Source organism: Cryptomeria japonica, chromosome 6 (genome assembly GCF_030272615.1).
Source record: "Cryptomeria japonica chromosome 6, Sugi_1.0, whole genome shotgun sequence".
NCBI lineage: Eukaryota > Viridiplantae > Streptophyta > Pinopsida > Cupressales > Cupressaceae > Cryptomeria > Cryptomeria japonica.
In genome coordinates this window covers 670266437-670410615 of record NC_081410.1, presented here as the reverse complement: position 1 = coordinate 670410615, position 144179 = coordinate 670266437, and the positions used below count along the sequence as shown (strand labels likewise).

At 37.4% G+C, this 144179-nt stretch overlaps 2 protein-coding genes across 3 annotated transcripts; both read right to left on the bottom strand.

The window, feature by feature from the left end:
- Window positions 1–26828: 26828 nt before the first annotated feature.
- Window positions 26829–28257, bottom strand: LOC131080089 (G-type lectin S-receptor-like serine/threonine-protein kinase At4g27290). The gene is made up of 2 exons (XM_058018182.2): window positions 28089–28257; window positions 26829–27907 (listed from the first exon to the last, which is right to left on the bottom strand). The coding sequence occupies exons 1-2, from the start codon at window positions 28255–28257 to the stop codon at window positions 26829–26831; spliced, it is 1248 nt and encodes a 415-aa protein (XP_057874165.2).
- Window positions 28258–52812: 24555 nt separating this feature from the next.
- Window positions 52813–111831, bottom strand: LOC131080079 (protein THYLAKOID FORMATION1, chloroplastic). 2 transcript variants are annotated; one of them, XM_058018171.2, is made up of 5 exons: window positions 111287–111831; window positions 100130–100397; window positions 94056–94272; window positions 90727–90842; window positions 52813–53315 (listed from the first exon to the last, which is right to left on the bottom strand). In XM_058018171.2, exons 1-5 carry the CDS (start codon window positions 111504–111506, stop codon window positions 53234–53236), a joined length of 903 nt encoding a protein of 300 aa, XP_057874154.2. In that variant the 5' UTR covers window positions 111507–111831; the 3' UTR covers window positions 52813–53233. The 2 variants fall into 2 exon arrangements, with proteins under 2 accessions (XP_057874154.2, XP_057874155.2); XM_058018172.2 differs by lacking the exon at window positions 90727–90842.
- Window positions 111832–144179: the final 32348 nt, after the last annotated feature.

The window sequence follows — 144179 nt, the reverse complement described above, 5'->3', positions numbered from 1 at the left end:
CAGGAAACCCTAATAAACTACCCCTAGGTGTTCATTTAACCCATTTTAAACCCCTCTGAAGTTTATTTTCGGGTCAAACATAAGTTGACCACACCAAATATTATATTCTCAAAATATCTTTTTGACAACACATTATTTTATTTAAAAATAATAATAATTAACACTTTCCCATCAAGAGACAAGATAAAATATTAAAATTTAAATCCTCACATGTGTCAAGTGACACTAATAAAATACTTTTACAAAAATAAACATGAAATTGTCTCTTGAGGTTTTTACACAATAAATTTAAATAACACAAAACACACATGCAGCATATACTGATACGAATAAAATACAACACAAACGGGGTGTTGTCTCTCCAAATAGACAAACCCTGGCTTTACGAACATACATAAGTCTAGGTTTGATTCTCCGTAATTTTCCATGGTCACATGGTAAATTTCCTGCGCATCTCAATTTACACATTAGTACTCCCAAATATTCATATAAAATATAATTCAATAATACAACAATGCACATCATTACTTGCATACAATTTTCATCTGCACAGATTGAATACATCTTTTGTCAAGCAAATTCACATAAACAATTTTCATCCCAATTCACATAAACTAAACATACATCATAGTTCTATATTCAAAGTAAAGTCCTGCAAATTCATTAACGACATCTATCAATGCAATATCATTCTTTCTAATAATCCTGTAGTGTTCTATCTCATAAAGCATGTAAGTAAAACATCAATTCATAGCAATGTTATCCAATATCCTGAAAACATAAAAGTTCTAAATCTCAAAAATGCATCAAAACAAAGTATCCATAGAAGTCTAAAATATAAAATCCACTGAATGTCAAACTGAGTCGAGGTGAGGCCTCACATATTTAACAGCTTAAATCCAGAAGATTGGCTGATTTTACTGAAAATTGCTACCTCTAAATTCAAAATTTTCTCTCTCTCTCTAGTGCATGAGTTTTACAACAATAAGCCCTACTTACACTATTCCCGTTAGACGAAGCCGTAGAATTAAGTCTTTCCGAGGTTTAACTACTGAGGAGATGGAACCTAATTTGAATAGCCTTTTTAACGAGGACATGGGTAATTCCTCTAATCCTCCTAATGATGAAGAAGCTCTCCATGAGGTTTCTGAAGAACAACTTTCGAAATTGGATAACCAATTTGACGATTTTCGACAATGGATGTCTCAAGAATACCCTGATAGTCAAGCTCTTCCTTTAATTGAGGGTCTAAAACATATGCTTCAAAGTGATAAGAATGGAATTGATATTTTGCGTGGTATTGCACACATTGTGGATTTGAATGTGATGCCTATGAAGGGTTGTGCCGAAACTTTGGGTTATACACAACCTCCTACTCAAGTCAATCATTCTATTCCTTTGACAACTTCTATTGCTAGCATACCTACTTTTACATCAAACATAATGACTACTTCTATACAAGACATTCCTTCTGTGATCACCAGTCATGGGGGCAATCCTTCAATTAACCCTCTTCCTTCATTCAATCCGATTTCTTCATTCACTCCTTCAATGAGTGTCCCTATTATGAACATGACGCAAGGGGGCAATTCATTTAACCATTCCATTCCTCCTTGTAGTGTTCCTCCTGTCCAATCATCTCCTATGACTAATTATCATAGAGTCCCACCACCTTACTCTTTACCTTCTTTCAATAACATAGCACCTCCATCTCAATCTAACACATCTAATATGAATTCTTCAACTGAAGCGACCATTAACAATCTTGCACAAACTGTCTCTTCTTTACAGCAACAAATTGCCTCTATGAATCAATCTAAGTTTAGTGTGCCCACATTTGATGTTGCGAGCCCACTTTCTCTTGACATTGTTCGAGCTATCCCTCCTAAACATGTTGAAATCCCGCATTTGGAACTTTATAATGGTAAAGGAGATCCTCTAACACATGTTAAGACTTTTCAAACAATCTGTACTGATTTTGCTTATGACCAAAGGTTGCTTGCAAAACTGTTTACTAGAACATTAAGAGATAAAGCCCTACAATGGTATTGCTCGTTGCCTTCTTATTCTATTACTTCTTTTGAACAACTTGCAAATGCTTTCATTCAACAATTTCAAAACAATATAAGTCCTAAGGTTACTTTGATTGATTTAATGCATTGTAAACAAGGTGTTAAAGAAAAAGTGACTGATTTCATTGGTAGATATAAGCATTTGTATGCTCAAATTTCTTTTCCAGTGCCTGATAATGATATTCAAAGAATCTTTATTTCTAATTTACAAAAAGATATTCGAGACAAACTTCTGTTTTCTGAGTTTACTTCTTTCCAACAGTTGTGTGCAACTCTTCACAATTATCAACTGACTGTGAGTCAAATGGAACAATCACATCCTATGGCTCCGAGTGATAAGGGTGATAGCAGTCAACAACCATTTGGGAAGTTTAAACCGAACAGAGATTCTATCAAATTCAATGAAAACATCATCAACAACAATGTGAATGCAGCATCAGGTGTGCCTCCTATTTCTAAATTTTTCAAGAAAGAAAGAAAGTATACTCCTTTGAATGAATCATTGCATAGTATTATGAATAAGTTATTGGAACAAAATGTGCTTACTCTTCCTCCTATAAGGCAAATTGATCCTGCAAAGATTACTTCACCTTATTTTGATAACAAATCTTTTTGTCAATTTCATCGTCAGCCTGGGCATGATACTGAAAAATGTTTTTCTTTAAAGGGTAAAATTCAAGATTTGATTGATAATAATACTATCTCTGTTTCTGGAGTGAATGATAAAGGCAATACATCTGTAGCTCCTCCTAACCAAAATCTTCAGATTTTTACTGATCCATTACCTTCTCATACCTCTAATGTGATTGAGACTAATGATTCCTCTCTCTCATCTGATGGTCTTGTGTCTATGACTCCGAATGTGATTAACTTTGTAAAGCAGCAAGAAAACCCTAAAGAACCTTCCATCACATTTGATTCTAGTGAAACTATTAGGGAACCTGATGGTCCTTTATACATAGTTGAAAAATTCAAGAATACACCTTGTCGTGGAGTGCTTATTGATCCTTCATGCATGGTTAATGTTATTACTGAAGAATTCCTTTTTACTTTGCAATTGAATCAAGTGATTTATGACAAAACAGATGTGATTGTGAAATTATTTGATGCATTTTCTTCTCCTGCAATTGGTTCTATTACATTGCCTATTGAGGTCCATAACAAATCCCTTGATGTGAGCTTTGTTATTATTCCTTCGTCCGAACAATTTCGTGTGAAGCTTGGCTATCCTTGTCTATCTTCCATGAAAGCTATTGCTTCTCCTATTCACAAATGTTTGAAATTTCCCCATAATGGTGAAGTTGTTACTGTCAATCATAGTCTCTTTAAACCAGCTGAAAGAACTTCTAGCGTTCCTATTGATTATTTTTGGCCTAAACAATTCCAATCCCTTCCTCCGCGAAGTGATCATCTTTTCAAATCTTATCAAAAGTGGAAAACAGATATGATCCTATCTTTAAGTGAACCTAGAACACCTAAACTTGATATTCCTAACATTCTTGAGAAGGAAGTTCTTCCTTTGAAAGATAAAACTAATGTCTTTCCTCAAGAAGATTCCCAACCCATTCCTATGGATGTGACTATGTCCATGCCTAATAAACCTTCTAAAAGTAGACCTATACCTCCTCGTCATGATGGACTGGGTCTCCTTCCTAAACCAAATATTCCTCCTTTATATGGAGCAGTTCCTCCTCCTTCTTTTTATAGAGAGAAGAGACCTTCTTCTTCTCCTATTATCCAACCTAAGAGACCACAACCTAAACACCCAAGTGATAAGGATGAGAACATTCCTCCTCCTCAATCTTCTCCACTTCCTACTAAAACTAGATGAAATCGTTCTGCACGTGAACGTCGACGAAAACGTCGTCTTAGAGCTCAAGCAGCTGCTTCTCAAACTTTGCAATCTCCAAGAACACCTTCAACAAGCATTATTCCATTTTCTCCAAAATCTCCTAAACATAAGATACATGATGGTCTTGATCCTGTGCGAATTAAAGACCCTATTTTATAAATCTTGATGATGCTATAGATGAAAATGTTATTCATGATGAAAATGTTATTCATGATGAACATGTTACTCCTCTTGCTTCTGATAGTGAATATGAACTTGTTGATATTGATAACCATTTATCTAACGAATTTTCTAAAGCACTTATCCTAGCTCCTAGACAAGAACAACGTGGCTCGGGACATGAACATAGCCCTTGTTTGGATCTTGTGATAGCTCCATCTGCTATGTTGGATGTTCCTCCTCTAGCGTGTTCCCTGCCTTCCCGAAACATTGATCAGCAAGGTCGGGGGGTAGATGACGTGCTAGACTAGTTTCATTAGCATAGCAGATTCTCTCCTCCTCTCTTTTGTTACTTCTTCTATATGTTATTCTCATTCTTCTATTTGTTGTCCTTAGTGTTGTCTACTTGAGGATGATGCAAAGCATTGAGATCTCTTTTGGTCTCTCTCATGTTGACTCAAAAGACACATGTGTTCCCTTCTTCTAGGTGACCTTCCTTGATTGGGGAATGAAGAACAATTATGCATACATACATATGATATATATACATGACTTATCATACAGCATACTGACCCCGAGGAAAGCGAAGTCACCTCGTGCTTTGTGTTTTATGTCTATTATCCTTGGGTTTATCTCACACTTGGGGGCTAAATCTTTGTGATAACGTGCTCCTTTCCCTTCTCATTTCTTATGTGTATCACTATGTTAAAACAATCACCCCCGTTGAGGCGTGTGTGATCGCTTTAACGTAGGGGGGCATACACTCTGTCTATCCCTTCAAGATACTTGAAAATTTCTTGGCGAACTTAGCTTTGCCTTGAAAATTTTTGGTATTTCTTTTGCATGACTCATAGTGAGGGAACCTTACTACTGACAGTCATGGTTCTCCCTCATGATCTTCCCTTTTACTTTGTCAATCGAAGTCGTAAGATCCTTAGTCCACTGGGGGCTTGGTGTGTCTTGCCTCCTTGACGTGGTGAAAGTCTTTCAATGTTGTTTCCTTGTACTTTACCGGAAGTATGAGCATACATACTCCCGCTAAAGTGGGGGCTAAATGTAGCGTCCTAAAATTGTGACACTTGCAATTTCGACTGCATTTCGGTCTTCACGATGGCGATGCAACACCGAACCTGAATGGAGACCCCGAAACTTGTCCACGACACCAAAAACTGCATTTTCTAGCACCCTGGCCTGAACCTCCTTTGCACCCTGCTGTCTCGGGAGGTGGGACCAGAGCGCCCAGCGCCCTAGTCCTTCAGGACCAGGGTGCCCAGCGCCCTGGTCCCTGGCCCTATTTTGGGCCCGGTCTCCTATGGGACTTCGAGTCTTTTTGTTTGCAAATTGGAAAATAACATTTCCTGGTCAGCCTAAGGTCGGGAAAATCAGTTTATTAACCCTAATTGGCAAGTATATAAACTACATTTTCCTCTCTCATGGGGATGGATGGAAAATAGAGGGAAAAGGCATGAAAATGATATTCAAACATTCAAGCATTCAAGCATTCCTTCAAGCAATTGATCATTCTAAGTCTCCATTCAAGGCTAAGTGTTGCATTCAAGACAAGGATTCAACCATTGAAGAGGAGATCACTTACTACATACTACTACAACATACAACATACAACAACATCTATACCTTCGCACATAACGATACAAACATCCTTACAACAAGGTATTAGTACTTGTTTTACATTACAGACATTTACATTTACAGCATTTCTCATTTCTTGGTTAATTCCAAAACCGGGGTTTGACCTAAAGGCAAACCCCTAATCCCTAACCCCCCAATCGTCTTCGCTTTTCTGTGTGTAGGTTGCAGGTACGCGGCTGAAATTGAAGATCTGGAATCCTTGTGCAGAGACGAACAGATCCCCCTTCGTTTCGCGGATTTTTCGGAGGACCGTGTGCACGCCGGGCGCCATCATCCCGTCAACTTTTGCTCAAATTTGCAGGACAGTGTCGTATCGACATTTTACTGCTAATTCCAGGTCCGCAGCTTCATCCTATATCCCTATCTCAGTTTATAAGCGAATCTTTCTCACTTTCTATGCATTCCTAGCTTAATTCTTCTATCAACATTCTTTACAAAAGAGGGTAGCCTTGCTGTCTTAACCCTTGAAACGCATTTAGCATCCAATCTTGCATTGTGTGGGATTGGATCTTGTGGGTTTCAACCCCTCTTTTGAATGTAAAGTCTCCCCAAGTGAAAACCATCAACCCTAGCAACCTCCCTTCTCTCTCCTTGGAGTTGGAAGAGGGGAGAGCAACTAGGGTTCGCGATTTTTTTCCGCTTTACAGTTTTGTTTACTGATGATGTGACTGATGATCATGAAGGTCATGAAGGCATAAATGACCACCTTCCTAAGGGACTAAAAATTTATCCCCGACAATTTAGTAGGTTGCCCTACTACGAGCAGTTACAAATTGTTCATTTGTTTGATACTATGCTTATTGGAAAGAATATAACAGAGACATTATGAAAAATATTGGATGGAAGGCATGACAAAGAAAAAATTGTCAAAATATGTAGTGACATTCAAGATTCCAATCATGCAATGATAAATTTCATTCAATCAAATAGCCATGGAGACCAGATTAGTATAAGTGAGCTTCCTTGGTTATTAACGGACCAGCAAAGCAATGCTATAAAAGAAGTCATACGAAAAATTTGATTTACCATAGGATTTGTTGCGAACATAAACAATCTCATATCAAAGAAAAGTGAATTTGGGCCAGGGATGAAAACGCATGATTGGCATACCTTCATTAAGGTAATTCATGTTCTTTTGTTTTTACTATGTATTTAAGTACTGCGCATACATGTACTTTTCATTGTATTGTGTTAGAAAAAAATGAAAAAGATAATTTTATAATTGTTGCAGTACGTTCTACCTCTATCTCTCCCAAAAGACTTCGATAATAATGTCAAGCAAGTCATATATGATCTTGGAAAATACATGAGGTAAGTAGTGATATTTGTTTAGTTCATTGTATAGATATTATATTTGCTATTTGTTTTACTTGTTATGTAATATATATTTTTGCATCTTGAATATCTTGTAGGTGGTTGTCATGTAAAGAAATCCATAAAGATGATATAAAATATTGGAAGAGAAAAATTTCTCATTTAATGTTGAAATGCAAAAGTGTCTACCTCCAGCTTTTTTCAATGCACAAGAACACTACCTCATACACCAAGTTAAGGAGATTGAATTGTGTGGACCTATACACACTAGGTCAATGTGGATGGTTGAGAGGCACTTGAAATTTTTGAAGGCTTTGGCTTGACAAAGAGCACATTCTGAGGGTTTTATGGTGGAGGGATATATGGTATACTAGACTATGGTGTACATTTATGAATATCTTCCTAAGTTTGCAGCAAAGATCCACGTGGATCGCATTTGGGATCCCAACCCCATTAACAAATTCGAAGGGGAGTACTTGATGGGGAAAGGTAGATTGAGGAAAGTGAGGTAATTATAAGATGTTATTGTAGTTAATTAATTCTTAATCTTCAAAATAATATGGTTGTAAGACGTCTATTTATTTTTTGTACAGTTGGTCGAGAGTGGGATGCACTACTTTTGTATATTGCAAGCAATCTTGATTGGATGACGGTATGGATTGAACGTTGTCAACATTTTGGACGCACGTTAACATGGGAAGGTGTGGCTTCATTGATTAAAGAAGCTCATCGTAATGGAGATTCCAATGTTATGCAAAGGGAAATTGATTTAGCATATGGTTTAAGAGATAAATAGGTACGTATAAATTTATTAATCACCCATATGTTTATCAACTCACAATGCAATAAATTTTACATGTTTGACATATCGCAGGTCAAACACCACAACGCTATGTGGTGCAATGGTCATAAATTTTGCATAAAAAAGTTGGATGACACGAAGAAAACTTGTGATTCTGGCATCACTGCAGTCTTTGAGGTGACAAATATTTCATCGAGAAATGATATACATCCTCAATAGTCTCAAAATCGATACTATGGCATTTTGGATGATATACTTGAGTGTGACTTTAATTCCTTCAAATTAGTTTTGTTCGTCGTCAAATGGTACAGGCTATAATTGAATAAAAATGATCCTGATAAAACTGTTATTGAACATGATAATGGTTTTACAATGGTAAATACAAGGTCATTTGAACCAGTTGGGGATGAGCCCTATCTTCTTCCAAGCCAATGCGAGCAAGTATTTTACTCAGAGGTTCCACATAAACCGGGTTGGTCATTTGTTGTTAGACGTGATCCAAGAGGAAGGCCGATAAAGTATAATGTAATGGAAGAAGAAGATACCGATGATGGCGAAGATGATGATGGTGATGATGATAGCAAAGACGATGGTGGTGGTGATGATCATGATCATGATCATGATGATCATGATCTCATCATGATCATGATCTCATCATGATCATGATCTCATCATGATCATGATCTCATCATGATCATGAAGAAGAAGAAGAAGAAGAAGAAGAAGATGCTGATGTTGATGTTGATGTTGAGGGCGAAGACGATGATGGTGATGATGATAGCAAAGACGATGGTGGTGGTGATGATCATGATGATCATGATCTCATCATGATCATGATGATCATGATCTCATCATGATCATGATCATGATGACCTTGATGTTCATGATGGCAAAGACGATGATGGTGATGATAATAGCAAAGACGATGGTGGTGGTGGTGATCATGATGATCATGATCTCATCATGATCATGATCATGATCATGATGACCTTGATGTTCATGATGATGAATGAAATGTATGAGGTATGCGATTAGTATATTATCTATTTAATATTGATTTCTTGATAGATTTTTTTTACATAAATAATTCATTATGTTTTGAATTCTAATGTCATTACATAATTAATTAATGATGCACCTTTGAATATGGAGATGTAGATAGGGAGAGTGACTATTTATGTGACATTTTTTAAACTTTGTGTTTATTTATGGAATTTGGATTGTTTATTAGCTATGTGATGGATGTTGATTTAAAATACATATGTGATGGATTACATGTTTATGATGATGCATGTGACATTTTTTGAACTTTGTGTTTATTTATAGAATGTGGATTGTTTATTACCTATGTGATGGATGGTGATTTATGATACATATGTGATAGATTACATGTTTATGATGACACATATGTGATGCTAATTTTGATGCTCAATTACATATATGATGATACATCATGTGATGCTTATGATGATTATGATACATATGTATTTATTGTTTATCAACTTACAAATGTAGTAATACTTATGATGCTCAATTGATGGTGTTGATTTCATGTATAGTCCCTGTGTGATGTTGTCACCCTTGGTGGGAACAGGTCATTGACTACAGACATCGTCAACCATTTAGTTGAGGATCCTACATAGTCTACATAAATTAAAGGTAAGAAATTAAAAAAATTATAATGATTTTGATGACAACATCTTTTTATTATTTAATACTCTTTTTGTTTACAAAGTTCATGTTGTTCATGTTGTGTACTATCTAATTTTTAGCTAACATAAGATAATTGAATTACATGTGCAGGAACCTGAACCCCTTTGATGAGGATCCTGCACAGTCTCATGGATGGATAGGTATAACTAGTCAATACACCCTATAGAAACAGTTTATTTTTTTAAAATTACTTGGAAAACAAACTTCCTCAGTTTTTCAAACCTCGACATTAGCAGCAAATCTAATACAGTTATCAACACTTGAGGCCCCGGTTGGACTTATTCCAATTTTAATCCCAAAATCAACTTTAGGGCCGGCTTCTTCATCAACGTTACCCTCATTTGCAAAATTTCTTTCTCATTACCAATTAACTCTCTCATTTGATGGAGTGCAGGTACCCCCAAATAGGTATTTGTCAGATCTGTCTTCGTCGAGTGAGGGAAATACAAGGATAGAAAATGAAAGTGAGACATGTAGTAGTTCTACAATAGGGAGATCAACAAGAGGTGAAAAGAATAGAAGAAAATTCAATAAATGCATGAAATTTTTCCTTGCTCAAGGGGGGTCATGTTCTTATGATGATGAGACCAAAGGCGACATTGAGGTGCCACTAAGGTACAAACATCTATAGAAACAATGGGTGCCCAAGGAACTTCCTCCAATAAACACTGATTTTTGTGTTAACGATAGGATATATCGCATAGCACCTTCATCGTTACATGGTTTCGGCTTATTTTCCATGGACGACATAAAGGTCTGTTACAACAAAGTTGCTAAATTGATGGAGTTTGTCGGACCTTGTTACAATTACAATAATTGGATGCAGATTGTTAAATATAAAACAAATATGTGTAGGTATGCACTATCAACAAATTATATACAAGAGAAAGATAATGATCAAAGTAAACGAGTGGCTACATACATTGATAGTCGGCCAAAAGCAACAGGGAATATTGCAGGTTTTATAAATAGTACGTGGCTTGGGTCAACTAATAAACAACCCAATTGCATATTTGAGTCGTGCGAGGGAAATCATGTATTCGTATGTGTGATAAAATCAATAAGTGTAGGCGAAGAGCTTCTAATCGATTACAATTTGAATCGTATAGATACAAACAAAGTAAATATCATGGGGGTGGTATGTACTATATACCATTTAAATTAACCAACCTCCAATTAATGAATCCAATATATCATTTTATTATAATTTTTTTTGCTAAGTCTATTGATTTAATTTCGCTGACGTTTTTTATATTTTTTATTTGTCACAGGGCAACATGGATCCATTACATATCGCAGACAGGGATATAGGTCATGACACTTCTACCGAGTAGGTAAACCTCATTGTGATTGTACAAATTAGATAGAAGAAAACTGTTACATTATTATGTTCTTTTTTTTAGTGATTTAGACTAATTTTGTAACTGTTAATGATATTCTTGACATAGACAGATGTTCAGGGAAAGGGAAAGGGAGCTGCAGTACCTGAGCACCTTTCTAGGGATATGGAATCAATAGGATTAAGCGATGAAATTCCACACACCCTATGGAATTCATAAAAAAGCCTCTTAGAAAAATTACTAAAGAGATTGTTGCTTTGGCAACCGTGCATCCTATGACTGATGAGATATGAGAGAGGGTGGAAGTATTGATTCAGACAGCAGAAAACTTGCAAGTAAGCAGTAATGAAAACTTTTATTATAACAAAAGTTCAATAATGGTTTATATTTTATTCTCTTTTATGTCATTAACTAAAATATGAACGTGTTATTTTTACAACAATTTATCCGCCCTCATGAAAGTCATTGCCATGATCAGGGTGTTGCAAGTACTTCAGGTGATGATGATTTTCTTGTATTATCGCTTACTTGGCTTATCACTTTGAGTACCCAAAACACATCATACTTGATAATGTCAATATTCAAAATAAAGGTTCATCCTTGTTTACAATTCTTGCACTTTTCATATATTTAATGTTTGATATATTTAATGTATTATTCTTCAGGTGTTGTCAATGTTCCTGTGCAAATGGCATTGCCGCCTCATGAGAGGTTAGCCCCATCTGTATTGCCAACTGCAATGTTGGCAACACATAGCATGCATACATCCTCTACTGCACGTCATATTGGCCCCCCCACTATTGGTAGATCCCTCTTTTGCTCTATCTTTTGTTATGTGTTTATTTCCCTTCAAGCATTCTTTCTTGGGGGCATTTCATCATGGATTCATTTTCTGCAAGAGGAGATGCACGTGAGGATGCGCCAGAGGTGACTACTGCTGATAACATACCATCATTTCCTAGATCTTCTCATATTGCTAGTACAGGAACGTTGCAGGCCACATTGGTGATGAGCAACGAAGAAATGATTCCCTTAAAGATACAAAAGGTTCCAGGTACTTTAAAATTATTATTATATATAGTCTAATTGTAATTTACTTTATGATCACTCATTTTCAACTAATGATCCCATGAATTTTTGGCAGGAAATGATATTTTCTATAAACATCTTAGTGACATTGCATTGTAGATATTTGGGCCCACCATACGTAAAAGGTGGTACATCATATGTGAACTAACCCTAATCCACTATTTTGATTTCATATCATTGCTAGAATAGTTTTCCTTTGATCCATTTCTTGAACTGTAATAAATGTAGCTTCAGTTCATTTCTGAATTTAAAAGGTGGAATGACCAAGAAAAAAGGTTAAAAGATGAATTGACAAACCAAATGGTTGAGTGGTTTGGAAATGACACCTTTGACAAAACCAAGCTCCTTGAAAAAGCTGGCACATATCTAAAGTATGTGAGGGACCAATACATGACCCATTTAGAGAGGAACCTAAAGTACGAGCGTCCCCCCATGATTCCAGAGAGGGAGTGGAAGGACCTGATTTTGGATGCCAAGGAGAGAATTGAAAGAAAAAAGGAAATGCACCACTAGACACTAGAAGAAGGTATGGGATACTATTAAGAATGTAATTACGTACTAATTAATTACTCTTTATATTTATATAATCTAACATATTTCAAACTTTTTATAGACTGAGTGACACTTCAAAGGCAACCAAGGCAAGACAAGAAAAGCATGGGCAACACAAACTCGGCTCTAGTGGTTATATGAGACTTGTTGCACGAATTGTAAGTATCTCATGTAAACGAAATATTGCATCAAAATATTAATAAATTGCAAACGATTTTTTTTAATCAAACAATAGAAAAATTCACGATACCAAACAAAAATGCAAGGCTCTGAATTCAATAGAGAACCCACAAAAGATGACAAGAGAATTGCCTACCAGCAAGGCTATTTAGTCGTGGTTGATCGGCTACAAGAATTGAGTGGGCATACACAATATTTGAGTGCATCCGTCACACAGGTAAATATGCTAAATGGAAATTGTTTCAAATTGAATACTTTACCAATAATCTAGTTGATGTTGAGTTCCAACATAAAGTGACTATATTTGTTATAAATAAGAAAGAAATGATAACAATGTGCATGACATTGGAATGCAGCTTGCTAATCGTGAAACACCACCTGCACATGAAGGTTCGGATGTGCATCCCAGTAGTGGAGGTATTCATTTGCTATTCAAATTTATTTATGTAGTTATTAATACAATTAAACATCTTAATTTGTAATTAGAGTAGTAATTAATGTAACCTTTTTTGTTAATATTTTAGAGCATGTAGTCAGTGGTGACCAAGTGGAGCATGATCTAGGTACACAACATCAGGAACGTGATGTTCCCTACTCAGGTAAAGAGGACCACTGTTATTCCTTTAAACAAATATAATTGCAATTGGTGTTCAGCATTAATGTAACCTTTAGTATTTCAACTCCAAATGATCTAGAGGATGTTCAGCATGTTGAGGTTGAGGCTAGACAAAATGATGTGGCCCCATCAGGTAAAGAGAGCAACAGTTATGTTCTCTAAATTAATGAAATACTTGTAACAATAATAAAAAAAAATTGAATTTAACCCATTTTTTTGTTATTGCAGAGGACCCCCCTTCGCTTCAGTGTCCTCGTCCTTAGTATAAGACTAGGCATACATCGACATCATGAGCAGAGGGGGCAGAACAACTACAAAGGTGGGAAATGATGAAGAAACCGATATTCCACTTAGTCTTTTCATAGCTTCAAACAAAAAACAAAAAAAGAAATGATTGTAATCTACCTTATTTGATAATGACTGATTTTTATGTGTTAGTGAATGTAATTATGTGCTAATTAATGGTTATGGATGATATGTGTTAATTAATATTGATGAATGTTGCATGTTAATTAATGTTAATCAATGTTATGTGTTAATGAATGTTATGTGATATTAATGAATGAATGCTATATTTTATTAATGGTAGAAAGAATGAATGAATGTTATAAGATGTTAACGGGGAATTTAGAGCGATGTTAGGGGGGGGAGGGGCCAACTGAGCTTCCACCTTCACATGGTTGGCTCTATTAAGTAGAGAATATTAAACTATTCTCGAAACCAAGCAAAGCTCAACAAGATAACACACTTTTCAATATTTCATTATGTTGCGCAGTTAATCTTATTGAATAATGTATTATATTGAATCTTAATTGCAGGGTCCAACAGAAGCAACACGAACAAAAACACCACAAGTTGATGGGTATAATGAACTCCCATATTGTATTGTATGTACATGAACAATATGAGTTGCTTCTAATGTTGATATCCAAGGCGGGACTACAAAAGTTATGAATATGCCTCATCCTTGTAAGTTTTTTTATTACTTGTCATTTTCTTTAGCATTTTGTTACTTCATGAATGAGATGTTTTCAGATGTCTATTCCATGAATACCTCTCTATTGTATGCTTCATGATCTCGCTTCTGATTCAACTCTTTATATGTCCTAAAATTGTATGAGCCTAATAGCTTCTACTCTTGTTGATAGTTCGGTGGCTCTGAACAATGGCTCCTTCGAAGAAGTGTGATCCTTGTAGTTTTGGCCTTCCATGATGTGAAAAAGAGGTTATGTTATGAATAATGGTCCAGATGATTTAGTTATTTCTTATTATGTTGAGTATGAGTAAATTTGGTCTTCCTTGGCTATGGTCACTATTTTGTACTAACTATTGTCATTTAGTGTGATTTGAGAATGGACTTCAATTAATCATGAGGGTGGAAACAATATTCAAGTGTAAGGGGGTATGCAGCCTTGACCAAGGGATGAAAGTATCGGGAAAGTACAAGTGATTCATGTGTAGATCAATGTATCATTCACCTATTAATTCCTAGCAACATTCTCAAATAAACAAGCAAAGAGATATGTTGAGTGCATATATACATTTTATGTTGCCATGAGGGTGGACTTCAATTAATCATGAGGGTGGAAACAATATTCAAGTGTAAGGGGGTATGCAGCCTTGACCAAGGGATGAAAGTATCGGGAAAGTACAAGTGATTCATGTGTAGATCAATGTATCATTCACCTATTAATTCCTAGCAACATTCTCAAATAAAAAAGCAAAGAGATATGTTGAGTGCATATATACATTTTATGTAACTTAGATTAATTTGCAATTTCATTCATAAATATTAGATCTTCCTTGCAATTTTGTTCTTGGTATCTCTATCAATCATGTTGCTAGATGAAAATCGTAAACCTCTCTCATTAATGCATGGACATATAGAATGTTGTTGTTTCTACCCAAAGGATTTTAGGAATTGCTTTCAAAAACTATCAAAAAATTGTCACACTTTAATAGTCCAAGAATCCCTAAATTCATTAGTGACAGACCTTCTCAAGTGAAAAATTCTAGTGAAGGTTGTGTAACATTATTTTGAGAATGTATGTCAGTGCATGAAGGTTGTATAATAGTGTTGGGAGAATTATAATAATGTTAGAAGGCGATGACTTATGAGTCTATAGTGAGCAGTGTTCTATAAGATCGTAGTGGGTAGTTTAAATGATAATCATTATAGTCAATAATGTTTATGATAGTCTATAATGACTAGTAACTAAAAAGTAGTGTTATATACGAAAACTAAATGATAGTGAATAGTCAAGTGTCAAATGATAGTGAGATCAAGTGCTAAAAGACTTACTATATCCTATTTTAGATGCTACAAGTATCTATAAACCTCTAATAAGGTTACAAAGATATTGAACATGCTTGGGCTAGAATTTTTGGGTATTATTGTATTACAAAGTTTAGAAAGGGTTTTCTTTCATTTCTTGAAACCCTAGACCCGTGACAGTCATAAAATATGACATACTCATAAAGGAACAATGAGGGTCCCTAGTTGCATGTAAAAGGGGGACAAATTTGTTGTTAAGGAAAGATAAGCTCATGGTTGTTAGTGTTAAAATTCTACCATTGAAAACTGATTTCAAAGCTAGGTACAATTAATCATACTTATCTTCATACTTGTGAAGGATGAAGATGTGAATCTAAATAAAGTGGAATAAATTCAATGAAAGATCCAAATTCACATTCACACTCGTCCAATAAAGCCTAATACCTATGCATAAAATCAAATGATAAACATTAATACCATAGCAAAGACCGTAGATTTCTCAATTGTTTCTTGATGTTTTCTTGAATGCTTGAAATGTGGGTTGCTCTTCAAACTAGCATAACCATGATAGCAAGATGCAGAGGTAGGGGGTAACTCACAATGGCAAACTCAACATACACAATAACTCACTAGGGCATACTTACTAGTCTCCATCCTAAACCGCTACAAGTTTGAGCCCTCACACATAGGTTTAGAAATCCCTTGGACCTTGGATATCACCTTGGGCATGTTGATTACATTGTTTTGAGAACATGAGACAATGCCACAAAATCAACTTTGTAATCCCAAAGTTCTCACTTGCTCTTACTTGACACAAATCAATCCCTAGCAAACTATACTGCCCATTTGATGGACAAAAGACACCATAAAATATTTCCTAAAGCCCTAAAATCCTTAGGATTTGTTAGGAGAAAATTTCACAAGGTAGACACACCCTTTATACTAGTCTCTGAATAATAAAAGACTTTTATGTGACCCCCATTTGCAATATACAGATGATTGACAACAATGACTGTGACAGCCAAGTCACTTAGCACAATCGGCAAGATATGATTTGTTTCCACTTATTAGGGCCTCCAAACCCCTTTAAAAGTTTTCAAGGATCACTAAAACCCTATCTCAGATGTCCACCACATAATAATATTATTCATTTCATCATACTCCCAAAATCTCAGTCTTCATTTGTTCACTAGGACAGCCACACACTATCTAGGGACAATCATAAAGTTCTTGATGATTTTCCCTACCCAAGGGCCACAATAGCTTGTAAAGGGTCTACACTAACCCTCTTCACCCCTCACTACCTTCCTCCAAACACCAAGGGGGTCTATCTTGCACTTACAACTTCAAATCTACCCTCGATGCTACACTAGGTCTGATACATGACCAATATCATACCAACAGTCACCATTTGCACATGCCAATGAATCTTGGAGACCTAAAAAGAATGAAAAAATGAAAGATAATACCAATATACATGTTCCCAACCATTGGGGTGACTTTTCACTAGTGGGGATATGATTTATACATTTATTTTTATGACTGGATACCCTAACAAGGGTTTATGTCAGTTTTTAGAAAAACTATGATAACTTGCTCAAATCAAAATGAAATTCAATCAAACCAAAGAAAAAATTTCATGGATTCATTGTTCTCTCATTCCCTATAGGTTTATAATACCAACAAAAAGAATTTCACAACAAAAAAATGATGGAAAACGGACTGTAACGTTCTGAAAAACTGTGAAAATTGCAGAAAATCTCCAAATTTTATTTTTCCTTCAATACCTCCAACAATCGATCCTATGTGTCTCATCAACCCTCCAACTTCCATAACCAATATTTGAGTATTAACTAACATTGAAACAAAACTAACACACTTTTTACAACTTTGCAACAAAAGTTGCATTGACAAATTTACGGTGATCTCTTGGTGACCACACCACAATTAGGACAATGATCTCAAACATACTTTTTACCGTTCTCTTGGTGATTGTGCCCAATTGAGTATGTCTTTATTATGTATGAAAATGGCATTTTACAACTTTCCACCGACGATGTATTTGAGATGTCTTTCATTTAGATATGGCATGAGCTAAGTCCTAGAGTGAGACTAGGGAGTGGCTCCCACTCCTATCCCTCGTCCATCAGCATACCTGGTATGCTTGGCATTCGTGTTTGGGGAGTTTTTTAATAAAGTGATAACATAAAAATAGACTTGGGTTAAAACAAATAACAAGAAAATTTGGTTCCTTGAGCACGCCTTGAGGGCTATCACAACACCAAGGGTGTTTTGGGAAGGCATGCTCGCACATGGAGCGTTGGGACTTGTGCAAAGAGGCATGCCCACTCACACAAGGATTATGTGATCATTGTTCTCATTCACATGAGAGAATGCTTGGTTCCATATGGTTTGTCCCTATGTAGCACATACGATGAAAGGCATGCTTTCACATGGAACATTGGGACTTGTGCAAAGAGACATACCCGCTCATGTAGCATAGGGATTGTGTGATTTTCGTTCTTGTCCGTATGAGAGAATGCTTGGTTCCATATGGTGCATCCCCATGAGAACATACAATGAAAGGAAATCCCACACATGGAGCATTGGGACTTGTGCAAAGAGACATACGATGACACTTCCTCCACTGCACTCTAGAATCTAATGCCTTGTGTAGTTTTAAAGTAGTGACCCTATGTGGTTTCATGACTTGGTATCATCATTCTCTATTGATGTTGTACTGTATTGTTCCATTACTTGTGTCATGTATGCATCGTGTATGGCATGTGTGAACCTATCATCCCCCTTGTATACTTTGATTGACTATTTGGAACTATCTCCACAAGAACAATGGGGTGGACCTAAGGGTTCCATGTGGTCGAGTGGACTTAAACAAAAGAAAGGTTGGAACTATTTTATATCAAGTGTTTTGTGGGTGGTCATAATGCATTTATGTTTTCTTTTAAGATGCTAGTAACATTATTTTGAGTACTATCTTTACCTATTGTACTTTTCTATTGGACTCGATCAACCCAATAACCTTGTACATGTGATTTATTTTATTAAAGAGGATATTCATGTAGTCCAGAATGCATGATTATTGTCTTTGAATATATGTTGAATATATAATAACAAGTGACTAATTAGTATGAGATATATATACACTATCTCTACCTATTGTACTTTTCTATTGGACTCGATCAACCAATAACCTTGTACATGTGATTTATTTTATTAAAGAGGATATTCATGTAGTTCGGAATGCATGGTTATCGTCTTTGAATATATGTTGAATATATAATAATGAGTGACTACTTAGTATGAGATATATACATGTCATTCAATAGGTATATGTCATGTATTGACATAGGATGACACTTTATATGAGATTATCAATTTGGGATATACTTATAAGAAATATGTGCATATATAGTAGATAAATTCATTCCATGTATATATATAGTAGATAAGTTTTGGTAGCTCCCAAGAAAAACTAGCTTAGATAAGGTAGATAAAGTCATTTCATCTCCCTGATTGGCTTTAAAGGCTCTTATATTTGGGTTAGCTAAGTCCCTGTCAGCACCATTTTTAATAGGTTTACCAATACGCAGTGGTTCATACAGTCCTCTTAGGAGTTGGACCATCTCAACCATGGTGCACCTGATCATATTAGCTTGAAACCATTGCGCCTTATATTAGCTTCAAACCTATGCCCCCTATTGGTAGCTGATGGGGATAGATATCATTTGTTGTACATATCAATGAGGTTTGCTTTACGTCTAGATAATAATTTATTTTTTTCAAAAAAATAAATGTTCGTCGGAATTATGCCAGATACTAAGCTTTCCACCGATGATGGAATCGTCAGACCAACAGCGTTCTCGTCGGTGCAAAGTTTCTGGAGTCGACGCAATTCCGACTCAAACTACACAAACATCCGACGAGGATGATGTATGTCTGATGGCACTTCGTATTCAGACGGTCATCGATGCATATTAATGGATCGATGACACAACTGTCGGACAAACAGCATCACTGTCGGTGCAAAGTTTCAGACTTCTGTCGAGTTTCCAACGCAGTCTAAACAAACATCAGATGGGGATGTTGTATGTTCGACGACATTTTTGACCGGAAGAGCGATCATCCCACCGTTGGAAAAGTCCATAGGATTGTCATATTTCTGACGATCAGAGGCATCGTCGACAAGTCCGACGATGAGTTTTTGATGGCTACTTTTGTCAGCACTCTGACGAAAAGTAGTCGCAATTCCGATAATCGATCGTCGAAAATTAGCCCCGAATGTACTAGTGTAACCATATCACTCGTGCCTGCATATCTCTCTCTGGTTGTACGTATGACTGAGGAGTGTAAGGGGCTAACTAGATGACTAGGCATCGTGAATGAAGTGTCTGACTGTAGTAGCATATTCATAAACCCAATATGGCTCAAACCTCATAGCTGCTCCTCAAATGAATCCAAGCCCTCATCTATGATATGGACCTGATCAGCTTGTATCTCCTCCTCTGCAGCAACAGAGTGATCTGTAGGTGGGTCAATGCTCAGAGCATGCGTATAGTGATGAGAATGTTGTGACTGCCTCTGGGTATGCGTCGATGCAGCGGTAGCCTTCCCGTCTCTTAGAATCTCCTCTCTAACAATAGCCAATGGTATCCCAAGTTGAGATGAAATAAAATGGTAAGAATGTAGCAGGTCCTCGGCTAAATACTATGACATATGTACATGTCTACCACCTCCTACTATAGCCGCTACCTCATCTAGGGAGGGGATGTTAGTAGTAATATACTGATCATCTGAATCTGAAGTCACCCCATGACTAGAAGATGCATCATTTGTTGATGATCTCGAACGTGGTCGGCTCATCATATATCTGCCTAGCCTATCAGATGATATGGTGGTTGTTGTTGATGCAATTTGTCCAATCTTATCAATTACTTCTCTTTGAGTAGCAATCACAACGTGATCCACTATGGGGGTAAGGGTTGGGACTACTATCAAAAATCTCTCGCCAAAAAGGTCCTTGTGTCTAGGCGGAGCTCTATTACGCCTAAGATACGCATCTCTGTCAACAATCATGCCCCTCCCCTGTCCATAATATGTTGGAATATCAAGGTAGTTTGGTTTCATCTAACAATGAACCTTAGCAAATACCTGTTGTACAAAGTATAATGGTATCTGGTCGTTATTAGGATAACGACCATGGGCAGCTAAGAAGCATGGGTAAATCAACGATGCAACATGTGGATCGATACATCTCATAGCCTAATATCCTCCCACCTTACTCTTCTCCTGATACTATGGAAAACATCTCTCCTTGATGATCTCCTTCAAGACCACCCTCACCATATCAGCAAAAGAATCACGACCCCTCACCTCACTCCTTAACTATCTATAAATATCATCTATAACCTCAGGTGAAAATGAGGTGTGACTAACTAAGCGGTCCCTCAATGTCTGCAAACTATCAAAAATGGATTTTCATGTACTCTTGTACATGCCATCAGTCTGTGGGTCATCTTATATGACCCTTAACCTCTATAGCTCACGGTCACTGTAATGGAAAATGGTAGCAATATTGAGCAATGGGGGATCCTGATGTGGAGGATCTATATCATCATATGGCTCCTGATCAGGAGCCTGTGCAGGTGGATCCTGATCATGTACATGATCATGGACTGAATCCTAGGATGCCATCTATCTAGGTAGGTCATAAAGTTAAAATAAATACATAAGCACACACACATGAAGTGCATTCAATTTAAAACATTAAAAATTAAAATCAGTTAAATTCTAGAGAGAGAGAGAGAGAGAGAGATCGTTAATCTTGAGCTCATTAAAAATTAAAATGTACACATGTGAAGTTCTCGCATAATTAATAGATATATATACATAAAGTTCTCACATAATTCAAATTTTCAAATAAAATTTTAAAGCTCGAGAGAGAGGGAGATCATTATTTAAAAATATATAAATTTATCTATATAGAGAGATCGCATACATGTATATTTTAAATTATTAAAACATTAATGAGAGAGAGAGAGAGATCATTTTCATGATAGAGAGAGAAAGAGATGACATTAATTTCAGAGAGAGATCATTAAAGATATATACATCATGTACTAAATTAAAACATATATAAATTTATCTATATAGATCGGATACATAAATTTTAAATTATTGAAATATTTATGAGAGAGAGAGAGGGAGATCATTTAAATCATGACATCTAGAGAGAGATCTAACATTAATTTCAGAGAGAGAGAGAGAGATCATTAAATATATATACATACAGTTACTAAATTAAAACATATATAAATTTATCTATATAGATCGCATACATACATTTTAAATTATTAAAACATTAATTCAAGAGAGAGAGGGAGATCATTTTCATGACAGAGAGAGAGAGAGATAACATTAATTTCAGAGAGAGAGAGAGAGAGATCATTAAAGATATATACATCATGTACTAAATTAAAACGTAATTTTTAAAAATTAAAACACATGCCAGCTTACCGAATTAAGGGAAGAGAGATTTTATAAGGGGTCATATGCGGTTCTAAGGGGTCACGCATGTGCTAGAACTCATGCATGACCCCTTAGGACCACATATTCTTGACCCCTTAGGACACTAATGTATGTGATCTTAAGGAACCACTATGTCGTACACACTAGGATTTTATAAGGGGTCATATGTGGTTCTAAGGGGTCACGCATGTGTTAGAATAAACGTGTGACCTCTTAGGACCACATATGACCCCTTAGGACACTATGTGATCTTAAGGGGAATGTCGTATGTACACTAGGATGTTATAAGGGGTCATATGTGGTCCTAAGGGGTCATGCATGTGTTAGAACACATGCATGACCCCTTAGGACCACATATTCAACCTCTTAGGACATTGTACATGTGTTCTTCAGGGATCGTATGTCGTAGACACTAGGATGTTATAAGGGGTCATATGTGGTCCTAAGGGATCACACATGTACAATGTTAGAACACACATGCATGACCCCTTATGACCACATATGACCCCTTCTAGGAAACTATGTGATCCTAAGGGGTACATGTTGTATACAATAGGATGTTATAAGGGATCATATGTTGTCCTAATGGGTCACACATGTGTTAACACATGCATGACCCCTTAGGACCACATATGACCCCTTAGGACACTATGTGATGGACTAAGGGTATGTCATTCACACTAGGATTTTATAAGGGGTCATATGCGGTTCTAAGGGGTCATGCATGTGTTAGAACACATGTGTGACCCCTTAGGACCACATATGACCCCTTAGGACACTATGTGATCCTAAGGGGTATGTCGTACACACTAGGATGTTATAAAGGGTCATATGTGGTCCTAAGGGGTCACGCATTTGTTAACACATGTGTGACCCCTTAGGACCACATATGACCCCTTAGGACACTATGTGATCCTAAGGGGTATGTCGTACACACTAGGATGTTATAAAGGGTCATATGTGGTCCTAAGGGGTCACGCATTTGTTAACACATGTGTGACCCCTTAGGACCACATATGACCCCTTAGGACACTATGTGATGAACTAAGGGGTATGTCATACACACTAGGATTTTATAAGGGGTCGCATGTGGTCCTAAGGGGTCACGCATGTGTTAGAACACATGTGTGACCCCTTAGGACCACATATGACCCCTTAGGGTCCACTATGTGATCCTCTATGGTCCTAAGGGGACATATAGTGTCATCAAGGGCATATGTGGTATTAAGGGGTCCTAAGGGGTCATGTTGTGTGTGTAATAGGATGTGAAAAGGGGTCATGTAGAGGATTTATTTTGTCTAATTTGTTTAAATTTGTTATCTAAGTTTTATAATGTTTTTTTAAATTTAAATTTATTAATTTTTGTAACGTTTTAATTTATTATATTTAGATTTGTAACATTTTTCTAATTTTTAATTTTGCTAATGTTTTCCTTAACGTTTTTCCAAGTTTTAATTTACTCCCTTAGTTTTCTAAGTTTTTCATAACATTTTTTTAAAAAGTTGAAAAAAAAAATACATATACAGTTATTTAATTTTAAAAATAATTTGACGTTAAATCAAAACATTAAATTTTTAAACCTTTTTCTAAAATGCTGAAAAACAATAAATATACAATTATTTAATTAAAAAATAAATTAGCAAACAAATTATTTACTAATTTTTAAATAAATTTAATAAAAAAAATATTATTAAACAAACAAAAAAAGGTTATTTTGTGCACCTGAAATAATGTAGGTCGAAAGTTGAAAGGTGAGAACCGTCAGTTGCTGCTGACAGGGCTTGGTGACGTGGTGTTGACATCGGGTTCGCTCTAACCCCCTCTGGACACAAAAAACTCCAAACTTGAAAATGACAAACTGTCATTTTCGGTTTTTATAGAAATTTTAAAAAAATAATTTAAAACAGGGTTCGATCGAACCCATTAAAATATTTATTTTTAATTGGTTCGAATCGAACCCCCAAACCCACCTGGAATTTGATCAAACCCATGTCCGATGGCAGGTTCGATCAAACCCTATGGGGGGTTCGCTCGAACACCCCTAGTTCGTTCGAACCCCCCAAAAAAAAAAAATTTCCCGCTTCCACCAATTTTCTTCATTGGCAAAAGTGGGAACCATTATTGCGGGATAGCCCACCTCTCCATCTTCCAATGGTGTCTGAACTTCAGCAGTGTTTGCCTCAGATGCAGGTGTACTAGGATTTTCCTTGGTTGCTTTTGGCAGCCTGCAATCCTTCTTTACATGTCCATTCTTGCCACAGTTCTAGCATTTCACCCTTTTTCGCCCCTTTGATTTGGACCTGGTTTGTCCACACTCAGTATTTGCTCTTTCTTGAGTTCTACCTCTTGCAACAAGGGCTTCATTAGAGGAAGATCCTTGAGATGTCTTCTGCCTTGAATCTTCAGAGATTAAAGCAGCCACCACATCCTCAAAGACCAGCTTCCTACTCAATGCAGAATTACTAAGAGCCATAACCAACTGATCCCAACTATCTACCAAGGAGCAAAGTAATATTGATGCCTTATCTTCTTCATTGATTTTCACACCCACTGAAGCCAATTTGCTTGTCAGTGTGTTGAAGTCGTTCAGATGATCTGTGACAGATGAATTGTCACGCATCCTCAAATTATACAATTGTCTCCTTAGATGAATTTTGTTTGCTAATGACTTCATCTCATACAACTTTGCAAGTTTATTCCACAAGTCATGAGTAGATTTCTCCTCTACAACATTGAACATAACTGGATCTGCTAGAGATAACTAGATTGTTGCTCTAGCCATGCTATCTATGGTATTCCAATCTTTCGTGCTCATATTTGCAGGTTTTGATGATACTCCTTTAAGAGCTCTGTCACATCCATCCTTCGCCAACAAAGCTTGAATCTTAAGCTTCCATAGAGCAAAATTCGAACCATCAAACTTATGTACCTCAAATCTGGTAACACTATTTCCATCCATTGCTCACTTCTAAAAACAAACAACTTCTACACAAATAGCATAAGCTCTGATACCAATTGTGAGGAAAATTAACAAGTGTAGAAAATTTACAGAGAAGAATAATAGCACATAACACACAGATCTACGTGGAAAAACTGGGTAAAACTATACCAGTAAAAAACCACGGGCAAATTTTTTTTTTCGTATTGATTCTCAGGAATTATAGAGTTACAACAGTCTCAAAAACTATCCATCAAAACATGACTGCGAGCAGCCTAAAACAACCGAGTTGCAGAGTCCTGCTTGAATACAACTTACTAAATATAGTAAGTATGACTCGCACAACTGCATGTAAAACACATGTCAAAATTATTATTTATAGAAAGTTTATTAACAAAACTTTCTATTTATGATAGCCATGATGACTCAACCACTGCTAGCTAAGAGTCCAATTTGGACTTCACATTCCAACAGACACATCATCTCTGAATGCTACATTTACATTTAACAAATACCCAATCATCGGTGAAAGTTGGCTGATTTGTCTTCAAATAATTGTCATTCTCTGTGAAAGTTGAATGATTTGTGTATTTGTGTGTTTTTTCGAGAATACATCTTATTACTAGCCATTGCACCTTGGTGTGCAATGGGTACGTTGAAGAGATGCAAAAAGTCAATTAGGAAAATGTTTGATCTATTAGTTGCAAGCATTTGCATAGTACATGAGGTCAAGTTGTAGGTCAATTAGCAAATAGTGTTGTTTGTGCAACAAATGGAGAAGTGACAACTTCAAATCAACTATGCATCCTTTCAAACATGACAAAAAAACTCTTACTGAAGAATATAATCATGCTCCACTCATAGAGAGGGAGAGAAAGGGAGATTTATGGATAGAAAGAGGGAGAGAGAGAGGGGGGGAGGGGGGAGGCGAGGGATAAGGAGATAGAGATAAGAGATAGAGATAAGAGATGGAGATAGAGATAGAGATAGAGATAGAGATGGGGTTGGAGATGGAGATAGAGGATATGGATTTGGAGAAAAGACGAAGAGATAAAGATATATAGAGATGAGAGAGATAAATATATAGATAGAGAGGGAGAGATAGAGAGAAAGAGAGAGATATACAGGAAGAGGGATAGGGAAAGGCAGGTGAAGATAGAATGATAGAGAGACTAGAGATATAAGAATATAAAGAGGGATGGAGAGAGATGGAAAGAAATAGAGATAGATAGAGTGATAGATAGAAATGGAGAGAGGGAGAGAGAAAGAGGGTGGGATAGAGATATATGAGAAGTGAAAGGGGAAGAGAGGTCGACATAGGAAAATAGATAGAGGGATATGGAGGGAGTGAGGGAGGGATAGGTGAGTAGAGATGGATAGAGAGGGAGGGGAAAAAATGGAGAAAGAGGTAGAGGAGAGAGAGGGGGGGGGGATAATGAGAGAGAGAGGGGGGGGGGATAATGAGAGAGAGAGGGAGGGGGAGATAGGGGAGATAACTCAATTTATATAGAGAGAGTCTGTGTAGAGAGAAACATATAGAGAGAGCATAAGAGATGGAATGAATAGGAGAGAGATATAGATAATGAGTTAGAGTGAATAAGAGAGGAAGTTAAATATATAGAATAGTAAGTGATTTTATATTATCAATGTTTTTTTATTCTTGTAATCTGTTTCCTCTGTTTTCATAAGCATTTAATCAATTGCTTAAGGGCGAGGGCTGTTTTCAGAAACTACATAAACAGAGTACCCAAAACGGCAACTCCCATAGGAATTGAAATGGAGAGTACAACTACTCTGCTGCTACTTCTTCCTGCGTGGGCTGACAACTGAGACACATCTGAAGCAGCCAATCGTATGAACAAGGGCTGGTCTTCTGAAGAAGTATCCTTAGCCTGTATGCCTAACAGATCGCCAAACCATAACTTACAAACAACAGAATTTGAATCAGTGAAAGCAAAGGCGGTGCAGGAGCAATTGTCGAGACAAGCAGTTTTGCATCCTTCTACAGTCGACTCTTGGGTATATTGAACAGCTTCTTTATCAGACAAGGAAATATTACTGACTTGGAGGAAATCATCTGTGGTGCCACTTGCACTGACATTGATGGCGGAGCAATCTAATGGAGTACGCCGAATACAACCGCTTGACCACCATTCCTGAGAACTCCAGGCAGTAGCGTTTCTTGGGTAGAAGCCTTCCATACAGCTGCATGACTGAATATTTTCTTGGGTGAAACACACTCCATAAGCTCCGCATAGACCATAAACGGCGCAATTTGACAGGGGAAAATTATAAACCAGGCTCCAGGTATTGTTACTCAAATAGTAAAACCTTAGCTCGCCCTTAAAGTTGAGAACATACCTCACCAAGGCCGTCGAACGAACTTTGGGCGTAAAATTATATGTGTAGTAGAGTCTTGTGGGAGAAAACTCTACCAATTCCTGCTCAAATGAGGTATCAGATACTGCCTGCGGCACGTTGGAGTAATATTTGCCAGTCCAGTTTCCCGAGCTGTAATATGAAACACCATTTTTATACTCCAGCAAAAAGTCTTTCTCTCCTGGGGATGGATTCATTTGGAAAAAGAAGGGCCCAGGCGCTGGATCCACCGAACTCTTCCAAGAGTTCACTTTCATGCCTTTCCAAAACTTCATGGTAGGCATAAAATGATCTGTAGCATGTGCAAAACTCTCCCACACAGTCTCAGAAGTGTTTTGGGCTCCTAGGAGAACAAAATTACCAGTGTCGAGAATCAAAGCCCTGGATGCCTTTGCTTGCTGAGTATCATTACTCGACCAAATAACTTTTCCTTGCAAATCATAAATAGCGAGATAACCAGTTGAAGAGAGTAAAAATGCCAGGCATGTCTGTGATGGGAGTTTCTCTGTTAGCTACCCAAATGATGGTCTTGTGAGGGATCTGAGCATACCAGATGCCACCATACCAGTTGTTGGTTCCCTTTGGATTGAAAAATCCCAATTCAAACGTACTGCTCTTCGAACTTATGGTCTGCTTTCCTCTCAGAGAAGCCCCAATAAAGAGGGTGTCTCCACCAGCAACTAATAAATCGCAGTTGCGCTGGAGAACAAGCATAACAAGAACTAAAATGAAGCGTTTCAAACAGCTGAATGCTAACAGATTCTTCTGGCACGAATCCATTTTTCTTTCGGCTCTTATTTCTCTGAATCACAGAATCCGAGAAATGGAAGAAATATAAGATCGAGTGCCTAGAGCTGTGATCCTTGCTAGATTTTAATGACCAGAAAAGTCGAATTGCTGACTTGAAAACATCGCTTAATTGTAATGGTCAAATATATTATTGTCGACATTTCATCCCTGAATGCAACGTTTGCTTGTAACAAATACGCAGTCGTTGGTCAGGGTTGGCTAATTTGGTGAAAATTGACTGTTTTGTGTCTTTGTATGTTATTTCGGGAATACATCTATTGTTACGTTTGAATGTCTAGAATCTCGATGATAATAAATGGTCAAAGGAATTAATTAATATTGACTGGCTTTTTTATATTATTATCTCTATATAATTTACAAAATATTTAATGTCATGATGTTAGGAAAATTATTTAAATTTATTTTTTTAATTATAAAAATATTTAATGTCATGATGTTAGGAAAATTATTAAAATTTATTTTTTTAATTATAAAAATATAAAGAATTTATAATTATTTATAAATAAAATTATTAAAAAATTATATATAAAGATATTGATTAAAATAAAAGATAAAATAAAAGAATTATTTAAATAATGAATGATGATTTTTTTTAAATAAAATAAAATTTATATATAAATATAAATATATATTATCTTTTTTAAAACAAGAACAAAATGAATATAATATACTTATGTTTTAAAAAAATCTAAAAAATATATGTTGGGAGATATCTATTTTTAAAAGAGTGATTTTTTTATCTCAACCCTAACAAATGTGTTGTTTCAGCATACATTGTTGTGCATTAAAGATGAAATTGTTGGCGTATGAGAGAGATCAGCCAAATTCAAACAAAATTGATAAATATCTCATAATACCAAATAATTCGCACCATTTATTTTCTCAAGACAATCAAACGCCAACTTGTTGTGTGCTATACAAAAGGAGCAATCAAAGAATGTCAACTCTAACAAGACATAATTATTAAATAGTCTATTGAGAAAGACTGGAAAATAACAACTTGCAATATAAAATCAAATAGATTTGCAACTACAAATAAATTAACAACTCCTCAAATGTAAAGCCACTACTCATTCAAGTTTAGTAGACAAAATAAGAAGATAGATCATGACTTCCAAACTTCAAAATCTACACACTCTAAATTCCTATGCTACTTATTTTTGCCTCCCTTAACAATATACTCCTCTCTCTAACTTAAAACATTACCTTTTTTTTTATCTTTCTATCTCAATACAATTACAATTAGACATGTCACTAAGACCATAACCACAATCAAGATATATACACAAGCAATGATTCACTTCTCCTTCAAATGCTACGGACTTATATTTTAGATCAACATATATATTTTCTATCACTTTCCCATGTATAATGACTACAAAACCAAAAATTATCATCTTTCTCCTAAGATGTTTTCTCCAATAATTTTTCAATCTCTTCTTGACAGATCTAAACACCATCAACTAATAAAAAATGAATATCTCTATTTTAATAAATAAGAAAGTGGAAACCGTTATGGACATGTGCATTAAGGTGTTGGAAACTACCAAAACTAAATAAGAAATGTTGATATTAAATAAGGACAACCACCAACCTGCCCATAGTAATTATGCTGATATATTAAGGAAATCACCAATAATAAAGTTTCCATTCAATCCCCCTTCACTCACCATTAATCTCCATTATTTGTACTTCTAAAATGTCGAGACAAAACCACCAACAATTACTTCATTTCATGAATAAATAGAATAGGCATACCATTTGTGTCATTCCTAAAACTTTGGAACTAAAAAAATAATTAAAGAATTCAAGTTTTCATAATTAGATATAACTTTGCACCTATCAATAGGAGAAAAATAAACTATCATTAGTGATGTCTAGTTATATCATACTATATAGTTGTCTAAGTATTTTATTGACAATAATTATGTTTTTGTAGTAGTTTTAGTTGTGTTTTAGTAGTAGTTGTATCCAAATTTTCTCAATTTTGAGAATTCTACCATGTATTATATATTTGTGACATAAATTTGAAGAAATCCAATTTAGCATTAGTATCTTAGAAACTTTAGTTAGGATGCAACTTTCACTAATTGTTAAATATAACTGTATTTTCAATCTTGAGAGCTAGGTTTAGATCTTTATTAAATAAAGGTTGAACTTCAAGTTCTCAAATCCACCTAAGTTTAAATGAAGTCAATTTAGATAGGGCATGGATTCCAAGAGACAATAAAAATATAACATTATTAGATCCAATGCTAGCCAATAAGGAGCTACGAACAATACCAACAAAAACAATAAGTGATAAATAACCTCCAATTTATAGTGGGCATAGAGAACTAACTAGAGGCTAAACACCCTTTTAGTGCATTCATCTTTAAGTTTTGAAGAAAAAAAATTCAAAACATTATATATCTAATTCATCCTCTCAAGAGACAATTCCTATCCATGTCACTGGATTTCCCAATTGAATGAATACAATCCAATAATTATAGGTAATGCAACAAAACTATAGTCATAAACTCAATAGACATGACCCAAAAGTTCAAGAAATTTTCCCATGGCCCGGATTAAAAAGTTGACCCAACTCTTGCAATGTGAAATGATATACAACAAACAAAATAAATGACATTGAATAATTTGTTTATCTATTTTTTAGTCAAATATGCATGAGCAATTCAAATTATGGGCGCCCATGTGGTGTTGAGATTGTTTTTCCAATTCGGGAGCTATTTGGATGGAGTAGAAAGGTAAAGTGGACTCTTCTTTTGGCGTGTTGTGGGAATTTGGTATTAAATCATTAATTGTATTTTCTAAAGTTAATTTTTGGAGGGCTTTTTCATACTTTGGCGTAGCATATGGGAGTTACAAGTTGTAATGCCCCGCCAGGAAACCCCGAAGGGATTAAGCCATAACACAAGAATAGAGTGCAATAATTTTTTTTTTAAAAGTTACACCACATTAAGATACAACAAGATATCAAAGATTCAGATTACATAGTGGAAGACATCAACTAACACCTAAAGAGTTTCCCAACGAGATTACTTAAATTTCACAATTCACTTAACTCACACAATTAATCCGATATCTTAATAACGAGATAATTCTTACACGAGGATAATCTCTTTCAAAAGATGGAAATATAAATCACAAGACAAGTTCATCCATTAAGATCTATTCATAATCTACATTCACGCTTTTCATTAAAATATAAGCCATGCATCTACTATTCTAACACACTAGAATTTTATCATAAACATATGAGATCTTCCATACACACTTAATTTCCTTAATAATGATTGAATATAATCCATTATCCTAAGCTACATTCTTTCATATTCCAATTTACTGTTGTAGCGTCCTAAAATTGTGACACTTGCAATTTCGACTGCATTTCGGTCTTCACGATGGCGACGCAACATGCAACCTGAATGGAGACCCTGAAACTTGCTCACGACACTGAAAACTGCATTTTTCAAGCACCCTGGCCTGAACCTCCTTGCACCCTGCTGTCCCGGGAGGTGGGACCAGAGCGCCCAGCGCCCTGGTCCCCAGGACCATGGCGCCCAGCGCCCTGGTCCCTGGGTCCTATTTTGGGCCCGGTCTCCTAAGGGGCTCGGGTCTTTTTGTTTGCAATTTGGAAATTAACTTTCCCTGGTCGGCCTAAGGTCGGGAAAATCAGTCTATCAGCCCTAAATGACAAGTATATAAACTACATTTTTCTCTCTCATTTGATGGATGAGGAGGATATGTGTACAAAGCGTGGAAATTATATTCAAGCATTCAAGCATTCAAGCATTCCTTCAAGCAATTGATCATTTCAAGTCTCCATTCAAGGCTAAGTGTTGCATTCAAGACAAGGATTCAACCATTGAAGAGGAGATCACATACTACATGCTACAACATACAACATACAACATCTAAACCTTCGCACATAAGGATACAAACATCCTTAGAACAAGGTATTAGTACTTGTTTTACATACATTTACATTTACAGCTCTTGCTCATTTCTTGGTTAATTCCAAAACCGGGGTTTGACCTAAAGGCAAACCCCTAATCCCTAACCCCCCAATCGTCTTCGCTTTTCTGTGTGTAGGTTGTAGGTACGCGGCTGAAATTGAAGATCTGGAATCCTTGTGCAGAGACGAACAGATCCCCCTTCGTTTCGCGGATTTTTCGGAGGACCGTGGCGCCGGGCGCCATCGTCCCGACAACTTTTGCTCAAATTTGCAGGACAGCGCCGTATTGACATTTTACTGCTAATTCCAGGTCCGCAGCTTCATCCTATAACCCAAACTCAGTTTATAAGCGAATCTTTATGACTTTCTATGCATGCTTAGCTTAATTTCCTTAACAACATTCTTTACAAAAGAGGGTAGCCTTGCTTTCCTAACCCTTGAAATTCATTTAGCATCCAATCTTGCATTGCGTGGGATTGGATCTTATGAGTTTCAACCCCTCTTTTGAATGTAAAGTCTCTCCCCTAAGTGGAAAACCATCGAATCCTAGCGAACCTCCCTTCTCTCTCCTCGGAGTCGGAAGAGGGGAGAACAACTAGGGTTCGATCGCGATTTTTCCGCTTTACAACTGCATTCAAGAAAGGACTGCCTATAAGCATTTAAAGTTAATTCCATCTTATCCACTTATACATTCTAACATAAGCTATTCATACATGATAAAGTTGAATAAGGGGAACATGAGAGAATAACATCACATAACACCATAATGATCTCGAAGTTCACCCCTAAAGGGCTACATCTCCGGGTCTGCTCAACTGCAAGACCCCTCTGATAATTAATAAAGTTAAGAATACATGAGGTTACACCATTACAATCCGGCCATCAAGGCGAAACATAATCAATATACAAACAACTGCATCGGTCAATAAATACATAATCGCTCCCTGAAAAGAAAAGGATCCAGCTGAACATAATCAAAGCTAATACAAAGGTCCATTGGAGCATCCACAAAACTGAGTCATCACCACCCAAGGTCTAACATGAAACCAAGTACTCACAAGGGTATCGACAATAGGATGACCCACAAACGTGCTCCTAACAGGACAAAACGACAACACACTAGCGAACATAGGGACAAGTGTCATCACACAACCTGGTAGGGTTACCATGGCAGGTCTTCATAGGTTCTGGCCCCATACACTGGTTACCCTAGCAACCTAATCCGAACCTCCGGCTCATCCAAGCCTCATGTGGACCCACACATCCTTTCATGAAGACAAGGATGATGGTTTGCCATTTCAGGCATTCTCATAGCATGTCGAGTCTGTGTTAGCACTCGTCCCATGTGTGAGGCACAATTATCTTACTTAGAGATTAACATTCTAATCTACTGTTAGGTTATCACTTATTAGACTCACTTTCGACAGGTTACCCAGCAACCACTTTGGGCACGGCCCCCAATCGAAAGCCACTTTCCCATATGACACTAGAATAAACTCGGACGAACTCAAAAACCAAGGAATACACATGGTCAGACGAACGGAGTTCAAGAAGGAGGGAACAACCATTTGGTCAAACATGACTCAAAAGAGGTACACTTACTGACAGTACTCTAACCAGAGACCTGACCAACTATGGTCAACCACGAATCATCATTCAACACCCACATAAAGGTTATGACCAATTACGACACACCTACAAAACAACAGTCATACTCGAGACCGAGGACTGGAACAGGTACCCAAATCAACCATACGATAGGGTCCAATCAAACAAGTCAAAGCTTGCCATTACATAAGTAAAAAAACAAATACAGAAATTAAACTCGCATAGTCAACAATCAGGAAGGACAACTTTCTTTCCCATTGATTAAATCAGTAAAGGTCGATCAAGTTTTCTACATGATCTAAGTTTCCAAAAATACACTAACAGGAAATCATCATTGCAAGGTGAATACAATATCACAATTTGCAATAGTACCATTGTCTATTTCTCAAACAGAGGAAAAATATAAATTAACCATTCATTTTACTAAATGAGAATATCAGTAACTTAACAATTTTCCCAAATGATACTTAATTAAATTTCCAAAAGCATATTGTTTAAAATCATAATGTCCAATGATTAAATATTCATTTCTAACATTTCCAGATGGCCTATATCATTAAAATCTTCAAACAATATATATTCTTGAATAAAGTATGTTTTATCTCAAAAAAATTTCCAATATAAACAATATTTCATCTTTTCCAAAAGATGCTCCCCTAATATTATAGGTCCAAAAGGATTAAATATTAATTCATATATATTTATAACCCTACGGTTAATAAAATATACACAATTAATATTTAATATTGCATAATAATCCAATTAAATATTAATTAATATATATATTATTTCCTTGATAAATATATATTAATATTAATTAATAATTAATTAAACACTTTATAAAAAAACTTTTAAATTAATAAATTTATTTATTAATTTTATTTTTTATTTTTTTAACTAAAAATAAGAATTAAAAAAATTACAAATTAAAAGGGAGGGGGGGGGTTTCCACGTGGTCCCCATGGGAGCTCACGCAGCCCCAAAGGGGGAAGCGCTGCTTCCCAAGGGAGCACGCAGCATCCCAATGGGAGCGTTGTTGTTCCCAAAGGAAAGCACGCAGCACCCCTTGGGGTGCGCTGCTATCCCAATGGGATATGCAGCTCCCTCTTGGGGTTTCCCCAATAAATTATCATTTATTTTATTTTTATTTTTTTTATATTTTTATTTTTTTTAAAAGATTACTGTGTAAAACACAGTCTAAAAAAAAACCAGTCTCCCAGAGACTAAAAAGATTTATTTTAAAACCAAAACCCCATTTGTTTCTTTTTTTTTTTTAAAAAAAAAACACACAGCTTCAAATAAACTTAAAATGAGAATTTTCCTAGCAAGAATAAAGTTTCAAATCCCCAAACAATCTGAAGAATATCAAACCATAAATAATTTCTTCAACAAAAACCCATACTTGGGCAAAATGGGGCATTTAAACTCAATAATTCAACCATTCTTTCCAACAACATCTAATTTCTAAAATAGAATTTAAATTTGAGAACACCCAATGGAGATTTAAACAAGAGTTCCTCATGAACAGCCATTTCCAATTGATATCCAAAATTTGGTTTTGAAAAAGCAAGAACAATACAACCAGAAATCAAAGAGATGGATCTGAATCCTACCTTATCTCGCATTCCTGGCAAGATCTGCTAAGGAGCCCCAATCTGCAGCTCAAGGAATCCTTCCCCATCCAAAACCGCCAAATTACATCCAAAAATATTTTTTCCAAAAACCATTTTTTTTCCAAAAGAAATTCCATCCCCCGTATTTTCCAAAAGTCTAGGTTATATGGGAAAGGTTGACCAAAAAATTCATTTTTGGAATTAAAATTTTTATTTAAAATAATTCCCCAAAAATTACTATTTTCCAACTATATCAACAAATTAAATTGCTTTTCAATTCAAAATTGATTTTCTCAATTAATTCAATTTAACCTTTCTATTTCCAAAATGTCAAGAAGATAAAATTAATTCTATTTCAATTAAAATTAAATCTTTCTTTTCGTAGGCATAAACATAATACATTTAATATTTAAATTTAACCATTTAATTGAACTTGCTCCCAATTTAAATCGAGCAATTCAGATTAACGATAAATCACATAAAGAAATCCTGTTTAATTTAGTCCATTAATCTTTAATGCACAAACACATATTTAATCAAATTAAATACTAAGGACTAATTAATCAATTTAACCATACACACCAAACACGCAAACCAAGAAGGTCATCCAGACAGACGACTCGCAAACCCAAACAAAAAGGGAATACTGACGACGACCGACAATGCTTACTTGAGCACGACTATGGTCAACTAGGGTCTTGCGACCACCTAATCCAACTCTAAGGATTAAAGAGGTACACTCAAACCTGCAATTCCAGGTGAAGATGAACCTCGCACTCATGTGGCGTTGTACCTGAAATCTTCTGCAACCAAGAGTCATACATGCATGCATATATAAACTTAATGAACACGTTAGCTCAAGATCATAACACGAAATAGGTGAATTACTAACTTGCATACAAACTGGTGTGAAAACCACATTGATAGCTATGCATTAAATCAAACATCTGACTATAATCATATATTATGATAAACTAACTAAGATTAAACCGAGATTAAAAATTGATTAGGGCAGGGGTACTACATTCTCCCCCCTAGGTTCCGACTTACTCCTGGAAGTCGTAAGGCTAGATGGAGAACATGTCGCACGCTTTAGCCCTGAAACTCATTCAACAATTATCAAATTGCACATAGGAATCTTTCCATAAATAAATGAAACATTATTGCAAAATCCTTTACGAATGTCATTACCCCTTGGCAAGATACATCTAAATCCATACATTTCTTATAACATTCTAAAAATTATCCACAATCATAACAGAGAAACAAGAATTTTCTCCTTTTCATTACACCAAATTAAAGCATTACAAAGAGGTAAACAACAATTACCACAATCATCTACCAGAAATGACAAGAAAACATGCCATCATGATCAATTTTTGTTACCAATACATCTTTTTCGTAAAACTTTATCGCATAGAACTAGCTTAAATATCAATTTCTACAACCAAATTAACTTTCATGAAATAAGAGTAACGTAAATAACTCAATTGTTTACACTTGCCAGGCATAAGAAAACCTTTCCAAAGACTATGTCCCATAACATAGTGACAAGTTAACACAATTTACTCCATGATACAAATAATAACTATCCACATAATTGGAATGCATAACTCAAAAGGCCACATGTGAGCATGTCTAATGCTCGGTCAAAGGTAACATGCACGATCAGCATCTCTATGCCTGATCTCAGAACAACAATATGATCATAAATATCCAATATCTCACTCAAAGGCTTGATGGTGCTAGGGTACACCATAGCGGTGCTACCTTCCATACAAGACCTTTGTGAATATCCCTTGTTGAGCAAGGTGGTTAGCCTCCAAGAGATAGTCACCACACATAGGTAGGTAGTGGATCCTAGCTGCATCACAGCCTCACATACCCCCATCCTCAAGGTTCCTTACGACCACTTCCTCGTACACACTCTACCAAATCCGTATCATACGTCCTTGGAGAGGAATTTCACATTTCAACACAAGACCAACATTCGAAAACAATAAGGATAAACTAGTTTAGCCACCAAGATACAGATGAATAAAGATAATAAATCATCAATTCCAACAGTAAGACAATAAAATAATCCGGAATTGCAACACCAAATCAAAAGTGCAAAAGATCACAAGATCGTGGCTAAACCTTCCAAGTCAAAGTAAAATAAATTGCTGGTCCCCAAAGAAATATAAAGAATATCACAACTGCACATAACATCACTATGTGACTAGCATCTAGCCACCAACGAGGAAGGAAGGAACAACTAACTAGCTATTGCAGTAGCTCTTCATGTGGTGCGACATAGTCACACTACCCACATGGCATGGCGATGTGCACCTCGACATCACCCCACATCACATCGTCACGTGACATGGCAATACCCCAAGCGGAGAAGACAAGCAATGGGCATATCCCGCATGGTAGTGTACCTTGCGGAAACAAGCACGCCCAGGTCACGTCCCACATAGCGACGTATCTAGAAGGATACCCGCAGTAGCCAGAGGTATACATGACTAGGGTCCACCCACATGCCCACCAACACGTACTAACTGGCAGCTCATGTGGATAAACCTACCTTTCATGAAGACAAGGCAAAGGATCCTCCAAATTACACCATCACTATGCTCAAGAATCACCATCAAAATGCTCAAATAAAGGAGAGGAATAGGCTGTCACATATAAACCTATAAATAGATTCATCAAAAGGGAAAGTATTGAGTACACCTTTGATACAGTTTAATAGTACAACTATATCATTCCTCGAAGTAGAGAAGCTAAAGTCGCTTCGTGCCGACATTACTCGTACGCCAATCCATACTATTCAAGGAATGGTGACTTCGAATACTACCCCTTAACATACTGAGTTACCCACAACCCGAGGTTTGGTACTCAGTAGGGAAACAAATAAGCAACATCACATAAACAGTATGGTTTCCCATACTCATAAGCAACATATCCTCCATGGTTGATTACTTCACCAATCCATGGGCACATATAATAAGTACTAGTTTCTTACAATACACACAGATACACCAGTACTGGTTTAGTCACATTTACGGGGAGTACTTTTTAGTACACTAACATCTATTCAAGGAAGAATTTTAATTATGCTTTCTACATAAATAACTGAATCAAGTTTACTCTAGATACAAGTACTGAAATTATTAACAATTCACAATTACATAAGGAAATAACATCATTCCTATATCTTTCTCAAATTTCACTAAGCATTCGTAACTAAATTACTAACTATGCAAATTCTTTTCCCAAAGAGGACTTTCATCTTTCAATATGAAGCCAAAATGCAATAGTACAATTTCACATGTTTTATAAACATTCTATTTAAATCAATGCATTCTTTAATACCATTTCTAAAAAAATATTATGATTAGGCAAAGAGAAGGGGAAGAGAGTTTGATAACCAAACTATTTCCTACAAAGACACAAGATCAATCAAGATCACACTATAATATCAAATTTCTCACTATAAGCCTATCATTTAATTGCACGGTTTTCATTTCGCTACCGTTTAGAAGGATGACAATCAGCCTAACAAAACATTTCCAAAATTATGGTTGCAACAGAATGTTCTAGTTTTCCAACCAACAGAGATCAAAACAGGCAATCTTTTCGATAATACCAGACCTCTTGAGAACACTCACTATAATAATACAATACAGACGCATGTCATAATTTGCAACCTATTATAGAAAATCACATTACGATCAAAGGGGGTAGGCAAGGAGCTATCAACAAAATAATACATATTAGTGCATGCACATCAAACAAGCTTTTCATTCGCACTTCCTAAACACATTAAGGTAATTACATATACCCAAAAGCGAGTTCAATGGAGCATTTGCTAAAATAGATCCTCAATCAAACTGGTTTAATGCAACACATAAAACAATTAATGCAACACATAAAACAATCTTTCGGGGAACACATTAATACTCTCTCGAAGCTACAATAACATGCTCCCTTTAATACTTCTTCTACAAACCAAGCAGTTTCACATAATTCAACTATTCGCATATTAATGCACCTCACTTAAGATAGAATTTGATTATGTTACTCCTACCATACACATGGAGAATTCTTTAATGTACACATACAATTTTCTCCCAATACCCCATATTAACTTTTAAACCCAAAGCCCTTTTTTATCTAAACACATAGACACGTCATAGGGTTCACACAAGGGTTCAAGAAGTCACACCCTTTCTCTCGCAAACAAGAAAACTCGAATCAAAGATAATTGCACACATATCCTAATCATTTTAATTTCTAGAAAGAGAGAGAGAAGGAAGAGTGATAATCGTTCAATTTGCTACAAAATAAGCATTCAATAACTACCATACTAGTCCTTCAAGCGAACAACACTAAGCTAGATCATAATCTTAAACAAGCACGATACACACTTTCAGATTCAAGACAAGCACTGACCAACCCAAATGGATTAGTCTAAAGAGTACAACACTCAATAAGGGAAGGTTCATATGACTCTCTTTCAGAGTATGAGTAATCGTAGACGAAGACATCAATAAGCACATAAAGCACGATCAATCACTCAAAACACCAACATCAAGAAGATGAGAACAAGGTGTGAACACACACGATACACACAAGTTAAGGTCTGCTCAATCACTCACATACACAAGGAGGACAAGCATACACATAAGGTCGATACACCTCACACATATAGAGGGCACACGCGACACCAGAGATCCCAGTGTTTGCAACATGGGCTCTGATACCAAATGTAATGCCCTGCCAAGAAACCCTGAAGGGATTAAGCCATAACACAAGAATAGAGAGCAATAAAAAAAAATTTAAAAGTTACACCACATTAAGATACAACAAGATATCAAAGATTCAGATTACATAGCGGAAGACATCAACTAACACCTAAAGAGTTTCCCAACGAGATTACTTAAATTTCACAATTCACTTAACTCACACAATTAATCTGATATCTTAATAATGAGATAATTCTTACACGATTCAGATTACATAGCGGAAGACATCAACTAACACCTAAAGAGTTTCCCAACGAGATTACTTAAATTTCACAATTCACTTAACTCAGGCAATTAATCTGATATCTTAATAATGAGATAATTCTTACACGAGGATAATCTCTTTCAAAAGATGGAAATATAAATCACAAGACAAGTTCATCCATTAAGATCTATTCATAATCTACATTCACGCTTTTCATTAAAATATAAGTCATGCATCTACTATTCTAACACACTAGAATTTTATCATAAACATATGAGATCTTCCATACACACTTAATTTCCTTAATAATGATTGAATATAATCCATTATCCTAAGCTACATTCTTTCATATTCCAATTTACTGCATTCAAGAAAGGACTGCCTATAAGCATTTAAAGTTAATTCCATCTTATCCACTTATACATTCTAACATAAGCTATTCATACATGATAAATTTGAATAAGGGAAACATGAGAGAATAACATCACATAACACCATAATGATCTCAGAGTTCACCCCTAAAGGGCTACATCTCCGGGTCTGCTCAACTGCAAGACCCCTCTGATAATTAATAAAGTTAAGAATACATGAGGTTACACCATTACAATCCGGCCATCAAGGCGAAACATAATCAATATACAAACGACCGCATCGGTCAATAAATACATAATCGATCCCTAAAAAGAAAAGGATCCAGCTGAACATAATCAAAGCTAATACAAAGGTCCATTGGATAATCCACAAAACTGAGTCATCACCACCCAAGGTCTAACATGAAACCAAGTACTCACAAGGGCATCGACAATAGGATGACCCACAAACGTGCTCCTAACAAGACAAACGACAACACACTAGCGAACGTAGGGACAAGTGTCATCACACAACCTGGTACGGTTACCATGGCAGGTCTTCATAGGTTCCGGCCCCATACACTGGTTACCCTAGCAACCTAATCCGAACCTCCGGCCCATCCAAGCCTCATGTGGACCCACACATCCTTTCATGAAGACAATGATGATGGTTTGCCATTTCAGGCCTTCTCATAGCATGTCGAGTCTGTGTTAGCACTCATCCCATGTGTGAGGCACAATTATCTTACTTAGAGATTAACATTCTAATCTACTGTTAGGTTATCACTTATTAGACTCACTTTCGACGAGTTACCTAGCAACCACTTTGGGCGCGGCCCCCAATCGAAAGCAACTTTCCCATATGACACTAGACTAAACTCGGACGAACTCAAAAACTAAGGAATACACATGGTCAGACGAATGGAGTTCAAGAAGGAGGGAACAACCATTTGGTCAAACACGACTCAAAAGAGGTACACTTACTGACGGTACTCTAACCAGAGACCTGACCAACTATGGTCAACCACGAATCATCATTCGACACCCACATAAAGGTTATGACCAATTACGACACACCTACAAAACAACAGTCATACTCGAGACCGAGGACTGGAACAGGTACCCAAATCAACCATACGATAGGGTCTAATCAAACAAGTCAAAGCTTGCCATTACATAAGCAAAAAAAAAAATACAGAAATTAAACTTGCATAGTCAACAATCAGGAAGGACAACTTTCTTTCCCATTGATTAAATCAGTAAAGGTCGATCAAGTTTTCTACATGATCTAAGTTTCCAAAAATACACTAACAAGAAATCATCATTGCAAGGTGAATACAATATCACAATTTGCAATAGTACCATTATCTATTTCTCAAACAGAGGAAAAATATAAATTAACCATTCGTTTTACTAAATGAGAATATCAGTAACTTAACAATTTTCCCAAATGATACTTAATTAAATTTCCAAAAGCATATCATTTAAAATCATAATGTCCAATGATTAAATATTCATTTCTAACATTTCCAGATGGCCTATATCATTAAAATCTTCAAACAATATATATTCTTGAATAAAGTATGTTTTATCTCGAAAATTTTTCCAATATAAACAATATTTCATCTTTTCCAAAAGATGCTCCCCTAATATTATAGGTCCAAAAGGATTAAATATTAATTCATATATATTTATAACCCTACGGTTAATAAAATATACACAATTAATATTTAATATTGCATAATAATCCAATTAAATATTAATTAATATATATATATATATTATTTCCTTGATAAATATATATTAATATTAATTAATAATTAATTAAACACTTTATAAAAAAAACTTTTAAACTAATAAATTTATTTATTAATTTTATTTAATTTTTTTTTTAACTAAAAAAAATAATAAAAAAATTACAAATTAAAAGGGAGGGGGGGGTTTCCACATGGACCCCACGTGGTCCCCATGGGAGCTCACGCAGCCCCAAAGGGGGAAGTGCTGCTTCCCAAGGGAGCACGCAGCATCCTAATGGGAGTGATGTTGTTCCCAAAGGAAAGCACGCAGCACCCCTTGGTGTGCGCTGTTGTCCCAATGGGATACGCAGCTCCCTCTTGGGGTTTCCCCAATAAATTATCATTTATTTTATTTTTATTTTTTTTCTTATTTTTTATTTTTTTTAAAGATTATTGTGTAAAACACAGTCTAAAAAAAAACCAGTCTCCCAGAGACTAAAAAGATTTAGTTTAAAACCAAAACCCCATTTGTTTCTTTTTTCTTTTTCTTTAAAAACACACAGCTTCAAATAAACTTAAAATGAGAATTTTCCTAGCAAGAATAAAGTTTCAAATCCCCAAACAATTTGAAGAATATCAAACCATAAATAATTTCTTCAACAAAAACCCATACTTGGGCAAAATGGGGCATTTAAACTCAATAATTCAACCATTCTTTCCAACAACATCTAATTTCTAAAATAGAATTTGAATTTGAGAACACCCAATGGAGATTTGAACAAGAGTTCCTCATGAACAGCCATTTCCAATTGATATCCAAAATTTGGTTTTGAAAAAGTAAGAACAATACAACTAGAAATCAAAGAGATGGATCTGAATCCTACCTTATCTCGCATTCCTAGCAAGATCTGCTGAAGAGCCCCAATCTGCAGCTCAAGGAATCCTTCCCCATCCAAAACCGCCAAATTACATCCAAAAATATTTTTTCCAAAAACCATTTTTTTTCCAAAAGAAATTCCATCCCCCATATTTTCCAAAAGTCTAGGTTATATGGGAAAGGTTGATCAAAAATTTCATTTTTTGAATTAAAATTTTTATTTAAAATAATTCCCCAAAAATTACTATTTTCCAACTATATCAACAAATTAAATTGCTTTTCAATTCAAAATTGATTTTCTCAATTAATTCAATTTAACCTTTCTATTTCCAAAATGTCAAGAAGATAAAATTAATTATATTTCAATTAAAATTAAATCTTTCTTTTCGTAGGCATAAACATAATACATTTAATATTTAAATTTAACCATTTAATTGAACTTGCTCCCAATTTAAATCGAGCAATTCAGATTAACGATAAATCACATAAAGAAATCCTATTTAATTTAGTCCATTAATCTTTAATGCACAAACACATATTTAATCAAATTAAATACTAAGGACTAATTAATCAATTTAACCATTCACACCAAACACGCAAACCAAGAAGGTCATCCAGACAGACGACTCGCAAACCCAAACAAAAAGGGAATACTGACGATGACCGACGATGCTTACTTGAGCATGACTATGGTCAACTAGGGTCTTATGACCACCTAATCCAACTCTAAGGATTAAAGAGGTACACTCAAACCTGCAATTCCAGGTGAAGACGAACCTCGCACTCATGCGGTGTTGTACCTGAAATCTCCTGCAACCAAGAGTCATACATGCATGCATATATAAACTTAATGAACACGTTAGCTCAAGATCATAACACGAAATAGGAGAATTACTAACTTGCATACAAACTGGTGCGAAAACCACATCGACAGCTATGCATTAAATCAAACATCTGACTATAATCATATATTATGATAAACTAACTAAGATTAAACCGAGATTAAAAATTGATTAGGGCAGGGGTACTACACAAGTAATGGGAGTTATTAGAATTGAATGGAGTTGACTTAACATATAAAATTATCATTTTTTCTCAAGATATGGAGACTTTTTAGGTTCTAGGCTTGGATTTTGTGAAGAGAGCTTTCAAACCTCTTGTTTGCAGTAGCAAATAGTTTTAAGAAGCCATTGATGAATATTTGCAAGTCTTCATGAAAGCTTGCAAGTAGGAGGAGCGGGATTCAAAGAGGAACCCATTTTGAAGGAGAATTTTTGTAGCCCATTTTCTTTAATTTTGAATGTTGTAGATCAGGTTTTATATCAGATTTCATATTCTATTCATCAACCTGTAAGGCTGCAAACATTGTGTAATTAGATTGTTTGAAATTTTGTGCAAATTTATTGAAGAAGTTTGAATGCAAGTTTAAATTAGCTTTTGCAAATTTTGGCATTACTTTATGCAATTTCAATTCATAATTGTTGTTGTTTTTTACATTTGATAAAAGGGTTTTGAGTGATACCCTTCTCTTGCATCGAGAGATGACATCAAGTTCACACCTTCTAAGACTTGGGAGGTTCCGGTGATAGAAATATATGGGACAAGCATGTGAAGCTTGATGTCCAACCAATTAGACATCCTCATCTTGTACTTATAAGCATAGCCCATTATTATTTTTCATTTAAGCTTGCTTATAGTAAGTAAATTGTGTGGTCAACATTCACGCATTGTAAAAAATAAAGAGTATTGATAATATTATTCATCTAATGACTAATAAAATCAAATTGTAAAAATTAGATGTAAAAATGTACTACACTATTGATGCAATAAATAAGAGAATCTTAAACTAGATTTGAAGAAGATCAATGCAAATCAAACAAACATACTACTAAATTAAGATTGTAAACTAATTTCAAGTCAAAGTTGTATAAATTACAGTTGTAACTTTGTCACTAATTTTGTCAAATTGACCCAATACAATTATTGAAAAAATATAACAAATAACATTAACTTCTCATTAATAAGAGGTTTGAAGAATAATAATATGAAGCAAAAATTTTAATATATTATAATCACAAATTAAGTAATAAGAAAACATTACTATTATATTCTACATTACAAACTATATAGCAGTTGTTTCCATAAAATAATCATGACATGAAGAATGGAAAGAGAATGAATGGTAGATATTGTTTTCTTTGTTCAAATTGCGTGGGAATGCATGCATTGAATTTGTAGTCTTTGTGGCATATTTTCACCACTTTCTAGAAGTTCCTCCTAATCTCTAATAATTATATATTTGACAATCTTGAAATCGACATAATTTTCTTAATGCAAGAATAGCTAGTTTTTTAAATCATAGTCATGCCCTATGCAATGCTAGAAAATCTTATTTATAATGAGATCTTTTTACTCTGAAATGGTGAAAATTGCATATTTTATTTATTTTATTTTATTTTTTTATATAGTAATTAGTATATAAAAATCATATCTTTCATGTGGAAGTCGATAAATAATTTGATTTTAGATTTTTTTCTTATTTAAATTTATTTTTATGGTTTAATTGTAATTTTTAATTTATTTATTTCTTATTTTGAATTAATTTAGAATTGTAAAAGTAATTAAGTGAAAATAATATCTTTGTTTTAGAATTAAAATTCAAATATATGAATTTCTAAATTTTATTATACAACATTTTTTAACATCAACATTTCAAATCATACTCATCTTTGTAGGATGTGAAATCTAGTAGCCATTATATTTTCCCTCCATAACTCTTACCTCTTCACATTCTACTTATAAAAGGCATATTGCTATTGTATGTAATGTATCTGAAACGGTGAAAAATATATTGTCCTACTTGAGAATGGATGTAGCCATATTGATGAACCACTATAAATTTGTGTTTTGTGTTGTGTGTCTTGTGTCTTGTTCATCTTTCTAAATCTCTAATTTTATTTTGATTTTGTTTATTTGTTCTCAATAGTCTAACAATTGGTATCAAAGTTGGTTGTGTTCTCTTTTTTGTCCTACATCCTTGGGGGTCAGCGCCAACACTGGAGATGGTCTTAAGTTGCATTTGGGTCCTACTTTGGCTTGTGGGGATCCACATTCAGTTAATTCATTTGAAAGATATGTTGTTGGGCCGACTAGTTATGTATTACATGGCTAATCTACACATTACCTTGTTGCTAACTTTGGGGGATGTACGCCAGCATGTGTAATGTTTTGGACCACTTAGAAAATTGTAATATGTTGTTTTAGGTCATTTTTATCTTGTAACTTGGACCACTTTCACTGCTATTGTGTTCGATGGTCGACTTGATAGGACTCATGCTTCTCCCCTATTCTGGATGAGTTGATGGGTGTTTTGTGATGAAGATGATGATATGTAAAAAAGATAAAATTAGTATGGGTGTGTGTGTGAGGCATAATGAATTGTAGAAGATGTGAAGTTGAGGTTGCAGAAGTGTGTGGTGAAAGTATTGGTGTTGAATTGCATAATGGTTGCTTGTATGAGTAATTGCATTCAAAGGCGATTATTGAAAGCAATGTTGTTGAAGGCTTATTCATCTTGATTCATATATGCATGTACCTTGCTTGGAGATAATAAGTCTCCCTAGCAAGTTCTTTGTATCTTGCCCTAAAGCAATGTGTCGTAGGCTACAACTCCCTTGTATCTTAACCTAGGGTAGTGCACCTCAACCTACAAGTCCTTATGAGGGCAGTGAGCTTCCTTAGCAGTGTGCCTAAAACAAATCTTGTAATCTTGTTCATTTATTGTGAGGTAATTCTCGCTATGGTTTTTTCCTTTTTGGGTTTTCTCAGTATATCTGGTGTTCTCTTGTGTATAGTGTTCACTATTTTAATCTTTCATTACTGTTAACCAAGCTAAGGATTAATTGAATATGAAGTTGTGATTAAACATATAATTAATTGTCCAAGATTGATTCACCCCCATCTCGTTCTTGAGGTGTGTTCAACACTTAAGTGCCTATTTTTTTGAGCTTTAAGAAGCTCTTCTAGCACCTAGGATTTGTAATTTTGAAATGGCTCCCGTAACACCATTGGTTGTAGATTCGTCATATTTTTTTTATTGTTTATTTTACCAAAAGTAAATTGGATTAAGGGCAATGCAATTTTTATTGTAATAAGAGGAGTAATCAAATGTTGTGAGTTGTTGTGTTAACTATTCATTTTGCAAGATTTTATGATTTATTTATGCATATTCAGTTAAGTATATTACTTATTTCAATACATATGATTTGAACTAAGATTCATTCATTGGCGTTTGTTGGAATTAAATCAATAGAAATATACAATATCCCTATTCAAAGATATTACAAACTACCTACGTACCTACTTCTAAATGAGATCAAAGTCTCATGTAGTTATCCTCGCCATAATCTCTCATAGATTAGCATGCTCAAGGCTTCCTAACCACCTCAAGTAACATCACTAATGGGAGTGAAATAGAAGGAAAACCATAGTTCACGGCCAAACGATATAACAACTAGCTATGTACCAACACCTAATTTGAAACAAATTCATAGCTCACAAAGTTTATTGATTGATAACAAAACTCTAAATCCTTGGATTACTATTTTATGCCCCAAAAGGGTTCCTTTTAATGATTCCTATCAATTATTAATGCTTAACCATAACAAGAAAATCCAACTATGTTCACAATTTAGGAAACTTCTACTAAATAACTTCTAACAATAGACACAAAGATCTCAATTTAAATCTTTCTAGAATTATAATTCATAATTTATCATGAACATGCTAGAACCCTTATAGTATCCTCTCAATAATGCATAAGATAATTGATTACCTACCAACAATAAATTATCTTCGTTGCACAACTATAATTGACCATTATCATATAATTATCATTCATTACATTACTGCAGTAATCTACAATTATATTCCTTACATTCACCTATCAAGATAAATGAGTCAAACTAGTTCTTTATAAAACCTTTAATTTTTCTATTAGGTATGAAAGGTTGCAATAGGATTTAAGGATATCAAGTATAATAATCATATCAAATTATCACATCTTTAACAATGGAACATAAGAAGCATTGAGGCTGCATACCAATAATCTAATCTTTAAAGGGCATACAATGGTGATCATAAACTCATTTTAGTTGTCATCAATGCTAAGGTCGTACTAAGCATAGTTGGCAACACAACCTTCTTTATATCACCATACGAAGATATACAATCAATAATAATAGTAATAATCTTAACCTTCTATTTACCATTTTTTGTTAAAATCCAATATTATTATAGTAGTCCAACTTGCTCGTCAACTATATAATTATTCACACTTGCCACTTACAACTAAGTATGATCTTAGTGGTCACAAATAAGATATCAAGAGATGTTATATTGTGAGAGATTAAATATGGTTTATCTCTTAACTTTATCTTACAACACCATCAAATAAAATGACCTTCACTATCCATTCAGTACACAATCTAGTACAATTATAGTATCATTTCCTTAGTTCACATGATAGATTCAATATCAAGGTTATTATACCTATGTAGTGATATAAAACCTTTACCCTCAAATTTAAAGCAATATACCAAAAGTATCAAATTGCAACATTAAAAATATGCTCAATACATTGTGGTTCTAATGCCAATAAAAAAAATATATTTTCACTTATACTATCATGCAACTACGAGCCAAGCTTGAATACTAAGTAAACCTTGTTTGTAGTTCATAGTATAGGGATATATTTATGGCTTTTTTCCATATAACAACTTAAGGCAAGGATATTCATGGTCATCCACTTTAGTTTACAAGGAATTTCAAATGTTCAAAAGATGAAATGATTCAACCTTAAAGGATTAATCCCAATAATGTCTTTCTAAGCATCATGATCTTATAATTTTACTCTCTCAAACACTCTTTAAGTTGTAGGAATAAATTTTAAATATTAAATACTATTTTAGGAAAGTAATAATATGGGAGGAGTGTACTCAACTCTAATAATGACATTGAAGATTTTTCTAACATAAGCATTGGAATTGATTCCTCAGTGAACCCAATCAACAAAACTCCTTGTGTTGCTACCTAATCTAAGTGTAACCCACCTTGCACTATTATCTTGCCCTTTCATCCCAACATATTGGTTGTTTTCCTCTATCCCTTTTTTCATAATAGCATGCATGACCTATTTCAATTCTCTTATTTTAGCACAAGCAAGGAGGATGTTCACAAGGTTGTGGAAGTCTAGCTTTTACACCTAACAATTAAATTTTCTTGAAAGTTTCCATCGTCTTTTAAAAAATTCTTTTTTTTTAATAAATTTTACAATCATTGCAATACATGAGACCACAATTCTTTGAGGTAAATTATTTGACAATCCTAAAAGCTTATTCAATAATTTTATTTTATGCAAATCCTATTTATGATCTCATCCCACAAAACCACATTTTTGAGGCAATTTGTCCAACTTAGACATGCCTCATTCATGCCTCCACATTTTATTTGCATACATGTCTATTGAGGTAGTTACAACAACCCTCACACCCTTTTCTATCTCCCTTCTTTCCACCATGTCTCTAATGAAAATCCTCTATCCTATATACTTTTATGGATGCTCACAACCAATTTGAAATCTCTCCTTTTGACATGAGTAGGGAGGATGCCATCAAATAGTTGTGAATTCTTGACTTTTTCACCCATTGATTGTCTTTGCTTGGGAATTTTTAAGCCTTTCAACAAATCAATTTTGTGTTTATCCTACAATCATGGCACGTCATGAGAACACATTTCATAAATTTCATGAGGGATGTCCATACATAACCTTTTTTTTTACCTCTTCTATCATTTTCATTTAAATCCCCACAATAGTAGGCTCATAAATGTTAGAAATTAGGATCTTAGGATACTAATCATTATAAACAAGATATTAAATAAAGGCATTAAGAATCATACAACCATAAATTAACACATTACATAAGATATGTGGGAAAAACCCTTTTGGGTAAAAATTCCCCATAAATCATCATTTTAATAAAACACTTCCAAATGTAGTCTATCATAAAATAGGCTAGAACATGTGGGCACTCCTTCAATACTTCCACATGCCCAATAATACCTCTTGTGCATAGTGATACAACTCACCATAAATCTCCAAATTCACACACCTCTCAAATGAGAGAGAACCTCCTTAAATATAGGAGGAAGGGTGGCTTCACTAGTCACACATTTTCAATAACCCCCATTCACAAATAATTAATAATCTAATAGTTATTAGATTATAATTATTTTAAATGGGATATACTTATAAATCATATAATATATAAGGTTTTATAACCTTAAATTAGAACATTATATATAAATGTTATAAGGATGTGACCCCTAATAACATTAAGTTCTAACAATAACATAGCAAAAGGAGTTGCAAGCGCTTGGACCATGCAACCCATGCATCATTAATTCACTCAATCCCTCGTCAACCCCTTTTAATTGAATTATCCTTATAATCCATTTTCCCACCCTCCTACAATGAGGGATGTGACAAAAAACATCTCCTTCTATTGGAGTTCTTAATCAAGATGAACTTCTATCTCACGAGGAACCTAGTATAATAGTCATACATTTTTTGTCATTGACAAACATCATGAGAATGTTATTCAATGTTCTTTTCTTTCAAAATATGCTTGCTTAAGAATCTAACGAAATGAATAATGTTAAAAGAGCACTTGACTATATTATTGAATATAATATGAAAGATCTTCTAGGCATGCTTATATCCGTGTATTTAAAGGATTTTCAATTGTAACAATCTAATAAAGTTAAAAAGAATATTTTTTTGTCAAACTATTGCACTATAACTAGTATAAGATATTCCATAACATCGTGTTGATTCCCTTCTTGTTCTCTATTATTGTTTTAAAATTAGCAAATATTTATCTTACAAATGAGTTATTTAAGTGCTACAATAGACCTAGGTCATTGTTATGCATAAACCAAATCAACACAAAATTTGAGGACACAAAAAATTAGCTTAGGAGTCTAATGCGTAAAAAACTCCAAAGGAATAAAACCTTGCCCTTGTTACCTATCTTTGTTGCAAATTACAAGCTCTCCTTAATTCTTCAAGCACATCAATCGTTATTACAATGGCATCCTAACACTCAACACATTTATCTATTGCACTAAACTCAAACAAGAAGCCCAAATGGCTAAAATTGGAATAGACAACATTTGCAATTATTACCTATATGTTTGCTTCTCCTTGACAAAATCACTAAATAAGGCATGGTGATTCATAAGTCATTGCACTTACACAATTGCAATCTACAAACATACCTAGCATGACACTTTTGTAACCATCATGAGATGTGCGCAACTATCTACAAACATACCTAGCATCATAGTTCCATAAGTATCATGAAGTGCACAGTTGCCCCCTTACCACAATTGGGGATTGTAACATAAAAGAATGTACCCTGTTTTCTCAAGAACATGTTTTAGTCATGTTTGACCCTATGGTGTTTGAATCACCTTGAAACCATTTGCAATCTTTTGTAGAATTTTCTACAACTTTTTTATTTTGTTCTTGGTTAGAATGCATTGTTTTGAGAGTGTTTCCAAGTTACATCTTAGTTTGCTTGACCAATTGGATGAGAAAAATGACTTGCAATCTTTTGTAGACTATTGTACGATTGTATAATTTATTTTATTTTAATCTTTATTAGAATTCATTGTTTTAAGAGTTTTTAAAATATTTTCAAATTATATCTTAGTAAATTCAACCGATCAGATGAGAAAAGTGGCCTGCATGACTCAATTCAATATAATTGTGATTAAAAAATAACAAATCTATTGCACGTCTTAAGTAAAATTTCATCTTTTGTATTTGTATGACAAGTAAAGCATGCACTCAATATTATAGAGGTCAATTCACCATACTTTATGTTTGGAGGAAAAATAGCTATACAAATTTCTAAAAGATTAAAAATAAAAAATAAATTCTGCTCTTGGTAAATTGTTTTATGTATGAGATATTTTGAGCATTGACAATTGAGATGACCACTCAACAAGCCTTAAAATATAAATACTATCAAGTAAATTATGTTTTAAACCTCTTTGTTATTGAACGTTTCACATAATTGATTAATTGCTTAATCCAAATTGATGAAATATCTCCATTAAAAACAAACTAACTTTTTTTTTTCTAAAATTTACAATATTAACTATCATCTTAAGATTGAGGTCTTATACTTTTATTTCCTGCTGTTATGAAGAAATATCTAGATGTCCAAGATAATCATCTCACAATTTCACTCAACATATAAAAAATTGTACGAGCAGTTGATTTGCTAAAAATGTGCAACTTTAGTTAAATGCAAGGATGGAATACTAAAAAGAATTTTCAAACATTTGTTAAATATAATTATAAAATGTAAAACATAAATCGGTGTAACTTGGCAATTAACACTGATTTAAAATTTTAATTAGGTGGAGACTTATTCCATTTTCAAGTGCAGGAGATTAAACCATGCTAGAGAACATGTTATATCCTAGAAATAGCTTAAAGTAAACTAAATTCTATGAAGCATAAGATTTATCTATTAATGAAGCTAGATTTTACTAGGTTACTTGGAGAGATAGTAACCTAGAGGACCCTGAATAGTATATATATGCGGAGATGTAGAATCCATCATATCTCAACAAAAAAGGTCGGAATCTTTGATTGAAGGTGGTCAAGGCAGATGAAATACTCCATAGAGACAAAACCAAATAGCTAAGAACAATGAGGTTCATTAGAACAGATATTACAAGAACATGCTCTCTATTTTTGCAACAGCCTCGCTAGTTTTTTGGCTCGTTTCTCTTTCCGCTCTCTTTTTCTTTTCTCTGCAAGTCGAAAACATCAACATTAATTTGACAATCATTTGAGCTTGCCAATATCCAATAGGAAAATTTATCGAGCAAAATTTCATGGTTATTAGAGGGAAAAAAAAAGATGAATAATTTTTTACGACGACAGAGATTGAATTGAGATTAAATTAAAATTATGTTGCAGAACAGGGAATGTAGATCATACTACAGTTAGTGTTATAAAGCCTTATTGTTTAGGCTTGCCAAAGTAATCAATATTTTCTTTAATATAACGGCAGATCCCACAAGCACACATTGAACTCCCATCATTTCTTTGAAATTGCCTAACTGTATATTGCTAGCCTCAATCAGCCGCTTCTTCTAAATAGTTAAATATCCTTTGTTTTTTTGAAATAGAAACCAAGTTTCGGATGGTCAATGATATAGCTATGTTCTCATGATTTCATGACATCATACTTTATATAAAATTCATTTAACCCAGTTTCATGCCATCAAAGAAGACCTGATAAATCTTAAAGCACACTGGGCACAAAAATGCATCACAGACATACTCTAACCAGAAGGGAAGGAATCTGCTCTGTTTCCCAACATATACTTTTGGGACAAACTTCTCAATTTTTAAACCTACAAACTCGCACAAAATAGTTGCTTTTTGAATCAAATTTTCCTACGATTGTTCAATTGTACAGAAATACAAGGACTTCGGTTTTACAGGTGGGCTTTCTTTTTCCATTCAAGAAGATTTTTAAGAACTTCACCAAATCGCCTTCACTTCAAAACAATCTATTCAAAATAAATTCTTTGTAGCAAGCCTTCTTATTGGATGAGTAAGACTAGTTCATACTTCACACAATTCATAAGCGAAAAAAATTATGGAAAATTATGGAACCTATAACAGCCATGTACCACTCATAGGTTTTCTCAACTCACCCAGAAACCAATGAAAAGACTTCGTCCCTTAGATAGAACCTATATTTGAACGTGTAGTATTGGACTCATGAGTGGCAGATATTACACCACTTTAAATTTAGGCACAACAGAAAAAGAAAACCAAAGTTTATGCACAAATAAGGTATAAGAATTCCTTTCTTTAAACTTTGTATCGCTTAGCCTTTGCCCTATATAGATTTGAATAATTCGGAAACCATCAAATAAGAGATAAATTGAACTCCATTCAAAAGGGCGAATCACTTCATAAGTGTAATTATTGCATCTATGATGCATTGGGAAGTTGCTTTGAAGTCTAGAAGTGATGTGTTGACCTTTTATACCAACGTGAACTTCCTTAAATCTTTTCTGTTGTGTTTAAATGAGCTGCAAAAATCACTCTCATGGGCATCATTTTGAATGTTGTTGATATCCATAACAACCAAAGTAGTTCAACGAGGATGGATGGTACATTCTAACCAGTAACATAATCTAAAGAAGACCTCACTCAGTAGGATTCCATCTAATCATTCACTCATCTTCCTGCATTCTTAGGATTAGAATAGACTCTCTCAACCCCTCATCTTTTGCCATTTTTTTAAAACTCAAACTAGTTTAGGATCAAAAGCATTACCATATTGTAATATCAGATGATCAAGTTCCAGCAAATCAAGCATTCAGGTATTCAAATGTAAGTCCCCTTGTGATTCCAGCATAATCATATCAACCAACGGAGCTTATCCACACGTAGTGATCCTACATTCATGAACCTTGGAGTCTACTCGAATGATCCTTAAGCTAATCTGCAGCATCCGAGAGATTTTGTTCAAGAGAGGATAAGATACTTATGGTATTTTATTCTCTGTTCGTATGTGCCCAAAAAACACATCAACAGAATTGTGTTGTGAGGTATTCACACATCGCCACATTGCAAATGGGGACCCCCCACTTTTTTCTTTCTCGGTTGTGTTAGAGTCTTTGCTATTAGTCTTTGCATTGAAGGGATAGAGTTTCTCAAGTATCTAGACAGTCATCATGTCAGGTTGGTCTCCTGAGTGGAGTGAAGTAAGTCATCAAGTATGTTGCAAGAATGATTTATTGGTGAAAAACTTGAGGATTGAACAAATTGAGCAAAGTCAGGTGTGTTGAGACATGGACCAGCTAGGACTAAAGCCTAGGACCTTCCATACGCTGCTGGAGTGCTCTACCACAGAGCTACTGGCCCCTCTTGGACCAGTCCATCGTCAGTCCGAGTGTGGCTTATTTCCAACACCAACACCCCCCCTTAAGCCACACCTCTCGTGTGCCTGGGGCTCCTAGCCTGGACTTGGCTCTGATACCATGTTGAGACATGGACCAGCTAGGACTCGAACCTAGGACCTTCCATACGCTGCTGGAGTGCTCTACCACAGAGCTACTGGCCCCTCTTGGACCAGTCCATCATCGGTCCGAGTGTGGCTTATTTCCAACACCAACAAGGTGAAAGGATTAAGTCAAGAGTCTTTCCTAAGGATGCGTACCTTGCTCCCTCACTAGAGCGAAATTTGCCTAAGTACCTTGACCCCGTACCTTGCTAAGGACATAGACTCCCTTACCTTCCGAAGGATCCAAAGCGAAATTGTCATGTACCTTGCTAAGGTCCTATAGGGTGAATGTCCTCGTCAGGGATCCGAAGCGAATTTTGAATTGATGTCCTTGGAGAGGATCCAAAGCGAACTTGTTTCTTGTCCTTGCCAAGGTCCTTGAGCAAATTTTTGCCAAGTATGTACCTCACAGAGACCTAAGAGCGAATTTGAAAATATGTACCTTAGAAGTCTTAAAGCGAAATTTTCTTCAATTCATGTCCCTGGAAAAGGCATAGAGCGAGAATTTTTATCAAGACCCTATCCTTCCAAAAAGACATGGAGCGAAATTCTCATTTAGACCCCGTCCTTGCAAGGGTTCTCGAGCGAATTTCATGCCTTGTCCTTCCTAAGGACATTGAGCGAAATTCCTTGGATAAGTCCTAAGGCGGATGTTGAATTGATGTCCTTTCGAAGGTCCTAAGGCGAACTCATGCCTTGTCCTTACTAAGGGTCCAGAGCGAACTTGGATATGTGTACCTTGGAGGAGTCCTAAAATAAATTTTACTTGGACCTTGTCTTTCCAAAGGACAGTGAGCGAATTCTATTTTTAGGTCCAAATTACATTTTGAATCTTGTTCGTGCCAAGGTCAGAAAGCGAATTCCATCTTGTCCTTGCCAGGGTCTTGGAGCGAAATTCTTATTAAGGAAGAAGAGCGAATTTTCATTATAGGTCCTGTCCTTCCTAAGGACAAAGAGCAAATTTTCATTATAGGTCCTGTCCTTCCTAAAGACGAAGAGCGAATTTTCATTATAGGGCTTGTCCTTCCTAAGGACGAAGTGCAAATTTTCATTATAGGTCCTGCCCTTCCTAAGGACAAAGAGCGAATTTTCATTATAGGTCATGTCCTTCCTAAGGACGAAGTGCGAATTTTCATTATAGGTCATGTCCTTCCTAAGGACGAAGAGCGAATTTTCAATATAGGTCCTGTCCTACCAAAGGACAGCAAACCTCAAAGTCATGTCCTTTAAAAAGGCCTAGAGCGAATTTATCAAAAGACAACATGAAGAAAGTTTGTGTTGAGTCGGCCAGCATGAGGAAGACAATTTATTATTTTGTCAAAATAAGTCGGCCTTATACCCCAAAAGACACACCTTTACCCTAAATCGCATATATAAGAGAAGTCAAAAGGATCATTTTAGCATCAATTCAAAACATAATTCCTCTCTAAAAGCGAATTTTGTCAGCAGGCCAGCAAATTACTCCAATTGAACAGCGAACTTCAGCAGAACATCAGCAAATTCCGTCAACATAAGATCGAATTTCATCTTTGGAGATGCAGGTCTAATCTTTTGGACCAGGCGAAATTCATCATTTGAGCACCAAAGAGAAGCGAATTTGCCCAGCCAGCAAACTTATCAACCAGCAACTTCACCTTAAGACAGCCCAAATTTGTCCTAGGGCACTCAACTTATCTTCCACGCAAAGAATTTGTTGATTTTTATCAATTCTCTTTGATCAAATTTGGAGAAAATCGCGTAAAATAAGAATCAGAGATTATGTCAAATTAAAAGATTATATAAGCTATATATCTTATATGTTTGATGCTCAATTGTTTGTTTTGCAGGAGGTAAGGAAAGAGATCAAAGGATCAGGTTGGAAGAAGATTGGAGTGGGGATCTTAAGGAGAAGTCATACAATCACTCCAAGGCAAGCAAGCAAAGATAGAAGAAGGACTCAGCTACATCAATAATTCCCATCACCACTACTTTGAGCGAGCTAGACAATGTTGAGTATCAAGAGATATCTCTTGATATCCCTTCATGATAATGACCCCAATCAAGTCTATGAAATGCAAAATAAAAGTGGCATCCCAGATAGCGTCCCAGTCACCATTCCTCCAGTCAATGAAGTCCACATCAGAATGTCTAGATGCAATGCACCTAGTTCATACATGGATGCACAAACTTCGATGTACCTACCATCGATATCTATTGGTCCACAATCACTGAATATAATATTCTCATTGACTAAGAAGAGTTTGTTGTAACAAACCCTAATTAGGGTTTCATTGTAAAATCTTGACCATTGATGGAGATTCAATCCTGGTCATTCAATGTAAATGGGCTCTCTATATAAACCTCAAACTCTTCATTTGTAAGAATTAATAACTAATACTTAGTAATAGGAGAGAATAGAATAGCAATTAGAATAGAAATTAAAGTAGGAGAAGGCAAAGATTGTTGCCAAACATGGTTGTAAAGAATAATTGATTTCATTGAAGTTATGGTGAATTTGTTTTGTTACTTCAACAACTCGCATGGTCTTTGCTTCTCAATTTACTTTCATATTTATTAGGTTGAGTGGAGGAATATGTTGAATATATTTATGTGGAATCCGCCCAGTCCATACCACTAGCATCTTACTGATTGTAAGTGTGCCTTGTGTGGTCAACTGGAATGATATGAGTTTAACTTTGAATCGTTATTCATCCATTGCTTATGCATTAACTTGAATGGTGATCAATGTTTGATGGCATCGATTCGAATATCTTTGAAATGTCCTTAGAAGATTGCATTGAGCTTGTGTCAAATTGTTCAAGTTGATGGTGAGACCTCGCTCGGTAGGGTTCCATATAGTCATTCATCTATGTTCTTACATTCTAGGCCTTAGAATAGACCTTCTCAACCCTTTGCCTTATGCCATTTTTTCAAAATCAAGCTAGTTTAGGACAAAGAGCATCACCATATAGCAACATCAGATGATCGAGTTCCAACAAATCAAGCATTCAGGCATTCGAATGTAAGTCCCCTTGTGATTCCAGCATAATCACATCAACCAACAGAGCATATCCACATGTAGTTACCCTACATTCATGAACCTTGGAGTCGTCTCGAATGATCCTTAAGCTAATCTTCAGCATCCAAAAGATTTTGTTCAAGAGGGGATAAGATACTTAAGGTATTTTATTTTGTGTTTGCATGTGCCTTAAAAATCAACAGAATTGGCACTAGAAGGAGGGCATGATCGCGATAAAGGCCTGAACAACTGATATCCAGATTCTATTAATTTATGGTTGGGGAAGTAATTTTAAAGACTTTTTCACCCTCCTCTCGTGCTCAACAAAATTAGGAGGGCAAGACAGCGCATGCAAACTCTTGAATAAGTGAATCCAAGGAAGATCAATGGAGAGTCACCCTCAACGCCCGATAGAATTGAAGTACAAGGAAGGCATGATTATGGATACATGAGTAAAGCAGTTGATGTTGGAAGTCACCCTTTGGTAGATTTGCAAAGAAAAGAAGCAGTTCACGCAGCTGGAACCAGTTGAACTTTCAAGTTGAATTTGAGATTTATTCCAAAAATCAAAAAAAGTGAAAAACCAGAAAATCAAAAAAAGAAAGATCTCTCAATGAAGCAACAACAGTTTCACGATGAGCAACAAGTTGATATTACTCAACTTTGGTGGAAATTGAATATACAACTATACCCACACCGTTTGTCCGAGTTTGCAAGGCCAAGGCAGTGTAGAATCCACGAGACAAATGAACATGATGAAATGCATTGCTTAACATACCTACCAAGGATGGAATCAGCAGTACAAGGAAAGATCTACTTTTGGGACGTTCCTAAACCAGAAGCGGAAAAAAGCAATTTTAGTGTACCTGAAAGAAAAGATCTTCTTTCGAGCCTCTTGTGGATGATTGAAAGTCGGCTTGTCTTGAATGGTGAAAAGCGTTTAGAAGGCATATTGCTACCATTATGGTGTAGGATTCACAATGCACTTCACTCCGAATTTACTTGCTCATTGTGTGAAATGGCTATCAACCAAGTCAGATATTAGTTTGGAATGCTAGCCTTATCCGAAGAAGAATGTATCGCAAACAGATCTTGGAGTGAATTAGAAGAACATATGAACAAGACATTGCTACATCACCAGACAGTGAAAAGACGCAGTTGCACGTTGATGCCACAAGTTCACCTAATGACCAATGTATTGCAATGGATAGCTCACCCTACCTTGCACCTAAAGAAGAATATCATGGAACGAAAGTTGAAGAAACAGTTGAGAATGCTCAAGTAGTGATAAGGGGAGATCAAAGTGTTGAGCAAGCAATCAAGAAAGAAGAGGAATTACTTGAAGAATTTTCGTTCATGCTACAAAAGGAGATCCTTGAGAACGAATTGCAAGAAAATTCAAATAGCACCCTTGAAGAAGACAATCATATAGAGATGTTGAATGAAGAAATACAAATCATCATGAATGAGCCGAAGTATGAAGAACAATTTGAGGCGGCGCTCAAAGACGACATCACTATCATACTATTTGAGGGCGCACTGAAAGATCTCATGGAAGAAATAAAAAGGGAATCACTGCCAAAAAACTTTCAAGACAAACAAGTTAGTGCGAGTGATGTGATTCATCGTCAACTCCGACCTCCTGAGACAATGCTTGACGATGAAATACCACCAAAGATTGTACTTGATCAACAAGAGGAGATGTTTGAAGCTCAATCTATCAAGGCGTCTTTAATTTTCGAAGATATGCTTACAAAGTTTCATGAGGATGCATGGTTCATGCATAGAGAGGAGCAAGATGTCATGACGAAAGTAAAGAAAGTTGAGCTATTCGAAGGGGCGCTAAGCTTATTCAAAGAAGAGCTTGCAAGTAAAGATCCACATGTTGTGAATGCTCGTGGAATGGTACATCACCAATGGCGACCTCCTCAAGTTGTTGATGTTCTTGCTTCCAACAACACACTGAACGGCGAGCAAACACTTCCATTCAACCCAAAATACGCCAGGTTGTCTCTTTCCTTAATCCTAGCTTTGAAAGTTATTATGATTTTGATTACGGGGGTTTTGGGAAAACAACTTGCATTTGGATTCATCATGGTCCTAATGAGTTGCCTCAATTGATTATCTTGTGCGAGGAATTGCCTAAATATGAGAGATGCAAAGATGAATTTTCTCGTTTGTGTACCATCACCTTTGCCACACTCCTGTTGCATACCTTGAGAAATCATGTAAAGTCATGTACATATATCACTTATTTGAGTCATGTTAAGTCTAGGAGTCTTGTATACAACTTTAGAGTAGGTTTCTTTTTGTGTGTTTTAGTTAGTTTGCTTTTGTTGAGCCTTATCCTTAATTTGCCTTGAGTCATTTGACTCATGATCTTGAGTGGATCAAGTAGTTAATTATTTGCTTTCTTTACTTTGTTTGCTTCTGGTTTGCCTTAGTGTGGTGTGCTTTAGCTTAGTCTGCTTTGGGTTTGTCTTGCTTTCGAGCCGGTCGGTTTGCTTAGTTTAGGTGTCCTAAGTGAGAACCTTCATTTGTGAGAAAGGCGTTTGCATTGTATACTCACGTTCTAATAAAATTTTGGATTTTATTTTTGGTTCATTTCTTAGATGTCTATTCATGAAGTGCTTTGAATCCAAGGTTATTCCTCTCCAACTTCATCATTTGGTTAGGACTTGTACTTTACTTGGAAGGGAATCATTTCCTGTGTCTTGATACCAACATCTTCTGATTACTATATCTTTACACACTAATAAACTGCGAGTCATTATGATTTTCAGGCGAAGCTGTGATTAGTGAAAAATCCAAAGTCTAGCTTTAGCACCACTGTAATCGTCAAACCCAAGTAAGCTTCATTGCTTACAAGCCAAAGGAATTGACGGATGAGAAGAAAAAAAAAAAGCAATATGAAAAGAGAAAAATGAATAAAAATTAAAATTAAAAAAAATCAAGATAAAAGGAAAATGAAAGAAAATGAAATATCAAAATTGGCTATGGGAACATACGAGTAACTCCATCGGGGCTATGGACGCCCAGCTAGCAATGGAGCAATATTCGTGAGATTACAGGGATAACCTCACCGAGGCTATAGACATTCGACTAGCAGCGAGGCTCAATCCAGGATGCTTATGAAGTTTAGACAAACTACGTAGCTAAATCACAATGGAACTTGGAAGTCATAATGTTCTTGTTGAGGGGAATGAATACACTTGCACACACATGGGTAATCAAAGATGAGGTGCCTTGATTCAATTCGGTATTCTTCTTTCAATTAGAGTAAACTTTCTAATCACTTGATAAGTTGGGTCGAATTTTCCAGAGGTTCTAAGTGTGGACTGACTCTATCTTTGAAATGTTTAGGAACATTTATTCGAGGTGGCGCTAGATGTTGTGAGGTATTCACACATCACCCATTGCAAATGGGGACCCACCACTTTTTCCTTTCTTGGTTGTGTTAGAGTATTTGCTATTAGTCTTTGCATTGAAAGGATAGAGTTTCTCAAGTATCTAGACGGTCATCATGTCAGGTTGGTCTCTTGAGTGGATTGAGGGAAGTCATCAAGTATGTTGCAAGAATGATTTATGGGTGAAAAATTTGAGGATTGAACAAATTGAGCAAAGTCAGGTGAAAGGATTAAGTCAAGAGTCTTTCCTCAGGATGCGTACCTTGCTACCTCAGTAGAGCGAAATTTGCCTAAGTACCCTAACCCCATACCTTGCTAAGGACATAGACTCCCGTACCTTCCGAAGGATCCAAAGCAAAATTGTCATGTACCTTGCTAAGGTCCTAGGGCGAATGTCCTTGTCAAGGATCCAAAGCGAATTTTGAATTGATGTCCTTGGAGAGGATCCAGATCGAACTTGTTTCTTGTCCTTGCCAAGGTCCTTGAGCGAATTTTTGCCAAGTATGTACCTCTTAGAGACCTTAGAGCGAATTTTTGCCAAGTATGTACCTCACAGAGACCTTAGAGCAAATTTGAAAATATGTACCTTAGAAGTCTTAAAGCAAATTTTGCTTCAATTCATGTCCCTGGAAAGGGCATAGAGCGAGAAATTTTATCAAGACCCTGTCCTTCCAAAAGACATGGAGCGAAATTGTCATTTAGACCCCGTCCTTGCCAAGGTAAGAGAGCGAAATTCCTTATCAAGAGCCTTGTCCTTCCAAAGGACCTAGAGAGAACTTGACCATGTCCTTCCAAGGGTCCTGGAGCGAATTTCATGCCTTGTCCTTCCTGTCCTTCCTAAGGACATTGAGCAAAATTCCTTGGATAAGTCCTAAGGCGGATGTTGAATTGATGTCCTTTCGAAGGTCCTAAGGCAAACTTCATGCCTTGTCCTTACTAAGGGTCTAGAAGGAACTTGGATATGTGTACCTTGGAGGAGTCTTAAAATGAATTTTACTTGGACCTTGTCCTTCCAAAGGACAGTGAGCGAATTCTATTTTTAGTTCCTACCCTTGCAAAGGACAAGGAGCAAATTACATTTTGAGTCTTGTCCATGCCAAGGTCAAAAAGTGAATTCCATCTTGTCCTTACCAAGGTCTTGGAGCGAAATTCTTATCAAGGACGAAGAGCGAATTTTCATTATAGGTCATTTCCTTCCTAAGAACGAAGAGCGAATTTTCATTATAGGTCCTATCCTTCCTAAGGACGAAGAGCGAATTTTCATTATAGGTCATGTCCTTCCTAAGGACAGAGCGAATTTTCATTATAGGTCCTGTCCTTCCTAAGGACAAAGAGAGAATTTTCATTATAGCACCTTTCCTTCCTAAGGACGAAGAGCGAATTTTCATTATAGATCATGTCCTCCCAAAGGACATAGAGTGAACCTCAAAGTCATGTCCTTTCAAAAGGCCTAGAGGGAATTTATCAAAAGACAAGATCAAGAAAGTTTGTGTTGAGTCGGCCAGCAGGAGGAAGACAATTTATTATTTTGTCAAAGTAAGTCGTTCTTATACCCCAAAAGACGCACCTTTACCCTAAATCGCATATATAAGAGAAGTCAAAAGGATCATTTTAGCATTAATTCAAAACATAATTCCTCTCTAAAAGCAAATTTTGTCAGCAGGCCAGCAAATTACTCCAATTGAACAGCGAGCTTCAGCAGAACATCAGCAAATTCCATCAGCATAAGATCAAATTTCATCGGTGGAGATGCAGGTCTAATCTTTTGGAGCAGGCGAGATTCAACATTTGAGCACCAAAGAGAAGCGAATTTGCCCAGCCAGCAAGCTTATCAACCAGCGACTTCACCTTAAGACAGCCCAAATTTGTCCTAGGGCACTCAACTTATCTTCCACATAACGAATTTGTTGAATTTTATCAAATTCTCTTTGATCAGATTTGGAGAAAATCGCATAAAATTAGAAGCAGAGATTATGTCAAATTAAGAGATTATATAAGCTATACATCTTACATGTTTGATGCTCAATTGTTTGTTATGCAAGAGGTAAGGAAAGAGATCAAAGGATCAGGTTGGAAGAAGATTGGAGTGGGGATCTTAAGGAGAAGTCATACAATCACTCCAAGGCAAGCAAGCAAGGATAGAAGAAGGAATCGGCTACATCAATAATTCCCATCCCTTCATGACGATGAATCCAATCAAATCTATGAAGTGCAAGATAAAAGTGGCATCCCAGATGGCATCCCAGTCACCATTCCTCCAGTCAATGAAGTCCACATCAACATGTCTAGATGCAATGCACCTAGTTCATACATGGATGCACAAACTCCGATGTACCTACCCTTGATATCTATTGGTCCACAATCACTGAAGATAATTTTCTCAATGACTAAGGAGAGTTTGTTGTAACTAACCCTAATTAGGGTTTCATTGTAAAATCTTGGCCATTGATGGAGATTCAATCCTGGTCGTTCAATGTAAATGGGATCTCTATATAAAGCTCAAACTCTTCATTTGTAAAAATTAATAACTAATACTTAATAATAGGAGAGAATAGAATAGCAATTAAAATAGAAATTAGAGTAGGAGAAGGCAAAGATTGTTGTGAAACGTGGTTGTAAAGAGCAATTGATTTCATTGAAGTTATGGTGAATTTGCTTTGTTACTTCAACAACTCACATGGTCTTTGCTTCTCAATTTACTTTCATATTTATTAGGTTGAGTGGAGGAATATGTTGAATATATTTATGTGGAATCCGCCCAGTCCATACCACTAGCATCTTACTGATTGTAAGTGTGCCTTGTGTGGTCAACTAGAATGATATGAGGTTAACTTTGAATCGTTATTCATCCATTGCTTATGCATTAACTTGAATGGTGATCAATGTTTGATGGTATTGATTCGAACATCTTTGAAATGTTCTTAGAAGATTGCACTAAGATTGTGTCAAATTGTTCAAGTTGATGGTGAGACCTCACTCGGTAGGGTTCCATATAGTCATTCATGTATGTTTTTACATTCTAGTCCTTAGAATAGACCTTTTCAACCCTTTACCTTTTGCCATTTTTTCAAAATCAAGCTAGTTTAGGACAAAGAGCATCACCATATAGCAACAACAGATGATCGAGTTCCAGCAAATCAAGCATTCAGGCATTGGAATGTAAGTCCCCTTGTGATTCCAGCATAATCACATCAACCAATAGAGCTTATCCACACGTAGTGACCTTACATTCATGAACCTTGGAGTCGTCTCGAATGATCCTTAAGCTAATCTTCAGCATCGGAGAGATTTTGTTCAAGAGAGGATAAGATACTTAAGGTATTTTATTTTGTGTTCGCATGTGCCTAAAAAACACATCAACACTAACCAATAACAATAATCTAAAGAAGCCTGTAAAAGTCTCCAACACTAAAAGAGAAAAGACTACAAGAAAAGAGTACAAAAGAACATCCTAACTTCAGGCTAGGTAAATTCTAAACATGTCAATATGGATATACTATTAAAGAAAAAACATTCAGCATTTTTCCCTCAAACATCCTCATGTAAATGTTTACAATCAAAGGAAATAGAGGGGAATAGTTTGCTCAAAAGTGGACCTCAAGCAAAGTTCCTTTAATATTGTAGTATCATAAATTAGAATGTCACTCACAACCTTCGTGGCCTCCCAGTAGGAATTCTTGGGAAAATTTAGACCACAACAAAACTTACCCACAACCACCCTCCAATTTTAGATTCAGAATCTTATCACCAAAATACATCAAATCATTAATGAACGAGCTCATTCTACCTGACAATTTTTCCTATTCCTCAACCAGATAGGCAACAAGGTTGTCATTCATTTTATGTGTGTTTGATTCAATATTTGTTTGTTTTGCAGGTATGATTAAAATCAAAGCATGAAGATGATCAAGAAACAAAGATGCAGCATGGAGTTGACTTCTTAAGAATTGCATTACAAATTCAAGGAGATCAATCATATCAAGGTCAAGATCCATGATTCAAGGAAGATGAAGACTTTACTGCATGGGGAACCACATTCAGCAATGAAGGATTCAGCAATGTAAGGGCAAGTTCTACATTCCAAGCTGGCTACACTTCAATAATGAAATCAAAAGGAAAACATCATAATAATTTCAAAGGTATAAATTTGAGAAGGCAATACAAGGATAACATTTACATGTACAAGTGAATGATTTAACCATGCAAGATCAAACACCATCAAGGAAAATCTACATTAAAGATGAGGGACAAAATCAAATGCACCCAATTTGGAAACGAGAGAATCCACCGAATTATGAGTGCTATTCCACTACATCCTTGCAATTTTGCCCTAGCCAAGGAGAGTGATTAAGATCGATGACCAAGGAGGTTTACATAGGATGAACACCAGAATTTCGGAGCAAGAAAAGAAGTCGACCTTCAAGTCAAGGAAAGGTTGTGCATTACAAGCAATTATGGTGAGTGAAAGGGAATTTATCACCAATGGTATACCACACTCGCATATGCAATCATTACAAGGGAGATACAACAATGCAAGCCTATAAGTACAATACAAAGATGAGCTTCATATATCTAGGATTGTACAATGATAAAGGATATTTTATAACAATCTTGAATTTCCTTCGAAAATCCAAGAATACTTGCCAGTACAAGGAAGCTAATCCAGGTTGTACAACATGGAGATGCTCACCACATCGAGGCTAGGAATTCAAGTTAGTGTTACAAGGAGGATCAAAGTCAAAGTACATCGTGAACAAGGGGTTCTACATTAGACATCGACATCATGAAAGTTGAGATCAAGCACCATACATAGGAGGTGATATACAAAGACAAAATTCCCAAGTACAAGAGGATGAAGAGTGAAGTGTGATCAAGGAATGAAGATAGTTTCAGAAGAGTTAATCAAAGTTAGAAGCTTGATCACTTAGATCATGCAATTTGGGAATATGTCCCATCTATATCATGTTGAGCAACTGGAAATGTTGAGTATCAAGAGATATTGCTCAATCACAAAAACTTTGTGATGATTTACATGGTGTAGCTGAGGTGGCATCCAATCATCATTTAGCCACATTAGGATGTCCAAGTTCATTGAACCTGACTCATTCAAGGATAGAGAAAATGGACACATGGTGCTTCATCAAATATTGTTTCACATACCTAACCTCAATTCTTATTTGTTAGAATTCAAAGATGGGCATGTGTCCAATTCATTGTAATTATTTCATTGGCAAGAGCAAAGTTTGTTGTAATAAACCCTAATTAGGGTTTCTATTGTTGCATCTTGGCCAGTGATTTGAGAACCAATACGAGCCTTCAAAATGTACAGAGACCTCCATATAAGGCTCAATGCTCTCATTTGTAAAGGTTAATAGTGGAGTGAATGGTTAGCGAATAAAAGGTAGAAGTGGAGTAGGAGCAAAGGAGATTGTTGCCAAAGCTTGTTGTAATAAACATACTTTCTTCATTGAAATTGTGGTGGATTTTGGTGTTCTATTTCAACATGTTGCATGGTCTCTACTTCTCATAGTTTAATTAGAGTTCATTGTTCATGGTGGACGATTATGAAGATATTGTGATGAATTCCTTGGTTCATACTATATGTGGTTTGCTGATTGTAAGTCACGATGTAAAGTTAGCCTGAACCTCATCATTGTGCTAAGTTCGATTGTGGATACTTGTTTAAGTTGCGTCAGTATTGGGTATTTGGATGATGTATTCGTAGTGTGAAAATCTTCCATTTCCTAAGAACATTGCATCAAGTTTGTGTAGTTGTTCCTAAAAGTGAAAAAAAACTTGGTTTGAGGGAATGTCTATCTAAGTATCATCCATTGTCATCATTTCTCTTAGGATTAGTATTAGACTTCTTAACCCCTTTCCTTTTGCCCGATATTTCCAAGCAAGTAGTTAGATCTTAAGTTCCAACATAGTTCAAATAAAACATAAGTCCCCTTGTGATTCCAGCAAAATCACATCACAATCACTGAGTCTATCCCAAGCATTTAAGTCACATAGTTCGCATTGTAAACCTTGGAGTTTCATTATTTGATCACATTGTCTTAGCATATAAAGTTTCTTTGTTCAAGAGAGGATAGAATAGCTTGGTATTTTATTCTGTGTTTGAGGTGCATAAAAAACACATCAACGCGACCCACACACCACTACCCAACATAATAGCGATCTGCAAATGGGCTTTGTGGTCACCTAAAACTTCTTCAAAACTCCACATCTAGTATTACAACTTTGGATGCCAAACATCTCCAAACTCACACCCCACAACAATTAAATATTGCACCCAACACTTTGTGGTTTCCACGCCCAGCAAGGTAAATGTAGTGACAACAATAGAGAGGAAATAAATGCCCAGCAATGTCAATATTAATGCCAGCAATAAAGACTCAAACCATGGTGTCCCAAGTCATTTAATTTGCATACACCTGAGGTGACTTTGAATACACAATCAAAATGATGAGCTTTTATCTCAAACAGGAGGGAACAATAATTTTTCATTTTCTTGTAAACCTCTAGAAAATTATCCAGCTTCATTCGTTTAGCACCTATGTGAAATCTTTGTGATTCCACCTGTAATGAGCTAGGGTAGAGATTTCACCACTGAAACCAATTCCTTTAGAGTTTTCATCCTAGGGTTTTCTCTCACCAAAAGCTTCAAATCTTCATAATAGAAAAGAAAATCTTGCATATGCAAATGAGCTTCCAAGTCTCGTTTTGTATTCCCGCTTAGACTTTCCTAAATGTACTTTTGAATTCCAACCATAAAACAATTCATTAAAGCACTTTATAAAGTGACTTTATAATATTTGTCTTTTAAATCACTTAAGCCACCCTTTTCATTAATTAAAATAAAGTTATCCAAAAACATAGCTTTATAAGACAGCTTTATTTATTTCATTAAATTATTACCTTACCAACATTAGCCTACAGGAATTAAATAGGCTAAAAGGGTCACTTCCAACTACTCATCAAAAGGGAGCATTGTAGTCCTCCCTTCCTGATATTGCTTGTCCTCAAGCAATTTAACATTCATATGCTACAGAATCTATTCACACTACCATGTGGCATCATCTGGTGATAAGTGCTTCCACTAAAGAAAATATTTTTAATGACTCTATTTTGTAGCCTCCTCTCCTTAACCTCCAATATGGCCTCAAGCTCTAAAATCAACTTACCCTCCTCATCCAAGGGTTGTACCTCGAAAGGTGTGACATGCTATCCCAATGCAATCTTGAGGCATGACACATGGAACACATTATGAATCCTACAATATTTGGGCAAATCCAACTCATAAGCAACTTCTCCCACTCCCACTCCCCCATGACTTTGTAAGGACTATAATACTTGAGCTTTACTTTTCCTACACCACTATTTTTCAAAGAAGATTGTACAACTACAACCGCAAGAAGACTAAGTCACCTAGCTCAAATTTCCTCTCCATTCTTTGCCTATCTGCATAGATTTTTTGTTGATTTTGTGCTTGCCGAATATTATCCTTAGTGACTTAAGGATATCTTGCCTCTCCTTCACCTCATGAGCCTTGGGCACCCTACTACCAATAATAACCAAATCCAAAAATGCCATAGGGTCCTAACTACACAATTTTCTAAAAGGTGACATACAGATGGACATGTGGTAAGTGGTGTTATAGCAATATTCTCCTAAATAGAACCACTTAACCCAAGTTCTTTGTTGTCCAAAAACATAATTGTGTAGGTATCCTTCCACCCACTTATTAACAATCTCTATCTATCCATCTATTTGAGGACAGTAACTGGTGTTGGGAGTCAAATCTATACTTGTCGATCTAAAGAGCTTCTTCCAAAACATATTGATAAATCTGCTATCTCGATGACTAACTATCTTCCTTGGTAGTCCATGCAGCCTAAAAAAATTCTATATAGAATAATTTTGCAAACTGCACTAGTGAATGCTCAATAGAGATAACAAAGAAATGGGCAGATTTTGTTAATCTATCAACCACTACAAAGATACAATCTCTTCCCTATACTCTGGGAAGACCCATGACAAAGTCCATAGATAAACTCTCCCACTTCTAACCTGGAATAGGTAATCTTTGCAATAATTCCACTAGCAAGGTATGCTCTGAATTGTTATGTTGACAAGTCACACACCCCTCTTGTTTCGCAAGAAAACATCCTTTAGACCCTTCCAAGGAACCCATCTTTGATCTGCCTATAGGTTTTGAAGTACCCTAGATGTCCTGCAAGAGGAGTATCATGAATGGTCCTAAGGATCTTCTCCTTTAGCTTTGATTCTGGCACCAAGTAAATTCAGTCCTTATAGTAGATGATGTCATTCATAACCTTGTACCAATAATCCTGTATTTTTCCATCCATGGAACTCGCAAGCCAAGTTATTCTAGCAATACTCAACTAAAAGACAGGAATTCCAATCAGTAAAAATCTCAGATATTGGCATATTGCACATAAGGTGGGTCTCCTAGACAAGGTGTTTGCTACTATGTTTTTCTTCCCCTTGGCATGCTTGATATCAAAATCATATGCTTGTAGCTTTCTCACCCACTTTTGATGTCTTTCATTGTAATCATTCTGCTCCAGAAAATACTTCAGGCTATTGTAGTCCGTCCTCACCACAAATTTTCCTCCCACAAGATACTGTCTTAATTTTGCTAGGGCGTGCATTATAGTGAGCATCTCTTTGTCGTAAGTGGAGTAATGTCTCTCAACCTCCCTGAGTTTCCTGCTCCCATAAGCTATGGGATGCTTATTTTGCATGAGTACTACTCCAATTCCATCTCCTAAGGCATCACATTCAAACACAAAAGGTTGGGAGAAATCTGGAAGTTGTAATATTGGATAAGTGCTCATTACCTCCTTGAGCGATCAAACACCTATTTAGTTGATTCTAACCAAGTAAAAGCCCTCTTCTTTCTCAAATCTATAGGAGGTGCAGTAAGCTATGAAAATCCCTTCACAAATCTTTTGTCATAACAGCAAAACCTAAGGAATCCTCTCAAATGCGTAATAGTCTTCGGTGGAGGCCAATCAGTGATAACTTGAATCTTTTCTTGATCTACCTTAACCCCATCAGCTCCTATTACATGTCCCAAATATAAAACTTTTGTCATTCCAAATTCACATTTAGACATCTTGGCAAACAAGGATTGTGCATCCATGATACCCAATACCTCATCAAGATGCCACAGACAGTCCTCTCATGTTTTATTATAGATTGGAATATCATCGAAGAACACCAGTACAAATTTTTGCAACTTCCTGTTGAAAATGTGATTCATACACAACTAGAAAGTGGCAGGAGTGTTGGTCAACCCAAAATGTATGACCATAATGGCACTGAAAGGCTGTCTTTTGTATGTTTCCTTCCCTCACTCTGATCTAATTATACCCTGTACGAAGATCAATTTTGGAGAATTAGACTGCCCCATGAAGTTCATCTATGAGTTGATCAATTCTAGGAATAGGATACTAGTTCTTGATAGTTTTCTTGTTGAGCGCCTAGTAGTCAACGCACATTCTCATCATCTTGTCCTTCTTAACCAGCACTATTGATGAAGCAAAGGGACTCAAGCTAGGCTTGATATGCCACATATCCAAAAGTTCTCTAATAGCTTTCTCTATCTTCTCCTTATGTCTCCTCGAGTGTCGGTAGGGAGTGGTAATCATTGGTTTTTCTCCCTCCTATAACTCAATCACATGCTCAAACCCTCTCTCTGGAAGTCTTCCAGGAGGAATATCAACGAAAACCATGTTGCACTTATCTAAAATAGATTGGATGTCTAGATGAAGTCTCTTCTCCAACTTTGAAGTCTCTTTAGAAGAAATGAAACATTGGGCTACCCAAGCTACATCACCATGTTTGAAGATTCTCTCCATCCTCTTAGCTGTCATGATTTTGGGTGCACCATTTGACATAACTCTTAGGGCCACTTAGGGCCTGTTGTGATCACATCACACATCACCCCATCAAAATGGGGACCCCCCTTTTTTTTGGTCTCTTCTTGCTTTGCTTTCTCTCTCTGCTTTCAATTGATTTGAGTGGGCTTTTTGAGTTTATATTTCAGGTCGGATTGATCAGGGATCCAGCATGGGGATTAGTCAATTCACCATTTTCTTAGGTCGAATTGGTTTGTCTTGAGTCTCTTGTTTGAGAATTGATTGAATTAGTAGGAATTTGAGCCTTTGAATGTGTAAGTTTGCCCTGAATTCTGAATTTTTTAAGTTGAAGACCGAATTCACATCTTCATGTATAAGAGGAAGAGAGCGATCTGCAATGAGAAGTGAAATTCATGATGTAAGCGAAGAGAAGTGATCAAAAATGTGCATTGCATCAACTTCATGCATTGAAGGAACTAAACAAAGCGAACCTCTAACTTCACCTTCAAACACATCAGAGCGAACTTCAGGTTTCAAAGGTGAGGAACGATATCATTTACTTCATGTATTAGAAGAGGTGAGCAGAACACATACTTCATCCATTGAAGGAGGAAAGCGATGAACTTACTTCATGAGTTGAGGTAAGTGAGTGATTTATCATCTTCATGTTTGAGAAGATAACAGCAATTCATGTATCAAAAGATGTGAGTGATTTTATCACATTGAAACCTGCTTCGTGTTCCAAGATGTAAGAGCGATGAGATCCATTTTCATTATGAGAAGATCTAAGCGATGAAGTTCCTCCACACAATGAAAGATGTAAGCGATTAGGGTGGTTGATCAACTTTAAAAATCAGAGCGATGTGTTTGCTTCGTGTTCAAAGGAAGAAGAGCAATGGAGTTCGCTTCGTGTGCAACAAGAAGAGAGCGACACAATTACTTCATAAGTTAAAACATAGGAGCAATCACATTGAAACCAATTTCATGTATGAAAGAATAAGAGTGATGCCCAACTTCATGTTCGGAGAGAAGGGAGCGATGTGATCTACTTCATGAGTTGAGGTTTTGGAGCGATATGAACTACTTCATGGACAACAAGAGCTGAGCGAAAAACTTACTTCGGGTATCAAAGGATATGAGCGATTCATCAACTTTGGGTATGAAAGGATATGAGCGATATAATTTACTTGTGCTCAAGAGAAGATGAGGGATGCCCAACTTCATGTTTGGGGAGAACCAAGCGATGAGATAACTTCGTGAGTTGAGAGAGGTGAGCGATGAAACAACTTCATGAATTGAGGTAGGTGAGCGATGAATCAACTTCATGTATCAAGGGAACCGAGCGATGACTTTACTTCATGTATCAAGGGAACCGAGCGATGAGATAACTTCATGAGTTGAGAGAGGTGAGCGATGAAACAACTTCATGAATTGAGGTAGGTGAGCAATGAATCAACTTCATGTATCAAGGGAACCGAGCGATGACTTTACTTCGTGTATTAGAGGAGGTGAGCAATGAAACTACTTCGTGAGTTGAGAGAGGAAAGCAATGCATAAACTTCATGAGACAAGTTGAATAGCGGTAAGTGAAATTGCCAACTTCACTAAGGCAGTTATCACCTTGAATTTAGCATATATCAACTTCGTAAGTTGAAGGATGAAAGTGATATGAGATGTGAGAGAGTGATCTGACATTAAGAACGATTCCTATTCCCAAACATGCCTAAACGAAGTACGTGAGACCAATAAAACAAATTGAAATGTGTTTAGGAGAAAGTTGGCTAAGGCAAATAATTTTTAAAATTCTATTAAGACAAGTCGGCCTTAAGGAAAAGAAATATCATTTCATCTTGAGCACCTATAAAGGAACACTTCAAGCAATCATTTTAACATAAAGTCAAACAAATTAATCCTTCCTTCATCAGTGAATTTCATCAGCATGGAGCGGGAAATTAGCAGAAAATTGAAATTTTAGTGAACAGCAAACATCAATCAGCAGACACCATTAGAATAAGACACCGAATTTTATAGACCAACAAGTGCAGATCGATTTCACTCTTTAATTGAATCAAAAAAAAAAACTTGTAAGAAGATCAGCAGGGGTTTGTTTTTAAAACAAATTTGTCCTTAATCCTTGCAAGTTTCATCATTATTTGGATCTTTAATAAGGTGTTAGCATAAGCTCTAAGGTGTAATTATCTGGATTCAGATTTGATTATATTTAAATTAGGTTAAAATTCTTTAAATCAGATTTGCATTAAATCAATCTTTTGGTCATTAGAGGCAAATTTACCAAACAAAGATTGATCTGAAAATTCAATTTTTTTTAATTTATCATCAAATTAACTTGCACGCTTCTTGTAGGTGAAGGATGGTGGCTCCCAAGCAAAACAAGAATCTCTCTCGCCAAGCACTCATCAAGGAAGATACGAAGGAGAGCAAGATCGAGAGTAGAATCATGTCAAGTTGGAGCAAAATTGGAGATACTCGCCTCGGCAAGTTCGACATGAAGAAATTTTGTCATCCATCATTCATCAATGAGCCTACAACAACACACAAGAAGTTGATTGAAAGTGGACTTATCAACGCAGCTGGCTTTTCCCCCGCAGTGCAATGCTATGAACTCATCGTAGAATGTGCTCAACACTATGAATCAGAGTCAAGGAGAATCGTTACAAAAGATGGGAAGGTGCTTGCCTATCTCTCGGAGACAGCTATCAGCGAGACATTTCATCTACCCGAATCCAAGGAGATGACTTACATAACTCTAGAAGGTGCTAAATCAGCCTACGAAGATGATCCCGAGGCCTGTGCAAAGATCATTGATAAATTTTGGTTAAAAAAAAAAAGAGGAGGGAGAAGCAGATGGTCGGATAAATTGCATAGAATTGACTTTCATGATGAATACAGAGACTTCATCACCTTACTTCATCGAGTAATTGGAGCACCTAAGGCTTTCCACTTTGAAGAATGGATGTTTCACTACATTGAGACTATCACTCGAGATAAGAAGGTGATCAATTGGGCAAGGGTTATCAGCAATAATATTGATAAGCAATTAAGGAGACTGATGTGCAGCAAAGCTTTCTATATGAGTTCTTATGTTATGTATTCTATAGCAAGAAATTTTCAATATTCACGACTCATGTATACAGGGGTGGTAGGAAGAAGACCTGGAGAAATCAAAGTGTATGATTGCTATCCCCAGCTCAAACATCCACCAAAAGAACACTACAGGAGGGTGAATGATGCATTCACTATGCATGTCACGAGGATATTTCGAGGTGGATCACAAAAAAGACTTTCTCCAGAGGCACAAGCTTTGATAGAGCACTATGGTACATGGTTTATACAGTTTCCAAAATTTACCTATATCAGAATTCAGGGGTCTCCTATTCCTCCCTACTGCATGTTGCCACGATACCCCACAAACAGAGTGGTGTTACTCGAAGTAGTGAGGCAGTTGCTAGCATATGTAAAGACATATAGACACAGGCATGGAGCAGATATTCCTTTTCCTATCACACTCGGAGATTCCATTGAGTCATGCCCATCTATTTATGCAGCTGAAGATGTCGAGCAGGAATTAGCACGTCACTCACTCAAACTATTCACAAGGAGAGTATTTTGATCCATATGGTAAAGTAAGGGAACTTTTAGGGAAAAGTTGTGGACACCTATGGCATTTAGAAGATTATTGGGTCAATATTCCAAATGATATAGAAGTGAAAAAGAAGATGTTCTCCAGACTACCCCTCAATTTCATTAGAGAAGGCAAACTATTCCATGTAGCTGATCGAGTTCAAGACAGTGGTAAATATCTCCAAGGAGCATATGCCAAAGAAGATAAGGAGATCAAATTCAAATAGGTAGATTTGGAAATTGAAGATTTGAAGGAGTTGATGAAACCAGTCTTGGAATACACTTGCGTATGGGTAGATGTGCAGCACCAGAAATTGAAAGAGCAAGGCATAATTCCAACATTCCACTTAGAGGAGATGGAAGATAATGAAGCTAGTGGAAGTGGCAGCACACCGCAACCATCTCATTCAAGAGGATCCAAGAGAAAAGAAGATCATGGTGAGAAGGAGCCCGTAAAGAAGAAACACAAATCAAGTGCAGATCATCCAAAGTTAAGAATTGAAAAGGAATTGAGTCAAGGGGCTAATGAATCAGCTGAATCTACAGTGCATAATACAAAAGCCAAAGAGAAAGTATCACAAGAGCGAGAAGACTCCACTCGTCTTATTCAAGAGATTGAGGGTAGATGTGAGAATGATGATGAGGCTGCTTCGCCACCAAGAGATGAACAAAAGGTAGAAGGGGCACAAATTGAAGAAGGAAGATCTTCTATTTCCGAATGGCTAAAAGAGAGACTCGCTCAAGAAGTAATAATAGCAGAGGAAGAAGAACAAACATATGACATGGCAAGCCTTCTGAGTCAGACTCAAGAAGTCATTGAGAAGAAGAAAGCTACAAAGATGTTGAAGGTAATCAGAGATGAATCAGGATCAAGAAAATTACAAATAGCTACTCCAAGAGTTGAAAAGTATCAAGATGAGATCACAGCTGATGAATATGACATGGAGACTATTGACTTGAATCCACTCACGTCCGAGCAAGCTATTGGCGAAGCAGCTGATTCAGTGAAAGTTGTTAATGATATGTTAAGGGCTGAGATTGAGAAGAATAGAAATTTGGAAAGGGAAATAGATGTATGGAGAAGTTATGTTCAGCAATTTCAGCAGCCTTTGGCACAACAATGCCCGGCAGCTACACCACCTCCTTTGCTTCCTGCAGAATCGGTGGATCATATAGAGAAACTATGGAATTCAGCTCAATTGATGGATACATGGATAGAAAATTCCTACAAGAAAGTAAGCAAGTTCATGAAAAATATTATGCAAACCCTTGATACAGTTATAAGAGTTCTTGGAAGAACTCATGTGCTCATAGAGGCTTCCAAAGCATTCAACCATGCTAGAGATGTAATCATCCCAGTACTTCAAGTAATAAGGAAGACACTGAGAGATATTTTATCCAAGGAAAAGGTGAGAAAGGAAGGAACAACGCCCAATCTTCTACAGTGGAGTAGTTTGCTTCGCACAAAGAGAATTATTTTCGAAGATATTGGAAAAAGATGTGAACAAGTTCAAGATGAAATGCATCATATTCATGATAAGATAGTGGGAGTAGCACAAGATGTCCTGAGAAGAAAGATTGATCCAGGAACAGTCATAGAATCCAAAGAATTGATGGAAAGAATAAAGATTATCTTCTACGGTGAAGGTGATAGGGCAACCAAGGAGCAAATAGATGAAATGCTCGAGATTGTGATTTTGACAAGCAAGGTTCATGAATTCAAACCTAAATGGGAGAACTCCGTCGTCAAAGCTTTCAATGAAGTAATGCACATGGAAGAGCAGCTCAAGTCTCTACCAGAGATTCCAATGAGGGAGATAGAAGAAATGGTGTCTAGATTCATCAAATATGCGAGAAATGAACGTGAGAAAGGGAACCAGATTCTAGAAGATAGTTTGTTATGATCCCATGTAGCGTCTTGCATTTCTATTGGATAATGTTTCCTTGATTTCCATGCCAGCACATGTTGCCTTCTTATTGGTTGATTCATGGTGATGATTTTCTAGATTGGGTTTTCATTTATGTCAAACCCTAATTAGGGTTTAGGTGGCAAGATCATGGCCCTTGATCTCCATTTGATCTCGGCCCTTCATTGTATTTGGAAGCTCTATAAAAGCTCCACTCATTTTCATTTGTAGGGTTAAGGGGAATAATAAGGAGAAGAGAGAGCAATTAATAGTTAACAATTGATAGTGAATAGTGAAAGAGCAATAATAGCAAGAGTTAGACTTGAAGAATTGTTGTTATTTGGTCATTGGATTAATGAAACATTGAAGTTATGGTGTTTTACTCAATCCTTGAAGCTCATTACATGGTTCTTCTATCTTCTTAAGCTAAATCTTTTGATGATAATTTTAGTATTAGATTTCATGGTGGAATGTTGTATTTGATGCATTGTGAAGCTCGTTATCCATCCCACTAGCTTTCTTGCTGATTGTAAGCAAACCTTGTGTGGTCAACTGGAGCATTTTAAAGTCTTTAAGTTCGATCATTGTTTAACCCTTGATATGCATTCAATTGATGGTGTCTATGGTTGATAGTGATTTGGAAACCTTAATACATCCCTAGAAGATTGCATTAGTTCTAGCAAAGTTGTTCGTGTATGGCGATGCTATAACTAGTTGAGTTTCACTTGTATTGTTTCTTCATCCATTCATGCTAGAGTAGTTTAGGATTCCCTCTAAACCCTCACCTTTTGCCCTTTTTGAAAATCATTTAGTAGTATTAGGGAAAATTCTTACTGCATACCATCTGCTTATCAATCGTTGAGTCCTTTCGAATCATAAATGCCCTTTGATGAAACAATAATTACAACGACCAACTAGGCTTATCCACACATAGAGATCCTACATTCGGAACCTTGGAATCTTTCTCGGATGAACCTTAAGCAAATCTTCAGCATCCGAAAGATTTTGTTCAAGAGAGGGTAAGATACTTTGGTATTTTATTCTGAGTTTGCATGTGCCTAGTGAACACATCAACAGGGCCACTTTCTTTCCATTTGCCCTGAATTTCATCTCCATGGTCTGAAAATTCCACGAGTGCTTCCCCAATGAATGTAACCATTAAATCCCCAAGACCACATTGGCTCTCCAATTCCTACTACATAAAAATCATTTGTCACCATGTAGTTACCCAAGGCTATGCTCAACTACAAAATCCATTTGGTACATGTCATGGTAAAGCCATCTGCTACCATCACACTGAAGCCCTCAAAGTCCTATGTCTGTAGACCCCTCTTGGCCACCTAAGCCTCATCTATAAAATTATGGGTTACCCCACTATTGATCAAAATTGTCATTTGCTACCCCTATAGGACTCCTCTTATCTTAAATGAATCGTATCTAGGAGTACCAATAGAGTAGTTCACCTCCTCTGATGAGTTCTTATCTACATCCACCTACTCATCCTTTGTGTCACCCAACTCACTATTTGTGGCTCCTTCTATCTTCTCCTCTTCACAATCTAAGACCAACTCTATGTAATGTACCTTTCCTTTCCCCAAGCACCTATGATCAAGTTCCCAAGGTTCTTCACAAGAGAAACAAAGTTTTTTCTTGCGTAGTTCATTTCTAGCTTCAACATCCAAATTGTTCCTTTTTGGCCACTCTTTTTGGAAAGACTTTTAATCCTTCTTGTATGGAAATGTTTTGGGCTGGAATTTGTTTCCAGATGCTGAGCTTTCCATGTTTCTAGCCCTTTTGATAGCACCCCGCAAGGTACTTGGATCAAATACTTTGACCAATCCCCCAAAGTGGCTCTATCAACCCTTCCACAAATAGAACAACCGATCTGGGTGCCCAAAAACATCACTAACCATAACTGAGAGTTTATGGAATTCAGATATATAGGATTCAACCAATCCCACCTGTTTCAATTGTTCCAACTCTCTAAAGTGGAATTCAGATATACAAGAGGTGATGTTGTCATGTCCCAAAGTCATCAGACCGTGGTATCACCATTCCTGAGCCTCCCCACCCAAATGAATAATGGCATGCTTAGTGGCTTCTATCTTTGTCATGGGGTTAAGCTGGAAATGTGTCTAATTTTATGCACCCATGAGCATGCAATTCACTTGTTGGAACCGTCATAACTAGGAACGGACAACTTGCCCACTCTATGCAGCAACTCTTTGTCAGTTCCTTGTCCTCTATCTCCACGGAGCTTATTCATGTAGTTCACCTGAAAAAAATCTACAAAGAACATAGTTGCATGAAATTCCTCACCCAATGATTGATATTCCCTCAAATAGTCTATAGAGACTTCATCCTCTATCTGCTGTCCTACTTGTCCTCTTGGAGCTGCTTCCAAGAAATCAGGCATTAGAGGTGTATGTGTTGTTCTACTAGTTGGCTATAATATTAGTGTACTAGCCTCTCCATGGTTGCCATTGTTTCCATTATTACCAACATTGCTTCGGTTGGTATTATTGTTTTGCATCGTCTAAGCGATCAACTAGACCAATTGTCGTTGTCCTCTAGCCAAGTCATTTAAAATTTGCATAATACTAGGATTTTGTAACTCCTACCTATCACCCATGTTTCCTGTAGTTTATCAGCAACCAAATCTATAAGAGGGATTTATTCTTCAATCTCCAGCTGTCGCAATGGATCGTTTGGCCTTCGTCTAAAATAATATCTCCGTGTACCCTCTGGCTGCATAAGAAAAATTTGCTAGCATATACTTGCACAAATCCCTACTGGCTAGCAAGATGCACTACTCTGATACCACTGTAATAATCCTGAGTCTGATTTTTGCTTAAAATTTCTGAATTTTTTGCATTGGCATTTCATCAAACACTTGAAGTGGGATTCACCATTTGTAATTTCTCAATGGGTTGGCAATGGAAGTGTTTGCATAAATGATAGAATCATATAACATTCACTTCACAACTAAATTATTACATTAATAATTCTTGAAACTTGAAAACATTATAACAAACCTTGCCATACATTCTAAGGTCTATCGTAAACCAATGAAGGATTTCACTAACTGTTCACAACTGTAAAATACAGAATAAACACTTTTCTGACCTCTATAACAGCAGATATTAACCTTCAGTTATTGCTATGAATTGCCCAACACACACACAATGAATATGGTCCTCAATACTCGACGCCTCTCCTATCTGCTTGTTTGAAAATCCATTCAGGTCTGCCCCAGAGAAGATTAAAGTCACCAGAGATTCCATGTCCCACCAATACTTTGATTAATCCCCTTGAAACCCACATGCCACTACCCAGCATAACAGCAATCTGTAAATCGGCCCCAGTCACCTAAAACTGCTCCAAAACACCACATTTAGCATTATAAATTTGGACGCCAAACATCTCCAAGCTCACGCCCCACAAATATTGAATATTGCACCCAGCACTTGGTGGTTTCCACGCCCAGCAAGGTAAATGTAGTGACAACAATATAGAGGAAATAAATGCCCAACAATGTCAATATGAACACCAGCAATAAAGCTTCAAACCATGGCATCCAAGGTCATTTTATTTGCATACCCCTACGGCGACTTTGAATACACAATCAACATGATAAAACTTTATCTCAAACTGGAGGAAACTAAAAAAAATTGTTTGCCTACACACCTTCAGAAAATTATCCAATCTTCATTCATTTAGCACCTACGTGAAACTTGTGTGATTCCATCTGCATTTGGCTAGGGTAGATATTTCACCACCAAAACCGATTCCCTTAGGGTTTTCGTCTTAGGGTTTGCTCTCACCAAAATCTTCAAGTCTTCACAATGTGAATCCATTGTTTACGACTAATCAGATCATTAAATTTGGAAAGAGATGAAGCCAAATGGCAAGCAAATGTGAAAACATATGAGGTTCAAAAGGTGAATTTGGCAAGTCATCAAGGGCGGGTTCGCCACATTGTGATGTCCCCTTCTAGTTGACATCTGTCAACTGAGTAGATTAGCCTATCACTGACCCTCGTAGGCTGATGAGGTTGGGTAGAGGGTCCTCCAGAGTTTGATTCACCATCTTCAGAGTGAGCACTACAGGTCTGGTTTTCGTTTGAGGTCTCCAAGACTCCGTTTGAGATACTTTCTATTTTTAGCAGTCCTGTTATTTATAGCCAGTAGGTTGGGCAAGGGCAGATTATGGTTTGGCAGTCTCCAGTTCAGACGGCAGGCATTTCTGATGAATACTTAGAGAGATATTAATATTTAATTATTTTAATTAAATATTAAATGGCGAACTTTAATGTTTTAATGTTTTAAAAGTCACTTTAAGTTATAACTTAAGTGAGGGTCTATTTCTCATCAAATGGGGCCAGTTTTTATATTAAATGGAAAATGATTTATTTTTTGACACTTCAATAGTCAAAAATAAATAATAAAAGTTAAAACATCATTAAAGGCCAAATCGCACCTTTCTTAGGAATCGCGCCAACCCTAAAGGGAGAAGATTAAAGAAGATTTTAGGTCTTCTTTTCATTATGCTGAGTTTGGATAATTTGATTTGGAGCTCTAAGAGGAGTTTTGGCCAAGGGTTTCAGCAGAAGATTCTTCTACAGTGACCAGGGGTATCGGTGCAGGAAAACGTGGGATTCTTGTGCAACAGCATCAGAGATTGTCAAATATTAGCTGATTTTGCTTTCAGTTGGTTTTATCCAAAAACCAAGATTGGGCAGATTGGAAAGGGGTTTATTAATTTTTATGCAAAAGATTGATTGCAGCCGCAGAGTCAGAACAGAGGCAGGAATAAGTGTGTGACAGATGGAGGTTTTGTGCATATACAGCTTGCTGATCTGTCGTACCTTTCTTCCTTGAAAGGGTACGATTTTGCTGAGGTGGAGTCCAAAAATTCCAAAACAAATGCCAGAGGGACGCCTTGCCAATGTCTTTCCATCGGGCTAACATGTGAGTATTTCAGGTCAGTTTAAAATAAATTGCAGCTTGCTGTCATAAAATCTGTGTATGACCAGCAATAGGAAAATAAGGGTTTTAACAGAATATACTGGTATTTATCAGTTCTTCTCTAGCTTCTTGTTATTTTTTATTTGAGTATTAATAAATGATGAACGGATGTAATGAGGGTTTGATCAGTGTTGTTGAATATAAATTGATTTCCAGCAAATACCATTAGTTGCTTTTTTGTGCTTAAGATTGTCAAAATTCTATTTGCTGTCATTATTTGCAAAGAACACACTTGAAACGCAACAGGTTCAGCAAAACGATAGTTGTCTTAGTTGAGGGCCTTTTGAGGTTCTTGCAGTGGTATCAGAGCTAAATCCTGCCATCCTAAGGGTTTAGCAATTACATGCAGTCGCAGGAAACGGGTTCACACAGGTATTACACACGCAACAGAGCCTTTCGTGAAGGAGAACAGAGTCTTAACAGGCAGTCAGATACCATGGGTGAAAGGCATACAGGCAGCCCAACCAGAGGTCACAGAGCTGAGGATGAGGAGACAAGAGAATTTTTTAGGAGCGTATGAATCCTCCAAACCGAAACAATCAAGAACCAGAGGACAATAGGAGTGTAGCCAATATTCCTAGACCTCACAGGGTAGCTACATGCATAGTTGACAGGCCTTCAAGGCCTAATTTCTTGGCAGAAGAACCTGAGGATGTTGCCAGAGCTGAGGCAGAGCCTATCTTTGTTGATAATGTTATGATGGTACATGATGAGTGGAGTCTTCTTCCACCTGATGTGAGGCAGAATCTGAATTTTGATCAGTTCATGAGGCAAAAACGGGAGGTAGAGAGAAACAGGAAAGAGAGGAGGCCTCGTTTCCAACATCGAGATCTTGAGTTTGCCACAAGCAAGCTCACTCTACCTTATTATGATGGCAGCGGTGCAGTTACAGCTAGATCTTGGATCCATAAACTGGATACATACTTCACACTGAGACCCATGATTGAAAGGGATGCAATTAAGTTTGCAACCTTACACTTGGATGGTACTGCACATGAGTGGTGGCATAATGGACTCATCACTCTCCAACATGATGAGATTACCACCTACCAAGAGTTCGCTGATTTGTTAGTAGAGAGGTTTGATAAGAAAGACCCTGAGTCATACTTCCGGGAGTTAGCACAGCTGAAACAAACAGGGAACTTGGAGGTGTATGTTTCAGAGTTTTTGAAGCTGCCATGCATGGTAAATAACATGTCAAATCAGCGATTAGTAGTTTTGTTTATAGAGGGACTCATGGAGCCTTTAAGAGGCTGGGTAAAGGCATTTGATCCCCCAACACTTCTACTCGCCATTAAAAAGGCACGGAGTATGGATGTGACAGCCACTCAGAATAAATTTGGGTCAAAGGGATCAACATCTTTCAAAGATAATAGGAATTTCAGCAAAGGGAAAGAAAAATCAGACTTTAGAAATGATTACAAACCAAAGCCAGCAGCCCCTCCCTTAGATCGGGAGACACTTAACGATTTAAGGCAGAAGAAACTCTGTTTTTATTGCAAAGGTCCATATGATGCCAATCATGACTGTCCTTTGAGGCCTAAGGGCAGGGCAAACAGAGTAATGTGGGCATATTATGAAGATTCTGAATCTGATCATGAAGGTCAGCCTGCTGGTTATGAGGATTTAGAGGCTGAAGATGACACACAGGGTCCTCCGAGACTTGACAAAATGGATGCAGAAGGTGATGAACACCTTAAGGAGGCACTTCTCACGAGTATTCAGCAGGAAGGGTCATTTAGAATGAGAGGAGTACTTGCTGGTCAGAAAGTTATTACACTACTGGATACCAGAGCCACACATAACTTTATTGATGCCAGGTTGGTGGAGAAGAGAGGAATCCAAACAGAGGAGTTTGAGGGCATTCGTGTGAGGGTGGTGGATGGTTACACTTTAAAGTGTAATAGGATGATTACACAACTCCCATTACGTGTAAACAATTATGAATTCAAGACTGATTTCTATGTGGTTCAAATGGGAGACACAGATTTGGTCCTTGGTATGAAGTGGTTGCATGAACTAGGCAAGTTTACACTTGACTTGCAGGAGATGGAGATGTCTTTCACCATTGATGAGAAAACACATGTGCTGCAAGCGATTAAGGATAGCAATTTCAGAATGATTACACTCAGGCGGATGGAGAGGCTTGTACGCCATGATCAGACTGAGTGGGCAGTAGAGTGTGTGATCATGCCCATACAGCAGGATGCTCAAAAAGTTGAATATCATCCTAACATTCAGATACTGAGAACCAAACATAGCAAGGTTTTCAGTGACATACCATCAGGGAGGCCACCAGATAGGGGTTTTGAGCACATCATTGAGCTAGAGGAGGGAGTGAAGCCAGTGATGATTACTCCATATAGACATCCGAAGCGCCTGAAAGATGAAATAGAGAAAACCATACAGGAGCTTCTGGCCATGGGACATATTCGGCCTAGTAAGTCCCCCTTTGCTTCTTCAGTTGTTTTGGTGAAGAAGAAGGATGGTACATTGCGGATGTGTATTGATACAGGGTCCTTAATAAGAGGACGATCAAAAACAGATATCCCATTCCGCGTATTGATGAGCTCATAGATGAATTACATGGGGCCTGTTATTTTTCAAAGATTGATTTGAGATCAGGCTATCACCAGATTAGTGTTCGTGAGCAGGATATTGAGAAGACTGCTTTTCGTTGTCATTATGGACATTTTGAGTTTGTGGTTATGCCATTTGGGCTAACAAATGCTCCTGCTACTTTCCAGTCCACAATGAACAAAGTCTTCAGACATCAGTTGAGGAAATCAGTATTGGTGTTCTTTGATGATATACTGGTTTACAGTCGTACTTGGGAGGAGCACCTCAATCACTTAAATACAGTTTTGAGCATTCTGAGCAGGGAGTCCTTGTATGCCAAGGAATCCAAATGTGACCTTGGAATGACAGAGCTATTGTACTTGGGCCATATTATCAGTGCAGAGGGAGTGCGGATGGATCCCGAGAAGATCTGTGCTATTGTAGATTGGCCTACTCCAGTGAACCTCACTCAGTTGCGTGGGTTCTTGGGCCTATGTGGTTTCTACCGCCGTTTTGTTAACGGTTATTCACGCCATGCAGCACCTTTGACAGACTTGATGAAAAAGAGTGCCTTCTTATGGACTCATGAGGCCCAAAAGTGTTTTGAGAGGTTCAAGGAGCTCATGACTTCATGTCCAGTACTTGCTACACTTGACTTCTCGAAGTCATTTGAGTTACAATGTGATGCCTCTAGTGAGGGCATTGGGGCAGTGCTTATGCAGGACAAGCACCCTATTGCTTATGAGAGTGGGAAACTCCATGGACCTGAGAGAATTTATGGCATTTATGATAAGGAAATGTTGGCCATAATGCATACACTGGCCAAGTTTAGACAATACTTAGTGGGCAGCAAGTTCTGCATTAAGACTGACCACAATAGTTTGAGACATTTCCTTGGGCAGCGTGACTTAAATGACAGGCAACAAAAGTGGGTCAGCAAACTTCAGGCTTACAACTTTGATATTTCCTATATCAAAGGCACACAGAATGTAGTTGCAAATGCCTTGTCACGACGTCCCCACCTGAATTCTATGGTCCAGATAGCAGAGGATTGGCAGCATATTATAGTGGCAGAGTACGCCAAAGATAGCTGGGCTGCAGGTGTGATAGAGGGGTCAGTAGTGGACAGCAGGTATACAGTTGTAAATGAATTGATCATTTACAAGGGGAGAGTGTACTTGTTCCCAGGATCGGAGTTGAGGAGTAGGATACTGCGGTTTTGTCATGATGAACCGATAGCAAGACATCCCGGGTTTTTCAAAACCTACAGATAGGTTCGTGAGCGCTTCACGTGGAAAGGGCTCAAGGCGGATGTTCTACAGTATGTTAGAGAGTGCCCTGTTTGTCAGCAGAATAAACAGGAGCATACATACCCTACTGGTTTACTTCAGCCACTTCCAATTCCTGACAAGAAGTGGGAATGTTTGTCTATGGATTTCATCACAGGGTTACCGAGAGCGCAGGGACGTGATTGCATATTTGTGGTTGTGGATCGTTTGACGAAGTATGCTCACTTCTATCCGATCACCACCACTTATTTAGCTATTCAGGTAGCAGAGTTATTCTTCAGAGAGGTATTCAGATTACATGGGTTGCCTCGGACTATTGTCAGTGATAGGGACACGCGGTTTTTGAGCCACTTTTGGCAGGAGCTTTTCAGACTCTGTGGGACTAATCTTACACCGAGCACCAGTTACCACCCTCAGACTAATGGCCAGACTGAGATAGTTAACAAATGGGTGGAGGGATACCTAAGGAACTATATTTCAGGGCAGCAAAAGGCGTGGGTGAAGTGGATTTACCTCTGTGAGTACTGTTACAATACCACTCACCACATGTCCATTCAGATTACTCCATTTATAGCATTGTACGGGTATGAACCTCCCAGTTTCATTGACTTATTGCTCAGTGACAGTAGGGTGCCTAGTGCAGGAAACATGATACAAGAGAGTCAGGACATTGTGAAGACTCTTAAAGAAAATATAGCCAAGGCACAAAATCAGCAAAAACAATATGTCGATCAAAAGAGGACAGAGAGGTCATTTGAGGTAGGAGACATGGTGTATTTGATGTTGCAGCCTTATCGACAGTCTACTCTCAGAAGGAGTGGAGCAAAGAAGCTCAAGCCTTGATATTATGGCCCTTTCAGAGTAACTAGGCGTATAGGTGAGGTGGCTTATGAGTTGGATTTACCGGCAGATAGCAGAGTACACAATGTGTTTCATGTGTCACGTCTCAAAAAGGCGTTGGGACACCGTATTGTTCCTTCCACGGTCTTACCACCCCTGAATGATGAGGGGAAGTTGATACTCGTACTTGAGGCTATCATTGAGTTCAGGGAGAGGAATTTCAGGAGATGAACTATCACAGAATACCTGGTGAAATGGAAGGATTTGTCGGTAGAGGATGCTACTTGGGAGAGCGAGGAGATTTTACAACATCCAGAGTTGAGATTGCTTGAGGACAAGCAATTTCGGGAGGGGCGGACTGTGATGTCCCCTTCTAGTTGACATCTATCAGCTGAGTAGATTAGCCTATCACTGACCCTCGTAGGCTGATGAGGTTGGGTAGAGGGTACTCCAGAGTTTGATTCACCATCTTCAAAGCGAGCACTCCAGGTCTGGTTTTCGTTTGAGGTCTCCAGGACTCCGTTTGAGATACTTTCTATTTTTAGCAGTCCTACTATTTATAGCTAGTAGGTTGGGCAAAGGCAGATTATGGTTTGGCAGTCTCCAGTTCAGACAGTAGGCATTTCTGATGAATACTTAGAGAGATATTAATATTTAATTATTTTAATTAAATATTAAATGGCGAACTTTAATGTTTTAATGTTTTAAAAGTCACTTTAAGTTATAACTTAAGTGAGGGTCTATTTCTCATCAGATGGGGCCAATTTTTATATTAAATGGAAAATGATTTATTTTTTGACACTTCAATAGTCAAAAATAAATAATAAAAGTTAAATCATTAAAGGCCAAATCGCACCTTTCTTGGGAATCGTGCCAACCCTAAATGGAGAAGATTAAAGAAGATTTTAGGTCTTCTTTTCATTATGTTGAGTTTGGATAATTTGATTTGGAGCTCTGAGAGGAGTTTTGGCCAAGGGTTTCAGCAGAAGATTCTTCTACAGTGACCAAGGGTATCGGTGCAGGAAAACGTGGGATTCTTGTGCAACAGCATCAGGGGTTGTGAAATATCAGTTGGTTTTATCCAGAAACCAAGATTGGGCAAATTGGAAAGGGGTTTATTAATTTTTATGCAAAAGATTGATTGCAGCCGCAGAGTCAGAACAGAGGCATGAATAAGTGTGTGACAGATGGGGGTTTTGTGCATGTACAGCTTGCTGATCTGCCGTATCTTTCTTCCTTGAAAGGGTACGATTTTGCTGAGGTGGAGTCCAAAAATTCCAAAACAAATGCCAGAAGGGACGCCTTGCCAATGTCTTTCCATCGGGCTAACATGCAAGTATTTTGGATCAGTTTAAAATAAATTGCAGCTTGCTGTCATAAAATCTGTGTATGACCAGCAATAGGAAAATAAGGGTTTTAACAGAATATATTGGTATTTATCAGTTCTTCTCTAGCTTCTTGTTGATTTTTATTTGAGTATTAATAAATGATGAATCGATGTAATGAGGGTTTGATCAGTGTTGTTGAGTATAAATTGATTTCCAACAAATACCATTAGTTGCTTTTTTGTGCTTAAGATTGTCAAAATTCTATTTGCTGTCATTATTTGCAAAGAACACACTTGAAACGCAACAGGTTCAGCAAAACGATAGTTGTCTCAGTTGAGGGCCTTTTGAGGTTCTTACACACATACATAGCTTGGTCCTAAATCTAAGGCTCCTGTTGAGGCTCCTATTAAGGATATGAAAGCTATACCATCCACTTCCACAAAAACCACACAACAGCAATAGAAGTTTTTGGACTTTAGTCGTAGAAAAAATTTATGATTTGTAATTTTTGTTGATATTAAAATTGTAAGTTTATATGTACTGAAACTTCAAACTCATTTTTTGGTCTACAAAATGTATTGAACTTTAATTTTAATTTATATATATAGGAAATCACTAATATAGCTTATAAATTCAATAATATGCTTGTTTTTAAAGCATATTTTTAAAATTAACATATTTTTTAATGTTTGCTAAATTTTCCAAGTTTTTGCCACAATCCCAAGTTTTAAAAAAATTGAGGTCTGTTGAGTAATCGCCGAGATAGAGTTTTTAAAGTATGAAAGAAACAACAATGAATCTATAGAACCATAGGATGGAAACTAAAACGTTAGGTTTAATAAAATTTCCATTAAAAACATGTGGTGTGGAAAGGACCTTTCAGTTCCCACAACTGTGGGGAAGATCAGCCATCATTGCATTAGCCTAAAACTGGGAATTTCCTTCTGTGAACACAGTCAAAGTACGGCTAAAGTTGAGTTAAAGAAATTGAAGTGTCACAAACGTATTGCTGGAGTTGAAGCTAAGAGTGAAGAACAAAGTGATTCTTAGGCATAGATGAGCTTGTAAAAGGGATTAGATTGTACCATATAGAATCTTTGCAACTATGCTAAATATTCATTAGACTAGGTAGCATAGACTGGTCGGGTTCCATAGTCTCTTTGAAAGGCCCATAGGATGTACAAATCTTTTGCAAATAATGTGTTTTCCTTATTCTTCATAGTTCTTTCTTGTTCTTGTGCTTTTTCTGTGTAACTCTAGGCCACTGTTAGCCAGTTGTGCATTTGACCCACTTGAAATAGTTTTGCATCATAAAAGTGACATGGCAGAGATAACCACTGAACAATTAGTAGATTCCTGAAAGGTTGCTGAGTCACGGTAATCAAATTGACAGCTAATTTAGACCACAAAACTCCATAACAATAGAAATCATGACTATATTACAAAGCATAGTAGATCTACAGCATCTGGTTACAAGCATTTACTTTAAGTTGTCAATTTACCCAACGATTAGCATGGGTCCTGTTTTTGGGATCCAAACAATGAAAGTTAGAAATTTGGTCATGTATCCATTTGCCTTTGTCTTCAAATTATGTGAAGCAAGAGGACTAGAGCGAGAACAGCACCATCATTTACCTCCCTCTTTTGCCTGTGGATCCATTCTCTCTTGTCTAAAAATTGTATGAAGCAAGATAACTGGAGAGAGAAGAGCATCTGCAGAACTCTTACTCTAATGGATCCAGAGCATCTGCAGAACTCTTACTCTAATGGATCCATTCCCTTTTGTCCAGAAATCATGTGAAGCAGGATTAGAAAGAGATCAGCATCACAAGCTCACTCTCTCTCTCTTAGGCACAATCCATTTTCTTATACCTGGAAATTAAGGGAAGCAGGGAGCATAGAGAGTAGAATATCTGCAGCTTTCTTTCATTATCATGGATTTGTTTTCTTTTGTCTGGAAATTATGCAAAGGAGTAGATAGAGAACAGTATCGGTATAGAGAGAGAGAGAGAACAGGATCTCTCTCTCTCTCTCTCTTTCTCTCTCTCTCTGTGGAAATTATGCAAAGGAGTAGATAGAGAACAGTATCAGTAAAGAGAGAGAACGAGGGAGAGAGAACGGGATCTCTCTCTCTCTCTCTCTCTCTCTCTCTCTCTCTCTCACACACACACACACACAGCAACAGAAATTGACAGGTATTTCACAGAATGATACAAAGAATCATAAAAAACAATAATGTGAATCTTACCTTTCAACATACTCCTTCAAGAGCTCCTTTGACTGAACCAATTTCGAAAGAATATTGCGGTAAATATCAAGGTCTCTGTCCACGCTGGGCTTGCTTATATTCAAGACTTGACATAGCTGCATATAAGGCAACTCATGAGGGCAAGATTTCACCTATTTATAATTAAATTTTGATATATTTTACTAGTATGGAACAATCATTCATTGAAAGAACATATAATGCAATTACACTGGGACTGATACCAAAATAATTGTTCTTAATTTGTAGAATAAATTCTCTCAGAATATCTATCTCTGTACAAGGACCTAATTTTCAATTTTCAAAATCGAATAATTATAAGCGAAAACAAAAATTTAAAAGAGCATTTCATGCTAAGGGCTATAAGTGGAACAGTGATAGAAAGCTGTTTCAGCAGCATGCAGCTAATTTTGGGACATGGAAAAATCTGGGACCACATTCATAATTGTATGAATATATAAACATACAAGTTTTGAGTTTCACAGAAAAAAGAAAATTATCTGTTATTGTATGCCTAACTTTTACACTTAATAGAAAAGCATGCTTGAGCTATCACAGAAGAGAAGCTTAGTGTATGTTAATATGGATGATCATCAACAATGTTACCTAGCAAATAAATAAATAAAATTACAGACTACACAATTATCAATGTTCAGAGATAGACAAATCAAAAAGACAAGAAATATTTCAATTTTAGTTTCAACAAGCAAACAGAAATTCAGTGACTAAGAGAGCTTTCAATTTTCATAAGCAACAAGAAAATCAAAGAAAAACTTAAGTTTGACTGTTAGATTCAGTGCATAAAGAAACAATAGGGGATTGGGTATCTTTACTTGCCATCTTGACTCAAACATAAAGATACAATAGAGGATTGGGTATCTTTACTTGCCATCTTGACTCAATATCTAACAATCACAATTGCAAATATTCTGTAACATGGAACGAAAGAGATAAAAAGAAAGGAAACTCATTAAAATCTAAAATTCTCTAAAACAATCAATGACCATGCTTACAATCCTATTTTGGAGATTAGAATGTTAAAAAGGAAATGAGTTCACTCAGAAGTTTCAGAATACGAATCAGTGGGCATTTGAGTCTTTGACAAGAAACGATCTGTTTTCCATCAAATGTAAGCATACAACATAGCATGTGTAATCAGTAAGTATATATTCTAATAATTCTGTCTGAAATTAATTCAAAAATCATTACTCATCTAGATTCAGAGTTAACTAGAAATCTGGTGAACACAAAAATGAAACATTCCAAGGTGGTGTTTGTCATGTATGGATGATTTCAAACCAGGTTGGTAGACATGGACAAATGAAGTTGTTGGTTATGCTTAAATTTAGATCAAAATACTAATTTGCAATTTTCACATCTTTAGGAGTAGATTTGTGGGTTGAAACCTTGCCAAATGGAATTATGCACCCTTTCAACCTGTTGTACAGTATACACATTCTAAGATTTCCAACACTTAACAATGCTGATTCAACCTATGTTTGAGAAGTTAAGATCCCAACAAGGTGACCTAGTTTGGTATGGTGTTTTCACAGAATTTTCCTTTGTCTGCCACTTGGATTAGTCATCGCTTGAAAGTTGAAAAGCAATATGCCCAGGTCCAAATATGTGAATATCTGATTCCTAATGAGCCATTTTCCTTGGGTCATTTAATTTTAATTAAGTAGCATAGTCCATTGCTGTGATTCTTAGTTTCTACAAAACATTAATTTTTTGAGAATAAGAATCATCATGGACCTGAATTTTGATCTCGAACCTTGGGATCTATTGACTGGATGTATATTGAGAGGATTTAGAATATCGTGCTCCGACATACAATCCACCGTGAACAAACATCCCCATCACTGCATAGTCAAGTTTGACTTTTAAGCCAAAGCTCTCAATCTTAAGAGTGTCTATAGGTTTTTCTTTCCATCTCCAAAGTATTACATCCATGTGTGATGTAATCTTGGGCCAAGAGAGATATCTATATCTGACCCTTTGTTCTTTAGAGTGGGTTGTTTGTTTGAGCCCACTAGACACCACAATTATCAATTAACCAAACAGATGGTTATGATGGTGAGACCTCATCCACCCCTTCAAGCAGCTATCAAGGTACCTCCAGTCTCTTTTTCTGACAATAAGACAAGACAATTTATTGCTCTTTGTTGTAGACTGTAATTCGACCCAACATCTTTCCCACAATCCAAGTCATTCTAATTTCTTTTCTACTTAGAATGATCAATCATGGATGTTAAAGAGAGTTTTCAAGAGGCACTCCTTGTGCCCTTCAATAATTGCCTAACAAATCCCACTTATTCCAGTCTATTCTCATATTGATATCATTAGATCCTTTTATTGGTGCATTCATGGTGGTCAATGAAGATGTATGTCCTTCTCATCTAGATTCTCACATAATATAGATCCAGATTTGGCCTCCAATCTTGATCAATTTTTTCTTCTATGATGGTGGGTCTTCTTTTCACACGATTGTTTGTAAAATTCATATTACATGTCTTTTCTGATTTGTTTAGACTTAAATTGTTTTGGACTCACCTCTCCAGTAAGAATCTTTTGTTGTTCATTTAAGATCTTTCAAATGTTGGAGTTCATTTTGACTTCCTCTTACTATTGTAACGAGCTGTAATTTCAAGTTTGATTGTCCTTCTTTGCTCCTTCATTAATAGAATTCTTTATTTCTTTCACTCTTGTGACATAATTGATTAATAGATGGATGCATCTAGTTAAAGATAATATGCATTCATGAATCTGTAAATTGAATGGAGTTAATGAGACAGAAAATCTAGCAGTAAACACATATTCTTGGAACATCGTTTATTTTCCGCAATCAGAAAAATAAGCATATGTAACTTCAAGTCCATTGTCCCACTTTGGTCCTTCACTAATAGAAATATTTCTTTCTTTCTTGTCACACAATTGGTTAATAGATGGATGCATCTAGATAAAGATAATATGCATTCATGGATATGAAAATTTAATGGAGTTAATGATACAGAGTATTCAGCACTAAACACACTCTTTGAACATCATTTATTTTCCAGTCAGATAAACAAACATTGCAAAACTATTAGGATTCAATTAATTATATCTAACTATAAAATTTCATTATGAAGAAAAGAATCAACAAAAAATCAAATTTATCATTTAACAGCTCAGATGCGATACATAACAAGATACTCCTGTATACATTTCCATACAGCCTGGAGGTCTAATTATGGCTAAGAAACATAGAGTTACAACATTGAAATCAGTAAAGCCATATATCTAACCCTAATTTTTCAATGAGATCTTACCTTATCTAAGACAGCAGGTTCAGTTGCATTTGCCTGTTCAAGTAGACGGAACAATCCAATTGCAAAGAAACGACTATAACTAAAAAATTTCTTTTCCTTTGCCCGTTCAGCAATATCCTTCAATATCCCCTCAACTTCTCCATCTCTAGACAGAAATTCAACAATAGAACTTGCATTTTGTGAACTGGCCCATTCTTCCATCTTTTTAGCGTCATTCCTGTAATGCTAATTCACTGAAATATGTCAAAAGTCAAGATAATGTTCTTCCAACAAAATGCAATAAATGTGAGAATCAGACAGATGCGTTCAGCATCTATCCTCTAAAAATATGTATTTAAAGGCGTCAGTTTCATATCAGATACTATTTTAAACAACAAAAAATGAATCAGAACAATGCTACCAAAACCTACACAGTACAATGAGGAACACAATTGAGATTTACCAGAAAGAGTATCAAGCATGCAATCACTTGTGAAATGAATGAACATAAAACAATGTATGTCACTAAGTGAAAAATCTTCTGAACAGACATTGTCAAAAAACCCTACAGCACCAACAAAAATGCCAGACAATACAATCACAGAGTTCACAAAATTGTAGTTATTCACTTTTACTTTTAACATATAAACCAGATAGAATAAAACCATGTCTAAGAAGCCTATAAGATGTTAGTACAAAAGAAAGAAGTACAATAAAACCAATAAAGGGAAAACTAGAGAAAAAATACTTCTATCAAGGAAAAAGGAAATATACCCCTTCCCATCTTTATGGACAAACAAAAATCCAATGATGAAGATAGAACATGCTTTTGCTGATATGACTGTCAAACATGCATGAAAACAGGGATACCACAGGCATTTGATGAAAGACTTGAGAAAATTGGTGCATCATTGAAAGGCCCAAAGAAATATGCACCAGGCAGAGAAAGTGAATGGCAACAAAACCAAGAAGAAAGTGCACCTCAATTGTGTTGCTTAAGCTTTTTTAACATTGGGTGCAGTTCCTATGGCTTTGCTCTTGAAGATGCACGCAATCAGATTTTCCAAGTCATTTGATTGCTGTTTCTTCAGAATTTTAACGTCGTCTTTTCCTCTTATGCACTTTTGTCTAGTATCCTAGTCTGGTTTTCTCTTAATTGTTTCTCGATGTATGCGTATCAAGAAAAGTACTTTTTCTGTTTTCTTCGTTTTCTATTTCATTAAACTTTCATGTAATAAAAAATTGAGTTACATAAGCCCCAGTGGATGTAAAGACCCTTGCAAATTTTACCAAATTTTTGCACCTTACTCCAATGAACATTTTGGCAAACAGTTTACATTCAACCCCTTTTGAAGAGTTTCAGTTTGAATATTTATGCAAACCACTGATTGTTTTTGAGTTGCAATGCGTTACATATATCTTAGTTTGTCATACATAAACCAATAGTCAAAGACAACTTGAACAGCAAATATTATTAAGCAAATGATGGATAACAGTTTAATACAAGAAGCAGTGAAACATGATAGTTTACAATGACATATGAGCACTTCTAACCTCAGAAATACAACAATTGCCCCTATTAGAAGATGATAGCAGCACCTAGGATCAATAATTCTGCCCAGCTCCAACCTAACACCCAGGAATGTGTGAATCAGCTTTACCTTCCTCCACTCTTGATGTGGCATCCAACTTGCAAGGTAATGGCAGCAAGCAACACCTTTCAAATGCCTCCAAGATGCTGCTTTACCGATCGTCAAGCCATGCACATCACCTACACCCAGTCTTGTCTACTTAAAATGCCCAGCAATAAATAATATCAAAGCCAGCAAGGTAAATCTGATTCCCCAAAGACAAACCCCAACCCACTATATGCCAACTCAATGCCAACTCCTAAGAGGAATTGATCATCATCATACCTCAAACACCTTCCTTAAGGAGAGTTAAAAGCCGTTGACATGCCTTTTTCATCTCAAACCAAGCTTAGAACAGCAATGGGGGCTTATAGCTGGAAACACCCCTATCGCCCAACTCCATCAAGAATTCCAACGCCCAGCTCTTGGATAGTCGGTGGCTAGATATGGAGACATCAGTTACCTACAAGTCTAAAAACTTATGTCCAAAGAAATAACTGTCCTTCCGGCAATCTTCTACAAATATTCTATCAATTTGTCTTGCCTGCAAGACATCACAAATTGATCATCAATTGTACCTCCAGATCCTTTCCATGCAAACTAAATTCCTAGATGGATCTCACTGTATTGGCTAGGGAGGATCTTTCACCGCCCGAATTCAATCTTCATCATAGGGTTTTCATCCTAAGGCTATATTTGAACAAACCTGTTCAATCTCCACAAATGTGGTTTTCACAAAATATTAAATAACCAGAATGCCAAATGACTCCCTTCATCCGCCTTTTATAATCTTTTCTGGAAATATCCAGAAAGAATATAATTTACGTTTATTATTAATAATAAGCTTCCGAAAGGTACATTTTATAAAATGACTTTATATTATTCACTTTTTTCAAATAAAGTCACTTCATAATTATGTTCCCACCACCCAAGTGACTTTATAATTAATTAATTCTAAGTTACTGGGTTCTTCCTTAGGAACCCCCGGGTCCAGGTCCGGTTCCCCTAGGGTCCTAGTTAGGGTCCGGTTCTCTCTAGGTTCAAACAGGGTCCTGCCCAAACACTGTGGGTTCGTCCCTCTTGAACCCAAAAGAACCCGGGAGGAATTTTGGAGTACTTTGCAGAACCTGTCAAGAATTTGGTGGAAAAGTTGATTTTGATGACTTTTTTTAATTGCTTTTAATGCCTAAAAGGCAAATCCAACCCCCCAAATCTCAATTTGACCTCTTAAAACACTAAAAAGGTAAAACCTACTTCATTTTTGCACGATAGAATGAAAAACATAACTTCTTTGCTCCATTGCTGAGCTTTGTTTTTTGTTTGCCATTGCTCAAGGAGAGTTGAAGATTGATTGTTCCTTATGGAGGATGATGATGACATTTTTGATGACCCATATGATATTTGATCAATGATGGCTGATTGTTGTAGCTTGACATTATTATTTTTTAACTAAAACATTAATATGGTGGTGTATTTACTATTTTGCTATGTTATCTGAGCTAAAACTTTAATATATGATGGTGTATTTTGCTACGTTATCTAGCTATTAGCAATTTAGCATACTGCAGTAATTTGAACTTAACTACTGCTGCATATATGTATATAATTTTTATTTTTATATGTTTTTGTACTAACAAGCCCAAAACCTCAAAAAATTGGCTGAACCTGCAAACTCGAACCCGAGCCCAAACTAGGACCGGCAACTTAGAATTAATTATATGCAAGTTGACAACTTATTTAATTAATTATCTTCTTCCCACTCACCTTGGCCATAAAAGAGGACATTATAGTTGAAGCTTCTGATTCTATATATTGCTTTGCAAATGCCTTAAGTAAGCCAGTTCTGATCCTTTTCATCTTCATCATGGTTTGGATCCTCATCTCGGATATTACAAATTCAGTTTCTTTACTTTCATAATCAATAGTTTCACTTCCCATGTCCAAATTTTGCATTGATTTGAGAGCCTGCTATTGTGATTTCTCACTTTATAAATTGTATACATCATTAGATGAAAACACTAGTCTTTCATTTATCTTAAGTACTATAAATCTATGAGGATTGATTTCTCAACAAAATTGTAGTGTCCCCACTTTGAAATAGAAATTAATAATAAATAATAAAAATAATAATAAAATTAAAATATAAAAGAATACAATTAAATATAATTAATATTTAATTAAGTTAATGAATGGTCAAAAGACATAAAATGAAAAGTTGTGACTCCCTCAAACATGAGATATAAAAGGGAGAAGAGAACCTCATTTAAGGGGGGATATTTTTGGGAATCAGTAGTGCAGGTCTGATTGTGACAGGTTGTGTCCCTTTCAAAGGGCAGAAATAATGAAGAGTTGCACTCTTCAAAAGGGTGTTAATAGTGAAAGGGTGTGTCTCTTGCCAAAGGGCATACATGATGAAGAGGTGTGACCTCTCCCTCACATTGAGAGATATAAAGGAAAGTAATCAAAAGCATCCAATGACATCACCATGGATCAAATCAGATCAGAACTGTTATTAAGTTACAGGCAATAACATCCTTGTTCTTGGTGGTATGCATGGGGGATGTGCTTAATATGTATGCTTAATATATGAGCCCGATAATGTTCTTATGCAGAATTTAATAGTAATATTAATATAGACTGCAATATGTATGACAGTCATACTTAATTTTATATACATTCATACAACAAGATATTGACATATTTATAGTCCCAAGCTCTTAACCAGTTCTAATTCCTTTTTCTTGAGGAGTGGTGTGATGTTGTTAGGGAGAGGCGGAGTATAACCATCTCATGATAGATGAGCCCCAAGGGTGAAAGAACTCATGATCCTGAAATCTGGGCTGCGGGCCCCAAGGGTGAATGGACTGAGGTTCCGGTAATCTGGACTGAATTAGGGAGATGGTATCATCGCGCCCTAGACAAGCAAGTCTCCCATCCAAGATTAGAAATTAGAAGGGGATTAAGATTAGGCTTGAATAAGGACAATGCCTAACTATACTATGAGCAACCCTAGTCATTAATTCGTAGTTACTGTAACATGGTAGGTAGTAATGTATGTTTCCCTTTGGGAATTGACAGCCTATAAATAGGGGACATTAAAAAAATCTACTAATGATGTTTGTTTGATGCCATAAATGTCATAATCCATGAGTTCTGCACACCTAAAAGTTAAAACACATGAAAATATTTATAAATTTAAAAATGTTATTTCATTTAGCTCAAATCCACTTGTGTACTCGTTTTCTTGATTTATACTCATCTATGTGATCAAACTAGCTTGCAATTACATTTTAAAGTTGATTTATTGAGAAGTGATGGAAAAAGATTTAAATCCTTAAAACTTCAAAAATCTCTATATTTCATGGTTTTTTCAATTTGCCAAGTCTGATTCCAAATCAAAAATCAGCTTACCAAATCTGATAAATTATAAATATTATCATAATAACTAAATTGTTTCAAGTCTAGAATAACAATGTCTTCCCAAATCTATCTCTATGATTATTTAAGAAGACTAGAGATTCACTTGAAAACTTCCATACAAGCTCAATGTTCCTCCTCTTCTATCATAATTGTATCTAGGTAGTCACTAGAGTTCAGATCATACTTAGCTTCAGCAGAAATTGACTCAGATGTTATGTAATTGTAGCATATAATTTGATTATAAGCATGTCTTTCCTTGGTCCCAATACATGTGTGCAAATAGCATCTATCGATTCCTTTCATTTTTGTATGATATAAGAGAAGAATAAACCTTCATCCTAGCAGAAAGCATCCTATCATATTGTCATAATTATATTGTTATAGTGTCCCTAGAATATTATATATTAATATTGTTTCAAGCCCAGGATAACACCACCTTCTCAAATCTACCTCTATGATTATTCAAGCAGAATTGGCATTGGCTTAAAATCTTTTCCATGCAAGCTCAATGTCCCTCCTCTTCAATTCTCAAGATTGCATCCACGTAGTCTCTAGAGTTTAGATGATATTTAGCTTCAGAAAAAATTAAGGTGGCAGACAATTTGAAAATTGTTCAAGTAAAACTTTATTCTCTCCCCTACATTTTCAAAATTACCAAAAATGAAGTTAGCAAGAAAATAAATTCAGTGAGTCTGCCCAAAAATATATATTAGAAGGCATTAAAATTAATTATTTACATGTAACATTTTTTTTTGAATCACCAAGTTTCAATTTTTTTCCTCTGAGAATTTGCCAAAAAATATCTTACCAATTATTTGCTAAGTCCGAGACTTGCAACCACAGTATGGGCAAAAAATAGATGATTTAGAAATTACTAATTAGAATTACTAGCTAGATCATAACTGTAAAGTACATATGTAACTGTATTTGTCAAGATAAGCCCATGAAAAATGAAGTGAAATGGCATATGCTCCAAGATGGCAGTCATCAGTAACACAGTTGGCAGTAATAGTACCACACCATAGCAGCTAGCAGTTAACACACCTGTACTGTTCAGGATCCTCCTTCAATGCATTTATGTATGCTCTGAAGATTGCTTCACGATCCTCGTCACTTGGGTATCCATCCATAAGTTGGTCATATACAGTGACAAAGCCAAGGGCAAATACTGGATCATATCGATATGTCGCCTTGTATCGCATTAAATGCTGTTGTACTATTAGCTCCTGTATAACATTACTGTATATGTTTGGAATAGGCCGCTTGTATGCTTTTATGAAATCCAGCTTTGTTTCTGCAACCGTAGGTATATCTGGAAATACATTAAAATACCCAGGTTGATGGTATTAGAATTTAAAATCAAAGGAAAATAGCTTATTTTTCATAAAGTGACTGTTTTACTTTTAACCATTTTCATTAAAACAGATGTACTGAAACGATATGTTATGAAATATTAATTACATTTTACATAAAATATTCTTCGACTTACTCTGGACATAGGTGGATTTGGAAAGGTCCAGTCTACTACTGAGCTTGGCCATAAGGTCTAAACCCGGGAGTAAAAAAATGAAAAAATATGAAAAATATGAACAATATATATGTTACATGAAAAGAAATCCTCAAGTGGGCTTCCACAAAAGGCATATCATACATCAAATCAGCATTTGGCTTGGCCATGACCTAGAAAGAGAGCTATGAATGCCCTGGATATTCCAATCACCAGCATAGATCTTATGTGTAATAATTAAAATTACTGCAGGTTTTAATGATTTTCATGCTCTATACATCATAATTCCATGCATTCAGATGTAAATTGAAGCAAACAGCAACATAAAGGAAAATATCAAAAGAAGAAATAAATGAAAGCCTATATGCAAACAATCGCAATGATGCTCAATGATCTAACTTGAAGAAAATTGTTAGCAACAAAACTTTCCAGCATTCAAAGGGACACCTCTTATTGCTTGTAATGCCCCAATCTTTCACTCAAGATATTTAACGTTACATTGCTCTCCAACAATTGCTTAATTGCCCTGGCTATTCCAATGGACAATTCACTAGCATAGATCTTGTGTGGAATAATTAAAATTATTGCAGCTTGTAATGATTTCCATTCTCTATACATCATAATTCCATACACTCAAATGTAAATTGTGGCAAATAGTAACATAAAGGAAAAACATGGAAAGAAGAAATAAAAGAAAACCTGTATGCAAACAATCACAATGACACTTAATGATCGACCTTGAAGAAACTTGATACAAAGGAAAAGTTCCGAGGGACACCTCTTATTACTCTGCAACAATTGCATACAAACCTACTTTCATGACAATTAGAGCTTTCTCCCTCTCATGGCTACAAATTGGTTCCCTCCTATACTCAGCTATTACTTTAAGGAATAGACACACACCTATTGGGAAATCTCCAATCAGCTAAATATGTATGGAGTTACAAACTGTTGCATCTATTTTTTGACCTTCCATAAAATCAAATTTTTAACTATATCTGGGACGTCAATTGCATTTTTTTTCTTTTATTTGAATTATGCACAATGGGGCTCACTACTGATCTGAAATGGGTCTCACCTACCACAATGGGATGGTTGTGCCCCACAAATTTCAATCATGAAGAAAACAAATGCATAGGGCCTCAACCAGTCTCCATGAATTTATCGTCTCCCTTCATTGAAGTTGAAGCCACTACAATTTTGTTTATTTTTTCACAATTGAAACATTCTTTCCTTTGTGAGCAATGATAAAAAATTAACTTATCAATGTTCTTATACCTTGCAAATGTAGTGAACTGACCGATTTTTATATTAAAATTTTGGTATTTTCACAAGCTTTGATCTCCAGACATTTTGTCTAGCATTTGTGCAACAAGCTGGTCTGAAATTACAAACAGCATCCCTTTAATATTTCTTTAATCCAAACACATGGTACGGCAGCCTTTTATTTGGTATGGTAGCATCTATCATAGGTATGGCAACCTTCAAAGAGGAGCAGCTTCTTTCTAAGTGGCTAGTTGACTCCTAATGACCACCAAATGGGATACAATAGGCTTTGGAATCCCTCCCACAAGCTGCATTAAAAAGTCTTCAGTCTCCTTTACTTTCTTCGCAGCAGTATGATAATATCTTTAATCCATAAAGATTTAAAGGTGTGTAAGAGATCTCGACCCATGAAGGGAGTGTCAAACACTTTCCCAACTAACCTCTGGTATGACGAAGAATGCAAAGCTGCTAGAAGATCTTTTAAAAAGAATGAGACAAACATTGAAAACATGAAAAAATATAAAAAACTGATAAAATATAAAAAGGTAAGTTTTGTGATTTCAAGGAGAAAGGAATTAATTTCTTTGGGGAAGCACAACCCCAAAGGTTTTTGGCATGAATTACAACAAAAGAGAAAACAAATAGAAATTAGTATCACAGATGTGCACTAGTTAGATTATGAGAAGCTCCTCTATGAACGAACACAAGAGAAAAATGGCCCTTCCATAATGAACACTACAACCAAGCTATTCTCAGTGGAGGATATCAAACAAGGTATAAAGAATTCAGCAAGTGGAAAAGCTCAAGAAATTAATATGTTGCGAACAATTTTTTTAAAATGGGGTGTTAAGACACTAGCACCACACATCAAAAGAATCTTTCACGGTGTCACACAAAGTAGCTTCCCAAGAGAGTGGGCGACTGGTGTCGTCATTCCTCTATACAAAAGTGGTGACATCAATTTTCCTTCCAATTACCATACTATTATGGTCATCCTCTTGGAAAAAAATTTGGAAACATGATAGAACGCAGAATCAGCCAGCAGTTGGGTAGAAAAAGAAGGTAAAAGGGCAAAGGGGCAGGCTGGTTTCAAGCAAAAACATTCTACCATCGACCATTGCATCACTCTTAGACACTTTATTGAAAAAAATTGGGACACCCAACATGGAGAGGCCTTTTGTTGCTTCATTGATTTCACCTTTGCCCACACCACGATAACAAATTTATTATTTGCCTACAAATCTAAATAAATTTGTACTTGGAAAACTAAAAATTGCAGCTAACAACAAATTCTCGATTTCCAGATAAATCGTGACTCTAAATGAATCACACCATCTTGGCTAGGGAGGAATCTTTCACCGCCAAAACCAGTCTTTGCCTAAGGGTTTCCATTGTGCAGTAGTAGAAATCTACTCAACCCCACAACTAAGGTTTCAATAAAATGTCAAATGTTCAGAATGCCTCAAATGAGTCTCTTCAACCTCTTTTTCTAACCCTCTGTGGAACTTTCCAAAAATTGTATTTTAAAATCACTTTTTAAATAATAATCCTTTTTGCTCCGTAAAGCAATTTTATTTTATTTTTACTTTTCCGGCACTTTAGTCACTTGAAGTTCACCTTGTTAAATAATTGATATAAGTTGTCCTTTTATTTTGCTTTTTTGACAATTTAACATTTAATTATTAAATTATTTTTCGCACATCCAACTAAAGATGTGAAAAAAACAAAATAGCCCAAAGGTGAATTCTAACTATGCCAACATACTCAAAAGCTAAATGGAGATCCAACCTAATAAAAATTGACACTTTCAAAAAATAGAATAGTCCTCCAAGATGTTTGGAATGCACAAGAAATGGCGAACCAGCCTTTGGAAAGCATCAATGGACACATCTTGGTCCTCTAAACACAATGCCAGTAACTGAACTCCATTTTGACAAGAATGGCACTCTAAAAAAGTTGGAGCTCCCAAGGATACTAGAAAGGCCACAAAAAGGGGACATAACAGCAACACCTTCCTGATTTTCAATAAAATCAGAGAACTCCCCTTTTGTTGTATGTCCTCTTGAACCTTTACCTTTTATATCATTCTTATTATGAGGACTTAATGTGCTTTTAATGCTTTCGATTTGGTATTGTTTCCTATAGGGTCCCTACTAATATCCAATCAAAGATTAGGTTTCTAGTTTGTACAGTTATTTTATGAAGTCTTTGGCTTGCCTCTTTCATGGGCGTTGATTGTTTTGACTTCAATGTTTTAATTTTCTCTTTGAAAAGGTCAAGTCAAAGTAGGTCAAACTAAAAAATCTAGATGGAAAACTCAAAGTTGTCATTGTTCAAGTCTTTGGTGGTCTTGATGTAAGCTCACAATTCCCTCCTACTCCCTAAATCCCACATTTCCACAAGTATAACATCGCAAGACTCCAACCCCTCCCTGGATATTCTTTCACTCCTTCCTTCCATCTCTGACTTGGATTTCCACAACCTTAGGCACTTGTTCTTCGACCAACCCCAACATGACATGTTCTCCATGCACCTGCCACTAAAAACAAGGAATGAAAACACCTTTTCAAGGCAATTAAATTTGACGACCTCTCCTCTAATGTAGTGACAGGCCTATGCACGTCTAGGGCTTGTATGCCACTCCTAGACCCCTGTTTGACCTACCAAATGCACAATTTTGGCATGTTCGCACACATGGATCCTCCTATGACCTAATTTCTTCTTTGTTTAAGAATGTTAATACCCCACGAATGTGCTTTTTGTCATATTTGGCCTCTATTTACATGATTTAAACCTTTTAATTATTTTTTGCAAGATTGGATAGCATGTTTCCCATGATAAACAAATGTTGTGTTGGCAAGAGATCAAAAATAGGAATCGCTCGAGTTTGGATATCCATGCTTTGTTGGAGTGGTATGCCTTGATCAGTTGATCTTCATGTGGTCCTAGTCCTAGCTTGTGAGATTTGAATGGACTTGCAATTGAACAATTTGGACAGTTAACAAACTAACAACACATCAAATTCAGGATACCAAAGGATCAAATGCAAAAGATAGGCATGGACGAATTGTTCTTTCCTCTAGCTCAACCCCACAGCCTACTAACAACTTAATATTTCTCTTATCCCGCACGGGTAGGTGAGTTGGCTTGGGCGATGGGTTTGCTCCCCATCGGTCTCGGGTTCGACTCCCTCCCAGGCTTAAGAGGGAGGACTAGTTGCGGGCTCTAGCTTCTCCCCCTAGGAGACTAGTCTCGCCTCAAGTCGCCCCTTCCTGGCCCCATCTTGGCAATAAAGTAAGCCCAAGGTAAGGCAGGTTGGGTAGTTGGGCTGGGTCGCGGGGATACCCCTAGCGTACCAAAAAAAAAAAAAACTTAATATTTCTCTTGGTCAACCTGCACACCTGGTGGGGATTTTATTATTATTTCTTGTCCTCCTTGAGTGGTGGAATGCAGTGAATGAGAGAATCCTCCTTCATTTGTAAGATGTACATTATAGATACACTAAAGAATTTTTAGGATTAGTAGGGAGAGATAGTAGAACCAAGGCTTAGGAAAGAATAGGGGCATTCTTCTTCCCCTATGTATATAAACTTTGTAGCTTATGCTGAAATTTCCATGATTTGTAGGTGTAAATATCATATTTGAACTGGTTGTAAAAATACTCAAATTTGAGCTTAATAAAGGTTGTTTGTGAATGCAATGGTTATTGTCTATACATGTAATATGATGAAAATTTCCTTCCCTGTATTCACTTGCAATTATGATCATGAAATGTATATTTCCTTAGAATTTTGAATAGGGTATGATTTTGTTAAGGTGAAACTGGCAATTGTATACACCATAGTTGAAAAACTCGGACTCGCAATGACTCGGCAAGCCCAAAAAATTTTAAAAACTCAAGACTCGCAAAAACTCGGGAAAAAACTCGGCAATAACTTGGTAACTTTATCGAACATTTGAAAATACAATCATATAATCATATTACATTTTAACTAGTTATTCAGTCATATAATCATATTACATTTTTATTCGCGCTCAAAATCCAAATGAAAATCTTGGCGCATCTTGTCTCATGGCCAAAAAATAGAAGTTGTGAATCAAATTTGTAATTCCTGACGAGTTTTTCTCAGGAAATAGGGTTTAACCTGCGAGATTTCGCGAGTATTTCCTCAAAAACTCTGCGTGTTTTTATAGAAACTCGGAGCCGAGTTTAATGGCGAGTGACTCGGCTACCCACGAGTACTCGCGAATTTTTGAAAAATCCGCAGAGTTTTTCATCTATGGTATACACCATCATTATTATGTTTGCAAAGAATACGCTCATGTGTCAATGTTTGTGCTTGCTGACCTTGGATTCTTCCTTCCTCTCTTTACTTTGCTTTTCCCTTTCTCGCTTACCTCTCTTTTCCGTTTTCTTTGTCATCTGGTTAAGGTAGATTTAGATTAGAATTTCTATCAAGCTGAGCTTCCCAAACTATGCATTTTGCTGCACATAGAACACTACCAAGCCCCTTAACTCAACAGCAACTCATTTGTCACTGAGTGATTCTTGCAAAGCCAAGACCTAGCAACCCCGAGACCTTGGGGAGATTGCAAAATCTCCTTTCAAGAGAGTAACCATACCCTTGATCCTTAAATTTTTGGTAGTGTGCAATTTTCCCACCAAACATTTCTAACACTAGGGAGGCTAATTTAAAAGATTAGAGTTCTCATGTCGTTACTCTACACAATGTGTTTATGCTAGGGGTAGTTTAATTCCACATTTTGCCCTTCAGATTTTAAATGGGAGATCCTTGAGCTTCCTCCAAATCACTTTGAATTAATAAGTGTTTCTTTCTCCCGTGATAAACATGATATTGGGAACCATCTGCAAGCATTCAAATGCTTGATCCATCAGCATCAGATTTACAATAAAGAGGTCATTTACATCATGTTTAGTTCTTCTTTGGTAGAACAAATATCTATGAGTAGTTCAAGCACATTCCACCTCAGTCGATTCACTCGTGGACACCTTTCACCTCAGTCAATTCACTCCTGTACTCACCTGAAAGTGAATTTTCTTAAACAACTTGGAAGATAAGTCAATCGAAGAGAGGCATAGAGATAACTCAGTTTAATGAGGAAGAACTTAATGAGGTTTTCAAGGCAATTAGCAATGTGATTGATCCTTATGTGCCACAAGATGATGAAATTGTAGACTTTTAAATTCTACTTATAAGCATTAGGGCCATTCTATGAGGTATCTATTAAAAAATCATCAAATGTAAAAGATATGCAATCATTAGGACCATTCTATGAGGTATCTATTAGAAATCATCAAGAGTAAAAGATTTGCAAGAGGCCATTGATAGGGCTGTGATTTTAGATCAAATCAGAAATAATCAGCAAATAGGTCAGAATTTCATCCATTATAGCATGCAACCACGGCCATGCTTTCATTCAGACTACTGTTACTATCAGCTACCTTTTGTACACATGCCTAATTTGGCCTAATATGGTAGCCAATATCCATCGCAAGTCAAATAAATCATATCAATTCATTTCTAACTCGTAACTACCAAAATTCAATATTCTTTACCAATTACCAATGATATATCTTCTAATATCCCCTTCACAGTTGTCCATTCAAATTGCAGGAAAAATGCAGCAGCATCATTTTTATCTGATGATGATGATTCATCAGATGGAGAAGCTGCAAATTAGTCACGAGTGAGATATCAGCTTGGGAATGAAGATAAACAACATAAAACTGAGTGTTTTGGCAGAAATATGAGCATTCCAACATGGTTGGAAGCAAAAACAAATGAGCTGGGAGTTACACATGCTAGAAGCATTGACTGAATTGAGAATACAAAAGAGTCCGTAGTGCTGTCCAAAGACTGCATCATTGAAAAAATCAGAAAAAACAGAGATTCGTATGCCCTAATATGACACAAATGATGAGTCATATAATTAAGCGAACTTCAAGCTAGACATTCCTCTTACACAAAAAAATAATGAACAAGACCATGTCAGAGCTGGGATTGTTACTCACCTTATTTGACTTCATTGGGGGAATGTAGAATTCACCATAGAACAAAACATGATGAGATTAATTGCCCTACCTTACTCATCAAGCTGGACTTTTTGTTTAAGGGTTTTCTTCCTATAGCAGAGATATTCGCTCTGAAGTTCAGTCAAGAAGTCAGCCAAGCGTATGTAGCCAAAGACACACATGACCAGATTGACAAGGGCAATGAACACAATGACAAATCAACTGAAAGCTCTGATGTTCCTTCCACCCTCTTGGACATTCGCAACAGCCCTATTGTTCCCATGCATGATTCTAATGATATTAATTCAGACTTTGAAGTGGGTATACCCAAAATGGTTAAACTTCTAAATCAAAACTTGCTAGCCATGGGATGTTCTGATGGCCTATCAGACATAGCTCTATCTGGCCAGTGCAGAATACATGGTACAGCCCAGCACGAAGAATCGAATTGTATCACATTCCTCACATGAGTTTATCTTGTTTTAAAAGGGTTAACATACTTGAAAGAGTTTATACCCCTGAGTGTAGTCAAATGGTCACAAATGAGAACTTTGAAGATGAGTACATTCAATATGAAATTGAGGAAGACCCATATACTGGTGACTTTGTGTCTGCTAGTCCAACCATATACGAAGAAAATGAGGTGAGAAATTTGCCTTCTAAGGAAGTAAATCAAAAAAAAGAATTGACTGATGAAGGAGACTTATGTGAAGACATTACCCTTATTCTATCATGGTATCTTGCTAATGAGCCCAAAGACAAATGTAAGCACATTGTTGTTAAGCATGCTGATTATTTTCAGAACTTTGTGGAGAAGCTCACACTTTACAGGAAGATTTTAGGCACCAAAGCTCATATACCAGACCTTTAATTACCTAATTGGTGTCGGGTGCATAATGAAGTTCATTCTGAGTTCTCTTGTCAAGCATGCCGATCAGAATTGAGGAAGTATACGCTGCAAGTGCATATCATAAATCTGATTTGTCCCAAAAGAGTCTGAAAATGCCCATCTTATTGCTAAAAGTGATTCTAACCACACACTTTTGGAAGTGGATGACTGCATGACAGCTGAAAATGTGGATCCCCTTCAATTAGTTAATGAGGATCGATCACATCAATGCCAGAGTGCATCTAAAAATGAGTTGTGTGATAGTATGGCTAGTTACATGGAGAAAAATAACGATCAAACACTGCTGCAAGTTGGGATCAGCAACATAGTTCAAACCGAGTAAGAACATAAAGGTATTGAAGGCCTTGATGTTGGTGTCCAAAACCCCAGATCCTAGCGAGGGAAAGAAGACCAATCATGGGAGTGTACTTGTGATGTTCATCTTTTATATTCAACATATCATGTCAGAGCGAATTCATCTATATCATGTTTTGATAGTTTTAATTGTTTTGATGTGCATGACGATGGCATCTTCTAGTTAGGTAATGCTGATTTTAACATTTATAAGTTTTCTGATGCTAATTCTACGAATGAACAATGGTGAGATTCTGAAATATTCCCCTTCAAAGGAATTCTAGAAAAATCTCGAAGAATAACATTCCTTATTTATTTTTCAAGATCAAAATCAAAATCAAAAAAGAATTACATATCTTTCAAATTTGGTCAATAAATCCGCCCAATCTGTCAACAATTACTCAAAATGAGTTGAAATCGCCTGAAAATCAATACAATGTTTTCAAAGAGTCTAAGGCAAAATAGCATAAATGAGAAGACCACCACCTGTCTTTTTCTCTTGTAAGACAAGTTTTTGGAATAGCCTTGTTAGTACTTGAAAGTTTCCAAGTGAATACTCAACTTGAAATTTTTCCATGAGTTTGCAAATGAGTGACTCATCCAGCTTGCTTGGCACACAATTACTCGCAAGTGGGTGAGTTGGTCTCTAAGTTTTGATAATATGCCCTGGGGTATCAAGGATGCAAATGACAATCCATATTACCTAATTATAATTGAAGACAAAATTCTAGTCCTAGAGATCAGCCATCTCCTAATACCAAGGCCCTACACTATGTAAAATGGATGCTAGGTGATGGTATTCTAAGTGAGGAACCAATGGTTAAAAATTCAACAGTCTCTATCATACATTTTATTCCAAGAGGTTAAGAAGGTGAGAATATCAAGCATCTAGAAAGATGAGACAAAATGGCACAAGAAAAAAGCTGAAAGGTATGCATATGTTAAGACACTTTACACTCTGCCCAACATGGTGATCCCGTGCCTGCATTGTCCAAAGAGAAAAAGAATCTCCAAAAAAATAATCAGAGACAGGTTGGTTGGGAGACCTTTGAAGAAGAGGAGAAGAAGGGCAACACAAACTGAATTTGAATTCTGGAAACCTGAAAATGCAAGGACGTGAAATAGATTTTTCTGCCAAATATTGGAAAAAGAAATTGCCACACAGAAGGGATGGGATGCAGCATTGGTACATAAAGGTGCATTGCGAGATGTGAACGGAAGAAGAACCCGGTGGTCTTGCCCACAAAACAACAGATTTAAATAATCTTTCTACTCTTTTTGTTTATAACTGAAATAATACTAGCTGTGAACTTCGGGCTGTTTCCCCAATTATAGGAACATAATCTTTTGAAAAGACTTTCATAATACTCTCATCTAGCCCGAATATGAAACCATGATGATGGCTGAGCCTCGTGTGTCTTGTTAGGAATCCGTAGGCAAGAGTGCCTTTTTATTTATTTGTATCATTTCTTGGTGGGTGGGGTTCTTCAACCCCATTTACAAAACCAAGAGATACACTTATATTACCACCAATACAAATGAAAACAATATTTATATTTATAAAGAAAACTTAACTATCCTGAAGTGTGATACTTTGAAAATAATTGTGCTAGTTTTTTTTTTTTTTTCAGATCATTGAGCTCCGCATCAACATTTCAGATCACATTTAGTGATCAATCAAGTGGGTGATTGATCACTCAGTGTGATCCAAAACTTTGATGCAAAAGAAGCATGACAAACTCATCTACATGGAGTGTAGAAAAATCATGTCTCACAATTTTGAGATCTCTGAGTTGTTCACGTTTTTAAAATTGTGTAAAAATCTAGCGAAATATGAGAATAAGAAGTCCATAAAAAACACAAGGTTCGTTTCCTCGTTCAATTCTTTTGGAATCCACTTACAAAAAACATTTTAAAAATAGACAAATCTTGGAAATAAAAAAATGGCCTCAAGCTACCTAATACGAGCAACTAAAATGAGAATCGAACTCACGACGCCGCAAGACCAAAATCTGCTTCGCAGTGCATAGCGCCCACGACACGTTGACATTAAAAAAATTGTGTTACATTGCAACTCACATATTCATTACAATGATGCTAAAAAGAAAGAAACCTATATAAGCAGAGAAATTTGTGTATATTAAACAGTACCTGCCGCCATGGACACAGAACAACGAATTACAGAGACTGAAGGACGACCAAATGACCGGGAAACACCACCAATCTGATCGACTCCACCGACCGTTCGCCATCTAATGCTGCCGCTGCTGCTGAAAATAGCATTACTACTAGGTACTAATGTTCTAGAGGCCGACCTTTCTGTTAATTTTGCAAATCCGCTAAAAGAAACTGATGCCAGGGCGGCTGCCATGTTTGGGGAAGATTCAAATTGAAGAAAATAACTGCCCGTTCAATTGCCCTTCGATTACCGGACTCGTCAAATTTTGTTCATATTATCTTTCTCCAAGACATCACAGAAAAGATCGAGAGGCAGAGATAGTGGTGTGACGAGTAAAATTGCTTGGAGGGACTGGAATTTTGCCAACTAGGCTTATCCGATATACTTGACCTGTAATGAATCCCACGTGTCCTCTGAGGTCAGCCTTAATGTGAAAGGGAGGGTTTAAGCGCGGAGGATTCCTACGGCATTCTTGTGCTTGTGCGTGTCGTCATGTGTATCACGACTCGCATATATTTATCCACTTCTCATCGAGAATAGCAGGTTTTTAACGTTCGCAATGCCAAAGATGGTTAAGACAATAGGTGATTTACAAATTATGGAGGTTTACAGTATAAGTACACAAGAAGTATGCACAATCTCGTTCTCATTTTTTATGACGTGGTTTAGGAGCACACTTGATCTTTAGTGGATTCATTTTGAGCCATTCAACTTTACCAATAGACCAAAGATCCATTGACAATTTTACATAAATTTATTTTTTATTTATTTTAGAGATATTGATATTATAAAGATATTTTCATACAAATTTATTTTTATTTTTTTAAAGATATTGATATTATAAAGATATTTTCAAATGGTGGTAGTTTATTTAATTCATTGTATTTGTATTTTGTATTTTTGGTATTCACATAGTAATTTTTGTCGCATAGTAGGCACAATCTCAGCCTCATCCCTTATGATGTCGCCTACGAGCACACTTGATCCCTAATGGGCTCATTTGGAGTCATTCAAATTTACCAATAGACCAAGGACCCATTGACAATTTTACATAAATTTATTTTTTATTTATTTTAGAGATCTTAATATTATAAAGATATTTTCAAATGGTGGTAGTTTATTTAATTTATTATATTTATATTTTTTTATTTAATTTATTGTATTTTGTATTTTGGGTATTCACGTAGTATGCACAATGTCAACCTCATCCTTTATGATGTTGCCTACAAGCACACTTGATCCCTAGTGGGCTCATTTGGAGCCATTCAACTTTACCAGTGGAGCAAGGGCCCATTGACAATTTTACATAAATTTATTTTTTATTTATTTTAGAGATATAAATATTATAAAGATATTTTCAAATGGTAATAGTCTATTTAATCTATTGTATTTTTATTTTTTATTTACTTTATTGTATTTTGTATTTTTGTTATTCACATAGTAGGCACAATCTCTGCCTCCTCCCTTATGATGTCACCTACGAGCACACTTATCCCTAGTGGGCTTACTTGGAGCCATTCAACTTTACCAATAAACCAAGGGCCCATTGACAATTTTACATAAATTTATTTTTTATTTATTTTAGAGATATTAATATTATAAAGATATTTCATCAATCAAAAATATTATAAAGATATTTTTCAAATGGTGGCAGTTTATATAGTAGGCACAATCTCAACCTCGTCCCTTATGATGACACCTACAAGCACACTTGATCCCTGGTGAGCTCATTTGGAGCCATTCAACTTTACCAATAGACCAAGGGCCCATTGACAATTTTATATAAATTTATTTTTTATTTATTTAAGAGATATTAATATTATAAAGATATTTTCAAATGGTGGTAGTTTCTTTATTTTAAGTACTGTATTTGTATTTTTTGTTTAATTTATTGTATTTTGTATTTTGGGTATTCACATAGTAGGCATAATCTCGACCTCATCCCTTATGATGTCGCCTACAAGCACGCTTGATCCCTGGTGGGCTCATTTAGAGTCATTCAACTTTACCAGTAGATCAAGGGCCCATTGACAATTTTATATAATATTATTTTTTATTTATTTTAGAAATATTAATATTATAAAGATATTTTCAAATGGTTGTAGTTTATTTAATTTATTGTATTTGTATTTTTTATTTAATCTATTGTATTTTGTATTTTTGTTATAGAACAGAATGCTTATGGAGTTAAAGATAGTCTCTGGGACAACAAACTCTTTTTTTCTAGCTTTTAAAAATGTAAAACGACTATTAGATAGTTTGATGATGAGATCTCGTGTTGTCCCAATCTTATCCTCTCTCAACAAGAAGTGGCCACTAAAGTGTCTCCACACTTGGTTTGAATATCATAGTAAGCTTCACACTCTAGAATAAAGTGCTTCTCAAATTCAATTACCTTTATCGTGCAAAAGATACAAACTCTTTCATCTCATTCTTCTTTAGGCCTTTTCCATCTACTTGTTTCACATTTAAGGTGGTGTGAGCTAGTTATCAATTGAGCTATAAGAATCTTCACTCTCCAATCCATAATTGCCCCTATGGAAGCCTTTTGTTGGTGATCAAAAATGGGGTTTAGTTCATCAAGATAACAATTATGTTTCCTTAAAGGTTTTTTCCACCTAGACTTGCAAAAATTACCTGTAACAAAGGTCTTTATTATTTGTTATTATTTAGGCACATACTTAGGTGAATGCCCCATTAGCTCATCCACTTAACATTTTGTTTCATCCAAGACTTATTTCTCTCACTCAATGCATCTTGGATGACAACATTAGGTCATCTATGTGTCTCCATCTATTTAATTTTTTTAAGATAACTTACGAGACACGCCATAGCAATATCATCAACAAGGAAGTTCAACAAGAATAATTTCATAAGGGAACAAAGTTTTGAGTTTGAATTTGCTAGTGACCCTCTCTATTTGCTTCCATTGTATCACTAAAGTGCTACTAGCCCATAATTCACATCTATAAAAAATCATTGGAATAACTAAAAACCCAAAAATAATTTGTGACATAATTTTCTAGTCTCGTAACTTAGCTTTCTTGCTTCTATTTTACAAATCTTGTAGGGCTCTCCACCCTCCCAATGTTCTTTTCCTTCTACAAGTATCTCAATTGATCTTGTTGTTGAATTCAATGCCAAGCTAATTGTATCTTGTCACTTCCTCTAAAATATTTCATTCAAAAAAAAAGTTGAGCTAGTTTGTCTTCCTTTTATTGGAGAATATCATGGTCTTCATATTGTTGGTGTATTGACTTGCATACCAACTTCCTTGTACAACTGTTCTAAGGCATATAAAAAATTGTGTAACCCTTGCACAAATCTACCCACAAAGATCTTTTATTGACATATAAGAAAACCTTCACAACAAACTCTACCAAAATAAAACTATTCTTACTTTGAATATTTAGTCATTCTTCTAGTTTATGACCAATATAAAGAGCTAAAAATGTAGGGGAAAGAGGACACTCTTGTTTGACAGTTATGTCACTTATACATTTTCTTAAAGACCTACTTGAGCTTTGATTTTTACTTGAAATTTCTCATAAAGCATGTGAATAGCCTCTCTATATTGCTCTATGATACCAAGATCCTTCATTCTACAGTGCTGTAATTTTCTCATAAGAACCATATCAAAATATTTATTGAAGTCAACAAAGTAACAACAAGCTTCTTTATTTTCTCTTTTTTTTTCAATGATCTATCTTAAATTGATGTCATGGTCTATAATTAAGCACTTTGATCTAAAAAATGCTTGCCCCTTTTCTCTCTTACCTTTTACTTCTACCCACTTGTCAAATCTATGATTGGTCTCGCATATAAATATCTTTTGTAAATGAATCTAATTGATTGTGATGGTCTAGTAATTGGAAGGATTGTTTATATCACCACTTTTAAAGAGATGTATACAAAGGTTAGTTGTCCAATCTCTTGGAAACCCAAGATTATCGATGTTGTTGAAAATGTTCCTATTGACTCTAAATTTTACTTTGGAAACAAACAACCTTATGGGAAATTCAGTGATGGGGAACCTATTGTGTGGGATTCGCTGAATAACCTCCTGATTGAGAAGTCGACTCTTCCTTGGGGGGGGGGGAGGGAAAAGAAGGAAAACTTAAAATAAAATGATCTATGCTATTGAGGCGATGCGCCAGAACATTTCATAAAAAGCAGATAGCATATAAAACTAGGAAACACATGGTTTTAAAGCCCATTCAACAATCTACATGCCCAAACAGAACAGAAATTAAGATACAATTAAGATTCCTTTGAAAAACATAAAGAAACATATATCATACATCCACCAGATAACAAGTGTGGAACATAGTTTAATTGGCGAAGTATTAGATAGATATCTCTAAAGTCATAAAAAATACAAGAAAACGCACAGAAAAGCCTATTTAAGCATCCAAAAGAGGTAATCACGAAGGCCACAGGCATAATCTTGATTGACCTTCCTCTTGAGAAACTATAACGGCTCAAATTATCTAAGATCCTTAATTGTTTTTCTTAAAAGTTTTGAATCCCTACAACAGGGAAAAAACAAGCATAAATAGAGCCTGCGGCTCTGCTAACAACTCCAAAATACACCAAACATGCATAACCACCCCTGAACGAAAAAACCAAGCCGTGTCATTCCGCGAGGTCACACCCAGCAAAACGGCCCCGAGGCTTTGGCTCTTGCCTACGAAGATCTTCATACCAGCCCAAACAGAAAAGATTTAGCTAACTACAGAAGAAAATACGGCAGGCGGGGAGACCTCTTCTAAAAAACCTCTTCAAACAAAAACGCATCCGCCAACATGAAGGTGCCAGGTGTTCCTTTCCCGCTTGTGCTACAAGGTGGGCCCCGAAAAAGGACCCAGTCGAAAAAACTTATCCATTAGTCATCATCACGCTACTCCAATCCTCAAACGCAAAACATGGACCACTAGGGGAAACATCGAGCTGACAATTGTCATGCACGCCACGCACTACTGGAAAGATGAGAGGGAAAATAAGATACTTCGGCCACAAACTTTCCCCAAGATTTTAATGTGAACATTTCTTGGCGGCTAACAGGGGGAATTCTGCCTACGGAATACAGGAACCCAAAATTGTTGGTTCAGAGACCGGACTTCATGTTAAGACAGGATGGAGCAGGTCGGAGACCTGATGCAATAACAATCAATCCTCCTCAAAAGGCAACGTTTGCACATCCAAATTCTGATAGTGTTGATCCAAGCAGATGACCTCACCAAACGGCAAGCCTACAAGTTCATCATGGACCAACTTTAAAAGAACGTAGAGTTGGGCAAGGGGATGCAGAAGACGCTCTACGTCCTTGGCTGAGGCAGGGTCACTCAGGTTCTGGATGAAAGATCTATCTTGTTGTAGGTGTTCAATTTGATTTGACAACTGTTCAATCCCTAATACAGAACCATCAGCAGAGAAAGGGGAAGGCAAGCCCAATGAAACAAACCTTTCTATACGCTGCTTGATGTTCGAGACAAAGATTTGTAATGGCTCCAATGTGGTTGATACATGCATGACCATTTTGTGGTGATTGATGAAAACATTCGTCCTTTTGATCAGCTACTTGCGATCGAAAATACCCTTCTCTCTCAATTCATCATCTTGAGTTGCATACAATATTTGGATCAAAACCTGAGCCACAGGGATCTTGGGAGCCAAAATAACCATTGAACTATTTACTAGAGCTTCCGCTTCCACACAAAGGGATTGTGCTTCTCGAATGAATCTCAACACAGGTTGAAGCAAGGGGCCATATTGCTTAATTTTTTTCCAGTGTGAAACATACAATTCTACTAGAATTGTCGAAAAGTCCCGAGCCACCTGCACCAAGGGCGAAATGCTCGGGAGTCATGAGACTTCATCACCTTTTGCCATCACTTCTTGTTGCAGCTCCCTACATTTTTTCTGTTCAATAATCATTTGATTATATAGGGTGAGGATTATGGCCTTTCCATCTTGCACCATCTGTTGAAGTTGTGATGTTCGATCTTGTTCATGTCGCAAGAGAGCCTCCACCTCTAGAAGGCACTTCTCAAATTGCCCAAGGCTAACCACTTTTGCTTTCAGGTCTGCCTCAAACCTCATCTTTTCCTCGAACAACAACACTTAAGCCTCACTCAGTTGTCGGGCATAATCCTCCTTCAAGTGTATCTCTTCACGTAGCTACACTTGCACCTAAGTAGCATCTCTAGAAGTTGCCTTTAATTGCTAAATCTCTGAGTCCTCCTCTTCCAGCTCCTTCATAGCCACGTTTCTCATCGCCTCCTGGCCCTTCAACTAAGAGCTTACATTGTTAAAGGCTGACTGTAGCTTCCCTTTTTCGGAATTGGCTTGGGCCAACAAACTTTGCATGCGATTGATTTTTGAGCTTCGGGCCTTATCTTCTTTTCTCTGTTGGGTCAGGGATTCTCGGAGATTGGCATTTTCCGCTTGGATCTTTTCCAAACGATGGCTCTTTTTGATGAAATCCGAAGATACGGCTTTTGAGGTTTCCTCCATCATTTCTACCTCGTTTGAGGCTGTGGCACTTTGAAGGCTAACGTCGATAGCATATAATGTGTAGTCATTTGGTTTCATCTGAGACTCTGGCTTGTCAACTTTGGGGAAAATATTTGCAAAGAAAAGGCAATCTTTCTCCTCACTGAAATGCGTTTGTAGATGAGGACGGGCTGGATGAGCACCTTCCTTTTCTTTTTGCTTGCCCATCTTACCAAGGTGAGTAATCTTAGAATAAGCAACTTGTTGTTGGAAATCATCTGGGTTGTCAATAACCTGACCTGCAAAAGCTGCGCTAGGGGGGACCATGAAGGGAAACTATGAAATAGGCCCAGTGAAAGTAGTCTGGATGGGATGAGCCAGGGCAGATGGGGAAAATAATGGGACGAAGGGGGAAGCTCCCGACGGAAAAGGGATTATGGATGCAATTCCCATAACCAGAAGAGGGGACTCTCCATAACCTAGCCTACGCAACACGAAGGTTGCTTCAGACATCTGCATAGGAAAAGTTGTGGGGATAAAAGAAGAGGCTGAGAAAGGAATGGAGGCCTGCGGGAATACATTTTGGGGTTCAACCAGCATCCCAGCAGGGGCCAAGGTGAGGGAAGTAGGAACTGGGGCTTGCATTGTGGTGATGGAGACAGCTGAAGAAACCACCTAAGCAGGAGACAAGGATAAAGGAGGATGTACTTGAATTGTGGAAGGCACCGACCACTGAAGATCTGAGGTCGTCTTAGGGATTTGAGAAGGTGGACTCCTCCTTACTGCACTAGAATGTTGCCTTTTTTTTTGGAGGGGAGTCACGTGACTGCTTCTCGGACTGCCTTTTACCTACCTGGGAATGGGGCCTGTGAGCTGAACTATCTAAAGGAAGGAGAATTTGAGGCTTTGGATCTTGCCCTTCAACATTTATAACCTCTACCCTCTGTCGCGGGGCCACCTCGGGGGATGAGTCACTGCATGAGGAGTTGTCACCTGTCTCATCATCAGATTTATTTAACTGACACCATTCATGCTTGAATCGCTCGTCCAAAGGGGCATTTCCAATGTTGGCTCTAAGCTGACTCACCTCTTACCGGTAGACCCAAAAGTCTTCCCTCTTTTTCTTGGGTCAGGCTAAAGTTTTCATACTTTCTAGCATCGCCCAGAGAATAGGCTTTGTGGGATTGAATCTATGAAGGGGCGAATAAAAACTCAACCATGGGGGGTGTCTTAAAATAGGAAAATCATCAAGGCCCACATACACACTCGGGTCATCAACACGGGGGTTTGTACGCTCTTCCCATGAGTTATGAGGTTCATGCTTTACAACATTCTTTCTCTTGCTCAGGCAGCCATCAAGGTCATAAATCCAAGAGTCATCAATAACTGTCAGACCAAGTTGTGCCATCTTAGACGTCAAGACCTCCTCTGCAATGTTCCTCAGTACTAGAGTGATTGGGCCAATAGCCTTGTGATCTTCAGTGATGGAGGTATCATGCTTTCCTGATCCAATAACCCTTTCAATTCTCACCAACTGTCACGCGATTTTCGAGATCCAGGGTTTGCTCAGTAACATAGGTAGGCAAACGGAAAGGCTCTTTGAAGAACCCATGCACTCGAATGAAGGAAAAGTCGTGACCTATGAACCAGTCACAAGGGGGATGCTCGTTCTGCATCCAGTTCATTTGAACCTAAGAGAAGAGGTCTAATGGGTCATTGGGGATTGAACCGAGATCTTTGAGTGCGGGAGTCAAGAAGAAGTCTGAAAACTGATATGCATTGTAAGAGGCTAGCAAGAGGGGTGTCCAAGCGGACACCGGCATTTTATTCCCTGGCTCGTCACAAATAGCCAACCGCATGAATTGGCTGAAGAAAACCTCATTTTGGTGCAGTAGAAGATGGACTAGAACCGAAGAAAACCTGAAGTGCCGCAACTGTTGGAATTCTGATAATTTCTTAACTATGGCCCTAGCCATAGTAATTGAGAAGTCAAAATGAAACGGTTCCCTTTGTTTCCTACACTTAAAGAGAAATCCCATCATTACGGTTGTAATATCCCGGTCATTATCATAATCGCACAGCTAGGCAAGAGTAGAAGAAATGTCCTTGAGGTCTTCTTGCCTCAGGTCGCTATATGACAGGGGAAACTTCGGAAGTCCAAAAGACAGACTCTGATTGAGCGTGCTTTGATAGAAAGTCAATGTGTCTCTCCAAAAATAGGGCAACACATCATGTCTCTAACAACCTCTGGAGATATCACCACCTTCAAGAGGGAGTCGTTGATAGAGCAGGTGGCGAGGTCGAAAACATCGACGCAAGCCGCTATGAACTCAGGGCAATATGGGACCATGGGAACCATGAATTGGGGTGCGCCACTATTCCAAAAATGAACTGCCATGGATTGAGGCTCTGTTTTATGATTGAGCATTCTGCTGCATGCGGCCTCTCTGAGGCTTTTAGGTTACTTATGAACCTCGGGCTCGAAAACATTCTCCAAAGAGTCCAGAACAGCGGACGCATTTCGAGTGGTTGTTTTGGTCTTGATCTTCATTCTCAGATACTCTGCCTTTGGGGGAATGGCATGTGAAGAATATGAGAGTTCTCCGAAGACGTCCACCCAGAAACCTCCATGGGCGGAGCCTGAAGGTGTTGCTTTGGCCTCCATTACAGGTTGTGACTTTCCTTCTGTCAAACTTTTCAACAATCTGAGGGAGAAAAGCACTTAGGTTATGAAAAGATGATGAAATGAAGAAGAGGGAGTAACTTCACTCTTAAATGCATTGCACGCCTAGATTTTTGCAAAAGCGAATGTTTAATGGAAAGCGCCCCTATACGCATGCCAGCTCATTTTGCAGCTGCAATAAACTCCTGAGGAGGATGAGCATCGCCATTCCCGCTTCCCAAGATTGCATATAGTTAACCCGTCATTGCTCGAGTCCGCTTTGAGGGAAAAAGAATGTCCAGACAAATCTTTTCTTTAATTGAGAGAATCGGGGGGTGGTGAAGTTTGTGCAAGTTGAGATAGCCTTGCGGAGGTTGAGATTTAAAACGCAATGTACCTATACATACGCATGGCATCCACTTACCTCAACTCCTTCTTCGAGGTACATGGTAGGATGTTGCCAGCTCTTAATCCAAGCTCATTCGCCTGATATGAATTAATGGAAACATGACATGAGCATTGGAGTTTGGGAAGGTTGGCGCCTCAAACATTTGTCATCTCCAACTGCAATTTTGCTATAAATGTCTTTTCAGACATTCCTTATGTATAGTGTAAGCTTCAATGACAGAGTTCTTACAACCATGGATACTCCAGTTAGGCTTGTCAGCAGCAAAGCGCGGGTCGCTTTCTTAGGGAATATCTCTGATTGGAGATTGCAGTTGATGACGAGGAGAAAAACTCCTTTGATGATTGTTGCCATTAAGTGGGTGCTAGGGGAGGACTTTATTATAATGTGGACCGGTACCGAGTGAACACAGACATCTGCTCGCGTTTTATAGCTTCACTGCTAGATTATGGTCAGTCGGGGTTGCTAGCTTTGCAACTAACCAGGGCTCTCTTTTCCCTAGACTACTTGGGTGGACTAGAGGATGTGACTGCTATCATGTCCCTTTCTTAGGGCTCCCACTACCATCTAACCTGGAAATGTTTGTCACTCATAATGAGGAAGTAGCTTGGCATCCGCTCGTTGGTGGGTTGAAAACAATGACATTGTCTTCCCATTGATATCACGCCGAGCTTGTTGCAGAATTCCTTTTGTGTGTCAATCTGATAGTCCCCATCCTTGAAGATACCGAATGGTATACTAAATTCAGGGACTATATCTTCCCTCGGGTTCTAGCATCGCATGAACGACCGAACCTGGTTGTTGTTTTTCTGCCTAGAGAGCTTAGAAGCGATTCCGACCCTGACTGGTCGGAAGGAGGGGACTCTTTTGATGATGGTGAGGACTCTGACTTTTTCATGGATAAAGACGAGGACTTGGAAGATCAATGAACCAACGATGATCCGCCGCTACTTGACTTTTGCTTCGTCGCTTTGTAAAAAGGGGGGCCAAGAGCCTACTCTCTAATTGTAACAGAAATACCAGAATGTTTAATATAACTGTAGACACTTAAAATTGTCATGTCTAATTAAATAAATATCTTTATTTATTTAATTATCTAAGCCTAATTCTTCTATTAATTAAATAAATCTTTATTTAATTAATTCATTTATCCTCTTCTGGCCTTATTTCTCATTTAAATAAATACATTTATTTGATTTAAATTACCCTTTTCCCAAATTAAATAAATATCTTATTTATTTAATTGATCCCACTTCCTCTATTAATTAAATAAATTTTTATTTATTTAATTAATTCATTAGCCTTTTCTACCCATTACACATGTCATTCATCTCTTAATTCATACACTACCTACCCTCTCATTATTTTATTATTTCTTTTACCTACCCTCTAATCATAGCCGACCATTTATCTTTTACACCTCTCAATCTTATCCCTCCATTTCATATAGTGTCTTCTATATAAGGAGATGTTTCCTTCATTATCAACCCCTGCTTACGACTTGACTACACTACGCCTTTTTGCACTTTCATATGCGATCCTACTTGCAACCGCATTTCCGTTCTTTGTTGAGCTCTTGTGCACATAAAATCTGAGAGCAAATATATCAAGCAAGATCAATGGAGATAGGAAGAATGGAGATTCAAACCCTATTGGACATGTGATGGTATAATCTTTGTGATTTCATTTGATTTGCATTGTTTTAGGTAATCTTCATATGTTATGGTGGATCTTTGTTGTTGTTAGGCTAGGGTTTTGTGGTTGGATTCAATTAGTCTTTCAACATTATTGTTATCCATTTTCACCGTAAACATTTTGGCACGCCCGGTGGGACCCTTGTCCCTTTTGCATTTAACATCTCTTGTTGCAGATTTTGTTTTGAGGTTGCAGATCTGACATTTCTGACAACATTTTGATTTGTCGCGTCTGTGACATCTGGAACCACGTCTGCATCTTCGACAATATTTTATTTTTTTTGCAGATTTCGGGAAACGTGTATGTGTTCCTCAGTCGCGTCTGTGCAGTTTTCAACCACGTCTGCATTTGGGAGCCGCGTCTGTGTCAGATCTAGGCATGTCTGTGTGTTCTAGCAGTGTCTGTGTCTGTGACAACTGCGTTTGTGTTCGGTTGTTGCATTTTTGGTTTCATTGATTCAGTTTTTCATCATTCGGATTTCAGATCTGGTTTATTTTGAGCTAACATTTTCAGATCTAGCTAATGAAATTGGTGCAGCTTGTCTTGAAAGCAAAATCGTTTTGTTGAAGGCCCCTATTTCACAAAGTTTTTTGGATTTAAAAATTTACCTAACTTGTGTGCTTGCAGGAAGGGGTGATTATTTCAAACAATCCAAACTACTAATAGATCTTTGTTGCAGGACCTTGGCAAGGGTTTTTGATATTTATTGTGTGCCTTGTTTTCATAGATTAGCAAACACTTCAATTGGTGCACTAAAATTGAACCATTGTCTTTTGTGTCTTGAGAAATAGGCTCTTTTTGTTTCATCTTTAGAGGGTCTGTCTCCCCGTGTGGTCATTAGGACTACTAGTGAGGAGAGAATGATCCAAGTGGTAGCAAAAGGAAAGCCATCTTCTTCCAAACCACTATAAATAACTGTATCCATGGTGAAAACTATGGTTAATGTGTGCTGATTAGTTCATACTGACACTATGTCTCCCCATAAACCCATTTGATCAAATTTATTTGATCAGTTGTAGGGTGTAACCCCTACCGGCTAGGAGCCTTCTGTATTTACAGAGCTAAAAGTGTCGCATGTATGGCCATACGAGCGAATGCCCTTACTAGCACCTTTCTGTTTTAGAAGCCAAAATCCTTCTAGTTGTTGGGGCAGGAGGTCGGACCTCTGGTAGCGGCCCACACATATACGGTTCTTAGTAGAGATACAAAGTTCACCACGAGTTGTTTTCATCAAGACTGATGCTTGGCTACCCCGAGAAGTGAGTGTCGAGGGTGAAGCCAGTGGGGTCAAGCATCTAAGTATCCGCTCTGAATAGCGTAGCCTCGGGGGAAACTCCATGTGGGATCAACAACTATTGTCTTGGCCAGCCATAAGAATTGTACTTGACTTATTTTGAACAATCAAACATTCAAGACCAAACATCAAAACATTGTGTCTTTTGTGTCTTCAAGTGTATGCAAAACAATTTTACATCAAACAACACACTTTTCTTGGAGTCTTTGAGTCTAAACACTTGCAAACATTGAGTCCTCATCAACACTGTGTCCTCTTGTCATGAAAGATAGTCAAACATTCAAATTTGGTCACAACAAAACAACTTCATAGATTGGAAAAATTACACAAAGTTTGTAGAAACGCGTCTGTGTCTGACAGAATAGCGTCTGTGTCATCTAAACGCGTCTGTGAAGGGCAAAAACGCATCTGTGTCTTTTGAGCAACATTGCAACATCTCAGAAACGCATCTGTGTATGGTAGAACCACATCTGTCTCATTTAAGCACGTATGTGTCTGATAGAATAGAGTCTATGTCATTTAAGTGCGTCTATGAAGTATACAGGCACGTCTGTGTTCAGGATTGAAAACTTTCATAATCCAGCAAACAAGAACAATCAGTTTCAGACTTATTGAGCTTCCTAGGTTATCTCTCTGGGTTTTTCATCTAGCATTCAACCTGTCTTTGGGTCTCACAAAGTCCATCATTGCTTTACATCTTACATTACATTCACATTTGTCTAAACTTGAGTCAAAAGGTCACTTGCTTGTCCTCATCATACTTTGTCAACACACTACATACAACAACACTTTGCTAAGTGGTCCCTCATCAAGGTCTATCACCTTTGGGTCTCATTTGGTCTTACTTAGAGTCAAGGTCAACTTACCTCATCAAGAGAAACTATCATCTCTTTGGAAGTCACACCTACTCTACTACATACATACTTGGTCTTACACTTTGGACATTGCAAGTACACCTCAGATTCATTTACATTCCATCCAACTCTTGGTCTTCCATACTCTTTCCATTTTCATCTAGTCTCACACATCTTGGTCAATACCTAGTTCATGGTTGAAACTCGCTCCCAAAAATCTAGGAGAGAAACTAAAGAGGCTCAAGAGTCTGCAAACATGAGTTCCTATGAGTATGACAATGATATCTTTTTCAATTCTGATCATACTACATTACCTGATATGGATGCTTATAGAAACGTTCCAAATGTTGAGAACATGGACACTACAAACAACAATGATGCACACAATGACAATATGGACAACTTCTCCATACATTCAGCAGAAGTGGAAGACACCATTATGAATCACCATTTCAATTGATTGGTTGAGGAAATAATGAGGAGAGATAGACAATACTTTCTACAAGTGATGGCACAAAGTGGAGCCAAGATTCCTCATGATTTTGATATGTCTCAAATAATGGAAAATCGACCTTTGCAACAACCTCACCTCAACATGGATCAAAGGAGGCCTAATAGTGGAGGAAATAGAGGACCACATCTTGTGCCTGAATCACCATCATCTTTGTTTCAAAAACCAGAGGTCCCATATACACATGGTCAAGCATATGATACTCACCTTCACAGACCATTATGGAAGTCTTATGCAAAAAAATATACTCAATCACATAGCAATGCTAAGGATCAACCACCAAAGCAATTGGATATTCAAAAGCATGCTCAAAATTTGGATACAAGGAAACCCCGCGTCAAATTTGGGGGCAACACATTAGAACAAACTCATGACATGCCTATAGAGTATGGTATACATGGACAAAGCAGATATTTCGTTCCTCATCATGACTTTATACCAAGTGGTCCATATACGCAGCATCATTATAGACCTCATCCATATGAACATGTGTATGATCAATATCATCCATATATGCAACATGCTCCGTCTCCACCCAGTGGTTCAGGCATGGGGTGTGGTCCAAGAAGTCGGTCTCCACCGAAGAACAATTTGGAGCAACAAATTAGGGACTTGCAAAAGAAAATGGAGGACATAAATACACCGAAGCCAACTTACACAATGAGAGACATATGTCCCTATCCATTTGACAAAAGCATTCCAATGCCTCCATTTCCTACACACTTTGTGACGCCTAAGTTCGATAAGTACAGAGGCAAAGGAGATCCTAAGGCACACATAAGACGGTTTTTCACAACTTGCATTGAGGTAGCAGCAGAAGAGATATATTTGATGAGATTATTCCCACAAAGCTTAGGTGATCAAGCTATGGAATGGTTCTCCCAACTTCCACCTGGAATTAAGTCATGGGGTGACTTAGCAGAGGCATTTATCTAACATTTCTCATACAACATAGAGATAGACATATCAGTCACTACTTTGTGCAACACCAAGCAAAAAGATGGAGAGTCTTTTTCATCATTTTTACAAAGATGGAGGAATCTAGCCAGCAGATGCTCTTGTGAAATTCCACAAAAACAAATGGTAGAGATGTTCACCCAGAATGTTAACAAAGACATTGGCTATGATCTAAGGAAAGCTTGTTTGTCCACCTTCAAGGATATCATTGAAAAAGGCTTAGCAACAGAAAAGGTCCTAATTGAACAAGGAATCATTAAGATATTCAAGGAAAACAAAGATGAATTTAAAGGAAAAGATAAGCCAAGATTTTGGAACAAAAACAAGAACACGGTCAATGATGGTGTTGTGGATGCCAATACAATGCGACCCAAAATCATTTTTTTAGGACCAAGCCCTACAAATAATCAAGTGAATACTCAAACAACTTCCAAATCACGAAGGAAGTACACCCCATTGGGAGAACCACTTGAGTCAGTTTTCAAGAAGCTAGTGGCAAACAAAGTAATCACAATTCCAGATTTTCCTCCATATGAGCCAAAGGTTAAACCAAACTGGTGGAATGACGATGAGTATTGTGAATTTCATAAGAGCAAGGGTCATAAGATAGGAAATTGTCATCGACCGAAGAACATCATACAAGATCTTATTGATAGAGGTGACATTGAGATTGAAGGACACTCATCCAACCAAGAACATGAGATGTTTAAGGAACCATTCCCAAAACATGACAAGGGAAAAGCTACAGCCACATATGACCAAACCAACTATACCAGAGCATCTTATAACTATGATTCAACTATCAATCACATCTCAATGGACAATTATGTCTCTACAATTATCATCAAGGACAAAACGCCTGAGAATTCTACCCAAATACCCAAGATTGTCCTAAAAGGCATTGTATATTCTTCCGAACCTACCTCTGAATGTCATGTTACAACCCATCGAGGTAAATTCACTTTGCAAGGTGCTCCAGCTAAAAACATAGCTTCCTCGTCAACCAAACCTGAGTATGACCTTATCGAACAGTTAGGGAAGACACCCGCGCTTATCTCAATCCTTGAGCTCTTACGCATATCCCCGGCACATAAAGCCATTCTTGACAAAATCTTGAGAGACACTACTATCCCCACTATTCTGAATGTGGACCAATTTCAAGCCATGGTGGGATACCTTTCCATTGCACACTCCCTTACATTCACTGAAGCTGATGACGCCTCCGTAAGTCAGCCACATAATGCACCTTTACACATTAAATCCTTCATACACAAACATCGAATAAAACGAGTCCTAGTAGATGGAGAAGCGGGTCTAAACATTTGTACATTGAGCACTATTAAATAATTGGGATATTCTGATAAATCTGTGAATTCTACAAACAAAATTACCATCAAGGCATATGATGATGAAGAGCATTCATCCAAAGGCACAGTCACCTTGCCTCTCAGAGTTGGGCCAGTTACAAAGGATGTGGTTTGTCAAGTCCTAGATCTCGATCTCACATACAACATACTCTTGGGACATCCTTGGATGTATGAAATGAGGGTAGTCCCATCTACATACCACCAATGCATTAAGTTTCCTCACAATGGAGTTGAAATAATAGTCAATGGAGATCCTAATCCATTCATATACTGCAATAACTTGAGACCGAAAACTGAGACGATCATTCCCAGTAATCATGAAGCTGTTCCTTCTTCTGCATACATTGATCCTAAATCATTAAAACCTTCGACATCAAAACAAGGTGAGCTTAAAGGCAAATTTCGGGACAAGGGAATGGGTGAATACACTTTGAATCAAACCATGTACTTACAACAAGTCATGAGTTCACCAAAAGAATATGGAAGACCACATCCTAATAAGCAGGTATTTATCATTATACTCAAATGGGACCCTACTATCTTTCAAAGATGGGGTAAACTGGAAGAGGAAGACTTATACAAAATGCTTTACAAAGACCTTGAAAATGATACACAAGATCACATCAGCATACCATGTGAAAAGTATGGCAAAGGGTTCGAGATTCTACAAAAATTTGGGTATGATGGCAAAAGCCCTCTTGGCTTAAGAAAAGAAGGCATCATTGAACCTTTACAACCTGAATTGACATTCAAAAAGGAACGCTCGAAGGGACTTGGTTTCATGACTTCCAAGGTCCACACTCAAAGGATAGAAGAAGCATTACAAATCAAAGCTACCAAAATTCAATAAGAGAATCTCTATTCCACAGACTCCAATGAATTGGAATGGGGTTTAGACAAATCTGCTAGTGACAACGAGCTCACCGAGACATTCAAAGAGCCATATGAACCCACAAAAGAAGAGGAATTTTATGAAAAATTCAAAGTTGGTCAAGAAACAACCCCGGAGGATCCCATACAGTCCTTGCCTCTAGGTCCTAGGTTGAAATCACATAGAATGAGAACACCTGTCTTAGAATGCGCTACTAGTGATGATAATTTGGATTCGTTCACGATCGAGACTGATGAGGAGAGTGCCAATGATGACCTTGATAACTACCTCGACATACCTGAATATAACTGCATCTTCACTCTTAGCCCTGCTAACTTTGAAGACATCAAAGTCCTTCCCCTTGTTCACCACCAACTTATTGACTGGGACCATGAAGGACCTGCACAATTTGACACATTCCAGAATGATGAAGCTTTTATTGACTATCTTGGCATACGAGATGATCTTCCCCCTGAGGACCATAAAGTGGGATACACTATAGAACTCAGTAGCGTGGCATATTTTGGTTAGGGTGTCGGGCCTTCTAGTCGCAAAAATATAAAAATAAAAACAAACCAAGGGTCTTATGGCGAAAACCACACTGTGGCGCTATCTGACCCCAAAAAAGTAAAAAGAAAGGACGTATCTGAGGGTGAAAACCTCTCTAAGGCACCCGAAGATGGAAGGCTCGACATTCTCCCAGCATCATATGAGGAAAAGTCATCCATGTTGGAAGAGGAGACTATCAAAACAAACATTGGCACAGAAGAAGTTCCACACAACATATTCCTGGCTCAATCTTTGACAGAGTCAGAAAGGTCAAAATTCATAAGTTTCTTCACACAACGACAAATCAACTTTGCATGGTCATACGTTGATATGCCTGGATTGGATTTGGATTTGGTAATGCATCATTTGACAGTTAAACCGGGGGCAAAACTAGTGAAACAAAAATTAAGAAAGATGCATCCACAAGTCGCATTATTAGTCAAAGCAGAGCTTGAGAAATTATTGGATGTCAGATTCATGCGCCCAATTGATTATCCTGAATGGATCTCCAACTTAGTGCCTGTCAGTAAACCAGATCGTAGTATCAGAATATGTACAGATTTCAGAGACATCAACAAAGCTTGTCCTAAGGATGATTTTCCATTACCAAATATTGACTTGATTGTCAATCTCACAGCAGGTCATGCGATGTTACCTTTGATGGATGGATTCTCTGGTTACAATCAAATAAAAATCATGTCCGAGGACTAGCATAAAACATCATTCACTTGTCCTTGGGGAACTTTCTGCTGGAATGTTATGCCCTTTGGGCTAAAAATGCAAGCGCTACATATCAAAGAGCCATGACTACTATCTTTCGTGATCTCATGCACGTGACTGTGGAAGATTATGTTGATGACCTCTTAAGCAAATCAATAGACAGAGATACACATTTGGACATACTTTTAGTCATCTTTGATTGGTTGGAAAAATATAAAGTAAGATTAAATCCCAAGAAATGTGTCTTTGGAGTAACCTCCGAGAAGCTCTTAGGATTCATTGTCTCAAAAAGAGGAATTGAAGCCAATCCAGCAAAAGTCAAGGCCATCCTAGAGATGCAACCACCAAGAAATATCAGTCAACTTCGATCTTTGCAAGGGAGACTCCAGTCCATACGAAGATTCATAGCACAACTTGCAGATAAGTGTAATCCCTTTCAGCACTTGCTACATAAAAACATCAAATTCAAATGGGATGATAATTGTCAACAAGCTTTCCAAACACTCAAAGATTATCTTCTGAATCCACCAGTTTTGATGCCACCAATTTCAGATCAACCTCTATTACTATACATATCAGCTACTTCAACAACACTAGGGGCACTCTTAGCACAACAAGTTGCTGAGGGCAAAGAAAAGGCAGTATAGTATATCAGTCACACATTGGTGGGATATGAGCTAAACTACACACCAATTGAGCATGCATGTCTCGTTGTGGTCTTTGTTTCACAGAAATTACGACATTACATGCTAACTCATAAGACTAAGTTGGTTGTAAGGATCGATCCATTGAAATACCTTCTCAATAAAGCAACACTTACTGGGCGACTAGCCAAATGGGTGATGCTCCTGATTGAATTCGACATCGAGTATGTGGACAAAAAAGCAATAAAAGGACAAGCTATCATAGATCAGTTAGCAGATGCTCCTATGATAGATGATGTTCCTCTAATTTCATAATTTCCAGATGAATCCATTTTAACAGTGTCACATGCAAAGCCTTGTCAACTATACTTTGACAGCTCATACACACAGCATGGGGCAGGAGTTGGCATCCTCTTCATAACTCCTCAAGGGGATTCTATACCAAAATCATATCGATTATCATTTCCCTACACTAATAACATAGCAGAATATGGGGCATTAACAACTGGATTACAAATTGTAGTTCAGTGGAAGATCCAGGAACTTCATGTTTTTGGGGACTCTCAACTTGTAATTCGTCAAGCAACTAATGACTACCAAACAAAGGATGAGAAATTAATGCCCTATAAAAGAATGGTGGATGACTTGAAACAACAGTTCACGAAGATAGACTTTGAGCAGATACCCAGAGAGTAGAATCGAGCTGCGGATGCCATGGCTACAATTGCTTCACTAATTGATCTACCACCGAATGAGACCCGCTATGAGTTCTTGGTGGATAACCTTTTGGTTCCCTCATATGAAATCACTCCTACTAAGATGATATGTGTTGTTGGTCCTGAGTCCTAGTTATATGGTTCCATTTTCGCATACCTTCGTGATAATACCCTACCTCCTGATCTATCTAATAACCAACGTCGCACTTTCATTCGCCAATCTTCTCGATACATCATTTTAGCCGATATCCTATACCGTCGAGGTCTAGATGACACTCTTCTTATATGTTTAGAAAGCGACGAAGCTCAGATTGTGTTACGTGAAGTACATGAAGGGATATATGGTCCACATTCTAGTGGTCCTACCTTAGCCAAGAAACTCATCAGGACTGGATATTACTGGCCCAATATGGAAAAATATTCATATCAGTTTGTCAAGAAATGTAAGCAGTGTCAACTTCATGGAGACCTCATCCATGCGCCAGCATAAGAACTTCAACCAATTACGACTCCTTGGCCATTCTGTTAGTGGGGACTCGAACTCATAGGCAAGATTCACCCGTCATCTTCCAACGGTCATAAATTCATCATCACTGCCACAGAGTATTTCACAAAATGGATCAAAGTTGTGCCTCTCACACAATTCACTGGAAAACAATTTGCTACATTCATTCTCAACTATATCATTTGTCGATACAGTATTCATGTTTCCATCATCACTGATAACAGGCGTCCCTTCAAAAATCAGGATGTTCGTGAACTCTGTGACCGCTTCCATATTACCCATCATTTTTCCACACCTTATTATCCCCAAGGTAACGGTCAAGCTGAGGCATCTAATAAAACAATCCTCAAAATCTTGAAAAAGACAGTCGACGATGCTGGTCGTAATTGGCATATCCAACTTAATCCCGCACTTTGGGCTTACCGCACAAGTATCTGCACACCTACAGGAGCTACACCCTATTCACTTGTCTACGACACTGAAGCTATCTTGCCTATTGAGGTCGAGTTACCCTCTTTACGAGTCTCTTTGCAAAACATTATCAGTGATGAAGACTATAGGGTCTCTCGCTTACAAGAACTTGAATTATTGGATGAACGAAGACAAACTACTTTTAATCATCTCAAGGCTTATTAACAAAAAATGAGTCGCAGCTACAATCATAAAGTGAAGCCTCACACATTTGAGGTGGGTGACTTAGTTCTCAGAGAAAATCCTAAAAATCAGCAAGACAGAGAAAAGAAGGGCAAGTTTGAACCAAACTGGCTTGGTCCTTATATCATCACAACAGCATATGGATCTGGTGCATATCAGCTCTCAACCACAGAGGGTGAACCTTTGGAGGATCCTATCAACAACATGCACCTTTGCAGGTTTTACACAGATCTTTAGAATATCCTAATTCAAAAATACAAAAAAAAAAAATTTAAAAAATAAAAATAGAAAAATAGAAAAACATTTCATCCAACGGTGAAAACCACTTTGGTGGTGCCCTGGGCAAGTACCATGGTGAAAACTGGGTCACCAGCACCATGCGTAGAGACATGGCTCCTCCCTCCTTCAGGATTCCATTTCATCCTTTCACTTTGCACACACTCACGACCTATTCATTCATAATAAATTTACACATTCCCATCATGGCTTGTTATTGATCTACCCAAGATTGGTTATCCATTCATAATAAACCTCCATTTTCACCCCTTTCCATCCATAATAAATCAGCTCCTATCTGTGGCTAAGGTAAATCCTATGTCTAGTGATGGGTGTGGAACTGAGAGCATCACATGTTTTGAGGAGTACGGTTTCTTTCAACTTTCTTTAGTCTATCCGCGCACAATCCACAATAAAACAATACTTGCATCATCAATCCGCAATAAAGTTTCACTTTCTCCGCAATAAAGTATCAGTTTCATGGATTCAGTCAGTTTCAGATGAGACACAACAACAACAATGGACTTCAACAAATCAAATCTTTCAACAGACTCAGACAACATATGGTTTAGTGCTATCTATCTTTTTTGTGAAAGTAAACATTGTGACCACAATCAAATAAGACTTATACAAGTGACAAGAGACACTAAACTTGAGGACTATAGTGGATGTTGGTGTCGAGTCTTGGTTTTCTTTTGATTTTATCTTTCTAGTGACATGTCTTTTAGCTTTTCCGGGATGTTTTTGACTAGAGATTCTATCTCCAAGATGTCTTTGACTAGAAAGGCAAGGATGGGGTATCGTCACCTATTTTTCTTTGTTGTCTGTGGATTGTCTCTTAGTAATGCTATGACTTGTCCAAGGATATGAGGACACTAAGAGTCTAGTATGAGCTGGGGCATTCCTTGTTTGCGACTGTCTTATCTCCATGCAAATAGGTACAATGACTTTCTGGGTCGAACATATGCCTCAATTGTCATAACCTACTTGCCATAATAAAGCTCAATGATGATAACACACAAGAAGCTCTTTCACTTTCATATCTTCTATCTTCCATCCCCCTTTCTTGATTGACTTCCATCGTCCTTCTTGAGACCATGTAGCTTGCTATCACATGACTAAGTATAATGACACGCCAAAAATATTCGCATTTCATGTAGTTGCACCTGCATTACCACATATTAAGCATTTCATACATACATATAGATATCATAATTACATCACATCCTACACACAACACATGTTAGCACATTTTACATTTTCATTATCATATTCATCTACATTTCATACATTTGCATTTGCATAACATTTTAAAAACAAAAAAGAACAAAAAAACATTGCATTGCATCATATACATATTTGCATCCATATCATAAGCATCACATAGCAACATACATCATAAAACATCTCATCACATAGGTACACATGCATATAGTTGCCGCAAAGATGAATCATCTCATATATATATCCAAATCATAAGTTTCATGATATAATGATGTCAAAATAGATATGGCTACAAAATCACCCCAAAGTGTCTACATCATCATACAAAAATGGTACAAAACTGATACATAGGGAGCCCTCTATGGCTATGATGAACTCCCTCCCTCGGAGCCGCTGGCCTCGACGGAGTCTGAGCCCTAGAAGGACCCGCCCCAGGATCATCTCTCCTGCCCCCTCTTTCTGGTGGTGGTGGAGGACCCATAACCCCACCACTGGACGCCTGTCTCCTCTGACTCCCTCCTGTGGCCGTCGCTGTCCGTGATGGTCTACGAAAGCCCCGCTGCTTTGGTGGCACTGCCCCATAGTATAGGTCTCGCCAATAGCCTATCTCCTCCCCTACCCGCAGAACATAGGCGTATCTAGCCCCTGTGTCCTCTGTCACCTTCCTCGCAGCCCTCAGTGCTGTCTCAGCCTCAGTATAGCATTGGATAGCCTGATCCTGCTCTTGCTCTAAATCCCTAAGCTATCTCCTGAGCCTAGTTGTCTCCCTCTCCAGGTCCTGGATCTCATCTACTTGTCCCTGGAAGATCTCCCTTAGCTCAAATAACTCATCCTCCTCCTCCTCGGCCCCCTGTGCCTTTGCCTGTGGCTCCCCCTATACTGGTGGTTGTGCATGTGCATATGCCTTTTCCTGTACCTGCCTCTATCCCTATCCCTGCACCTATCTAGGACCCTGTGCTGCTGGCCCCTGTAGTGGCAATCCACCGCGACCCCTCACCACCCGAGCCTGTCTCTCCTCTCCACCCTCTCTCCGTGGAACCACTCTCCTCTCTTCAAAAACACCCCACCTCCTCCGTCGGCCTCTCCCGCCACCATCTCCATCATGATCCCCATCCCCATCGCCAACACCATCTATCAGCTCCCCTCGGTCTATCAGTCGTGGAAAGGTATGCTCAGCCCAATATGCAGTGTACTCTGCATCCATGCTTGCATCCTCAATCTCTGGCCACATATCCCATGTCATGGGCACCATCTCTACCAGTCGCATCACGACCTGATCATACGATAGTAATGGCCCAAAGTGTGTCTGGTCTCGCACTGTCCGCGCATACATACCGAAACCCCATGGCATCCGCTAGATCCTGCCAAACTACCTGCATACCCTGTCAACCAGCTATCTCTCCAATACATAGGGCATCCGCCCAATTAGATATCTACTCCGAAAAGTATAGGGTAGATCCACTACGTCATCCTCCCACTGCTCGCACTCACAGTACGACCTGCATATCACAATGTCGATCTCATCCAGGACTTGACGCCAATGTTCCAACCTGCCAATCTGTGGTTGTGATGTAATCATATCGTACAAATGCACAAAGTTGTGTCCATGACCCCTGCCCCTAAAATGTATCGGTCGGGTAACCGGCAGATGCTCATATGCCCACACTTGCAACAATGTAACTCCGCAGCCCAATCCTACGAATCCATGATAAACAAATTGATGAAGCTCATAATATAAGTGTGCCAGCACGCATGACCCCAGGCATATCTGGTATGTTGTGTAACCAGTGTCTCCAAGGTGCTCCCCTAGCCTACAGCCAACCCTCGTGTCGCCCTGTCTAGACACAGAAACCCACTGATCACTCCTCCTAGCACAGCTGGTAGTGCCAGTCCTGTCGCAGTCATCGTGTCCCATGCCACATGTCCAGCCCTCATCTCCAATCCTGGATCCTGAAACACTCGTCTCAGGGCCTCCTTATCTCCATCTCGATCATAGGGTATTAGCTCCCCATCGATCGGTATCCTCAGAATCCTGTAAACATCCTCCAAGGTGACTGTCATCTCACCCATCGGCAAATGAAAAGTGCATGTCTCATAATGCCATCTCTCAGCCAACGCAGTCAGCAACCCCATGTTCACCCGAAACTCAGGCACATACAGAATGTATCTCAGACCCATAACCTCAATGGCAGCCCTATCCTCGAATGTCAACTCTGGTCGTAACCTCTGAGTCGATGGGAATCTCTCCCGCGACTCCAGCATAGGCAAATACTCCTACAATCAAGCAAACCAATCATGTCAGTCATAGTGGCATTCCCTGTTCATCACAAAATGTTGCTTATTATCCTAAGTGCTTATGATAGTCTATCCTAGTAACACTCATTGTTCATCACAAAGTGTTGTTATCTATTCTAGTGACACTCACTGTTCATCACAAAGTGTTGCTTCTATCCTAGTGACACTCACTGTTCATCACAAAGTGTTGCTTCTATCCTAGTGACACTCACTGTTCATCACAAAGTGTTGTTATTTATCCTAGTGGTACTCATTGTTCATCACAAAGTACTACGTTTTAGCATTCCCTGTTCATCACAAAGTGCTGCTCATATTTGCACTCCCTGTTCATCACAAAGTGTTGCTCATATTAGTACTTCCTGTTCATCACAAAGTACTATGTCTTGGTACTCACTGTTCATCACAAAGTGTCTTGATCTATCCTAGTCTTCCCTAGAGGACCTACTTGAGTGTATCCTCTCAGCAGCTTATCCAATCGACAATGTATGTTCATCACAGAACTATCGATTTGACCTTGAAGACATAAACACGCCTTCATGACATAAACGCACTTACAGACTGCACAAATGCACCTGCTCTGCACAGACGCGCCTGAAATACACAAACGTGCCTCTGCTCTGCACAGATGCGCCTGTCCTGTACAGACATGCCCACATTTCACAAACGTGCCTGCACAACGCAAACGTGCTTGCAGCTGGCACAAATGCTTTTCCCAGCATAGACGCGCCTGGCACAAACGCAGACGCGCCTAGCCAACATAGACGTGCCTGGCACCAACGTAGATGCGCCTACACGTTTTTGACATTTTTTGACATTATCCTAAAGCACATTTATTGCACTACCTAGCATGCATTTATGACAACAATTAATGCGGCAAAGTACAAGGAGGTTTTGTGGTACTCACCGACTCTCCTACATCTGCTGGCCTCTGAAATTGGCGAACGTGATTGAATCTATGAACCAATGCCATCACTACTAACTGCTGCTGCTCTCTTCTCACTCTGCACTCTGATCTCTTGGATGTGTGGATGACAATGAGGATGTTTTTCCCTTGTAGTTTATTTTATAGACTACCCTAGCCCTCGTTTCCCAAGTCAGTCTTCTTTATCCCGTGACTTTGTCACTTTATTCAGTCAGTCCATTCTAGCCTTTCTTTCTTATCGAGAGATTGTTTGTGATCTTTCCAGACATTTTCATCCAATCTCTTGAGGGGGCATACCATTCCCATCTTGGGGCAACTTTGTATCAGTTCATATTATCTTCTTTGAAACAACGCGACAAGCTGCATTGTCTCAAAGAGGGGCAAAATGTAGACACTTAAAATTGTCATGTCTAATTAAATAAATATCTTTATTTATTTAATTATCTAAGCCTAATTCTTCTATTAATTAAATAAATCTTTATTTATTTAATTAATTCATTTATCCTCTTCTGGCCTTATTTCTCATTTAAATAAATACATTTATTTATTTAAATTACCCTTTTCCCAATTTAAATAAATATCTTATTTATTTAATTGATCCCACTTCATCTATTAATTAAATAAATCTTTATTTGTTTAATTAATTCATTAGCCTTTTCTACCCATTACACATGTCATTCATCTCTTAATTCATACACTACCTACCCTCTCATTATTTTATTATTTCTTTTACCTACCCTCTAATCATAGTCGACCATTTATCTTTTACACCTCTCAATCTTATAGCTCCATTTCATATAGTGTCTTCTATATAAAGAGATGTTTCCTTCATTATCAACCCCCGCTTATGACTTGACTACACTACGCCTTTTTTCACTTTCATATGCGATCCTACTTGCAACCGCATTTCTGTTCTTTGTTGAGCTCTTGTGCACATAAAATCTGAGAGCAAATATATCAAGCAAGATCAATGGAGATAGGAAGAATGGAGATTCAAACCCTATTGGACATGTGATGGTATAATCTTTGTGATTTCATTTGATTTGCATTGTTTTAGGTAATCTTCATATGTTATGGTGGATCTTTGTTGTTGTTAGGCTAGGGTTTTGTGGTTGGATTCATTTAGTCTTTCAACATTGTTGTTATCCATTTTCATTGTAAACAATAACGAACTTTCTTTTTCTTTCCTAAACTTTGGCATTCTTTGCAAATTATTTTACTTTGGCACTAGCATGGAGAATATATGAAATAAATTAGGCACTCAAAATAACTATTCACAATATATACAATATATACACTAAACAAGAAGAGAAGGCTTAGTGAAATGGCTTGAGGTGGAAACCATTAACTGGAATCCAGAGGGGATCTCCATTCATGTATTCGAGTTCGAATGCATTGAAACCTTTGCAATTTAGAATGCGGAAAAGCCCTTCCCATAGGCAATCGAACTTGGCATGTTGGTTGGGCTTCACCGCCTTTTCATTGGATTTCAGCACGAGGTCCCCAGGGCTAAAAACCAGATTGGAGCTCTTTTTGTTGTTAAACCACCTTTTGATGGTTTTCTACCTATCTTGGAGAGTCGCAAAGGTTGTCTCCCTTGCCTCTTCTATCTCCATAATCTCCGCTAATCTTACGACCACAGGGTCATTCTCCGCCACCTCCATGGACTTCAGTAGCTGCAGGGCTAAGATCTTTAGAGACATGGGGAAAAGTGCATCTTTTCCATAAACTAGCTTATGTGGGGAATTTTTTAAGATTTGTTTAGGTGTTATGTGGTCTGCCCATAACATGCTTCTCAAATGATGGTGCCACTCCCTCTTATATTCAAAACCTATTCATTTAATAAGTCTGATCAAGTTCTTGTTAGTGGACTCAGCAAGTCCATTCCCCTAAGGATAGTAATTAGAAGAGGTTTTAAGATAGATAACTCTATCAAGGGTGAATTGGGTAATTCGCGAGCCATTGAATGCACGCGCACTATCCGATATGATGGTTTTGGGAGAACCATATCAAAATGTCAGGTCTTCTAGGAAAGCCAACACTTCACTTTCTGATGAGTTCCTCAAAGGAACAACTTTAGACCATCTGGTGAAATAATCGGTGGCGGTCAGGATCCACTTGTGTCCGACCAAACTGGGGGGATTGATCATTCCGATGAAATCGAGACCCCACTAGGCGAAAGGCTCTTCTACTGACACAAGCCTGAGGGGCATTGCAACTCTTTTACTCCTGCCAGTATAATACTGGCACTCTTTGCATTCCTTTACCAAATTGTGTGTGACCTTGAACATAGAAGGCCAAAAATATCCGGCTTGGGTAATTTTGATAGCAGTTGTAGGTGTAGAGAAATGGCCTCCCGAGGAGCCGTAGTGGAATTCATGTAGGATTTTATCTGCTTGGCTCTGACCTACATAGCGAAGCAGGATTCCATCAAAATCTCTCTTGAAGAGTACTTCGTCTATCAAACGGAAACCACTGTTTTAGAGCCTGTAAAAGCTTCTCTTTTCGGGAGGGAGATCCTTGGGAAAAATCTCGGTCTTCATGAATTGCTTCCTGTCCTCGATCCAGCAAGCTTGTGGAGCATCAAGTGAAAACATAACAGCCTCCTCCATAGTCATTTCATCTTCACAAGGTTCGCATCCCTAAACTATATATTCGCAAAGGCCCCTCCCACGAACGAGCTTTGTTGGATTGACATCAAAATCATATTCCAGGATCTTGGTGATCCAATTTGCCCTTTTTTGGTGATGTCACCCTCCATAATGTATTCTCGCATCGCAGGATGAGCTACATACACCGTAGTTTTATTACAGGTGATGAAATGCCTGAACTTCTTCAGTCCTTTCACTGCAGCTAAGGCCTGTTTTTCAACAAAGTTGTATTTGGCCTCATACTCTTTAAGGATCTTTGAATGGAAAGCTATGGGATGTTCACCACCTTTTTCGACATCTTTCTGGGTTAGGACCATGGCGATGCTATATTGGCTAGAGAAGACATACATTATGAAGTCCTATGACATATCTGGGTTGGACAACACACGGGCTGAACAGATAGCATCTTTGATTTTATCAAATGCTCTTTTGGCTTCAGGAGTCCGTTTGAAATGTATATCCTTTTTTAGCATTAGGGTGATGGGTCTTATAATTCCGACAAAGTCTAAAATGAAACGACTAACAAAGTTGACTTTGCCTAAAAAAGACTGGACTCTTTTTTTGCTGACTGGAAAGGGGAGGTCTTTTATGGATTTGACTTTGTCTGGGTCAATGGAAACACCTTCTTTTGATACTATATTCCCAAGTAACTTGCCTTGAGGGACACCAAAGATGCACTTCTTTGGGTTCAGGGAAATCCCAAATTCAAGACATTTTTGGAACACTAGCTCGAGATGATCAAAATGATCCTCTCGGTGTTTGGAAAATATAGTCAGGTCATCTAAGTATATCAAAATGATCCTGTTAATGAGTTATTTGAAAGCCAAATCCATAGCCCTTTGAAATATCACTCCAACATTTGACAACCCGAAAGGCATCTTCTAGTATGCGAACATTCCCCATTTGGTGGTGAACGTTGTCTTGTGTTGGTCTTCTGGTTTTACCAATACCTGGTTGTACCCCAAGAAACTGTCGAGCATCGAGAACATTTCTAACCCCAACACCGTGCTCAGTAATTGCTCCATTGATGGCAAAGGGTAGTGGTCTTTGAGAGATGCTTGATTCAGATCTCGAAAATTTACAAAGAGCTGGATATCTCCATTCTTTTTTTCTTACGGGCACTAGATTTGATACCCATGTGTTATGTTTTATGGGGTAAAAAATCCTTGATTCGATTAGCTTCTTCCGTTCCTGAGCCATGAGAGACTCTATTTTTGGGTTGACCAGCCTTTGCTTCTGTTGGACTGGCTTAGCTCTATCTACAAGGTCAATGGTATGTTGGATGATGCTAGGATCGTATCCTTTTATATCATCGTAAGACCAAGCCAAGACACCTTCATATTTGTCACAGTATTGGGCCAATCTCTCTCGGTCTTCAGGGGAAACACCTTTTCCTACCTTGAGAACTCTCCCACTTCCTACCAACATTTTGGCATAATCCCCTTTGCTGGTCGTGAGCTTTCGCTTGTCATTCTTAGCGTCATCATGGTCAAACAGGTTCTCCAGAGTGATCAAACCATTTGGGAGCTTGTTGGATTTCAGTTGGATGATCTGATCTCCATAGGATTCTTTCACCTTGGGTTGCAGCTGATCTACAAATCCTCCTGAGTTTTAGATGAATAAAGCGATCTGCTCATCGCTCTCAAAAACTTGCCAGTGAGTATCATTATCAGGAATAGCTAGACAGATGACTACACAGACTGCTTGGGGACCGGTGAGTAAGTCTATGGCAGGGTCAAAATGTGATTCGATCACGGCCATCCGGTCAACAACAACATTTAATTTATGGGGGATGCTTACAATATTGAAAGCATCAAAACTCTCTATTGGATCCCATGTTCTGGCACGGTAGGATCTCATATGAATGTGTTTGGCACTAGATATTCCTCGAACTTGATGGACAACCAACTCAGAGTTGCCCAGGACCTTCAATTTTTTAATGCCCATCCTTTTCGCTAGGCTCGGGCCTTGGATCAGTCCCTCGTACTCTAATTCATTATTAGAACATGTGAATTGTAACCAGAAAGGTTTTAAGATTTGTTTGCCTGAGGGAGGTGTGAGACAAATTTCGGCTCTGGAGCCCATCCTGCATTTTGCACCGTTGAAGTGTAGGGTCTACAATGCTGAAGATAACTGCTCTTTAGAAAATGGCTATTTAGTAAGCTTCAGGATGATCTGGTTTTCATAAAAAATGCAATAGGTACCTAGGCTAGTGGCGTGGTAGTTAGAAAAGGGATCAGAATTTATGAATTCATTTAGGAAAACTTCCTGCTTGGGTGGACTTTCCCCAGTCACTTCTTCATCTTCTAAGAGCTCTACCACTTTTCTTTCCTCATTTGATATGGAAGTGTGGGTAGGCTCAAAATTAATCATGGCCTGGTCAGCTACATGCTCAGCATGGAGGGGTTCTGAGAGGATTTTTAGCTTGGCGTCATTTTGGGTGCGGAGGATGAGATGGGACCAATCTAAGGACAGATAGCCTCCTATTTTAGCAATGAAGTCTCGGAAAAGATAGAGCCCGAAAACAGGAGGGATGTCGATGACCACTACTTCTTGGGACAGCGTAACGCTAGGACATTCGAATAAGGTCAGAGGAAGGCTTTTAATAAGACCTACGGTCTGGACCTTGTTCCCGTCAAGCTGCATAACCCTCCTGTTCAAAGGTTCATACCTGATGTTTAACACCTCGATGATTTGCTTAGGCATGACAGTGGTGCTAGCTCCGGAATCTATCATGGAATTATGTAATAGTTTATCCCCAACTATAAGGGTAAGGTAAAATGGGTTTGGTTTAGGCTTACCTTCTAGTTGAACCTTAGGGGGCAGGACCTGATTAGTCAACACGGCCGAAGAGTGTGACTTGCCTGCTGCGGGTTGGAAACCCATTTCGTTTATCTGTGGAGATTTGGGGGCGCTCCCGTTGCCATCTTTTTCGCCATTAGACAGGGCCTCTTTCAACCAATTCTTTTGCTCAGGAATACTCAAAAGGTCCCATAGAGAGACATGAGTTGGAGCTTTCTTCAGTTGTTCCACCACGTCTACTATTTGAGGTGTGGGAATCTTCGACTTATAGGGGACGAAATCTTTTCTCGGATAGGTAGAGCTGATGACTGGTCATTCAGGAGGCTTGTTTGCAGGTGTTCCTCTCAAGATGCTGACATTCTCCCCGGTGAAACACCTTTTAGAGTGGAGGTTATACTCCGACTGCACGAAGGGGGCTCCATCCTTTGAAGTGGGTGTGCTATTGGTGAGCACGACATCCTCGTCCTCTATCCACGAGAAAAGTGCATGATCTGGGGCAATCTCTGCTTCTTGTTACAATGACATTCCTTGCATTTGAGCGACAAAAGCCACATTATCCATACTCGGAGATGTATACACAAATTCATCTGGCGTCACGCCTAGACTTCTTTGTTCTGCGACCTTCTGATGCAAGTTCCCTCTTGGGCAATTTCTCGAGGCATGAGCATTATTACACGGAAAGCACCAGGAATTGGTATCATCCACCAAGTTATTTTGACCCACGGTTAGCTCTTTACGTGGCCGGATAGACAATTTGCAATGGATTCGGGACCGAGACTATCTGGCCATTTAGCTAGAAAGGTTTTTCAATATGGTCTTGGCGGGCGAGACCTGGGCTCTCTTTAGATTGACAATCTCATTGGAGAAGGATCCCAAGAGGTTCTTCATATCACTGACCTTGACAGCCAAAGAGGACGACGGGGGAGAGAGATATGAATATATAGAGTGTGGAGAAAATGTACTGGGAGCGACTTCCTCTAAGACTTGAGGAGATATCTCAGGAAAAAATGGCATGATAGGGCGGGGAGCTAGCTTCCTGGCATCGATTAGGTTGTTTTCCGCTTGGACCGCTATGTCGAATGCTTGCGGGAGAGTATTGCCTCCTAGGGACTGGATCATCACTGATATGTCGAAATTGAAATCTTTTAAGTAGAATACAAAAGCCATATCCATCGAGGGGCGAGAAAACAAATGTATCCTCTACCAGGTCTGCTGAAACCTTACATTGAAATTAGTTAGTGCCTCCTGAGGGGCCCTCTTTATTATGATCAATTGGTGCATCAAAGACAATCTGTCTGCCTTATTGGAGAAACTATGGAAAAAATAGTCTCCCAGCTGATCCCAATCTCCTATAGTGTTAGGGCCCAATGATTTGAACAATCCAAATCTCTTCCTTTGAAAGAATCTACGAGAAGTCTTAAGGCCACATTCTGTTCGGTGATTCCATGGATAGTGCAGACAGTGGCTACATCTTGTAAATGCTCCCCAGGATTTTTATGACATTCTCCAGTGAACTTGGGTACGACTGCAGGGATAGCTCCCCAAACCACAGGTGGAGTTGGGGGAGCGAGAGGGCTCCCATTATCCTAGGTCACAAAATTTCTGGGGGGAATATGTGTCATTGTTGTGCTGGTGACTGTAGGGAAAGTGAGAAAGCTATGTGAGGATGAAGATGCGGCTGAATGACTGGTCACCAGAGGTGGAAAGAGAAGGTGAGGATTTAAAGATGTCTGACTCCTGGTGACAGGCCTATGACTCATACACTAGCTCAAAATTATATTTGAACTTGAGGTCC

Excerpts from the sequence above, each read along its gene's own strand:
- LOC131080089 (XM_058018182.2), bottom strand. The coding sequence starts at position 28,257 with ATGGATTCGTGCCAGAAGAATCTGTTAGCATTCAGCTGTTTGAAACGC. Across the intron at positions 27,908-28,088 it reads GACCATAAGTTCGAAGAGCA|GAAAAGTTATTTGGTCGAGT; the intron begins GTACGTTTGAAT and ends ATGATTTGCAAG.
- LOC131080079 (XM_058018171.2), bottom strand. The coding sequence starts at position 111,506 with ATGGCAGCCGCCCTGGCATCAGTTTCTTTTAGCGGATTTGCAAAATTA. Across the intron at positions 94,273-100,129 it reads GAGGATCCTGAACAGTACAG|GAATGACGCTAAAAAGATGG; the intron begins GTGTGTTAACTG and ends TTAGCATTACAG. Across the intron at positions 90,843-94,055 it reads AACCTGCTGTCTTAGATAAG|CTATGTCAAGTCTTGAATAT; the intron begins GTAAGATCTCAT and ends CCTTATATGCAG.